Source organism: Calypte anna, chromosome 4A, assembly GCF_003957555.1.
Source record: "Calypte anna isolate BGI_N300 chromosome 4A, bCalAnn1_v1.p, whole genome shotgun sequence".
NCBI classification, from domain to species: domain Eukaryota; kingdom Metazoa; phylum Chordata; class Aves; order Apodiformes; family Trochilidae; genus Calypte; species Calypte anna.
In genome coordinates, this window is record NC_044248.1 from 19,711,059 (window position 1) to 19,855,237 (window position 144,179).

At 36.2% G+C, this 144,179-nt stretch overlaps 1 protein-coding gene across 1 annotated transcript; it reads left to right on the forward strand.

Annotated features, from left to right (window-relative positions):
- The first annotated feature begins 1,167 nt into the window (after positions 1-1,167).
- TUSC3 (tumor suppressor candidate 3) lies at positions 1,168-116,811 on the forward strand. Its single transcript, XM_030449737.1, has 10 exons — positions 1,168-1,359; positions 40,687-40,856; positions 52,134-52,251; positions 53,192-53,332; positions 53,865-54,005; positions 61,879-61,968; positions 94,386-94,449; positions 105,269-105,343; positions 107,705-107,795; positions 116,535-116,811. Exons 1-10 carry the CDS (start codon positions 1,231-1,233, stop codon positions 116,548-116,550), a joined length of 1,035 nt encoding a protein of 344 aa, XP_030305597.1. The 5' UTR covers positions 1,168-1,230; the 3' UTR covers positions 116,551-116,811.
- The last annotated feature ends 27,368 nt before the right edge of the window (positions 116,812-144,179 follow it).

The following is a 144,179-nucleotide window of genomic DNA, read 5'->3' on the forward strand; positions in this document are numbered from 1 at the left end:
TACTGCAACCCTGGACTAAAAATCTATAATTAAGAGCTGTTGGGTCAACCTTCCCAAATACTTGAGAAGCAGAGTCAAGATTGCATACCACTTTTGATTATTATTGTCCAATGACAGTCAGAATCTGATGGATATGTGTAACAGATGGTCTGAACTCTTAATCTCAGACACTCAGATCAATTTTAAGTGTCTGGTTGATTATCTGAATATCATCTACAGTTTCTATGGGCATAAGTAACTTCTCAAAGGCACATTGCAAAGATTATTGAAGGGAACTCAACAGCTTATTTAATGTTTTAAATGCTAGGTGTCAGCAGTGCCATCCAATTAGCATATGGTATCATCAAAATATCCTCTGAACCAAAAATAAACAGATAATTTTGAGTATCAGTGCCTCATATAGGTTTTTGAGTGATGTAGCAAAATATCTGAAGAAATTAGTAGTTCTGTCTTTGGAGTCTTCGTCACTGATGTGTATAACTAATTAATGAAGCATGGGTGAGTATTTGGAATCTGAGGGGAAAAAAAAGTTAAGTGTACACTCATTGCCTACTCTGTGCACTGCAGTGTGTACTTCCATGGCAAAATATCTGCTATCACTGATTTGAAAACTGTACCATGAGTGAGAGTATAAAATTAAAGCTATGTGGTAGGTACTCTGGGAATTAAATTAAAATTAATTGTATTAGTGTCTTACATTAATTTTCTGCAAATATAATTTTTTTTTTTGTGATTAGTAAAATCTGACATGTGCAAGCATGTAAACGTGTAGAAAAGGGTCTTTAGTTTTCCTTTTTTTTTTTTTTTATACACAGTCTTGATTCCTCATTGCACTTGGTGCTTCAGACAGCAGTGGCCGGGAACCTGGAGCAGGAGGTAAAGCCGCTCACTTCAGCCCCAGGTGGGCAGAACAGAACCACAGCCCCTGGGCACCACCGCTGCTTCTGGGGCCACGGCCTTGGCTCAGCACACTGCCCCTCACAAAGCTGACAGCGAGGCCCCATCACCCGTCACCATCCCGCACCCTGCGGCCGCCCCCGGGCCGATTCCCGCCGCTGGAACGGTGCCGAGGCGGCGAGGCTGGAGGCAGCAGAACTACATTTCCCGAGAGGCACCGCGCCTCGGGGCGCCGCCATTGGCCGGAGCCGCAGCCCAATCAGCGGGGAGGAGGTGGGCAGCGGTGCCGCAGGTGCTCGCCGGCGGAGGCTCCGTCCGGGCGGCGGGGGGAACATGGCGCTGGGCACCGGGGCACCGCGGCGGCTGCTGCTGCACCTGCCGACCGGGAGCTGCCTCCCCCTCCTGTTGCTGCTGCTCCTCCTCCTCTGCGGCCAGCTCGGGGGAGGACAGAAAAAAAAGGAGGTAGAACCGTTCGCTTCTTTCGCCATCGCGCCCGGCTGAGGGGTTGGGGCTACCTTCCTCTCGTCAGCGCCATCGGGCACCGGCGGCGACCCGGCCCGGCGGTTTTCTCCCTGTCTCCCCTGTGCTCCTCAGGCTGCGGGCCGCCTTCCTCCTGCCCTGCCGGCTCCTCTCCCTCCCTAGCCCTGAGGAGGGCGCCGGTGGGGCGGAGGGCGCGGGCAGGAGCACCCCCGCTCCCCCGCGGAAGATGGCCGGCTGCAGGGCGCAGCGCCGGGCCCGCCCTCCCCAAGCGTCGGGGATGCCCCAGGCCGGGCGGGTGCGGCCTTTAAATCCCTGGTTTTGAGCAAAAAGGGCAAGGGCCGCCGTCCGGTGTTGGGTTGTCCGCCACGGCGCGCCTGGCGTGGTTCAGGGTTAGGAGCCCTGCGGCCAGCCATCAGGAGGATGAAGTTAAACCCCGTGTTTGTGGAACCAGTTAAAAGAAATGTTAGAAATAACGCTGAAGGGATGGCAGGAGGTGTGTGCGTGTGTTGCTCTAGAGCTGGTCCTCTCTTCGTGGCATCTTGTGGCTGAAAAAGGCATGGCATGAAAAACCAGTTTTAATTCAGTTTTGGTACCAACAGTGTTCAGCAACTTTTGTATTTCAATAGGGAGATGTGCCAAAAGGGAGTTTTAATGGGGGGTATATTTGCCTTTTTCAAGTTTCATACCCACTAGATCTTACTGCACTTCTCTCTTCCTAGCTTGCATATACTTCCTAGTTTCACATATACTCAGTGCTAAGCCAACCAGCAGAGCCCCTTTCAGTGTCTCTGTAACTTCATGTAGGGCAGGCGATGACTCTTACTGAACTGTAGGTTTTTTTGTTGGTTATGTTCTTTTTTGCATGTTTTATCTTGTTAGTGTTGCCAGAAGAGTTGTGCTTTGTGGTGGGAAGGGGAAGGAAAGAACAATTTTACTAGTAGATCCTCTCTGAACTGTCTGCTCTGACAAAGAGAATTATGGTTGAAAATTTGTTTGATTGTTTTTCTTTAAAGAACTGTATAGTTTACTAAAGGTTATAGGCGATAGAAGTAAAATGAGAGGGAGCAGCTGGGAAAGTATTGCTGTTTTCCCACTGGTGTCCAGTGCCAGGACTCAAGAGAATGACTTAAAATCTGCCTCAGGCAAAATTCAGATTGGATATTAAGAAAGAATTCCTATCTGAGGGAATGGTCAAGCACCGGAGCAAGCTCCTCAAGGGAAGTGGTCATAACCTTAAGCCTGTTGATGTTAAGAAGTGGTTTGACAATACTCTTGGGTATGTGGTTTAGGTTTTGGGTTGCCATATGTGGAGTCAAGAATTGGACTCAATGATCCTTGTGGGTCTCTTCCATCTTGGGATGTTCTATGGTTATAAAAGGCCAAAGTTATTATGTAAAAATCCTTACTGAAGTATCTAAATAACGGTCTCACTTTGTGGTCTTATTAAATTAAATAATAATCTGATCACTGAGATATATCCCTCAGATATCAGTGTAAGAAAATGAACACCTTCACTCTAAGCATTCTTTTTTAAACTCTTTCTAGCAAGTGCAGGTAGTAATGTGCTGCTCTCTGTTGCTAAAATTTTCAAAACTTTACTTACAAGGTGCTTTTTTTTTTTAATTTAATGTGTAATACTCTTGATTCTCTTTTTCTGATGCGCTAGCATTGCAACTTTTGTGCTAGATCTGCTACCAAGAAAAGCTGAAATTGTCTTTTTCTTCTTAAATGGAATCTGTTCTTAATACATAAATAATGGCAAGTTAAAATGGATACCTACAATTACATTATGTCTGTAAAGTTTCCCTGTCCTGTTGCAGAGGTGGTGCATAATAGAATTGGAATGGATATTCTTTGCTCAGCCGTTTAGTCCTACAGTTCAAGCTGGGTTTTTTTGTTGTTGTTTTGTTTTTCTTGATTTAATAGATTAATTAACACTTCTCAGCTTTCTGCATATTCTTATACCTCAAATTTTCATTCCTGCTTATTATTTTGCCGTTAATGGAGTGGGCTACGTACTGCTCCTGCAGACAAAATACTAGTTTTATATACAGACTTACTGTATCTACAGATGTATCTTTACATGAACTAGTGCCACATGAGAGACACTGGCTTCACTTAAAACACCACCTTAGAGGAAAGTGTAACAGTGTATTTCAGAGTTTTATACATTGTAGATAATTTTGAGAATTACTTGTATGTATTTCAGTTGTATATATACAAGTTAAGTTCTGGCTCCTTTTCTTGTTCTACTGACCTCATGTTGAAAACTGTGGTACTTTGCCCAGAGTATGTGGGGCAAAAACATCTGTCTGTAAAAGGCAAAACTTGAGCTTTCTTATAGTAAATAGTTTGATAATAACATTTTAAATCTCTTCAGAGGAAACTTATAATTCTTACTGAAAGACCACAGGATCTTGTGCTCTGGGAGATAACTTTTCTCAGTATTGTCCAGAAGCACAATGGTAAAAGGCAAAGAGGATGGAGGTTAAATGTGTAAAGCCAACCTAAGTTTTCCTGTAGACCTATATTTTCCTATAAAAGGATTGATGAGATTTCCATAGTATTGATGGGAGTTGGGAAATGGTTGAACGTACATTGAATTGTTTCAAAATGAACACTGATAGAGAGGCTGATGTAGTAGGGACAAAATGTATATGCTGTGAGATAAAAAAAAGTCACAGCTCAGTTTTCTCTTTCCTGCTTGCTTTGTGTCTTTGTTGGGGTGGTTGTATGGAAGGAGAGGTTAAGAACTAGAGAAAGGAAATATTATTCCTGATCAACTTTTTAAACCTTAAGCACTTAGAAAGTCACTGGGAGTAAAATACTTAAAAATGAGAAGATCTTGAGTTGTTGGGAGTGGATCTTAGGCAAGGAAAATAAACGTTGTTTTGGTGAGGACAAGGAATTTTAATTTCTTTTAAAATGTTGACTATACTGAAAAGTAGGCATAAATGCTGATTTATTAGAGGTATCTAGTTCAGTTATACAAGACTGGAAGACAGAAATAATAACTTTGCAGAAAGGAGAGGACCAAGTCAAAGTTTTAGATAGATTGAAGATTGCTTCTAGCAGAGAAAGATGAACAGGGAAACTAGAGAACATTAGCACAACTTTTTGTGTTGTTTGTGAAATACTATGTTATAGCTCTGTTTAGAGTGGAATTTATGTAAGTTCTTAAGTTACTACAATACATTGTCCTATACAGTAAAATATTATTAATGATAACTACAGAAACTTCTTTTCATCCATAAAAATTTAAAGAACTATTAGAGAATGGATTTGAATTAGTTGATAATCAGTCATCTGGTTTCATTGAAGCTATTTCTAGATTGGCAGTGTGAATATGTTAGTGAACAAATATTTGCATTTCTTCTCTTTAATCCTGCTGCTTGCTTTTTTGTATTGTGGACACCCACGGCAGCCCCCAGTACTGAGGACACAAATAAAGAACACTGGATTGTCTTGAAATAACCAGAAAGAAAATATAATAATTTGGAAATTTGATGAAGAGCAACACCACAACTTTCTCCTGTGGTTTGCACTGAAGAGCTAATATGAAGACTTTTAAAATTATTTTAATTCTGGTGCTGAGCTGTACCTTGATTTAAAGTGAAATAAAAAAAAATGTTGCTGGTTATAAAAGTAGCAGCAAGTAACTGAAGGACTTTTCTCTTGGAAACTTTGTTCATAATGGGAGAAAATACTAATTTATGGTTTCCAAAGAGTACGAGATACTAAATTTGTTTTAACATACATGCAATTGCTGTAAGGCATGTTCCCAGTCCTTTTCATTCTTTTTATGTGTCTTATACACATTCTAAGTAGGCAAAACCATGAAAAGTGAAAGGAGTCAAGATGAGAATATTGCATTTGGAAATACACTGCTTGGCTTTTTGTTATAAATTGGTTGGCATCGCTTATTTGTATTATATTTATATATATCATACAAGATTAATTAAACCACTGATATGCAATCAGTAACTATTTTTCTATAGGTAAGTGTTGCTACGGCTGAGTCTGACACAGGGAAGCTGTGTATAGCTGTGTATCAGCTTTGATAAGGTGGAAGTATCTTGTTGAGCTTAAATCCACTCCAAAAGATGCTGACGATATATAACAATGTTGTAGGAATCTTACATTTCTGTAATGTAAGCTTCTGTAATGTCCTAGCTTGCATGAATATTTTTGAAATATTTCAGGGCTGCTAGCCATGTCATCATTCCTTACCTTTTTCTTCTTCTGCCTTTCACCTTTTTCCCAGCTGGGTTTTAAAGTTACAGCAATTGTAAGAAAATGTAGATGTTGTTGAAAGGATGATCTAACTGATCATTTATCTCAAAGCTTAGCTATGCCTTTATTGTTCCTGACAAATGTCTATCTGATGTGCCATGAGAAGCCTCTAGTGATACTCTACAATATCTTTAAGTGACCTATTACTGTGTCTTCTTGTTAAAAGCAATTTTGTTTCTCTTCAAAGATCTAGCTTAAATTTTTGTGTGTTCAAGCCTCACATTTTTGAGCCTATTTCTTGTCACACAGTGCTCATAAAGAACAGATTGTTCTTTGATGTGTAGTGTTCTCCATTTAGATGAGGACTAAAGGTAACATTGACAGTTTTTCTAGGATTATTTTATTTTCTAATAGAGAGAAGCAACTGTGTGTATTTTTTTACATCTTTCAATGTTAAATATCATAATTTTCCCAAGAGAATCTTCAGTGCTGAACATACCTCTGTTTTTTATGCAATTAACTGGGATAGGTTGGCATGTTCCCTTTGCTTCTGCGCCATGCGTTCTTGTTTTCTGTTGGGTTAATGTACTGAGCTCATCTAGTTTAGTCAGGGTTATTAATGATTATTACCATATTCCTTCCTTTTTAGCCAGGATGCTACTTCATACTTAAAAATTCCTCTCCTACTCTCATTTGTGATGATGTTCTACCATGAATGTAGCTGTTCTCATTCTTGCAGAGCTATGTGCGTCAAAGCCTTCTGCCCTTTGTTTCCTTCCTCTGTCTCCTGATGCTGTTTTTGATGATCTGTAGCATTCTTTCAATCTGATTACTGTCCTGCATGCATGTTTAAGTTAGATAAAGAAATAATGAGAAATGTGGTAGAGTAAGTGGAGAAAAAGAAAAGGAGCAAAAAGTTGTATGATGAATAAGTGTTTAGCATAGATTCAATGGCACATGTAGTGTAAGAGACAGACTTTTGATTTTTCAAGACCTCTATTATTTCAACAAAATAGCGGTAAAATAGTTTCTTTATCTTTTGAAATTTGATTTAACATGAAACCTGAATATAAAGCCTTATGTGTCTTCTAATCCTTACAGTTTTGGGCTTGGTATCTAGACTGTGCAGTCTTTAGACTTTTGAAACAGCATGCAAGAAAATGTTTAGCAGTTGATACCAATTATAGACTCCTACTAAAAAACTTTATTAAAAATTGAGGTGTGGCAATGGTTGAATCTTTGAAGGAAAGCTCAACTCAGACTGTAGATTTACCTTGAAGCACTTTATGGATGTACTTTAGGTGGAAGGTTTACATCCATTTGTGTAATTTGCCATTTTATCTGTTGTTGAACAGATAGGTTTTTTGTTGTTTTGTTTTATTTTCTCTTAAATCACACTTAAAGCTTTAAATTAACTGTCTTATGTGGGAAGTGAAATAACAGTGGTAAGTAATGCCTGAATATTTAAAATTCTTTAAACAAAATGCCTAAATGTTCTTCTTTACTCTGTCCTAAGAAGGACATGAAAAAATGGTTTTTCAAATAGCAAAAATATCTTTTCTTTTCTATTCCTTTTCTATTCCTCATAAACTAAAGTTTTGGAGAAACTTAACAAAATTAATTAGCACTTCTTATTTTAACAAATCTGTGTAGAAAACCTTGATGTCCTCAGTGATTGCATACAGTAAATGAAATAAGGGATGCTTAGAGCAGCCTGATAGCGTTTTGTAATTGGATTACCGAAACTTTCCTGTCCCAGATGTCTCCATTTGGCATCCTTGCTGTCATAAGACAGATCAGTGGTGTAATTGATCTTTTCCCCTGTTCTGTTCTGCAGCCATTTATGCAGCACATCCTGAGCAGCCACATGGAAAATGCAGATTGTATCTGCTTGAGTCCTAAGTGCTGTGGAAAAATTAGTTAGTAAAAAAATTTTTTTTTTGTGCTTTTTGGTTTTGTTTGTTTTGGATCTTCAGATCAAAATACTTCTAAAAATGAAGATTTTTAAAGATCACATTTTATTGGCTAAGCTAATGATCAGAACTAAAAAATGAATTTTACCTGGTATATGGTTCAGGCATGTTCATCTTGCTATAATCTGAAAGCTGGCATAATAAAAAGTATTGTTATTTTTTAATCTAATGCTATGATATGTTATAGTACATACATAATACTATCTTTAATGTTTGGTCTGTCTATCAAATGTAATAACCATTCTTTTTTGTTTTGTTAGAACTATCAGTAATGAGAGATTGCTATTAAATAAGTTGAAAGATGCTTTATAGTCATCCTTAAAGCTGCATTTCCGATAGAGAAATTCATATTTTTATATGCTATTATCACAAGTCCTTCATATTCTAAGAAAGATGAGAAAATTTATACTTGAATTGAATGGAATGCTCCTTTTATGACAGAATTAAAAGAAAAAAAAGGGCAGTATTTAGCTGACAGAAAATAATGCCAGAGATATGAGATGGGGAAGATTTAGATTCTTGCCAGGGCAGACTCATGACAGCTTTCTTCTTCATGATTGCTGAAGTGGTGAACTTTTGTCATTTCCCTGGGGACACTGTTCTCCCACCTAATAGGATTTTCTGTTAGGATTTTATATTCTTCTGGTGATTGTATCTGAGAATACCATTTTGGAATACCCCAGGTTCTTTATTGTCCTCTTAATCAGTTGCCTAATTATGCCATTGCATTACTACTACTTGTCCTTCTGAATCTAAAGCAACTTACGTTTGAATTTCAGATGTATGGGTTGTTAAGCTGAGCATAATTTGGCTGTGCTGCATACAAATTTGTGTATTGTTTATAATCTAAGTGATAATTACAATTGTGTGGTCCCTTTGTGGAACAATATTTTGAGCTCACAGAATTGCTCAGGTGTATGGGCTGTATCATTTGCAACTTGAGGAATAAAATCTAAATTTGTTCTTTTAGTTCAACTTTTTAATAATTTCTTATCACTATTGCTCTCTGCTCTGCTACTGGAAAATAGCCATGTTCAGTTACTTTCCTTATCCAGTTGCTTTGCCTAGGCTAAGGCTGGGAATACTCCTGAATCTTGCATATTTACATTTCTTCTTAACTTTACTGCAATGAAGAGTGACTTCAGGGCCCTGGGACGGCTAGTTAGGGGGTCTGGAGCACAAGTAGTGTTTGCCTCCATCCCTCCTGTAAGAATGGGTGGGGAGGTATATAGGAAGAGTCTACAGGTCAATGAGTGGCTAAGAGACTGGTGCCAAAGACAGGGTTTTGGTTTTTTTGATCACGGAATGCTATATGAGACACCTGGCCTGGTGGTGACAGGTGGGATGCACCTGTCCCAGAGGGGGAAGAGGCTTTTGGGGCAGGACTTAGCAGGGCTCATTGAGAGAGCTTTAAACTAGATGTGAAGGGAGAAGGGGAGAAAACTGGGTCTGTTAGGGACAAACACAAGAAGAACAAACCAGGGCCCAAAGGCAGTTGGTCTAGGAAGGATTTAGTCCCACCAGTGTGCTCTGTTTGTTTCCTGAAATGTCTGTATGCTAATGCACGCAGCATGGGGAATAAGCAAGAAGAATTAGAGGTCAGTGTACGGGCTAAGGGTTATGATCTGGTAGCGATAACAGAGACATGGTGGGATAGGTCACATGACTGGAATGTGGCCATGGATGGCTATGTGCTTTTTCGGAAAGATAGGGCGGGGAAGCGAGGTGGTGGAGTTGCTCTTTATGTGAGAGAGCAACTAGAATGTGTTGAGTTTTGTGCAGGGGCTGATGAGGGGCAAGTTGAAAGTCTGTGGGTAAGAATTAAGGGGCAGGCTGGTGTGGGTGACACAGTTGTGGGGGTCTACTACAGACCTCCTGATCAAGGCGAGGAGGTTGATGAGGCCTTCTACAGGCAGCTGAAAGCAGCCTCACAACTTCAGTCCCTAGTCCTCATGGGGGATTTTAACTACCCTGATATCTGCTGGTTGACTCACACAGCCAGCCTTTCACAGTCTAGGAGGTTCCTCCAGTGCATTGATGATAACTTCTTAATGCAGATGGTGGACAAGCCGACTAGAAGAGGAGCGCTGCTGGATCTTATACTAACCAACAAGGAGGGCCTTGTCGAAGAAGTGGTGGTCAATGGCAGCCTTGGCTGCAGTGATCATGAGATGGTAGAGTTCAGGATCCTGTGTGGAAGGAACAGAATACCCAGTAGGACCAAAACCCTGGACTTCCACAGGGCAAACTTTGGCCTCCTCAATCAACTGTTAAGAGAAATCCCATGGGACAGGGTGTTAGAAGATAAAGGGGCTCAAGATAGCTGGTCAATATTCAAGGACCACTATTTGCAAGCACAGGATCAGAGCGTCCCTATGGTTAGGAAATCTAGTAAGGGAGCTAGGAGACCAGCATGGTTAAAAAAGGGACTGCTGGGAAAACTTAAGTGGAAAAGGAAAATCTACAGATCATGGAAGGGGGTCACTTGGGAGGAATACAGGACTGTCGTCAGAGGATGTAGGGAGGCAATTAGGAAAGCTAAGGCCTCCTTGGAACTTAACCTTGCAAGTCAGGTTAAGGATAATAGAAAGGGCTTTTTCAAATACATAGCTAGTAAAAATAACGCTAGAGGCAATATTGGCCCACTAAGGGATGAGATGGGAGCCCTGGTGACAGAGGATATAAAGAAGGCAGAGGTGCTGAACGCCTTCTTTGCCTCTGTCTTTACTCCTGCAGGGTTTCCACATGAGCCCCAGATTCATTTAGCCCCAGAAGTAGTCAAGATAGATAAGGAATAGATAAGGAATAGATAAGGAATAGATAAGGAATTTGACGTAGTAGATGAGGATTGGGTTAGGGATCAGCTGAGTAATCTGGACATCCATAAGTCGATGGGTCCAGATGGAATGCATCCAAGGGTGCTGAGGGAGCTGGCGGAGGTCATTGCTAGGCCACTCTCCATCATCTTCAGTAAGTCATGGGTAACAGGAGAGGTGCCTGAGGACTGGAGAATAGCAAATGTCACCCCAGTCTACAAGAAGGGCAAGAAGGAGGACCCGGGTAACTATAGACCGGTCAGCCTCACCTCCATCCCTGGAAAGGTGATGGAACAACTTGTTCTTGTCACTATCTCCAGGCATATCAAGGACATGGGGGTCATCAAGAGCAGTCAGCATGGTTTTATCAAGGGTAAATCATGTTTGACTAACCTCATAGCCTTCTATGAGGAAATTACTAGGTGGATAGATGATGGTAGAGCGGTAGATGTGGTTTATCTTGATTTCAGTAAAGCATTTGACACCGTCTCTCACAGCATCCTTGTAGATAAGTTGACCAAGTATGGGTTTGGTGATCAGGTAGTGAGGTGGATCAGGAACTGGTTGAAAGGAAGGAGTCAGAGAGTTGTAGTCAATGGGGCAGAATCTGGTTGGAGGTGTGTGACTAGTGGAGTCCCTCAGGGGTCGGTACTGGGACCGGTGTTGTTCAATATCTTCATCAACGACTTGGATGAGGGTATAGAGTGTACCCTCAGCAAGTTTGCTGATGACACTAAGCTGGGAGGAGTGGCTGACACACCGGAAGGCCGTGCTGCCATTCAGAGAGACTTAGACAGGCTGGAGAGTTGGGCAGAGAGAAACATGATGAAATTCAACAAGGGGAAGTGTAGAGTTTTGCATTTGGGGAAGAACAACACAATGTCCCAGTATAGGTTGGGGGCTGACCTGCTGGAGAGCAGTGTAGGTGAAAGAGACCTGGGGGTCCTGGTAGACAAGAGGATGACCATGAGCCAGCAATGTGCCCTTGTGGCCAAGAAGGCCAATGGCATCCTGGGGTGCATTAGAAAGGGTGTGGTTAGTAGGTCAAGAGAGGTTCTCCTCCCCCTCTATTCTGCATTGGTGAGGCCGCACCTGGAGTATTGTGTCCAGTTCTGGGCCCCTCAGTTCAAGAAGGACAGGGAAGTGCTTGAAAGAGTCCAGCGCAGAGCTACTAAGATGATTAAGGGAGTGGAACATCTCCCTTATGAGGAAAGGCTGAGGGAGCTGGGTCTCTTTAGTTTGGAGAAAAGGAGACTGAGGGGTGACCTCATCAATGTTTTCAAATATGTAAGGGGTGAGTGTCAGGGAGATGGAGTTAGGCTCTTCTCAGTGATGACCAGTGATAGGACAAGGGGTAATGGGTGTAAATTGGAGCACAGGAGGTTCAAGTTGAATATTCGAAAAAATTTTTTTACTGTAAGGGTGACAGAGCCCTGGAACAGGCTGCCCAGGGGGGTCGTGGAGTCTCCTTCACTGGAGACATTCAAAACCCGCTTGGACACGTTCCTGCACGATGTACTCTAGGTGGCCCTGCTGCCCCTAGGTGGCAGGGGGGGTTGGACTAGATGATCTTTCGAGGTCCCTTCTAACCCCTAGGATTCTATGATTCTATGATTCTATGAATTGTATGCAGATGTGTTCATGTCTGAGCCTTGTAAATACCTCTTCAATTGTGGTTTTTGAGCATGTAGAGTAAAAGTACAGATAACATAGTAAAAAAACCTTTTTCAAGTATAGGGTAATGTCTGTGATTTATTACTTCTACTAAATGTTTTTGTAATCTTCATTGTTTTATGAAGTCCTTTGATACTTAGGCTGTTTTTCATAACTCCTGAAAACAACTTAGAGTTGTTCAGCTAAGTAGCTGATTTCCTTAAAACTGCATATTACCAGGTCCTGTTGACCACACATTAAGGCTTTTTCATGTATTATGTTTCTCTAGATCTTCTCAGTGACAGAGGTGCATTCTGAATCTCATGTTAAGCTTTTAAGTCGGAATTGTACTGTCTTCCAAGATCCTATTTGTTTAGAATAATGAATACTTCTCAAAGTTTTAGTCACAGTTTGTACCCTTGGTAACCACATGATGTCTCAGCACTCATCAATTTTACTGGAAGCTTTTTCATCTTCCAGTTCTATGCTTGATTTCTACCAAAGCTTCCAACTGAAAAGGAAAGGGGATGGCAGGAATTTTCAAGGGGGATGGCAGGAATTTTCAAGGAGGATGTCAGTCCTAGGAAGCTTAATCCAAATTCAAGGTGTAGGACTGTTACACCTCTTATTTATTCTCAGTGAATGGATTTGGTTATTGACAATGTGACCGTGCTTTGAGTGGGTGAGGCAGAAATTGACAGAAATGGTACATATTAATGATTTACTGAAGTTATTACATAAACATTTTCTTTGTGTTCCAACTTTCCCTTCTAAGCTAGGGGTAGATAGAAGCTCTTGTCTAAATTTTCTTTTAATAGCTATTTATTGATAGCAGTGCACTAACTTCTTTAGTGGGCAGTTTGAAATGAGTATCTGCTGGACAGGCACCAGGTGTTTTAATTGTTTTTCATTATCCTTATGCTTTTTTTTTGGTTTGGGGCATTGCTGATAATTTTTCACTTAAAATGCATGGTAGCCTTTCTCATTTTTCTATTTGTTTCAGCTAAGGTTGGTAAATCAATCAGTACAGATAGATTCATAGACATATTTGTGTACACATGTGCGTATGCACAGATGTGTGTGTACATACACATGTGTTGGCCTTGGTCTACATGAAACAGCATTTACCTCTGAGTTCTTGTCTTCCTGTAACTCTAAACTTATATCTTGTAAATGATCAAAATGATCTAACCAGATCTTATAAAAACCATACCTTTCAGAGTAAAATTTTCATAAAAATTCTCTTGTGTAACTGCACATTGGTTCTGGAGGCTGCTAACATCATTCAGTTTCTTTAAAAGGGCTAGGCACCTGAAGTTGTGCTTTTGCATGGGAGGACAATCCTCATCTGATTCAGAATGTTATAAAATAGCCCGTTCTGTGCAGAGAAAGTAGGCATTCCTAAGTCACTGTTTGCTATGAATTTGTAATATTCACAATAGGATTTAATTTATCAATGAAACACAGCATCTCAACCGTACATGCAGTAACATTGTAGTTAGAGGACACCTGGGAAAGTAAAATAGTGGGAGCAGTTGAAATTAATTTGATTTCTGGGAAATCATATCCTGTTTCACATAAAGTAGCTCAAAGACTTGACTGTCTGCTGCTCTGGGTACCTGGATCCTCTTAAGGTGGTCTGCATTATTGTTTTAATTTAAAAAAGCAGGCTTCTGCTCTGAAGCAAATCAGTAATTTTTTCCCTCTGGAATGCGTTTTTTGTACTCTGAAATAAGTCTCCTGAGTATGTGAACTGGATTCTGTTACTGAAATTGAACTGAAGTATGTACTGCAGAAATACAGGTAATTCATTCCAATTGCTAATCCACATTCAGTCCTTAAAAGCAGTTTAGAATAAGTTTGAACAAAGTCCTTCAGGGTGTGGGTATTAAGATTTCAGTGTCAGCTATTCTGTTGTTCAGACGTATTTGTTCACACTGCCCAGCTTGCTGGTATCGATCCAGTGAAGCTGTCCTCATGCACAGGCTGAGTTTCAGACAACGTTGCAGGATTCACTGGGCCACAGAGGAGTGACAAGAGGGAAGATAATTTTCAAGCTGAATGATGATCGCTCGGAAGAGGGAGGCCCTGGCTTCCCACAACTATTTATACGTTTAATCCAATAACTGTTTAGTCTAAAACATTGTAATACAATCTGTTCAAGTAGACTCACTTGTCCGCCATCTGGACTTGAGTGCTGCCTGCCAAGCCTTTAAGTTGGGGACCACATGGAGGGCAGTGAAGAAATCAAGGTTACTTTAAGTAGTGAGAATCCGATTAATCTCTGTATGGTCTCTATGGTCCGCTTCTCCATTTTATTTGCTGTCACCTTCTCACTTGTCACTGCCTTTGTCAGCAGAGGTGGCCGGAGGAAGCAAGTGTAGGGTGAGTGCACTATGCCCAGTGCTCACAGTCTCAGCCCCATCATATTTAGAAATAATGAGGACCTTGCTGTGAACACAGAGGTGCTCAATTCAGCGTTTTTCTTTTGCTGTTCGTATATTATAAAGAAGTGGAGGAGGGTAAGATAACACAAAATGGGAGTTGTAAGAACCTGGTGGCAGAAGCCTGTTCACATCTGGAGTTGGTAGCTCTGGTCTCAGTTCCTATAATCAGTTCCTGTTTGTAGTGGTCTTTGTTGATTTAGTTTATAGGTGCTCAGATATCACCATGTTGGATTTGGTTTTAATGTAGTTCTAGTAGAGAGGTGTTAAAGCTGCAAAGTTTAAGTACAAAAAAAAAATAATAATTATAATGTAGAAACCATATTAGTAAGCGGGCTACACCATAAAACAGGCCTGAAAATCGCCCCACTGTAAGCTTATAGTAGAGATACTGTTATTGGAGGTTTAGCAACCTTTAGTTCCCATCCTCATCAGTTTAGGACAAATATGCTGATGCCATATTCATTTTTCAAGCCTCAAGTGAGCTATGTTGGTGAGATTGTAAGTCCAAGTATATATTACATATTCAAGGTGGCACGTCATTTCATAGAAGGTAGAACTTTAATTGCATTTTTCTTGTTCCACAAGGTTCAAGTGATACAATTACGAATTTTGTTAGTGTATTAGTCTATTGGCATGTAACTTAAGTGATTAAAAAATCCAGCTGAAGCTGTTCAGTTATAGCAACCTCAGTTTTTTGAGCAATGACTGCATTGTGCTCTCACGCAGAACTCATTCTTGCTTGGCTGTGAGAGAGAAAATTACAGGTTCATCAGCTGATACAGCAGCTTTGTTTTCCAAAGCTATTATCTTTACTTCTCCCAAGGAACGAAAATGGAATTCTTCCTGAATTTAATGAACTATTTTCATAGTAAAAATTTTCTTGAATTTTCTTGACATTTTTACTCAGGTCTTTACAGTGACTCCTGAGTCTAAAAGAGTTAAGAGGGTTTGCTTTAAAAATTATCTCAGAGAGGTGCTTTCAGCTGGCCTTCATCATTGGATCTAGAGTGACTTTTTCTAAGAATGAAATATTCATAGACCTTTAGAAGGCTGTTGGAAGTTAATTTCAGAAAGTAAAAACTTAGACTTCGTGGTATGTCCATGTATTTTTGAGAAAGCAATGCTGTTTTAGTAAACACATCACATTTTTACTTCACTAATATTGTTGTTAATTTCACTTTGAATATTCTCAGTGTGGGTTGCTGAGTTATATGGTGTACAACATGAATTTTTAAAATTCAGCACAGAAATTAATGCTTAGTATAGGTGTTTAAATGGCCATTTCTTAACACATTTAAAACATTAGGTTTTGTATTAGATTTTATGACCAGCTTTACAGTCTTGATTTAGCAGTCAGGAAAGAACTGCTTTAGTCTTATTAATTGTACTTTTTTATTTAGAACAAAGTTATGTTCTGGTATCTATAAATAGTCTTTCCTTAAACTACTTAGAAATAGATCTGAAACTACAAAGTAATTATTTTATGTTAAAAGGATTAAGGGCTTTATGTATCACTAGAGATTGTCCACCTCCTGTTGAACCACATAATCCATTCATTAATTTAGCACCATGCTACGTCCTTTGTCTTCTAATTGAACGATTTAGCAGGGAAGGTAGTGTTCCAGTGAAAGGAACTCTTGTTCAAGGGCCTGCATAATACCTCTGTCCCTTAATGTATAGGTAATTGCAAGTATGCAGGAACTTCATCTGGATGGTTGGCAGTGGAATAAGAAGAGCTTTATACAAGGTTTTGCTGTTTGAAAATGTTGAGGTACTAGTCACAGAGAAGAAGAATGCAACATGTATTTTTCTATCATTTTTGCCTGGTGTTGGTTTTTTTTGTTTTTCCCTCCTGAGAGAAATTGCTAGGAAACTCTGACAATGAAGTGACCAATAAAAGGATGGCATAATTAAATAAAACTCTGGAGAATGAATGTCAGAGGTAGCAAAGAATGAATGAGTGCCTACTAGTAATAAAATGACAGCGAAATAATGTGAGGATAGATGAAGGGTTTTCTCACAATGAGAACATTAGTCATGATCAAAAGATGTTTGAGAAAAGTATTAGGAGGCATACTCATCTGAAACATACATTAACACAGGGATAATGGACATGATATACAACTTGCTTAATTTTTAAAAGTTGAGCTTATACTCAGTCAATTTTAATGCTTTCAAAACTTTATTGCTTAATATTTCTCACTTCAACTTCTTGTGATTTTTTTTTTTTTACTGAAAGAAAAAAGGAAGAGGATTGCTTTGCTTGTGATGAAAGGAAAGAAGGAAAAAAAAATCAACATTCTGAGCTTGGAACATTCTGGATTGGAACTTTTGTGATTACGTAGTTGTGTCATCTGACCCCAGTTTTATTATATTTTGTTATTTCTAGCAAAGGAGAAGATTGTGAATTTTCCCTTCTAGTAAGTAGGATTTTTTTATGTGTGTTCAAATCATGCCTTGGAACCTTTCCTTTCTTAGAGTAAAATATTCATAAAATTGACTAGGTAATTTTGCTACTCTTTTCCATGTAAAGTGCTGTAGATATTTGTTATTTTCTTTGATAGGTATTGTTAATATCCTTAAAATCCACATCTGTTTAGAGAGGCAAGTTGACTGATTTAAAAAAAAAGGAAAGCTCACAATTTTTCATCCTGAGAACAATTTGACCTTAGTTCCAAACTGAGCTTTTACTAATTTCAAATTAAGTAATGAAACAACATAGTACTTTCTCATATGCTTACAGAAAAAGGAAACTTGCTATCTTACTTGCTTCACTTGAGAGTGAATCACTGCTAAGACTGACCCTAATGATAAAGCATCACCTGGAGACTTGAGGTATTTGAATTCAGTTAGATGTGTAACTGCTTGTCTGTGTAACTCTGCCCAATTTCTTTTGTCCATTTTATAAAATGGAAGGGCTGGTACCTCCCTTTGGTTGTTTTTTTTCCTCTTCACAGCCAAAAAAAAAAAAAGATGTTAAGCAAATAATTTTGTGTATGTTTTGATTTTGAGCATCGCAGTGCAAGTTCCTTTAATTCTTTTTAAAAGTGTCTTTCTTTGTGTGTGCTCTGCTTCTATAAATTCAGAAGCCTTAAAAGCTTTCAGTTTAAAAAGAAAAAAAAAACAAACAACAACAAAACAAAACAAAACAAAACCTAGAAAACAAAACTACTTAAAAAGCCCTCCTTTTGGCCAGCTCAGCTCTCTAATGCTAGCAATACCGATATTTTTATGCCTTTCTTGACAGTGTGCAATAACTGTCAAATTTGGTTAATTTAAGTGTGCAAAAAAACGCTGTTCAGTGCTCATGATAGTTTTTGTCAATCTGTAAAAGCCCTGTTAAATCAGTAATCAAAAGGATGTATAAAATTTTATTCTGCATATTATGAAGTTTCATTAAAGCACAGAAAATTAAAGGTAGAATAAAAGTCCATCAAATACACAGGGGTGCACATGATCAAACAAAACCAACTTCCCCTTACGTATTTTGAAGAACTGTGTTTTTTTTTTTGTAGTAGTTACGTATTTGAAAAGAAAAACCTGAAGGTCTGCAGTCTTTTGGTTTTTTTCCAAAAGTTTTTTTTTTTCATAATGATTTTCCTGTTGTGTCATGTTAAAAATTACTCTTTAAGGAAATGTAGGAACAAGAATTTGGTATTTGGCTGCTTTGTGAATGAATGCATAGCCTTACATATAATAACAGTTGCTCCAAGGTACTTAAAAAGAGCAGTCCAAAGAATAAGTGATTTTTGTTATCACTTCTGTATACCACTCAGGTTGTGGAGAAAAGTGTATGTGAACTAATAAATTGAAGTATATTCCAAATTTCTCTAAACCTGTTTTCCAGGAGCCACCGACCTGCTAGTAGTGTGAAGATTAATTTAGTAATAGTCTGCAATTCTTTTAATAAAAAAGGATGAATGAGAAGTTTTCTGTTCTCTTTCCTTCTCTAAAAAGGGAAGAATGTAGGCTTCACATTACTGAAACAAGGACCTGAGTGTAATTAATATATCTAATATTCATCAAAAAACATAGGAGAAAATACAAGCTCTGTAAAAGGGTTACAGCCCTTTTCAGAAAGGCCTCTTTGAAAACAGTTTTTTAAAGGGCATTTTTATTATTACCTTTCTCCTATTATTCTTGCAGCTCTTGATTGGGTATGGAGTCACTGTAAGCAGATGCTAGGGAAGACCATCACATCTCAAGCTTTTTTCCCTAAGGCCACTCCACACTTTTCACTGAATACATTGAAGCATGCCAAAGTGCATTTGCCCACCTGTCTTCTGATATCATCTTTTGTATGGGTACATTTAATGTACTTAAAACTGGAGTAACAGAGTTATTAAACAATTTTTTGAGTCAGATCTTGCTTACATCATGGTTGTGTTTTTGTTGGAGTTCAGTTTTAACAAGTATTATGTTTTTCCCACTCATCTGCTTGAAGTGGAAAAAATAATGTGCAGAATGTAATATAATACAATATCAGAAACTTTCACACTGTATTAAAAATTTATTGATGCAAGGATGCTTACTTTTGTTTCCACCTAACTGTAGCTGTAGTGTTCACTTTGTTTCACAACATGGTTTATGTGCAGTGTAAGCAGAATATTTTCCAAGTTAAAAAATAATTAAAATGCTGATATAGGACTGATTGTCCAAATCTTACAGAATCACAGAATCAGCCAGATTGGAAAGGACCTCTGAGATCATCAAGTCCAACTCTTAAAACCACTGCGTTTATTAGATCATGGCACTGAGTGCCACATCCAGCTGCTTTTTAAAAACCTCCAGGGATGGAGAATCCACCACCTCCCTCGGAAGCCCATTCCAGTGCCTGATCACCCTCTCTGTCAAGAATTTCTTCCTAATATCCAACCTAAACCTTCCCTGGCAGAGCTTAAGACCATGCCCTCTGTGTTTTATCCTGTCTTTCAAAGTGTCCAAACTAATTTGCTACTCCTTTTTAAACTATCAATATTTCTAAGAGCTAGGAATAGAATCTCCAGTTCTTATTGATAGTTTTTTGTTAATGTCAAAGAAAGAGGGGGTGGGGGGAAAGTAACTGAAGAGAAATGTTTCATTTCCTCTGGAGGCTGGGCTGTGTAGAAGTGAAGTATTGAGTTACAACTTGTGTTGCTCAATAGCATCTAACATATTGAAGCTTTCATCCAGGGCATCCATACTGAAGTCAAGACATTCAAGTCTTTGCAGTTGCAAAGTTAGAATTATGATTTGCTGGTGTAGCATTCAAGCAAGGCAACATAAAATAACATGGATGTTTTGTTTTCATCACATGATTTTTTTGACATTTAATTGGTTAGTCGACACAATTTATGGATTTAGAGTATACGAAAGATCTCAAGATTAGAACTGTCTGAATAGCAAAAAGTTTTAAGGGTTGGTCATTTAAGTGTGAATTTAAGTGATGACCAAAATGGCATCTGTTCCATATGTGTAAATGTCTGTTGTCAAAATAAGACACGTTTTTCCCTTTTTCACATACCAGTATGATGGAAAGGATGCCATGCTGGTCCTAGTATAAAGGCAGGCTTTTAGACCAGCAACTGCTGGTTTCCAGATATCGGGGAGTGGTATGACAGAACTTAAAGATACAGTAACAGTCAAACTCATCTCGGTTTAGTCAGAGGCATCATATTTTCCAATTTCTTGATTTTAATTCTACTTCATTTCTCATTCAAAGGTTAATACTAGTCTTAATATAATTCATAGTATGGAATACTGATATTATAATAATTGAGTCCCAGCCTTTTTCAAAAGCTTGATATAATGCCAGGTATAACTTCTCTCTTTAACTCCCCTAAAGTTGTAGATCTTTATGAATTTCTTCTTCAGTTAGAAATATTACTGTACTGCAGTACTGAATTTTTATTTAAATGAAAAGCAGTATTTTGTTGTGTCTTTATAGTCACAGGAGGATGTTATGTTTACACAGGTTCTTATGAGTATAAATAAGATGAGCAGAAAGGTTCCTGTGCTCTCTTCTAATTTCCTGTTGCCTGTATTTTTCCATGTTTCCATTATTTTCAAGTTTGTGATAGATGTCAAGTCTTATATCAGTACAAATAACTGCTGCATATGGTGTGCCTCCAGAAGTCATAAGGTAGTCATAACAGTCATCAGCAATAACAAAAACTCATTCTGACCTGTAAGCTGTGTTAGCTTAGAGAGTTTCTGCTCTTCACTGTTGTATATTTTGGGGAATGCAACTATTACAGACCTGTCCCAAAAATATTGTTGGAGGGGCATCTTAATTGCCTTACCTGCATTATACTTTGCATTTTTCACACACAAAAAAATCTTTTATAAGGTAGAGATGAAATGGAAATAAACCAGTTACCATCTGTCCCTCATACTTCAGGTTGACTTTTGCATTCAGAGTGCATCTCTGTTCTTTCCTTACTTTGGGCTCTCTAGTCATGTTTTTCTCCCATTAAAACTGCATGAATGTTTTGGTGTCTTAACCAGTTTATCTTAGGTTAATTCTTCAAAAAGGGTGAGTTGTTTACTAAGAGTTTTCTTTTTTAATTTTTTAAAAAGTGGAAATTGAGACCACTGAGAATATTGCTCAGTAAATACTGCTCAGTCTTTGTATCTTCCAGAGAGATATGGCATAACAGTTACCCACCTGAAACTACAGGTTTGACAGGGGGAGAAGGTGTACTGCACTGTACAAATAGACAGCAAAAAAGCACACATTCTAGTGAGGGTCCCTATTGAAGTCTGAATAAGATGGGTGTGGGCTTTTGTTTTTTTTTTTTATTATTATTTGATTTTGTTACCTCTTAGGTGTCCTTGAATAGTCTCTCTATCACTGGATGCTCATTCTCAATAAACAAATTAAGGACTTGTCCCATTAGTAGGTTTCTGTGATAACTGAAGTAATTTATTTTAAGTGGAACTGGAGGTATGTAATGAGTGCACCTTAGCTATGTTTCTGTAATACAGATTGGCATTTCCACTTTCAGGTTACTTTATCCTCTACATAATATTTAGATCTTATAATCAATTTGCCATCTCAGCAAATCCTCTTCTTCATCTATCTGATAGTTGTCACAACCTGCCACTTTTCCTTTAGAATCCCATATGTATTGAGAACAAATTTCTTTCCTAAATTTATGGTAGGGAATGCAGGTATTGCATAGTAGTTAGTGCTTGTTGAACTGGCTTTAAATTACTTCAGTTCAGCCAAGTATTAATCTTTTCTTTACTCAGACTGGTTTTATTTGCTATGTTTTGTTCTTTTATCCTTTTCTGTGTAATTCTCATGGGAAGCAGTTTTGTATCGATGTTATCCTTAGATACTTGTTTATAAATAAAGAAGCCTAATAGTAGGTCAGTGTCTTAAAACATCATTTTTTCCTCTTAGAGAGTTTTTACAATTTTTTGAAATTTCTAGAATAACTTTGAACTTTTCTAGTACAGTTTGCCATTGTCTTTTTTTCCCCTGTTTTTTCTTTTGTTGTTCAACTCTGCAAATTCCATCCTGAAATGCTTGTTGCTGCCCTGGGTAAAATTACGTGTGTAATTTTCTGCGAAAAATTGTTCTCTACATATGTTCAAAGTTAAATCTCAGATTACCACCATTCACTTCTTGTATTATGTTTTATTCCCCTTCGCATTAGAGTGTGATGTTGTTCTCTTCTGTTTCTTTATGTTGTAGCTTCCAATAGCACTGTTTTTTTATTCATATGATGTTTTTCCTTTGTGTATTCTTTTGACATTGTACTTAGTGTCACATTTTTGTGATTAACTAGGTATTTTTCCTTATAGTCTTTGGTCAAATTATAATCTTAAAAAGCTAGTTTGTATTTTACTCTGCAGCAAGAAATACTCCATCTGGTTTCCACTTGCTATCTGATGTGATTCAGATTGTCTCTGTGAAAATTCCTAAGAATACTAATCTGATTGTTAGCATATACTGAAGTGCCATGTGCTTTCCTGGTGTTTCTAAACACTTCAAAGTAAGAGCAACGATAAATCCTTCAGGTATCATTATAACTATTTTTAACTGTAGAATGCAGTTGTAGACTTAAGTTTTAGAAGTACTTGACACAGATTGTTAATCTGAATGATAAAATGCTTTATTAATTCTGTTGGACCTGGATTTGCTAATAATAACATCAGTGAAGAAGTTCTCAGAGATTTATCACAATTCTTTTTCTCTGTGACCCCTTTTGTCTTTGACATATGTTAGGTTTTGTGGTTTGGGCTTGAAGGTCTTCACTGCGACTCATTGGTTTTGCAGTTGTATTCCTTTCCTAAAAAATTGAAACAAGCTGTGTGAATCAACTATAAACTTTGTCCTTTCCTACAGTTCAAGAAGAAAAGGAATTGGGACAACATGGTGTGAAATGCTGTCAAAATGAATGTGATCTCTGTTAGATGCTTTTATTATTCCCTCTCCAGTCCTCATTGCAGTTACCTGATATGCACAAGGTTCTGATCATGATCACACTCTACACTAATCTATAAAAGGGATGATTCTCATTCATTAAGCTCTAATCGTTGCCTCTTGTGTTATCCATCTATTGATAGCATCATGGAAGTGATTTTTGTCCCGTTGCTGTGTTCTGTTCAGTGAAAAGGGTTCAGATGATATCTCTCTCCAGAACAGAAAACTCTGTGCTGTATTGTGATAATCAGAGACAATCTTTTTTTTCCTTGCTTCCTGAGCAGTGGTGAAAAACTGCTGTGTGCTCTGAATATTTTATAACATCAAATTAGATAGCATTTCAATATAAAATGATTAAGAATGGCTTAGGCTGAGTCTATGTCTTCCAGGTCTTTTTTATTTTTTTTTTTTTTTTTTTTTCCTCCTTCCTCAAACAGCATCTGCAAATGGATGCCTAGGGAAGGAAAGCATCACCCCCTCACTAACCCATAATCTCCCACTCTTTGACTGTTTTCAGCTCAAAGGTTTTCTTGTGTCTAATGTTTTCTGCTTATGGGTATTTCTCTGAGGAATGCTTGTATATGATTAATTCAGCAATCTTAGATTTTGTATCTTGCTCTCTATGCTTTATAGAATGAGGCTATTAAGGAGTCTAGAACTATATTTAAAACTGTATCTGGAGAAGACTGACCTGGCCTCAGGCTGAGAATATCTCATCAGATCTAAATTCTGCTGTTATGTGCCTTCTGATGCAGGAGTGTGTTCTTCATCAAGATTATTGGTAAAACCATGCTTGAAATAATTTGATTAGGTTTTATGTTCATTCAGCATTCTTTCAGATGCCAACACGAAGAAACTGAATTTCAAATCTTACAGCCTTGGCTGAGAAGTTCAGGCAAGCCTTATGGCTCATGCCCTTTAATTTTCCTAGTCTTTGTCAGGAGTATTTTGCCAGGTACTTTGGTGTCAAAAAAGAGTGAGTTTTTTTTTTACCTCCTAGGATATGATTGTCCATTAGACATAGCTCTGAATTTACTGACTAGAGTTCAAAAAATCCTAAGCTACCTTGCTCCAGAGTGATTTTTTTTTTTTTTTTTTTTAATTTTATTTTACAGCAAACTGTTCTGGCAGGTAGCAGGTAGTTGTTTGGGGGTTTTTTTGTGTGTTTTTTTGGTTTTGTTTGTTTGCTTGCTTGTTTGTTTGTTTTTCTCTCAGCCTTGAGTACTGAATGAAGTGAAGCTGCCAAATCAGTCTGGACTCAAACTTATGTTTTACCATGCACACATTTGATTTTAATGATGACTTTACTAACTTTGGTCTGGGAGGTTTATTAACATCTCTGGAATACTTGCTTTCACATTTTAAGCAGTGTTGCATGGAAACACATTCTGCACAGAAAATGTACTCTTTACAGAGGGCCATCATTGTTAAGGGTAAGGCTCTCCTTTTTCCGCTATACACTGGACCAAGACTCTACCAAACTATTGACCTCTCTACTGAAGATGCAAAAAAGCCCATTTTCTTGCTGAGTAGCATATTTATTTCAGGATAATTAGATTGATATTTGAACCTTTTATTGAGGATACTCTTAGACCACTGACAGTCTTCCAGCTTTCTGGGACTGAGAGTAAGTAAGAAAGACTGAACTGGAAATAAATATGTAGTAATTTGGCCTTTGAATTTGGCACTTCCCTCTTGTTTTGAAACAGATTGAAAGCTGCAAAACTGAAACATTGCTCTTTAAATACCTTAATACCAAACATATATTTATTTTATTTGAGTCTGAATTGACCATTTCTGCTTACATGGCTCTTATGAATCTTTTTAAAGGCTTATAAGATTGTCTTGGTTTACCATGGTTATGGGGGAAAAATAATCAGAAATAATAATATATGGAAACAGGATATAATATTTAATAATATGCACTCCCATGAAGTGTATGTCTGTGTAGAACACTACAGTTTGTAACCAGCAGAACGTAAGTATTCCAACAGTTGGTTGGAAATTTCACTTGCTTGTAAACTGAAAAGAGGCCATTTTCATGTCACATTTTTATAACTATGTAAAAGTGTACTTTTTAGATGGAGTATTACAATACAGTTAGTAATTAGAAATTCTGCACTGAATATATATGCAATAGATGTGTATCAACAGTGCATTGGTGTATGTACAACAGTGTATGTTTGGTGAGCGTACCTGGGATTCCTGGTTGTACATAGTCATTCTAGGTCTGAAAGGTCTGAAATGTAAACAAATGTTTAAATTCGTTGATGTACCTGGACTAAATTTCCAGGAAAAACAATTTTGGAGAAATTTCACTGTTCTGTGTTTTTTTCCCAAAAGCTGTCAAGTACACAACTGTGTACTTTGTTAGGTAACCATGAATGAACTGCAACAAAGTGCCTGATAGGAGTGATTTAAATATATGGAGTGAAAAAATGTTAATATTATCAATTGGTAAAGAGATGACCGTTGTCACGCACAAGTAATCGCCTGCCATCTGTTCCAAAGCTTTATAGAAAAGAAAAAATCCCACAACATTTCCTTGAACAAGAGGCAAGATGATAAGATAGTCTTTGTTTTGCCTGTATTTATTGCGTGCCAAAATATCTAAGTTTTAAAGAAATTCAGGGAACAGTTAATTTTAGTGTTTAGGATAGCCTGTGTGAGGGCACGAGATAGTGGCTTTCACTGGTAATCCTTCGAATGGGGAATGAACTTTTGATGAAGATCAACTCAGTGTTAAACCCGACCACATTTAAAGTACATTAGCAGTTTTTCTTGAAAAAAATTAACTTACCCCATGATCATATAGCACTAGTTTACCTTAACAACACAAAATATTATTATGTTTTAAGTGGAAGAATCTTGTCCTAGTTCCTAAAATATAATTTAACTCTGAACCTGTTTAATTTTCATAACTAGCTGTCATTATTTTGAATTAGCCCTCTATGTTGTATTTTTATTGAAGGTGAAAGCTGAGAATAGAAAAAAAAACACATACAAAATCATCTTTCACCTCTTGAGGAAAGCTGCTGACTTTGAGGCAGAGAACACGTGAGAAGATTTAACTGAAAGTTCACAGCTCTTGAGTTTGAAATTGTGGAAGCAATAAGTATTTAGAACATAAGATTTTTCAAAAGCATTGTAATTTAATCTACATTACATCTTGATAGGAGGGATGGTGCTGTGGTGAGTGGTAGGCTTCTCAAGTCATTAGTTTTTCAAGTAGCTAAGAATAAGAAATGCTGATTTCACATGTCTGTTTTGAATGAAATGATTCTACAACTCTTTTTTTAGTTTGATATATTGGTCATCTTTTGCCAGACATTTAGAGTGAGACAGTCAGGTGTATACATGACATGGGTTATTTCATGTGATGAAAAACTAATGGGGCAATAGTTCTAAAAGTTTTTCTAGAAAGGCTCTACAGAGGGATCTGGACAGGCTGGATCAATGGGCCAAGGTCAGCTGTGTGAGTTTCAACAAGGCCAAGTGTATGGTCCTGTACCTGGGTCACAACAACCCCAGGGAAAGCTCCAGGCGTGGGGAAGAGTGGCCAGAAGGCTGCCCAGAGGACCATGACATGGGGGTGTTTATCAACAGCCAGCTGAAAATGAGCCAGCAGTATGTGTGTGCCCAGGTGGCTGAGAAGGCAAACAGCATCCTGGCTTGTATCAGAAATAGTGTGGCCAGCAGGACTGGGGTAGTGTTGTCCCCCTGGACTCAGCCCTGGTGAGGCTGCCCCTTGAATGCTGTGTTCAGTTTTGGCATCCCGCTACAAGAGGTTCTGGAGCACGTGCAGAGAAGGGCAGTGAAGCTGGCAAAGAAGTGTCTGGAGAGCAAGTCTTATGAGGAGCTGCTGAGGGAACCGGGATTTAGTCTGTAGAAAAGGAGGCTGAGGGGGAGACCTTATTACTCTCTCCAACTACCTGAAAGGAGCTTCCAGCAAGGTGGGGGTTGGACTGCGCTTCCATAGAAAAAGCAACAGGACAAGAGGAAGTGGCCTGAAGTTGCACTAGGAGAGGTTTAGATTGGATATTAGGAAACTTCTTCACTTAAAAAGTTAAACACTGGAACAGGCTGCCCAGGAAGGTGGTTGAATCACCATCCCTGGAAGTGCTTAAAAGACATGTAGATATGGTGCTTAGGAGTATGTTTAGCACTGGACTCAGTTGAATTAGATTAATGGTTCGACTCATGATCTTAATGGTCTCTTCCAACCAGAGCTGGAACAATTCTGTGATTCTCCTGTTCTGTGTTGAACTTGCCTGCTCTGTGACTGGGACCAAAGTATGAAGGTCATGGTTACAGGATGGTCCTGGAATACTGTAAGGAAAGTGGGGGGCAGGAATAATGACTGCCATTTGAGTGTGTCACGTGTAAGCTGTTGTGGGGGTGGCAAGTGTCATTTCTGAATAAACAATTGAGGTGCAGACACTGTTATAATTAGTTGCAGACACTGTTGCATAAACACATAGTACTGGGCATCGATGGAACCATTGGCAGGATATTCAGTTCTGATATCAGATATCTGATATTTGCTTGACAAATAATGAAGTATTTAGGAAAGGATTACAACAAATACTTGTAACCTGCCTGGAAGGGAAAGACTTGTATTCAGTCCTTGTCTAAACTGAAACATGATCAAGAATGTCTTTGATCACAATCTAAAACTACTTATATGAAGAAATATCTGTTAAAAAAGTTGTGTCTCATCTATCAGAAAATTTTATATTCGGTTTGACAGCTAAAGCTTAGGCAAAGTGAGGCAAGATATTAGGTGTGTATTTTGTATTGCAAGATATAAAACTTCTGGTTAGTTTACTTAGGGATATATTTTGTGGTTTCTGTTGTTTAGATTTAGCAGTTGTAACACTTCTTTTTTGACTTTTGAACTATGAAAGCTACCTATAACCAACACAATTTCTGTAACTGAGTTTTGTTTTGCAGCTCATTTGGTGTGCTGTGTCATCTTTTTGTATGCCACATACTTGTTTCAACAAAGCAAAACTGTACCACGGAGTGGCATGCTAAGTATACTGCTCTCTTGTTGATCATTAGGGTTTTGGTATTTGAAAAAGTTGTGTGGATAAATTTGTTAGAATATTAGCAGAATGGGTTTGTCAGAGTATTCAGCACTGAAATTAAGTGCTACCATTCTAAATGCCATTTGTAGAATGGTCAAAGTCAGACCAAACGAATAATGCAAGTCATGCTTTCATAGCTGCTGAATTTTCCACAACCTGAGGAAGTCAACAGTATGCTGATGTCTAATCAATCAATTAATTTAGAGTTTTCATCACAAGCCTTAGTGTTGGAATTACGGGCTTTGTTTGTTTTTTTCTAATTTAATGTTAATGCAGTTTCTCCAAAACCAGTGCAGTTTTTCAGTTCTATAGAGCATTTCAGCACTGTTTTGTCCTCTCTGATCCTCCTTCCTCCTCTGTCCTTTGGATGACTTGAATATTTTAGTATTATATGAAAGGAACAATTGCTGTTAAGACAGGTACTTACATATAAGCATCCATCAGTATTCAGCTCAGTGATCTGTCATAGCTAGTTTTACCCTCTTTGTCAAAAGAGGTCTAATGAATTAGCAGAAATAAATGTATTGGATTAAATAGTTTTAGAAACTGCCCTTACATAGTCACCATAGATGAGATCTCCTATTCATATGGCAGTAACACCACTTGAATGTCATTGGTAACTTCCTCGGTGATCTCAGGGTACTTTACATGCTGGTGTTAGAGCAAGAATATGTAAACAAGGCCGTCCACTTGCTGAGGGTGAGTAGATTTCATGCTTAATTTCACACAATGATTAGAACAGCATTATTTTAATCAATTACCTGAAGAAGTGATAATCTGTGGCTTAGTCTGTAGGGATGATACAAAGTTCTGGGGACCATATCCAGACAGTATTTTATAGTAAAGTCCCTGTCATGAGAACTAACAGATGGAATTATTTCAAGAAAAGAAATTGGCAGGTAAACTGAAATAAATTTTTTCCATACCATTAATCTGGGGAGAAATGCTTTAGGGTTTGCTGACATTTAATAAATATGCATAAGGTGATATTTTGTGTTCCACAGCCTTTACATTTATACTGGCTTATTAAAGATTTAATTAAGTTTCCTAAAAAGGGAGAGGATTCATTCTTTCCAAAAAATGTAGATGACAGTGTGGGTTCACAATAATTAGGGCTTTAGGGATAAAATAAAGGGTCTTTGCAGTTAATGAATATTGAAGTAACTCCTGCTTTGAAAACTTGCAAAAATTACAGTGTTTTACTTACCACATCTGTCTTCTGTTTGTATTCTAGCTCAGCTCCTTCAGTTTGTGTGGCAAATGACATAACATTTACTTCTGCAGCTATAGACTATAAACAAAAGGTACAGAGGATATTTTACTTTACTCACTTTGTGTGTCAGCAATATTTTTTTTTACCAACTTCCTACTCTTTATTATCTGTCAGCGTCTGTTCACTCATTTAAAGCGTAAAAACAAATCCCTCTGGATGAAATTTATTAGTATTTTCCCATTGAAACAGCACCTCACTAAGCACATCACCAGGAGTATTGTGTCCAGTTCTGGAGTCCCCAACATAAGAAGGACAAAGAGTTCCTGGAATGTGTCCAGGGGAGAGCCACTAAAATGATCAGAGGGCTGAAGCACCTCCCCTGGGAAGTCAGACTAAAGAAGTTGGGGTTGTTCAGCCTGGAGAAGAGGAGGCTCCAATGTGACCTTATAGCAACCTTCCAATATCTCAAGAGGGCCTCCAAGAAAGCTGGGGTAGGGCTTTTTACATGGTGTAGGGAGAGGACAAGGGGAAATGTTTTAAAACTTGAAGAGGGGAGATTTAGGTTAAACATTAGGAAAAAATTCTTTCCTGTGGGGGTGGGGAGACACTGGCACAGGTTGCTCAAGGAAGTTGTGGCTGCTCCCTTGCTGGAAGTGTTCAAGGCCAGGATGGATGGAGCCTGGAACAACCTGGTATAGTGGGAGGTGTTTGGAATTAGATGATATACAGGGCTTCTTCTAACCCTGGCCATTCTATGATTCTGTTCTATAGTGCAGAATAAGTATGCTATTTTTAATTTTTGTTTTTATTGTCTCATATGCATTTATGATTTTACATATTTATAATTTTCTCCTTATTTGAGTAATATTGTTTAACAAAGTAAATTCAGTTGAACTACATTCTTGAGGTTGGAGATAAGTATTTATGTACCAGGAAAGTAAATTGGAAAGTAATGCCTCATGTACTTACTTTTAAATGTGAATAAGACCTAAAAGTTTGTAGCAAATCATGTGGTGTTCTTGTAAAAGGATAGGTTTCTGTCAAATGGAGATAAAGTGTATTCTCAGTCTTTGTGTCTGTAGGGATTAGGACAGTAATTACATCTAATTTCTGGTGATGCTTTCTCCTCCCTGCAGTCACTGATGTATTATTTCACTGAAAATGTGTGGGGAGGAGTTGAAGTTTCTGCAGTGGATTTCTTAAATATGAATTTAATTCCTATTACTTTACTTTTCATCTCTAGGCTTATCAGAATGGGATTGTTTTCCTTAATTCTTTTTTTTTTTTTTTCCTAAATATTGAAGTAGAAGGGGAGGAAAAAATAACTGTGTAAGTTCAGAATTTTATTTAGGAGTGTGCATATGCATAATGCTGATATTGATCTTTCTCTCCCTTGATCTTTCCATTTCCGCCTCTAAAAAGGAGAAAGGAAATTGTGTCACACAGAATGGTATATTTCTTTAGAAAAGGTATTTATTTATTTATTTATTTTCTTGTTCATGAAGTATGAAACCCTGACTTCCTTGAACATGGAGTATAAATTATGCCAGTCTGAAATTGGAATGAACTGATAAATGGTATCCACTTCTAGTCTCACACCTCTTCAAGTCTTTGAGAAGATTCAACAATTAAAGTCTCCCTAATTGACCAATGTGAATGTTCCTAAATGGCGTTTTTCCTTGTAATGATGTGATTTATTGTTTGGTCTTGCACGTTGAACATTCTTCCAGATCTGTCTCTTAACATTGTTGAGCTTTGTGTTTATTTATCAGATCTTGTAATTGTTTTTAAGCTTCTGTAATGTTCTACTCAATAGCAATCTATCAAAAGTATCACCCTTTCACTCTTTTCCTGCTCCCTAAAGTACAGTAAGCTTATCAGATATTTTTTTTTTCTTACTTGCACTTTGATGAGTTAGTTAACTTGCCTTACAGGTCATCTTTGTAAATGCATTTGTAATGTTAAATGTTAATAGATCAGACCTGTTCTGTGCTTTTTGGTCAGTTGCCACTTAAGTTTTCATGGATTTTCCTTCCAATAGGAAGGTATGACTATTCTAGCTTAGACCTCTTTGCTGTTGTAAAAAATAGCAATTGCAATGTGTGCTATGGTTTACCATAAAGTCCTGCTGCAGAATATTGTGCAGTTAAGGGGTGACGGAGGAAGGTTCTGTGTATATATGGTTCCAAATGAAACGTCTTTCCAGTAATGTAGAATTCTAAATTACTTTATTGTGAAGCAGGCAACTCATATCCTCAGCATTCACCTTTAACAAAAGAGTGATTTTGTTGGTATCTATGCTTGCTCAAGTCCCCTTTCCTCTGGATTTTACGTGCTTTATGCTCACGAAGAACAGAAAACAGGGTAGAACTGCTGTTCAGTAAATGATATCTTGTCACACACATCTGTCACATATCATCTTTCCCTCTAACATTCTGAAATTGCAGATCTTCTGAGGTATGGCTGAGAGAACAGGGACTGTTTGCCCTAGAGAAGTGAAGACTCAGGAGGGATATTGCCATTGTAAATAAATACCTAAAGGGTAAAATGTAAAGAAGACAGAGCCAGACCCTATTCTTTCATGCCCAGAGACAGGACCAGAGGCAGTGGCCACAAACTGAAACTTAGAAGGTTCTATTTGAACCTCAGGAAACACTTCTTCACTGTGAAGATGAATGAGTACTGGCAAGGGTTTCCCAGAGAGGTTTTGGATTATGCCTCCTTGGAAATACTTAGATGTGTGAGTGTGGTCCTGGGCCACAGACTCTAGGTGGCCCTGCTTTAGCAAGGGGCTTGACTAGATGTCCTCTAGACTATCATCCAACATCAAAAATTCTTTGATTCTTGCTCTAGAGTTGTAAACTGAAGCTACAACCAGATTAGGTGAGAAATGCAGACTGTTTTCTTCATGTTGAGACTTGAAGTCAGTATTCTGATTGCCAGTATTGCATCCTAAGGCAACAGCAAATTCCAGGTTAATGTTGACTTCTGTTTTCTTCTAGTCTTTCTCTTATAGATTCAGGAATTATTACAGGACAAAGTATTCTGAAGTTTTTTAGGATTTGGTTGGTGTTTTTTTTTTTTTTTTTTTTTTTTTTTTTTTTTTTAAGGATTATACTTGTTATTTGCATTTCTCCCTGGGCAGCATCTCATTCTGTATGGAGCACATGAGCTACATGCCCTGGTCTGTACAAAACTGTTTAGTATATAAGCAATCTGATCCTGCATTACTGCGTTCTTATGGCTTCCTTTGTAACACTATGTGTTTTAAGGTAGGTCTATTACCTTAAGGAGATTCTGCTGTACAAAATAATTTGCAGTGAAGTTGACAGGAAACCATTGGTTATGTAGCACTGTGGAGAAATACTCAGCTTCACAAGTAGAGCTGGAGAGTTGTCAAACAGGAATATAATTCAAGAAAGAGGGACCTCACTTTTGTATTTTCAAAGACATTTTGGACTCTTTATCATTATAAAACAACAGAAAAATAACATTTGGGGATGGGGGAGGGAAAGAGGGGAATGGCTTGTATCTTTCTGTATTATTTAGCCCTTGTTTTTACTAGAGAATTGCCTAAGCAATCACAAGAACAAATCGAGGTTGGGTCTGTGAAGAGAATATGCTTTGTAGAAAGGGAGAGGCACACAATAATAGTTCTTGAATGGCTTCTCAGTAGTTAATTCATAATCTTCCACTGTAAATTCAGCCAGGCTGCTGAATGCTGTGGGATGAGTGTTGCAGCAAGCTGAGTTTAATAATCTTGAGGGGTGTGTGGAAGAATTTCTGTAATTCAGAGCAATAGTATGAACAGCAGTTAGTTAAAAAGGCTAAGTTTAGTCTTAACTAAAATTGAGAAATACTTGAAAATGGCAGTCTGAGTCAGTATATTAACATCACACAGCCTGATAATCTGTAGCTGTGAGATGCAGCTGTGAGCTGGATTCAGGAAAAGTCTTTATTTGTGGAATAATAATTTTGCACAGAATTAAATTAAAGCATAGATTAAAGCATAGATTCAGTACTTTAAAAGGCATGTTCATATCTAGTGCCTATGATTCTAAAGGTTCTGAATACTGAAAAAATATACTGTCTTTTAGGATTAGGATGTTGAGGATTTGATTATTCAATTGAAATATCTATACAGAATGGTGTTAGTTTTTACCTTTTTTTTTCTCATAATTTCAATATTTTGTTAAGGATTTTTTCCTGTTTTATAACCAAGAACTTTCGCAGTATTTTTGCTAGGTCACCCTGAAGTGTTTTCAACTGAGAATAAATGGAACTTTTTTAGCCTGTCTGTATAACAAGTACTCTTGGAATCATCCTGGTTGTCCTATATTATGCTCTCCTGAGACTAATATCCTTTCAGTGTAAAGGTGACCTAAGCAAAATGTACTTTGAGGTTTAGCTGATGCTTTTGTTGTAGCATCTTTTCCCTAACTCATAATTCATCCTTTTTATATTTCTTGTTATATTTTTAATTACTTCTGTGCTTGTAAAAAAATAGTCAAATAAAATATTAGGGCAAAATTTCACACTAGTACAAAGCATCTTACCTAGGTTTATTCCTATAAACTCCTATAAACTAAATCCCTATAAACTATTTAACTTGTGTTTATTTAATGCACTACAGTAGGGATTGTCTTTCCTGAAGTAAACTACATGCTTGTTTACAGGACTAGAATTCTGCTCTGTAATTCACACTGCTGGCTTTACAAACATTATTTAAAATGTATGAAATATATAGATATATTAATTAAAAATAAAATTTGTGACAAATGATGTAAAATTTGGAAAAGCATTAATTACAAAGAAAGGTTGGTGTATGTTTTGAGGGAACATTACAATTTTGGATTGTACTTCATGGAAATTAAGGATCTTTTTAAAATCAGAAAAAACTGGGTGAAATACATCCTCGCAAACCATTGGTATGATGATCTTCTGATGTAACTTAAAATTTGGATCTGTGAGAACAAGGTCCAACCATGAAAGGTTGGGTGCAAGCAGAAAGTTTTACTTGGCAAATTATACAGGCAAAGTGAGATAACCCGGTGAAGGTATGGCAGCTGTGTTCTGGGGCACAGAGAGAGAGCAGGGAGAGAGGGAAGAGAAGGGCACCACCAACCAGTGACATCTCTGACCTTTCTTTTTGGGGATGATGACCCGATTCCAGATGGGGCAAAGGTCCCGTGCCGGGTAGCGGGTCGGTGGTAGGTGGCCATAAAGAAGCACTTCATGGTTCCTTACACACAATGAGTTTCTCACTGCTCTTGTGGCTAATTCAGGCCCTAGGAATTTTGCTCCTTGTTGGCCAACCCCTAACCAGCCTGCTAGCTCCACCTGGGTGGGAACCTCCCAGATTTCTTTTCCCACATTGTCATTTGAGGGAAAGAAAATTCCACTGAACTGGAACTTCACAACCAGTATGCAGGTACTTTCTTATGTTTTCTACAGTGGAAAAAATATTAATGTTGCTACTTTCATATATAATGATCAGAAAATGACAGCATTGTGTAATAGGAAATCAACCAATTTAAAAAAAAAAATTTCTAGTAGAGCAATTTACAGGCTAAAATTAAAAGCCTTGGTACTTTTAGTTCTCTGCTCATTTATCTAATCGGCCTTAAAAGGACATTTTAGGCTTATACCACAAAATGTAGGCTGTTTTGCATAAAGATGAAAACCAGTGTCTCATTCCAAAAAGCAAATTCTCAGTCACAGCTAAACAACTTGAAATCAGTGGAGCTTAATACCAAGTCAGTAATATTGTGCCAGCTTACATGGCTTCTCAATTATGTTCAGGCAGTGGATTTCTGTAAATAAATAAATAATCTGTAAAGGGAAAAAGTAACCTCATGGATTTCTGTATATATTGGTGGTTAGCAATATTTACATTAACTCATGCTTTTTTTCTTTTTTTTTTTTTTTTTTTAATTAAAAAGCACCTCTTGAAATATCATGGGAAGCTGCAAAGAAGACAGGGAAGGAAACATTTGCTGTACTGACACAGCCATTCTCAATAGAAGTATTAGTTTATTACCTTATGACTTGCAGAACAGGTTGTACCAGGCTTCCAGTGCCTCCATAATTTGATGTAAACATTACTACTTTCTGCTGCAGAAATTCTTTTTGCTCTTTTTGCTAACTGGAATTTCCAGATCCTTAAATCGAGGCATTCTCCTTTAGACCTAGGGTTCCTGTGTGGTGAGTTCAAGAAATTACATTTACATGACCTGTGGTTTCTATTCCTGATTATAGACAAGTTCAAAATAGGGAATAAATAGTTGGCTAAAACCACAGATGCTGCATGTCTTACTCTGAAGAGAAATAAACTTTGATAAAAACGAAATATCTCTTAATGTTTTGTCAGGCTCCAGAATAACCTAGGAGGTGTTGGAAGGAAGAGTGCAGATTTAGACAGACCTAAGAAATTACTCTTCTTTAGGACCTTCCAGTCCATGAGCCATGTGAGGTCTTGTATTGAAGGCCTGTAGTAGTCATCTATCTTCCCCCTTTTTGGTGTAGGGAATAATGTATGTATGTAAAATTACCTTAGTATATGCAAGTTTTGTTTGTTAATGTTTCAAAGTGATATTATTTTATGTTCAAGGATACTGGTACATTGGTAGTGTAAATAACATTTGTATGCAGGCATCAGGTGAACAGGGGACAACTGAGGAAAAAAGAGATTGTAATTTTAAATAGGTTATAGCTGTCTTTCTGCCTTTACGGTAATGGAGTCAGAAATGACATATCTGTGAATGCTTATCAAACACATTTTTAGAAGCATTAACTCCTCTTAAAATATACTGCTGAAATGCATTTATTAGTATAGTTAGTTTCTCTATGCTGTTATTCTTAATGTAACTAAAGACTGGAAATACTATTAAAATAATTTGGAATTTAAGCTACACACATCAGATTGAGAAATTTATCAAATACTTGACAGCCTTTATTAATGCAACCCTGTTTTTTTGTTTTTTGTTTTAAATGAGATTTTTCCTGAAGTAATTACCATTGGACAGAGAAAGCAGCAGCATTTAGGAAAATCTGGGTGTTTTTTAGTGTTTGTGTTTTGTTTTTTTTTTTTTTTTTTTTTTGAGGGGGTTTGTTTTTCACCTGAGAGATTCAGTTTTATTTGGGTCAAAAGAATTTTAGAAAATCTAGCCAAGGAAGATTAACAGTCAAGTGAGACAAAATGTGTGTATGCAGGGTGGTTGTTATTGTTGTTTATGCTTTGTCTTGTAGTCCCTGCCTCTTGGGAGAGTGAATAAATAAAGCTGTGTTTTGAGTAGCTAATCTGTGCCTCACAGCACGAAAGGGAGGACTTGTAGATGCCAAGCTCTGTTGGGTTAAGAAGCAGAGAGGAGATATAGGGGATCACTGGGAAGCAATCCCTAATAGGGAATTGCTTAGGATGCAGATGCCAGAAGCTGGCACTGCCAGCATCTTTGGTTTCATAACATGTCACAGGTTTGCCTACACTTTTGACAGGTGGCTTAGCTGTTTCATCTCATCACTGGAAACTGAGATCTATTATAGATGAACTTTATCCTTTTGCTCTGTTCTTTTTTCAGTGATCTGGACAACTACAAGTGGAAAAACCTTTTGTTAACCACAGGGGCAAAAGTAGAGTTATTTACAATTGCTGTCCCTAGAAACTTATTTCAGTGGGGACTCAGCATCTGCTTAATGGGATTGAGGCCAAAATGCCACAGACTGCCCCTGCTCCAGAAAAAAAAATAAAAAAATTCATAGATGATCTCTCTATGGGGCAATCTTTGTCCTAGTAAACAACTATGTTAGTTGTTGTATCAGAAAATTCCTAGATTCTGATTTTTTCAGTTCTATTTCTAAGGGTTATATACTTTCAAAAAGATGCTTTTGTGCCATATATTTTCACTTGTTACAAAATAGTGTAGGAACAGGAAGCAATACTGTAGTTCTGTTTGCTTTACTGATACTAGCATTCATGTTGTTTCCACACATAGATCATACATGTTCTTTTAGTCTGCTGACTCATCTGATTAAAATAAATACATAATACATGGCTGTCTTTTCACCCATTGATTTAAATGTTCTCTATGCTTTTATCAGGGGGTTGTTATTTCTTGACCCTCTTGTACTTGCTTGCACCAACAAAATGTTATTATTTTCCATAATAGAGAAAATTCTGCCTTTTGTTTATAAATGTTTTCTGTAAATCTTTTCTTCACTTTTCAACACGAGAGAAACTATTTGACTGGATGTAGAGTTTATACTTACACATTTATTCAACAGTCTATCATCTTCTCACAAAAATATCAAAGCTACATTCTGAATTATGAAATCCATAAGACCAGTGTGCTAGCTTGTGATCTTGTTTAAAATATTTCCCCCCCCTTTTTTATCAGACTGGTCAGTTTTCTGAGTGTAGTGTCTGAAAAGTGAATGTTTTCTTGTTTCAAAGCTAAAGCAGGGAGCTGAAATGTTGAAATGTGCCATAATTCCTGAATACATGTCCTCAGAGTAAAATGCATAGCTAAAATGTGCATTTACTACTTTTCATTTAATTTAGTACTAATATCTTAATACAAGATTTATTTTTTATTTCATATTAAATGAGATTGCAAAACAGTATCAAGCCTTTTTCTGTAAAGTGTGACAAATGAGAACAGTAAAATACAGAAGATATCACAGATTTAAGTGAATTCTAGAACTATCAGTCTCAAGGTCTCTCAATTACTGTGAAAAAGCAGACTTTCTGGAATAAAATGAAATAGAAAGTACTAGCATATTTGAATGTAGTCAGTTGCCCAAGAGAAATCTGGACTATAGCAGAAAGTTTCGTAGTATACATTATTATCTTCAATCTATTAAATGATAACTTTCTTTTTGGAAAAAGTAGATTTCTTCAGAATCCAGTGAAGCAGGTAATCTTATGCTCCAGAATTGTACCAGCTTGATTACTTAGTTTAGTAAACATATTAAGTTAGTTTATTTACTGGCTTTTAACCTGAGGCATTTGGAAAATGTAAACCAAAAGATAACAATTGGTTGAGAACATTACGGTGAATTTTACAGAAGTCCATGAGAGCCTTGTGGTATTATACATGGCTGAATCTGAAAGACTCAAGACAAATGTTTATTGGTAACAGACTTCCAAGTACAACTTTGTATGGGACATCTTTGAGTGAGACTTTTCTAGCAGCACTGATTATTTTGTAGAAACAAATTATGTAACAGTGTTGTGTTATAACAGCTTGTGTTTCATTATTTTTTTTCTCCCCTGTTTTTTCTGTCAATATCATATTTTTCTTTAATGGTACATTATGGTTTTCTGTTTCTTTTCACTGAATAAGGCCTGTTTTGAAAAGCCTTTAGTTTTCTGTATCAAGTAGGGTATTATACATCCTTCCTGTGGTAATTTAAAGGTTGTGTCTTTTTATTAGTTCTCTTTATTTATCTTGTTGTTTCAGTTGCTAAAGCTTTTGGAAATACACATATCCTTCTCAGCTTCTTATATTTTATTGTGTATTACCAACTGGAGTGTCTCAAGCTAAACCAGTGAATCTTTTGAAATTAACAGAAAGATTTAATCCAGGCACTGCTAATCCAAGGAAGATTTACAAATGAATAGGCTTCATTTTTATGTAATCTGCTTTATGAGTCTTTTCAATAAAAGAACTTATGAAATACATTTTTGAAGAAAAACCAGCAAAAATGTGTTTTAGGAGAAGAAACATTTTAGTATTAATTACTTTGTTGATAGTCATAATGTTGTAATCTCTCCACATTTGTGATTAGAAATCGCAGCTAAACTCTGAGAATAGGAGTGAAAACAAAGAATTTTTTAAAGGCTTTATAGGGTCAAATAAATGTGCTTGTCTCAGAACTTTCATGATTTATGCTGACCAAAGCTTCTTTTGGACTCAAAACTTCTGATGACCAGCTATAACTTATAAGAGCTCCAAGGGGCATCTTCTGCTAATTCTTAAGATGGAAGATCTGACAGGCAACATGTAATTTTGCTTTATCCTTGTAGTTCAGTCCTTCCTTCTGCTCATTTATCTGTCTCTACTCTTATTTATAGCCTTGCTGATTTGTCAAAAAGTTACTAGGTGAGCTAATTTGTCTATTTCATTCTGTTTTTTTAATAAGTCCTAGAAAAGCCATCTTGTCTCCTTGCTCAGTTGTTCCTGCACAGTATTAGTTTTATCCTTCTCTTGCCTGTCATCATGTTCTCTTTTCTTAGAGCATCCTCATTTCAATGTTTTGTGTTAAACTAATTTATTCTTCCCTTCCACAAGGGGACCTTCATAAATTTGTATACCCTTTTACTGACTCGTATTTATTTTGTGAGACCTCTTAGTTTCTCTTTTGTTTGGTGGCCCTTCTTCACTTTGTCTATGTTTCTGTCTTGCCCTTCTCTCTCTCCTTCCTACCTTCTCTCAGCACTCATCTTCTGTGCAAGTAGTAATATTCCAGTTGTCCTCACTATTTTATCTCTTATTTGATACATGCAGCTTCAGAGTGTCCTTGAGCAGGGGACTGAAGACTTTAAACCAGGTGGCTGTTGCACTGATTCTGATAATGCTGGGGGTCTGGCAATCCACCTACAGTGTGGCTAGTTCAACCTCACTGAAACTAGGTAACTTAGGAGAGAGACTGAAATATCTCTCCTGAGCATATGAGTTGTCAGGCTTACTTAATAATAAAAAAAAAAATCTAAAGAGATTTTTGTAGGAATATTTAAATTAATATATTTAACTTGAGGGCTGTCTTCTAATATGTCTAATAGCTGGCTTTTAAGCCATTCATGTGATGGAATGCTTTCACACAAATTAAAAGGCACACATATGCAGTTTTTTTTCTTACACGCTTATAGTTCAGGTAAAATATTTTGGGGATCTCAGTCCTGAAATAAACTAAACATTGATCTCATTATGGAATGTGACTAAATGGATTTCTAAGAGTGCACTACTCTCTTACACTAATTTAAATTCAGTTGTGATACATATTTATAAGGAATTTCTGAGCATAGTAACTATTTTTTTCTTTGTAGCTACACTTTTAATTCATCTTAATATTTGAATGACAATATCCTGCTGTGACTTTTACTAAATAGAATAAATATGACATGATGCTCCATTTTCTAGTTTCCTATTCTTAATGAAAAGTTAAAGGATTGCTGTAGTGCTATCTTATATTTAGACAGCCAGCCTTTTTCTGCACTTTTGCCTTTGGCAGCAACCTGTTTGATTTAATTTTATGAATCCTTTCTGATTAAGAGCTCACCAAATTATTTTTTAAATACTTTAAATCTGCTTGTCTACATAGAACACTAAATTGTGCTATAAATGACATAGAAATGTTCCCAGTCTCCTCCTTAAGTCCACAGGAGTTCTGAGGATAAAAGGCAGGATAGGATGTAAGTGCAAAGGGCCTGAAGTTTAAGCTTCAACATTCCTCATCCTTGTCATCAATTACAGAATCTTTTGGCTGAGAAGGTGGAACAGCTGATGGAATGGAGCTCAAGGCGCTCAGTCATCCGCATGAACGGAGACAAATTCCGAAGGTTTGTGAAGGCTCCGCCTCGTAACTACTCTGTGGTAGTGATGTTCACTGCTCTCCAGCCACAGCGCCAATGCTCTGTTTGCAGGTAATTTATGTTTTATTCATATTTTTCACCTTTATTAAAGTACAGTTGAATAAAAGGTACACCACTGAGGAAGACTTGCTCTTTAAGAAATCTGCTTTATTTTATTATTTGTTGTCCATGGTCTTTCCAAAGAGATTTTGTGACAGAAGTGATTGTCACAGTGTAGGCCCAGCTGGTAACAACCAGGCATCCTCTCATTCGCAACTGTTTTCCACCACAGTTATGGTCACAGGCAAACCAGACTCGGTGAGAAATCAGTTTAATTAATCACCAGTCAAATCAGAACAGGAGAAAGAGAAAACAAAACCAGATCTTAAACACTTTCTACCTACTCCTCCCTTCTGCCTGGGTCCAAATTTCTTCACTCTATATTTCTCTTCCTCTTGCCCCCCTCAGCAACACCAGGGAACAGGGATTGGGGGTTTAGGGTCCATTCACCATAAGGTGTTTTGTCTCTTCTTCCTAGTCAGGAGGAGAACTCATTGCAGCCTTCCTCTGCTGCAATGCAGGGTCCCTCCCATGGGAGAGAGTCCTTTGCCAGTCCCTCTGACATGAGTCCCTTCCAGGAAGTGGAGTCACTCAGGAACAGTCTGCTCTAGCAGGGACTTACCACATAGTCACAGCCTGCTTCAGGCTTGGTCAGCTCCCACCCTTGATGTGGGTCCTCCATGGCTACAGGTCCACATCTGTCTCACCATGGTCCTCCATAGCTTCAGGTCCACAACTATCACTGCATGATCCTTGGTGGGCTGTTCCACCATGCCTCTTTGTGGGCTGCATGGGGACAGCCTTCAAGGGAATCTCTGCTCAGGCACCTCTTCTCCCTCCTTACTCACTGACCTTGATGTCTGTTCCAGTATCCCTCTCACCTCCTCCTCTCCTCTGCCTTGCAGGGCTTTTTTGCAGTTTCATTTGCCTTCTTGAATTCGTTACTTCCAGAAGTACATCCACCTTCTCTGATGGTTTCAGCTTCAGCCAGAGGCTGGGCTGGAATTGGAGCCCAGGGAGTTCCAGCAGCTTCTCTTGGGAGCCACCCCTGTGGCTCCATACCCTCAGCTACCAAAACACCATCACAGTAAGGCAAATTCATGACCCATTACCATTTAATAATATGACTCTTACCTGATTTCTTCAGTGGGCTTGTCCAGGGCTCTGATGCAGATGTGAGTTACCCTGGGATTTTACAGCTCTAGGCAGTGAAATCCTACAACCACCTTTTTCCACAAGGAAGTACTTATTGTGGAACACTGCCTGGCACTGCACTTTGGTATGTTCTGGTGGCTTCTTTTAGAATATGTATTACTGTTGCTTTGGTATTCTTCTCTGTTCAAGATCTTTCTCTGCAAGTTCCTAGTAAAATAAATTAATACAGAAATGACTAACGATAGACATAGAAATATGACCAAGGGACTGAAAGGTAGTCATGCATTTAATTACCTTACTAAAGCAGAAAATGAGCTAATGAAACCAAAATATGCATTAGAAATTGTGTTTGGTAATAGATGGGATTATTGTGCAGGGAGGTCTAACCAGTATTTAAATAGACAGCAAAATGCTCCATAGAACTGTGAGATACATAAGCTGTGTATGAAGAAATATTATTTCTTGGTTTTAAATAGACATGCTTTAAACAGTACTCCAATTTTGATAGCAGTTTGTTAGAATTATTAGATGTTGTAATGTAAAATTCATAATACAAACTTTAACTCATGTACCTGTAGTCATATGCAGTTAATATTAGATTTTTTAAATAGATTTATTTTTTGTCACTGAAGTAAATTGCTCAGTTTTAGGGAGAGGACATAAATCTACTTTCTTCGAGCACCTGATCTATGAAGGTGAAGGAGTAGGTACAGAAGCTTTCCAACATTCCAAAATCAAGGGAATTTTTTCTTTAAAACTTGCAGCACTTGATTGCTGTTGTTTCTTCTTTGTGTTGCCAGGGTTCAAATTTAGGAGATGAAATGAGGAGTTGAAATTTTACCATATTGTCTTAAGTAATTTCTTATTTTCCATCTCTGTAGATAAGGGTGCAGGAGATGCGCTAAGTTCAACTGTATAAGGGTCAGTTTACTCATCATTATAATGGTGATAGCAGCTTCTTGCCCTGTGTTATGTACATTTTGTTTGTAGGGTATGGAAAAACAACATAAATATTGTCATTACTAAGGAAGTTAATTTTGCTTACAACTGTATATTGTTTAATAAATTTAATTTTGCTTACAACTCTGTATTTTTTACTGCATTGAAAAAGAGCTTATAAAGTTCATCTTGCATCCTAGATACTAGGCTAGTTATGTATCTGCAGACACAACTGAAAATCTTTAAGCATAAAATGAAGGAAAAAAATCAACATATTGCTTTCAGTTTGGTTTGTTTAAAGAAATGTGAATTCACATTTTCATGTAAAATAAAAGGAATTTAATGAGTTTGATCATACTGCACATAAAACCACGATCAAGAAAATTGGCATTTTGAAATCAATGGCTAATTAATGGACAGCAGCACTGGAAGGATATACAGAACTAAAATGTGTGCATTTATTTGTTAGCTAATCACTAGCCACTTTGCTGGAAGGAAAAATAGATTTTTTACTTAATCTGCAATGTTCTGTGAGAATGCTTTTGTCCAAGATTTAAGTTAACTGTTACTCATGAAAATATTTGCAGAACAATTGCATACAAAGAAATCAATGTTGTATTTCAAATACAAAAATACACCTAGAGTGAAATCTTTGATTTTGAATGACTTATAACTTTGTCATGAGAACTTTGTCTTTTCCCCTTAGTGGACAGCTTTGACATACCAGTATTTTAGCTCCTCTAAATGCCCAGTTTATAAAGAACAGGAATGGAGTGTTTTCAAATAGGAACAAAACGTGTTTCTGTACTGCTGTTACTTAGAGCTACATCAAATGCTAAGCATGAAAAGCAGCACTGTACAAAAAGATAAATAACATTATGGGGAGAAATGATAGGAAATGTTGTCTTCTGGGGAAGAGCAATGAAACCTGATCTTAGTGCAGACCATTGCAGATTGAGTTCATATGTGTCCTATCTCATTAGAATAAGGTATATTTTTGTGTGTCTGATTTTGCATATGGTTTTATTTGAATGTGTTTTGCTCAAATGAGCCCCTACTTACAGTAAAATCAGTATAACTTTGCTGGAAGGTGTTTTGATTCATTGTGCCACCAAAGACTGAGAGATAGCTGCTTTAATTCAGAAATGTGTAACTTTCAGCATTCTTTGAAGTGGATGACCAAGCTGACTTTGCATTTAAGTTCTCTACCAGACTAATGGCTATAGTGTTGAGGTGATCTTAAAATGCTTGGAGGCATGATATTGAAACATTATTAGAAAGCTTTGCCTATCATTATAGCAAGGATCTGCATGTGGAATGCTGACCAAATCTGTCTCGGAGAATCCAAGGCTTTTCTTTGTGCAGCAAAGCAGATGTTGTAACATCAGTCACATAAATCACCTGACAGTTATGATTTATGAAATAATATGGGAGTAATACCAACTTACTCTTAAAATGCCATGTCTGAAGAAATCCATGGCATTCCAGATATTTAGGTGAAACTTCTAGATGTAAGAAGTACCCTTTCAGACAAAAGAGCTGATCTTTCTTTTTCAGTAAAACCAAAGCATATTGTATGTTTTGTAGGTATTCTCTAGCAAAAGTTACTTAACATAAGATTTTTTTTTCTTTTCTAGTGGAATGAGACGTGCTTCTTTATCATTGATGAAGATGAATATATAATATCGTGTATCATCTTGAGAAAGTTCAGTTAGAAACGTGTTATTTTTCTAATGCTTTGTTGGCCAATTCTTTTAACCTTAAATGTTCATTCAGTGCAAAGCTTATTTGTTCCTAATATACAGGAACACGTTGCCCGAGGAAGTTGTGGCTGCCCTCTCCCTAGAAGTGTTCACGGCCAGATTGGATGAGGCTGTGAGCAGCCTGGTTTGATGGAAGGTGTCCCTGCCCATGCAGAGGGGTTGGAGCTAGATGATCTTTAAGGTCTCTTCCAACCCTAGAAAGAATTTCTTTACCAAAAGAGTAGTCAGGCACTGGAACAGTCTACCCAGGGAGGTGATAGAATCACCGTCCCTGGAAGTAATCATAAAATATGTAGATGTGTGTCACGGTTTAACAGTGGCCTGGCAATTAATGCTCTCTATGAATCCCCTTCCCCTCCCTGATAAAGAAAGGAGAGAGAATAAGGGAGAGAGACTTATGGGTTAGAAACTAAATTACCCAGCTTTAATGAAGCAGTAATGAAAAAAGAAAAAATTACTAAATATATACAAATATACAGGAAAATTGACACCATGTTACTACCCCCTTTCCTTCAATAACTGTCAGGTTACCACTGAGGCTGCAGGGCAGCCCTGGGAAAGTCCAGGCTGGACTCCTGGGGTCAGCAACAATTGGGAGCTGGAGGCAAGAACACACAGATTCAGGCTGGCACGGATCAGGACCACAGGCAGATGAACAGATAGAATCCTCCCAGGATGCCAAAGCAAACAGGAACAGGTGAAGAAGGGGAAGAAGAAAGGAAAGGAAAGGGAAGGGAAAGGAAAAGAAAGGAAATTAGGAAGTTTGACCCTCAATCCTTGTGATTCCCTCAAATTTATACCAAGTATGATGTGTATGGGATGGAATATTCTGTTTGGTCAATTTTGGTCATTTATCTTGTCTACTCCTTCCTAAAGGAGGGTTGCAGATGTGACTTTTCTCCTTCTGGAGGGCAAAATGTTCTTCAGAACTGAGCAGTGTCCTTGGTTCTGCACACCATTCTCTATCAGTAAGTATAAACATGGAGTGTTTTTAGTCCTAGAAGCAGACACTGACTGAGAGGCTTGCTGTTAATTTCACTTGCTGGTTTGGGCCAGGACAATGTGGCACTTTGGGACATACTCTAGTGGGCATAGTGGTGTAGGGCTATGTTTGCTTGTTTGTAATGATTAGGATGTACCCCCAAATTCCTCAAAATGATCATCCTGCTACATGAGGATCAGGGGGGCCAAGTCAGATAATGGTGCACTCTCTGAATTCTTCCCAATAATCAATGGTGTGAAACAAGGTTGCATTCTTGCACCCACTCTGTTCTTCAGCACAATGTTCCAAAGGGCCACGGCAGACCTTGATGAAGAAAGTGGCATTTACATCCAATATGGAACTGATGGGAGCCTATTCAGCCGAAGGTGACAGAAGGCCCACACCAAGACCCTAAATCACCAGGTCCCAGAGTTGGTTTTTGCTGACAATGCCACCCTCATTGCTCACACAGAAGCAGCTCTGCAGTGCATAACATCCTGCTTTGCAGAGACTGCAGATCTTTTTGGGCTGGAAGTCAACTTGAAGAAGGCAGAAGCCTGCACCACAGGAAGACTTCCATCATCCCCACATCACCATAGGCGAATCAGAGCTTAACACAGTCCAGCAGTTCAGCTATCTGGGATGCATTATTTCCTTGGACGCCAAGATCAATAAAGAGATAGACAACAGATTAGCAAAGGCATACAGAGCATTCGGAAGACTTCATAAAAGAGTCCGGAGCAATAAAGACCTGAAGAAAACTACAAAGATTGGTGTCTGCAGAGCCATTGTACTGTCTGCTCTTTTATATGGGTCTGCATCATGGGTCATCTACTGCCACCACCTGCAGCTCCTTGAATGCTTCCATCCGTGCTGCCTCCGTACAATCCTAACCATCCACTGGGCTGACTATGTGACCAGTGTTCCTGTCCTTGAACAGGCAGGGGTCACAGGATTGAGGCCATGATACTGAGGACACAGCTGTGCTGGGCAGAGCACATCTCCAGGATGGAGGGTCACCACCTCCCTAAGGTTGTGCTCTGTGGTGAACTTGCCCCCGGCTGCCGCAACAGAGGAGCCCCAAAGAGGAGATACAAGGACTCCCTGAAACAATCACTCAGCTTTGGCCATACTGACTGCCATCAGTGCTCCACTGTGGTCTCCAGTCGGGAGACATGGAGACACCATCCATAACACTGCTGCCTCCTTTGAGAACACACAGAGAATCGGTCTCGAGGAGAAAAGGCAGTGCAGAAAGAGCTGTGCCTTGGCTGTCCCCTCACAGGAGACTCTGCTGGGCCTTTTGCAACTCCACATTGGCCTCATCAGCCATCAGTGCACTTGCAGCAAGCGTGGGGAGAGCCCTTCTGAAATCTTCATTTGTGAAGCTGAGCCATGATGATGACTGTACTAAGTACAGGCTGAAAAAGGCTCTTCTCTTTGTGAACATGCTTTTGTACAGAAACCCTGTGCTTCCAGCTTCTCTGCTTTTTGTCTTCTTGCCTCTTGCAATCTGCTTCCCCATTATATTATTTACTACATTTTCCCAAAGGGATCAGCACCATTTTACCAGCAGACTTCAGTGACCACCCCTCCTTGCTCTGCTTGTTTATTAGTACTTAGATTTTCAGATGCATATGGGCTTTAGCTCTAGAATGATGAAGCCAACACAGGGCTGATAGTTCCTCTATGTCTTTCATTGTTATAATTAACTACTTTTTTGTTTCTTGCTGTACCATCTAATCACTCCAGAAGCAAAATATAAGACATCTTTTATTTTTCTTTCTAAGCTCTGCTTCTGTCACCTCACTGGCAAAAGAAACCATCTGTGCTTTGCATACAGGTGCATAACAGAGATTGTCTTGTTTGTTGCCAAACAGTTCACATTTTTGTCTGGTTCATTTTTCAAATTCATTGCTGAAGTATCTTCATTTAGAAAAGGCTGTTTGGGTCAGAAAAGTAAAAGGTCATATGAGGGGGGTTTTCCCCAACAACCAAAGCCCATCAGCAATATTGCATATTTTGTTTCATTTGGTTTCCCTTCCTTGGAGTAGTGTTCCTTCAAGAGACTAGAGCAGTGTCAGAGGCTAAACTCAGATACTGAGTTTTAGTACATAGGGTCTATACCTTCACTTGTGCCACAAGTTTGTTACATGGTAATGGTTAAAAAATGTAAATAAGACATTTACATCTCTCTGTGAATTTCAAGCAACCTGAAACAAATGGATGTGGTTTTGCATACTTACTACTGTGCTTGCTTATGCCTGTGAATTCCCCAATGTTTCTTTTAAGGATATAACTGAGCCTGTTTGAATCATAGCAAATCAAGATTAAAGCCTAGAATTAGCTGAATAAATGATGAAGAATAAAATGGAGAAATGAAACAGAAGAAGACTGTATAGCAAATGGCCATGTGTGGTGACAAACGTAGAAACTGCACAAACTAAAACTTGTGTTGTTTCCATCCTGGAGGATGTTTACTAATATTTACTGTGGATATTACAAACCTGCTTCCAGATTCTTAGAAAACACCATTCTGCAAAGATAGTAGCTAGAAATGGCTGGCATTGTATTATATACATACATATGTATCCAGTAATTTTGTTCACTCCCATTTTGACCAGAGTATAGCATTTCTTAAAGCATCAGAAGTTTTATTATATTGAAAAGAGCAATGGTTACTCCCACCAGCTGAAGTTGTGTGTGTATACATATGGGTGTGTAAATACATGTAAATTATATACATAAAATATTTATGCAGGACATGAGCAGTACTGATCAATTTTTAGGTGTGGCACTTGTTTCCTAAAGGCTTTTGTTTTGATTGAGTCCCAAGGCTGAATTCTGTCAGAAATAAGTAATGATATCTATTGGAACAATCTTGTAGTTACTGCAGAAGGCCTGCTGCAGAATGAGCTCAAAGTAAACTGCTTAGGCTACTACTTCTGTATTTCTTACAAGACTATATAAAAAGTAAGTTCTACTTCAATGTATAGTTTTTATGTTTAAGTTTTGAGCTTAATGTAGTATGTGTTATGTCAACAGCAAAAAGAATTTGGACGGTCAAGGAGGAGTGAATAACAGGATCCTCTGCCTTTCAGGTTTTGACTGGTTGATCAACAGTGGGTAGTGAGAAAATCTTTGAAAGGTCACTTAACTGTACTGAGAGGGAATCATCTTCTCAAGTTTTGTTCAAATGAGGATCAGGAAATGTGGAAGGGGCTGTTGGAAGTTCTGCAATTGCTTTTCTAGTGTACTTCAGGGTTGTGATAGAAGTATTGATGCTTCCTGTTTAATGAGTTAAACTACACAGGGTAGTTCACAAGTAGTGTCCATACTCTGTTTTTTCATGGGAGTTGAATTTTCTTCATACAATTTATATTCCTCAGTTTTTTATCTCATGACATAATCAGTCACCATAAAAAAAAAAATAAATTCTGAATTTATTATCTTTTCAATTAGCCCCTTCTTCTCTTCATTTTGTGAAAAACATTCCAAATATTAAAAAAAAAGCCAAAACCCCCAAGTCCAGTTGTTTTGGAGATAAATTGCAGCATTGATCACAGGGTTTTTTAAACATATGGATAAGACCTGGTAGTGTATTCTTTACCAGTTTGTAGATGCTTTTTAAAGTCCATAGTGTGCCAAAACCGTGCTTTGCTGCTTTCTTAGGCAAATAACTCTGCAGTCTTTTATTTTTTTTCCTAATATTCCTTTTGTTTTCCTTAATATAATGTTGGACTAATACAATGAACTTAATCTAATTTAATATAACTCAAGCTAGACAAATCTTATTATCTGCCATAGGCAGCCACATAATTAATCTTTTAAAATAAAACTTAATATTTCATGATAATCTCTTGTGTAATGGAATAATTTTTATAGAGGATTTGCTTAGCGACTAACTTTTCAACATGTTGAATTTTCTAGATAAATCCAATAATACCATTCCCTTTTCATCTGGCCACTATTTTCTAGCAGCTGGTTAATATTCCTAGTTGTTGTTGCTAGTTCTTGTGTTGCTATTACGATGAAATTTTTAAGAGGTGACTATAGCAATTCTTAAGAGGTGACTTAAGTCATCTGTCTTTAAAAAAATCCCAACTAACAAGAGTGGTGCTAGCATGTTGTTACTCTGATGAGTTAATGCAATGAAAGTTCTGCCCTATGTCTTTATATTTTTTAATGTAATTATAATAATTTAATGTAACTAACTTTATCAAACTGAGATCTGACATTATCTAGTGATAGAGATTGGTAGATAGGAAGTTAGAATTGATGCTGTCTGATTTTAATTGGAGGCTGAAATTTTTTCAGTGTAGTGCTTCTGCCTTATACTATTACTGTATCCAAAAGGAATAGCACTACAAAATAATGCTACAGAAATGCCATGGATTGTAGGATCCTCACTTGTTCTGCATGTGGCAATCTTGTAACTTTGTATTCCTGTCCCTCCTTGTTTCATTCTTGCTTAACACCCATCAAGAGCTGCTATGAGGATGTATTACAGAATGCTTTGCTATCTTCAGGGTGAGAATGAAATTTTGCTTTCAGTTTGTAGTAGAAAATCTAAGAAAATCTTTTGCAAAATGAAACTTTCTGAAGTGTAGTTTCTACCTACTATATTAATTCAGAATATTTCAAAGATCCAAAACACAATACATGGAGGTCATGGAGGCTTCTCTCAAATAGTGGGGACATAACTGGACTGTCTGAATTTCTCAGAAATACTTCTTCATCACAAGTTAGAGAATGATGGAATCAAGTTGCAGTGATTTTTATCTTGTTCTTTTAATAAAACTGGTCCAGCTTTAATATAGCATGTTTAACAGAACAGTGCCTGACAGATATTACTTAAGATTTTACAGTATTCCTTTGATGTTGTCTGGCTGCCCTCTTCAGGATGACAGTGGATATGTTAGTCTGCTTAATGTCAGTATCCATTTCTAGAAATAACCAATCTAATTCCTAGATTACATTTGGGTTGTTTTTGTTTTGTTTTGTTGTTTTTTAAAAATAATTTCAAAAAATTTTACCCTTTAAGTGTGTTAAATATTTTTTTTAATTTTAGTTTCTTTTTTATTATGAGTTTGCTTGATACATATATATATTCCTTGATACATTTCATGCCTAAAACTAATCTAGGTTATATGGAAACTGAGAGGGTCTTATGACATCTGTGGTCTTGTTATCCTCTTCCCCCTCTTTGGTCTCAAAATAAAATACACAATGTGCAGAGTTTCTTTTGAAGCTCACAGATTTTTGCATCTATAGCTTTTAAATAAACAGATTTTGGCACCACCTAACACATGGGAACAGGTTTTATGGAAACACTGTTTTGAGAAAAGCTACAGAACTCATTTATTTATACTACTTCTGCATCTTACCACATGCAAAGATAAGTTGCCAAGCCATGGAATCTTGACTTGGATTTCAGAGCAGATATGATAAGCCAGTAATATGGCAATAATCAGCCAAGGTGCCTGTGTAAAGTCAGAAGTACCACAAAGATGGTTTTAGATTTCTTTATGGGTTTTTTGTTTTGTTTTCATAATTATTCATTGATATGGATTTGTCTTCTTTTATGGTCCTGTGATTGCATATTTAGAGAATGCTTCTGCTGGTAAGGATCCCAGAATTCTTTTGCAATTACTTTTTTCCTTTTCTTTCAGTACAGTCAGGGCAAAGTTGTTGATTTTCATTTGTGTTTATTTTTCTTTTGAAATGAAGGGATGAACAAGCAAAACCCAACCAACCAAGAAACCTCTCACCTCAATGTAGAGCCATGAGTAAAGCCAAGAGAAGGCTTTATGACAGACTTTAAGTGGTAGGAATATGGCTTGCTACTGATGATAGACAATATTATGTAATGCTGTATGTTGTTCAAATTTATACTTTATCATGCTTAACATTCCCAGAAATAATCTTGAGGGCATTATTTTATTTAAAAGTCTGCATTTCATTAAGTATATTTTCCCCAGTGCTTAGCAGTTTCTTTCATTCTATCTAGGGCCTGCTATTTTAGGAAGAGTACTACTTTCACATTTCCATATAGTTTTTAGTTGCTGTCTCTAGCAAGTAAATCCTGGTATCTTACTCAAGGGCCATGTACCCATCTCCTTTGATGGTTCTGGTAGCAGACATGTGTGATGCTTGGTACACAGGCCAATCCTGTTTTCTAAGGCTTTTAATATGGAAAGAAATATTTTCCTTACTATTATCCTGGGATGTCTGTAGTACAGTTGACATAACACATCTCTAATTTTGGAGAAAGAAATTTTGAAGCAAAGAGTTGCATTACTAGCTGAAATTTTTAAAATTAATACTATGGGTATTGAGAATAATACTGCAAGTGTAATTCATCTAATCACTACAGCTTGTTATAGAATCTTTTTGGGTTTTTTGCCAGTGAATGTTACCTGGAGGTATGTTTGTTTCTTCTCTTCACAGGCAAGCTAATGAAGAATATCAAGTGCTGGCTAATTCCTGGCGCTATTCATCAGCTTTTTCAAACAAACTGTTTTTCACAATAGTGGATTACGATGAAGGGGCAGATGTTTTTCAACAGGTAAGTGTTGGATACTGTAAAACATTCTGAATTTTTAGAATTACGTGTAGATTTACCAAAATATTTAAGATAAATAATTTTCTGTTGGTAGGTATGTACCTTGCATTTTGTATACAAATTCTTCCTGATTAAAAATGCCAAATACTGCAGTTTCTGTGACATTAGTGAGGACAGAGTATATTTTCCAATTGTACTTTTATACTGTTTATTTATAGATAACATTCTAAATATATTAATTTTTTTCAACCCATTGTCAATGTCATTTTCTAGAATTAAGCATAATACAACTACTATCTGCATTTAAAGAATTCCTTCATTTTATATTTAGTGTGAAAAGGCTCTTAACTAGAAGACTTTTACACTGCTTTTTGTAATACAGTATTCTTAAACTGCAGTAATATTTGTAGAAGTCTGTCCTGAAGCCAGTGGAGGGCTAGATGAATAGTTTAGACTAAGTAGTTTGGTTTGATGAGAGCTAGATAAGAGAAACAACAGCAAACTACTCAACACTTTTTTCTTCCCCGGGAATTATAACCTAATATCTTCAATAGATTAAATGGGTGTGAGCTTTCTGTTACTAATAACAGGGAATTTCTTAAAGTATGTGAGAACTTTAGACAATAAGGTCTAAAAAACTCAGAAAAACTTTGGCTGAAGTACTGTGATTAATTAAACATGCAGAAGAATCTACTGGAAGGAATATTCTGAGCACTCGTATTGCAGGACTAGGGTATTAAAAAAAATATGTGTAACATGGTTTAGTTAGCATGGTGGTGTTGGGCTGGGACTTGATCTTAGGCATCTTTTCCAACCTAATGTTTCTATACATGAAGGTGTATATAAAAATATATGTAGGCAAATAATATTTTTCTTGCAATTTGTACTTGTGTTGTCTTACACAATTACTAATTATTTTCTGCTTTTCTTCCTGATTTTGTAGCTGAATATGAACTCTGCTCCGACTTTCATGCATTTTCCTCCAAAAGGTAAACCCAAGAGAGCTGACACATTTGACCTGCAGAGAATCGGATTTGCAGCTGAGCAGCTAGCTAAATGGATAGCTGACAGAACAGATGTTCATGTAAGTCTTTTGACAGTTTTAAAAGTTGAAGCCAAATGTATCTTCGTGTAGTCTGAGACAGGCTGATAACAGATTCTCTTTCCATAATACCTTTTTTCCTTAAGTGTATGTTCTAGGACACATTAAAAAAGAAAGAAAAGTTTTCCATTCTTGTTTTGTTAAATTTTATGTAGTCTCATTCTGGATGAAAACTAGCAGTGAAATAGTGTTGACTGGGTGTTAATGAGTAAAAACATGGATTGCAAAACCATGTGCAAATCAGATCCAAAAGTTGCTGCTTCTAATTCATAATCAACCTGTGAATCTGTGGAAGTAATAATGTTTTGGAGATAATAGTTCAAAATCATGCTAAAACCTTTTCATATTATATGCTTATTAAAGAAAATACTATTTTTTTTCTTATTTAAGTATACCTTTGGGATTAATCTTTTTGACTGAAACCACATTTCAGCTGCTTCCTGTTTGTTTATATGGAAGATGATCTGTTTGTATGCATTTATCTGTGATTTGTATTTGCATTTATCTTTTCCAGATTCGAGTGTTTAGGCCTCCTAACTATTCTGGTACAATTGCATTGGCTCTTCTGGTATCTCTTGTTGGTGGCTTGTTATATCTGCGAAGAAACAACTTAGAATTCATCTACAACAAAACTGGCTGGGCCATGGCAGCTCTGGTATGTAGATTTTCCTTACTAATGTGCTTTTTATTAGTTTATCTTAGCATAGATGTCTTCATAACTTGCACAGTAAAGAAAAAACCATTATATTAATGCATTGTTCAGAATTGTACTATTAGACAAAGACTCATAATCTAGATTTTGGGGCTAATTCTCATAAGCAGTATGAGTTACTATGAGTGATTCACTGAAAATCAGGAAACTGTCTGATAGTTAGCTGCAGATTCTTGTTTCAAGTTCAACAAGAAATTTTTTTCAAATAGAAAACATTACAGATGTACACTGCTGTCATTCAGCCTACCCTTTTTTTTGTAAAAACAGTAATGTTATCAGTGATTTAGTGTGGACACTGATATTAGAGTGTATTGCTGTAAGAGTAATGACAGGTTAAGAAAAGTTACAAAAGTTTTTATTTATAAGAAAAGAATAAAACAGCTAAGAAACAACATAAAAGGTGAAGTCCTTTCCCAAACTGGTTTTAGCAGTACTGACCTTAATGTTCCACTGCAGACCTTAATTACCATAAAAATATTTTGTAGAGTTAACTGAGAAAATTCTAAAACTAGCCAGTACTTTCTTTGGAATATAGTCAATTAAACTCACAAGGCCATAAGTAACAGTTAAGTGTGTTTAATAGTGCATTGCAGTGTGTTTATTTATAAATATAGTTTTCAAATAACTGAGTAGATTGATAAAAAATGTGGACTGAGCAGCATAGCTTGCCAGCTCTCTCAGTTTTAAATAGGAAATAGCATGCAGGGATGGCAGATGATGGTTCAGGTTAATTGATAAGTATGAGTTGTGACTGGAAGAAGAGGAAAAATCTGAGGAGCAGCATCTAAGTTTTAATTTTCAGAAATACAGTGAGGCACATGCTTATCAGCACTAGTCTAGGCTTATCAAGTCCAATCCAACATTTTGCATTGTAATACAGTTCATCCCTTCTGTATTAGGAATATTTTAATTGAGAACAGTATTGCCCATGTATTTTGTACAATATAAGGCAAACTTTTCTTCTTTTTCCATGTATTGTGGTTATTTATTCATTTCATCATTTTAAGGACTATTTATCAACTTGTATCAATATGAATTAAACTCTCTTGAAAGCACAAGGAAAACTGTAGATGGAATATGAGTTTACTTGTGAAGCAGCTTTTGTATTTTATTTCTGCTATTGGCTCCCTTCCCAAGGAAAGCTAGGACTAGGTAGCTTTTTGAAGTCTTCTCCAACCTGTGGTTTCTGTGAATTTAGCTCTGCTAGAAGTAGTTTACTGTCATATACTGTAGTTTGCCTTTTCAAAACTACATCCTATTGAAGTTTTGCTTTTCTGGTCCAATTCAACAGTATGAGAAGCTTCCTTCTTTTGTGACCCTTTCAGGTGATAAGCCCATTGGTAGCCTTTATTAGATCAGTTCAAAGATTAAGTTAGCTAGTACCTTTTGGGCTCTAATTAATTTTTAGATTTAAAAAATTAACAAAATGGTAAAACAAGCTCTTTCTTCAGAGTTCCTCAATATTCTGTAGTATTCTTGAATAATGGTTACTGCTAACACTGTTTTCTCTGTTGTGCTGTCATAGCATTTTCTGCTACTGTACATGGCATGCATTTTTTGTCTAAGCAGTTAATCTACCCCGTACATTGAGGAAGGAATAAAGAACAAGATTTCAAAGAAACCACCTACGGGACTAGATTTCAAATAGAATGATGTTTCCTTTTGATCTAGAGAGCCAGGGGCAGAATGTTGTCTTTGTTCCAGGATGTCATTTGGAGTATCCTGAGCTCTAGCAGTTTTCACACTTCTTTTCCAAAGTAAGTCTGGCATAATTAATTCCATTAATTTTTCTAGAGTACCAGTGTTTTTCAATCATAATAATTTTAAAAGATATATACTGCCATCAGAAAACTCAGATTTGGTATGTATCAGTCTAACTTGTTTTTTACTTCAAATCTTTAGAGATCACCTGAGTGAAACAATTTGCACAACCAAAATGTTTTTGTCAAAAATCAAACAAAAATATGGTATTTCCTTTGTTTCAGTGTGCACTGAATCTCTGGAGACAGCAAATCTATTCCAATTTCATACCTCAGGGTTTCAAATCACAAGTTTAATGTTTGAATATTTTGGGAAATTGTTTTCATTTTGCAGAGGTTCAAAATCAGTTATTCAAATCAGGAATCAGATTATTACAATCTGCAACCAAGAAATTGTTAGACATAATTAAATTCCTAATTAAATTAAGAAAATTAACACATTAATTCTTTCTGAAAATATCTGCTCTTCATCTAAGGAATAGCTGGACATTTTACATCTAAACATTACTGTGAATCACAATGCAGTCACATTCAGCTGAACCCCTATGGACAGGGTCAATGTCCAAATGTGATCAAACATTTAAAGAAATTGTATTAATGCTGTTCTGTAATTATTGTCCTGCTGATTGTATTGACAAGTAATAATATAGTTCTGTTTACTTTAAAAATGAATAACACTTAGAAGATGTTTTAGAAAAAGGTGTTGTATCTGAAAAATATGTAGCAATTACCATGGCATTGAGCTGTTGCTTCCTTTTTAAAATCTGATGATCTATGCTTTTGCTTCCACGGTGTTGTTGAAGCCCCACACTACAAAATTATGTTTTAGCAAAGATCATGCAGTTACTCAAGGCCCTTTGGGTTTTATTTACATGTACACAGACCTGCAAGTTACTGTTATAAGTTCTTTTTGGTGTAATCAGCAGGGACTCCAGACTTTTGCATAGATGACTTAGGTTCTGTAAAATAACTAGAATATGTCAAGCTCCACAGAAAAAAATGAACAGTAATTAATATATATGTTCTATGGCATTGTGTAGTTATGATTCTCTTACATGGTGCTGATTTCTCTTGGTAAAACTATTAACTTCTTTTTCATAAAACTTCATTAAAGGAAGAATGGAGAAGTTTCTGTCTAGTTAAGGGGAGCAAATCATGCCTAAGAAAATGCTTTTATGAAGGGTATAAATAACTTGTAAAGCTTAATTTTAAAGATTTATGGTATTCATGAATATTTTTTTTCCTTTTGAACTTTAGAAAACAAATAGGGAAATTTGTCAAGATGCATAAAAACTACAGGAGGCCTATTTTTGACAGGAATATTGGCAATTAATTTGTCTTGTTGGCAGTTGTTTTTATAGAAATTGCAGAACCGGGAAAATAATTTTTTTCTAAAAGCTGTAGTTTTGAGTCTTGATTGGTTTGGGGGGAGGTGTTGTACTGCTAGATAGCCATCATTCATTAACCATATGGAAAATATTTTTTTTTCTTTTTTTTTTTTATTTTTCTGCTTACTGTGTTTTGAAGAGGTTTTGTGCTCCCAAATGTTGGTTACTTTTAACTGAATGAAAAATGGACAGTGCCTCTCTGCCTGATTGGATGATCCACTCCTAAAAATTAGAAATAAATTCTTACCATAAAATGCCTCTTGCTGTTTTTACTACCAGGTGAGCAGAGGATCCCAAAACTGTTGACTGAAGTTTTCTTTCATTTTTCCATTGATACCAAAAAGATGTGTCTCATAGGTACTATTTCTGTCACTGCTTTAGGAGAATATATAGGATGCAATTATTAGTGTTCCATCGAGTAATTTTGATAGACTTCCAGAAGCAAGACCAGAGGTTTCATCTCATGCATTGATTCCCATGCAAGGTCACAGAAGGCTGTTGAACTGGTTTTGTCTTCAACATGAGATTGTGCAGCAGCAGTGCTATTAGCAGCTTCATCCCCTCCTTGAAGCATTGCAGGCTCTGGTAGTATCTTGTATGCCTTAGGCATTTTTATTTCCAGTGTTTCCCACAAGACTTTTAGGATGGCAAACCAGGATGACTGAGTCACAGTGCATAATATCCCAAAAGACATATTTTGAAATCACATCCAAAATTCATTGTCTAGATTATTTTGGACTTGAATTCAAATACTGTATTCATCCATGGATATTTTTCCCTGTAACGTGCTAGCACAAAGATGTGGAAGGTTTTCAGTCATTAGATATTTTCGGAGTCCTGTCCTTTTATACTGAGAGCAAGAAGCAATTCAATTTCTTGTCAAGACTCTTCATCTTTTAAGCAGAGAGAATAAAAGGTCAGATGGTATAAACTGGGCAAATTTCTGACTTTTTAGATAAGGAAATGCTACAGTTCATGGAACAGTACTGGTGCTGAGAGTTTATTTTTTCAGTTGAGTAGAATGTGGCTATTTGGAGGCTTTTTAAATTATTTTCTTTTCCAGGCTACCACTGTGGTTTCTGCTTGTAATTTTCAGCGTTATTTTATGTGTATATTTAAGATTTGCCTTTATACCTGTGGACTCTGGGAAGGCAAACTCTGTGGTCAGTTTAGAAGGCAGCTGCCTAGGAGTTGACTCTGTTTGGAGAAATATGTCAAGTTACATGAATAAGGAGACAAAGCATATGTTTACTTTTCTCATAACATTTAATGGTTATGAGAAATGTGTTCTGTGCTGATACACTCCATAGTCCCTGCACCGTACAGTACATTCATCATCAGTTCTTGCTCCAAAACAGCTTGAAGGGTATCATGGCTACTAGTGGCTTCTTTATCCCCTTCTGGGAATGAAGATAAAAAAGTTGTTTTATTCAGAGATACAGATAGAAAAAGTCAGGCCCTCTACGTGACTAGATAGGCATCTCAAAATAACAGCAACAAATGCAGGTTATTAATTTCCTTTTTTCCCTCATAGTTAGAGGTTTTAGAGATGCCCAGTACCTTTAAAGATACAGAAACCTATTCTCTTTCCTTCTGTGTTTTGATCCTTGTCCTTGAATTGCATATCTCCTGTTAGAGATTCCAGTAAGAAATGGATTGTTTTTTAGAAACTGAGTATAGATCTTGCAGCTTTGTAGCCTTTGTTGAGTACAAATAAAAGTGAAACTGGATAGAAAGGATATCTTTGAATTAATACTTGTGACATAGTTAAAACTTACATATACTCAACAATATAGATATTAAGTGCAGAACTGGCTACTTGTGTCTCCTTTTTCTTTGAAACCATACTTGAATTAACTCTACTCATCAATGAATCTAGAATTTCATTATATTTCATGTGTTACAAAATATTTGCCACGTTCTGAGGTCTAAGCTTGCAGAGAAAAATATAATGATCTGCTTTGTACGGAAGAGTATGAAACATGCCTTCAGGGTATAGAACCATGTTGTTGATTCTTTCCTTTTCAATAATATTAATACTTGGAATTTATTTCTTCCCATTATTGTATTTCCTAGATACTTTTTGTTAGACATTACCATGTTGTGAGACACCGTATTTGTGTTGGCAAGCATTAAAGATATTCAGTAATGTGAGAGATTTGTATATTAAGTATATGTATATATGTAATCTGGCATGCTTTTCCAAATCTTTCCATATGGAAGCAGATTAGTCCCTAGATAACATAAATTAAATACAGTCATTTAAGAATTAGTAAAATGACTTTTCATAGAAAACTGACTTTCAGAGAGACAGTTTGTGTTTTCTATGCATTTGTTCTCTTTTTATGTTATACTTTTCAGCTTACTTTATCCTTTGCAAAAATACCACTCTCAACTCCCTTTTTTACCTACATTTTCAGTTTATACAGTTTCATACATTCACATAGGCCATCTCTATCTGATTCATCACCAAAATTGCAGTAGAAATTCCTCTGCTGAAACAATTTGCAAGGTACAGAAATAAGAACTCAGTTGCCTTTTTCCAGTCATTAAAGCATATACTCTCTTTATTTCTTTGCATATTATTAATTAAAACATAATCCATTTGCTAATAATCACTGCCAGTATGCTTTCATCTTCCATACTAATAATTATACTGCTATATTCCAAATCCTATTAAAGGTCAGATTAAGCAGACCTTATATTTAAAGCCAAGAATCTGCTCTTAGTGTAATTGAAATTTTAACACTACAACAAATAATTATTATTAAACTGGATAGGAAAATGTCTTTTGCAGTTATTTTTTTTCTCTCTATTACAAGGGCAAAAAATCTCAGCAATAACATTAGAATTAAACATGTTGTACACATACTTCCTAGTATCATTCCCTTTCTCTGCTGTCATGGTTACTTTTCCACTGTTTCTGGATCTTGAGGTCATTCATTGGCTACAGTTTGGGGTGAGGTAGGGTTGTGATGAGTTGCCAGTATTCCAGGTTCTTTGCTGAGAGTAGTATGATGCTGCTGCATTCTTCCTTCTTCCTCTAAGTTCCACTTGGGGCTGCTTCTACACCTCATGTTTCCTTCACTTATCTGCAATTACATTTTACATCCAAATTTACTGGCTAAATGGAGATTGTCTTACATACACTGGATACTTGTCCTTTTTTTTCTCTTTTTTTTGCCCCTAGAACTGCTTTTCACCATTCCCATGTCTGTGTTTCTTTAACTCACCATTGGCAAATGGTGAATTACAGAAATATTTATTGTCTTGGGGTCTCCAGTGTAATCTTGAGCCCCTTTTCTTTTCATTCCATTCTTTTTTATCATTCCATCATTCCAAAACCAAACAATATTCTGTGTTTCCACTTTGGTTGTTTCTGATGTCATCGTATGCTTATACTACATCAGTGTGATGGTCATGGTTATTTCATACTAAGTAGAACAGAAGAAAAAATATCAGGCCATACAAAGACAAGCAAAAATAATTTGAACTAGGAAAAAAAAAAAAAAAAAGGGGGGTCCAGAGACCCAGAGACAGATTTGGATAAAACCTGGCAGGATTCACTCCTAAGCCCTTTTGTTTTTTATTCAAATTATGTTTACTAGAGGTGACAATATTGTATTTATGGGTATACAGAGCTACACTCTACAGTAACTTAGATTTATATGTTGAATATATTACTAAATATTCCTTAGAGAAAAGCCTTCAAAGGGTTTTAGTAAGCTCTGGTTTGGTTAATCATCATGGTATGATTTCTTCTTTATTTTTACATTTGGGTCCATCTTTTTTCTTCACTATTACTATACTACATCACTGGGTATATTGATGTAAAAATGCATAAAACCTGCTCTTAAGTTTGAGTTTTTGTAAGGGTTACCTGAACTGAAAAGAAGACATATTTAGATGATCCAAGTTTCCTGTTTCTCTTTTTCTCATTTGAAAACCGAAACATATTAACTTTTCTTCTGAAGGTAGTTTTAGTGACTCTTGCTATGACTCTGATTTTATCATGTAAGTTCTGTGATATTACCTTCTACAAGAATTAATGTGTGTTTTTATGGTTGTCAAACATTCCTGACCTAACTCAACAGTTCTTCAGTTCTTTCTTTCTTTTCTATTGATTCAACCATTGTTATTTGTCATAGCTAAAATGAATCAGTCATGTAGGACACACAAAGAGAATTTCATAATATGGGCAGAATTTTTAAATTCATTTTTTTCTTATGGTTCTATATATAATAATGTACACCTGAAAGCAAGCAGGTAAGATAAACATTTGTATTTGATTAGAGTCAGAAATAATTTCACAAAAAGTTGTAAAATCTTGAACGCTGTTTGCAGAATATTTGCAGTGAATGCCTTCTACTGCTGTGCTTTTTGCCATATAGATGTGTAAATGTGGCAATTCCAAGTGCACATAAAGACAGGATTATTTCAAGTGAGATTTTGAAAATCTCTGTCTTGAGCTACCTAGTTTTCTAACAGAAGTAATTAAGAATTTTATGAGCAATACATTTGAAAACTCTGTCCTAAAAATGAAATAGAGGTAGATACCATATCTGGTTAGGTAAACAATTGTGTGTCTAAACAAATCATCACCAGCAGAATGGTTCTATATTCCATTCCTCTTGGTAAATGAGTATATTATTTTTCTATTTTTTCTAGTGTGTTGTGTTTGCTATGACATCTGGTCAGATGTGGAACCATATCCGTGGACCGCCATATGCACATAAAAATCCTCAGAATGGACAAGTGGTGAGTTAATTATTTTAATTTTATTTTGAGGAGAAATATTATACAGTCACTTCCTACAGTGATTCTACAGATAATAGTGTTCCATATTACTGTATGTCAATCTGTCAGTCTTCAGTATTCAGTTGCAAGCAGAGTCTGTATTGGAATTTCAGATGCTGAGAAAGTGCCACCATCTAGGATTTGAGCTATGAAATGCGAGCAATCGTGTTTGCAAAATTCTGTCAAGCTTTTAGCTGTAGTGAATGTTTTATGAAATGTTCCATGCCACAAAATTTCCACTGCCCAAAGATAAATTGACATTTTGTCTTTTTGTAGAAATGTGCTCCCTCACACAGTGAGAAGCAAGTTTGGTTTTTTTGCTTCCTTTCTGGGTCCATTTACACATGCATTTGAGGTTTGTAACTTCTTAGCTTCCTTGCTCTTGAGCATTTTAGTTAGAAAAGGAGATGGCAAATATTTTCATGTGCTTTTTACCATTTTCCATTGGGCATTTAGTTCATCCACTGAATTTTACAGAATGCTTTTTCTTACTTACATCTCTTCACTCCTTCAATTGAAATTCTTTATTAGCTGTACTAAGAAGTTACCACTAGTTGACTACTTCTGAAATGAGTTATATCCTGCCACTGCTGTCTTTGAAGCAGTTCTCTTGAAGCAGTTCTCTTACTTGCTCTCTCCTGCTTACAGATTAGTTCATCAGAGTTCAGGAGAAATGCTGCCTACTGAGAAGGTGAAGAGAATCATAGAATGATTTTGGTTGGAAGGGACCTCTAAAGGTCATCTAGTCCAACCCCTCTTCAGTAAGCAGGGACATCCTCAACTAGATCAGGTTGCTCAGAGTCTTGTCAAGCCTCACCCTGAATATCTCCAGGGATGAGGCCTCAGCTACCTCCCTGGGCAACCTGTTCCATTTTTACACTACCCCCATGGTAAAGAACTTGTTCTGACATCCAATCTAAACCTACTCTTCTCTAATTTAAAACCATTGCCCCTCATCCTATCACTACAGGTTCTTGCAAACAGTCCACCTCCACCCTTCCTGTGAGCCCCCTCAAGGTACTGAAAGGTCACTACTAGGTCTCCCCAGAGCCTTCTTTTCTTAGGCTGAAAAACTCTATCAGCCAGTCTTCTTATGACAGACATTCCAGCCCCCTGATAATTTTTGTAGCCCTCTTCTGGATCTGCTCCATCAAGTCCATGTCCTTCCTGTGTTGAGGGCTCCAGAGCTGGATGCCGTACTCCAGGTGAGATCTTACCAGAGCAAAGTGGCAGAATGACCTCTCTTGGTCTGCTGGCCACGCTTCTTTTGATGCAGCCCAGGATGTGATTGGCCTTCTGGGCTACAAGCATGCACTGTTGGCTCATGTCCAGATTTTTGTCCACTCCAAGTCTTTTTCTGCAGGACTGCTTTCTACAACCTCATCCCCAAACCTGTACTGATAGTGTAGATTGTTCCAACCCCCCCCCCCCCCCTCCCCCAAAAAGAGAGGCCTTTGTCTGCTTTCTGCCCCTCTTATTTACCAATTTAAAGCAAGTTGCTGGGATGGAATCTATGAAACTTGAAATGAATTTAGTGGTCAGGAATCTTTTTCATAAAGACCTGTTGAACTTTTCTCAACTTTTACCATCACTAGTTAAAGGAGAGTAGCTTATGTCTTACAGATACATTTTTTTTTGAGCTCCCTTTATGTCATTTCTTAATGCTAGTAGCAAAAAAAGGATGGTTTGAATCTAATTACAGATCAGCTTTTTATTAGGAATTATCAATATTATATAGATGCCATAAAATGACATGATTCAATCTGTCAGCTGCATTATGCAGAAGTAAAATCGATGATGTAATAAATAATTTCTGTTAACCACTTTATAAAAATTCAGAGATTTTAATTTCTGCCTTTCAGTATTAAATTTCTGATGCTTTCCTATGGAGTTGCAGAAATGGAAATGCTGCATAGAAAAAGCACCATTTATGACAAATTAGTTTTTACCATATCCAGTTTTATACACAAAGCCCTTCTTAAAGACTTGTTTATGAAGTATACTACTTGAAATACTTTCAAAATAGCCCTTTAGTTATCCCTAAATTTGTTCCATCTTATCTAAGATTTCAGAGTATCTGAAAATCCATGGTTAGGGAGTGTTTAGCATACACAACTAAATAATAAAGATAACAGTAAAGATGGTTTTAAGTTCTACATAATAACGTACTGTATTAGTCAACACACATATTTTCTGCTTTTGCTCCATTATATGACTTCAGGTAAGGTATTTTGTGCATCTGCATCTCCATGTTTATGTATGTCAGTACTTACACTTCCTGAGAGCTACATCTGTGCCAATAAGTAAAACGAGTCAGATACTAAGATGGAAAAAGTATAGATGCATGATCACCAGGTTCCTGATTTATTTAAGGTACCACATACAAGTATAGTTGTAAATTAAAGCTCTTTTTACCAGTTTTAGAAGCTTAATAAGTATTCTTTAAACCTTTAGCTATTTTACATAGCAGGCTTGGTTTTTTTTTCAAATAACATTGGAAAGTCTCCTGTTTCATTTTTTTAGTGCTTATTTATCTATGTTTCTGTGAATTTGAAGTCATAAAGTGCTTATTTAACACTTCTGTGAGATTTATTCAGCCATGATAATTCTCTGTAATACTATTCTGTGTGAAGTCAGTAACTACTGTCTTTACGTCCGGGTGAAATTTAACTCTTTCCCCATATCTAGGATTTAGCATGAATTCCAGGTTTGCATGCCAGTTTTGTACAAGGATTACATGCATGTAATATTAGGAAATTAAATAGTTCTACCATTTAATAATCCCTTTTTAATAGGAAGCAAAGGATAGCTCACCAAGGTCAATTGTTTTATTATTACATTCAGATTTACTAATTCTTAGCTTTTTTATTTCAAAGGAGGTAGTGGTTGAGCTGTGTACTAGCTGTAGAGCCTGATATGCCACCAGACTTTGAAAGTATTAATATTCTGACTTCATAAACTATTATATCTTCTATTATTTGCTTTTTTCTTGTCATAGTTTTAAATGACACTTAATTTCCTTTCCTTAAATTCCTATTTTTCCAAAAGATTAAAAGATATCTGTTGGCTTTGCTTATACACTATTTACTAGTGCCAGTATCATGAGCATGTAACATTCCAGGTTCTTAAAATTTTTTGGCTTGCACATTCCATTTATCATTCTTTGCTTGATTACCTGAACTATAATTCTTTGATTGCATTATTTGAATGAAGCTTTTAAACCATATTTTTGTAATTCTGTGTGGTCTATCCAGAAAAGCAGATTGAGGTTGTTGCATTCACTACCTTTGTTCCCCCTTTCCTCAGCTAAATTCAGATACTGGGTCCACATGAAAGCAGCATTAATTTTATGTAGACAGCTGGATCTCACTATGCTATTGTTAGATATTTCAGTTATGGTTCACGTTAACAAAACCAGTATTAGTCTTCTGTCTTGACACATTCTTTATCTCTTGTATTTCTAGAGTTCTCTATCTTTTTCCTAATCATTTTATTAGGATTGACAGTGAAAACTGAATGTGTTATACTAAAATCTGTACCTATTTTATTAGGATTGACAGTGAAAACTAAACATCTGTTGGTATCTGTATATAAACAGTCTTGGGGAGGGTTCTGCTTTTTTATTCAGAGCTTGATCTGTATATAGCTCATGGTTAGAGAAGGAGAGAGCTGAAGGTGAGACAAATAGATGTAGAAAGCAATTACATATTTTTCAGTCTCCTGCGGAGGTGGTTCTCTTGCTGTTTAATTGACCTAATAGCAAAGAATTCTCATTAGATTTTCATCAGCTTTTAATCAAATAGCAGCAATAACTAAGAAAGCATTTATGTATATCTTTCCAGGGATTAGCAGCTTTTTTTTTTTTACTTGGATACAAATTCTACAGTTTTTATTATGCACTACGCTCAATTGCATCTTAAATGGTTGAAAGTTTGCTATAAATATGAACAGGGCAAAGGTCAAACTTTATCTAAGTTACTGAATTAATATGGTTTCCAAAGCTCATAATTTTCTTTCCTTCTCTGAGAATAAATTATTAGAAGATGGAAGAGTTTGTATGTGAAGAGAAAAATACATTTCTATTATCAGATATTAGATGATTTTCCAACATAAACCGATGCATTGTGAAATGCATAACAGTATTGTTTGTTCCTATATTAATTGTTTTTTTTAACGTGTCTTATTATTTTAAAAGGTTGTTAATATTGCTTAAGGATAATACAAATTATGTCCTTAGGAAACAACTTATATCCATTTAGCATATCTTTTAGAAAGAACACCTTACAATATCAGATCAAATGTAAATATTTTATTTCAATTATGTAGTTTATTCAGCCTTTTTTTTTCTTTTTTTCATACATGTCAGAATTTTATAACCATGGATCTTTGTTCAGGAGCAGTCTGTAAAATACCACAAATGATATTGCTGTTACAGAATTTGGTATCTTATATTGTGTATCTGAAGTTAAATTAAAAATATATTTCACTACCATTATTTTTGCACCTGTCAATGCAAAATTAAGACACTTGAAACCTGTATGCTTTGAATATTGAGATTCTTAATTCACATCAGTTTTCTACTGCTAAGCAGGAAAAAATGTCATTCATTAAAGTATATTCTTCTGTGTTTTGTAACATGACTTTTAAAAATGGCTGATTAAAATAAATGGAACTGTTTCTTGGAACCATTTTAAAGAATGACTCTCCCTTCAAGCTTAGTAAGTCACAGTAAATAAATTGTCCTTTTGCCTTCAATCTGTCTGGAAGCAAGTATGTAGTACAGTTTGCCAAGATTGTATTTGCAATGCCTGATTTTTCCTAAGTGGCCACATTATTTGGTACCACTTTCACACAGTGAAGTGACTTGTGTGTATATTGATTTATTATTACATATCTGTCTTCCTTTTGGATTAAAAAAAAGGTTTTACAGATTGTCGTATCAGCATCTAAGATAAAATATACAGATTGGCATCACTTCAGTCACAGCAATATTTTGGTGCATCAGTTGTCAATAGCTACAACCTCGGTGCTGCAGGATATTCTTCTCAATAATGTATTGGAATATCCATTTGTTTATATTACTATGCTTGATAAAATGGGAAGTATGTTATTAGTGTATTTAGTGAAATTCCTATCCTATGATTATCAAAGCAGAGTCAACTCAGAAGCTGCAACTAGTAAAGAGTTTCTAAAGCTTTTAATTTAAACTTCTATTTTGATTTAGTAAAAAAACTTAACAATTAGCAGTGCAAGATGCAGAACTAGTATAAAACAATCAACTATTATCAGATCAGTGCATTACCAGATGGTAAAAATCATATCTAAACTAGTACTGGGAAATGTATTAACCTGTGTAAGACATCTGTACTGATTTTGGGAATTGCTAACATTTGTGCATGTTTCTACCTTGATATTAGAAAAGGGAAGCCTTACACAATATTTTGTACCCTTGTGTATTGTGGGAAGAAAAGAAGGTAAGAAAAAGGTCATGACAGAAGGGTTGCTCAGATGAGGGATTAGAACCTCTAAATTATTAAAATGATTGGTCCTTAAAGTATGAATGCTATAGAAGTCCAGGGTAGTACCTTTGTTTTACAAGTACTGTAGTTTTGGTTGAATAAAGATGTAACATATTCCCTTCAAGTAAAACTGGATTTTAGAGAAGCAACCAGGCAGCAAGTACTTTCATGATAAAAACCAATAAAATAAAAAACCCACTAGATTTTAATTGCTGCTTGTAACAGCAGAAATCCAATTTTAATTGATTGATACTACTTTCAACTAACAAACACTTCTCCCCCCTCCCCCTCCCTACTTCTTGTCAAGTGTAGATGGGCTCCTAGAAGCAATTTAGTTCACTTGAAAAAACTGTTTTGTACAGAACAGCTCTTCTTATGTCAGAAGTCAGGGATATCGAACTTCAAACATGTGATGTAATGAAGTATCTGAAGCTAGAATCGTAATTCTGTGCAGAAAAATATACTTTTTAAAGACAGGAAAACAATGGCACAAGGGAAAAACCTGTTCATGTTCTGTTACTAGTAGGACCAGATCTTGAGTGCCAGATAGAAATCTAGTTTTTCAGTCTTCCTGGACTTGACTAATTGTGTAGATGATAAAAAGTAAGAACTTTCTCTCATAAAATTTGGTAGGGAGGTATCTCTGTAGACCTTCTATTCCAGCTGCTTGCTCAGAGCTGGTCAGAGCCTGGGACTTGTCTAAGTGATTTTTTAATGCCCTCATACTTACAGATTTGCCAACCTATTCCAGTGTTTGACCATCCACATACTTTTTTTTAATCTTTTTTTAAAATTTATTTTCCTCAAAAACGATCAAGGTAAATTTTATCCTTTTCTTCAGTAAAATCTGATTTGGCTGAGCTCCTAATTAGAATTCAACATTGACTTTAATAAAATTACTTTGCCCAGAAGTATGCGTTTTTAGAGCTCCTGCCAGCATACCTTTGCTTAAGTGGCACTAGCACTGGAGAAGTCATACAGTTTTTTGGCTGTATTAGGTTCTGTTTTCTGAATAGAGCTATGCGGACATTTGTCCTGTAGCTATGAAACAACTAAAGCATGTCTGTTTTCTTCTAAAAAAGTTTCCAACAATTTTTTTACAGCGGGGAAGGGAGAAGAGAGTAAAGAAATCTACCATATTTTCCCTATTGTACAACAGAATCTTTCACTGCTTCAGATGGATTATATTCTGAATCTTTCCTCTTCCCTGAAGAAAGATAATCTGTAGTACAAGGGCGCAGATGTCCCTTTGGCTAAGGTGCCATTATGGCATTTGGGAATTGTCTTGTCAATTACTAAGCAAGTATCAAAATATTTTCTAAGCTGCTGAGCCTTCTAGAGTACTTGACCTGGTACATTTTTCCATTGGAGAGCTCTTGCCTCTCCATATTATTTTGCTAGTAAGCTCAATGGTGTCATTTTAATTTAACAGATTCTCCTGTCTTAGTGAACAATGTCAAAAGAAGAAACATGCATTTGACTGTGTTAAATGTAAATGAAGCAGCATACTTCAGCCACTCCTTCATGGACTAATTAACCCATGATCTCTGGTTCAGAGATCTTGTTACTGTGGTTGCTCTTTTTTATAGTGGTTATTTTTGTCGAACATAAGAAAGGCAACAATTATTTGCTGTTTGATATTTTGACAAATACAGAATGCTTTGTGTGTTTTCACAGAAAGAAAAATTATTCTGATGTTACTTTTTTGTCTAGCTCGGGTGCCAACATTAGTTTCTTTCTTTGTCTAACCTTTCATGTTTACTCACTGTTCCTTAAGGAAGAAACAATAGAAAAAGACACAAAGACTAAATTAAAAGATAAACTAAATTTTTTATTTTACATGGAAATTGTTCTTCTGAGCCTCTAAAATGCGGTAGAGTAGTACTATACATCTAACCTTTTAGATATAAAATATTTCTCTGGGTTCTTAGGAAGCAAGTGACAGGGCTATATATTTTGTTGTGATTTTGGTTTGTTTTTTTTTTTTTTGTTCTTTGAATCATTCATAATATTTTACATTTTTGTATTTACGTATGTTGACACTCAGATCTTACAGGCATTATAGTGAAGGGCCAGGCATACATACCTGTTTTCATTATTTTCCTTATATGCTGTTTTGAAGCATTATGAACAGTCACAAGGCTAGGCTAGTGATGCTGTTCTTTGTATCTTTCACTGTGAGACTTTTAAGTATCCTATTCTTGTAGTTTGTTTAGCTTGGGGATTTTTGGCTCAGGGGAGACCTCACCGCTCTCTGCAACTCCCTGAAAGGAGGTTGGAGCCAGGCGGGGGTCGGGCTCTTCTCCCAGGCAGCTGCCAGTAAGACAAGAGGTCATGGACTTAAACTCTGCCAGGGGAGGTTTAGGTTGGATATTAGGAAGAAATTCTTGACAGAGAGGGTGATCAGGCATTGGAATGGGCTGCCCAGGGTGGTGGTGGATTCTCCATCCCTGGAGGTTTTTAAGAGACTGATGTGGCACTCAGTGTCATGGTCTGGCAACCTACAGGTAGTAGTGGATTAAGGGTTGGACTTGATGATCTCAGAAGTCCTTTCCAACCCAGCTGATTCTGTGATTCTATGATTAAGTGATTGCACACACCCCCCTCCAGTGCCTAGCAGCATACTTGCACTAGAATTCCACTGGGTCTGAACCCTGGTAGTTGAGGAACAAGCCTACTCTAAAATTAAAATAGAACAAACTTGTACCTGGCAATGTTATACATGTGAACAGAATGTGAGAGTGGGTGCTGTGGTAAAGGTGATGATTGACTACTGGGTTAAATAGTGTATTTTGTTTGGTTTGGTTTTGATTTTGTGTTGAGTCTTTTTTCAGACAGTGGTAAAATTACCATTTACTTTTATAACAGTGCACCTATTCAGAGTCCCCTTAAACCATACCCAAGGAACATGCAGGTATTCATTTTTCTTTTGGCACAGTAATGTTTCAATAGCAGAAACAAAATTTGGTCTAGCTTTAGAATAAACAAAGAGAATCTTAAGTTATTTAAAGGACCTTGTTTCCTAATTATTTTTTTGTATATTTCTCATCTTAATTTTTAGTTTGTTTATCTAGTTGCTATTGTACTTCAGTTTATTATAATAGTTGCAATGTTAAAATAATTAAATGTTTGTATATAATTTCATCTTATCAATAGTGCTTATTGCAACATATGTTGAAAATATGAAGGCTTTTTTAAAATTGTTAAAAGAATATACTCACTGAATCCAGAATGCTTATGTAGTCAGAAATGCCATATAATGTGTTATTAAGATTAAAACTTTCTGCTGTTGTGTTACATACAAAGGAAAAATTCAAGCTAAATTGTTTGGATTTTCTTGAATATACTTTAATATGCAAACTGTAGCCTTATAATTTATGATCCTGGTGAAAAGTTAGATTTATTTAATTATTTTATATTCATTCAATTAGATTTTATTCACAGCTTACATTGCTGCTACATTATCAATGTTAATGTGTAGAAGCAGATATGGCTGAAATCTATTGTCTTGCTGCAGCTATGTAAATGTTAAGCTATGTTTATGAAAGTACTCTCTAGAAATCTTTGAAAGGGAATCACTGTTTTCCAACTGCTCCATCAATCTTCCTGAGAGAGTAAGAAGGAGAGAATTTAACTGCTATCCTAACTGCTGGTCAGGGTTCAAAGTCTATGGTTGTTGACAAACTAGTTCTTAAAAGGGAGTGGGCTTTATACAAGCTTTAGAACAAGGAATAGTTTTCATTTTGCATTATCCTTCAGTCAAGTATTCTCTCCTGGACTACTCAAAAAGCCATTGCAGAGCTGCCATGTGCATTGCTTAGAAAAGGTGGTCTAAAAATCTTCTTAGGAGAGTTTAGTTCTGCATTACACAATTCAGATTTATGTGCTCTTTAAATGTTTTAAAAGCATCTTCCATCAAGCTAATATGATGCACAGAAATGGGCTGAGGACCAGGTTTAGCATACGTTGCTTTTTCTTAATATTCACTATTTACAGAAAGAAATGTTCACGTTATTGAAAGTAGACACTAGTTCTTTTGTACATCTTCATACAGAAAAGAGGAGGCATTTTTAACTATTCCCCTTAGAAGTCTTATCATTAATATTTATATGAAAGCTGTTAAAGGCTGTAGTACTTTACCTTTAGGTGCAGTGCAAATTAAAGAGAGTTCTTTACTGAAGGTCTTGTAAATCTAGGTTTTCAGTAATAAAAAAAAACCCAACATGCAATAACTTTCATCATCAATGGTCCTGAGGTCATTTAGCATAGCAGTATGTCCTAAATAAAGAGAAAATAGAATTATCATTTAAAAGAGGGAAGTTGTCTGCATTTACTAGTCCTTCACAGTTTTAATATGGGTCAATGAAAGAAGAATTTTTTCTATGATTTTGTCTGATAATCACTGCTCTACAAAACATTCTAAACAAAAAAAATGTTCATGCGCTTTTTGTACATCCATAATTCTATATAGATCATTTTAAACAGATTGATTACTGTCAGGTTAAAGGAGCAACTGTTCTATAGTCTTCTCTTTTGCTAAATACTGGAGTCAAACAACGAATGGAAATTGGTGGGGTTTTCCCCCAATTATTATTGTTTTATTTATCTATAGATAAAGAACACTCCAACAAATCAAAAAACACCATTTGATGTTGTCCAGACATAGAAAAGAAGTAGGTTAACTGCCATTAAAGTGCTTTGTTTCTAAAACCAAAACTTTGTTTGAACTCTGAAAATAGGCAGAAGTATTTGGGCCTAGTAGTATTCACAGCTTTTTCATGTGACTCTAAAAATTAGGTAGAGTTTTCTCAGTGTTGGCTACTTCACCTTCTGAATGTGCATTTATCTAGAAGTATCCTAGAATAAGTGGCAATATTGTAAGCATTGGATCAGCTGCACAGTTTAAGAATGGATCTTAATAATCTATTTAACAACAAAATTGAATTAAATTTATGCCGTTAGTCATTTAATATCCCAATAACTGATCAGTTGCATTATTATTAATTATCTCTGGAAAATGCAAAAACACAAGGAGATGATGTGAATGCATATGCCACTTCAGTGCTCACAGAGGGATCATAGTGCGTTTGCTACTCTGATCTTTCCACTGTATCCCTCTCATCACTTAAAAATACTGTATTAAATACAAATATTATGCAAAACTTGAGTAATATGTGCAAAAGAGCACACAGACTTTAACTTGTGCTTCTTCTGGATTTTTTCTCTTGTTTAATTTTCTGTTTTCCTAAACCTACTAAAATATTGGATAGCTCCATTTACTGAAAAACAATCAGTTGAAACCCCTCTCCAAGAAGTCTCTTTAAAGCTGAGTGAAAAAATTCCAGGAAAGAACCAGATCAAGATCAGAGACACATTCAAACCACTGTTACTCAGAGAATTATTTTCTGTATAAACTGAAGAACATGCCTTCCAGAAAAGATAGCAGATATTACACAGGGTAGAATGAATCCTGAAAATAAACAGCACAACTGAAATAGCAAACTCTTAACAATCTGAAGAAGGAAAGAACAGCTGGGAAAAAAAAAACAGTAACAACTTTGAGCAGAATCCTGGGTTTTACTGGTGTAGGTGACTGTAGTGAAATGAGGCAACCAGGTGCCACTAATTACCAGGCAGTGGGCATGAGCTTGTGTTAAGCCCACCTCTGCCTGATCAGGGTGGGCCCCAACTGCGCATGAGCAGGATTAGGGGGCCAATAAAAGGTGAGGCTTGAAGCACAGTCTTAGCTCAGTCCTGAGCAAGCCAGCAGAGAGGTCAGTCGAATCTGGAGCAGTAGCACCAAGCCAGGCTAACCAGTCCTGAGGGCAAACAATTCAGAGCACCATTTGTGCGCTTCTGCCGGGACACCTGTTGGACCTTGGAGCGCCGTGCCCTAAGAGAGGTTCATCTTGCAACAGGTGGCCAGTACACATATCTGTTGATATATTTAGTATCTTTAAAATGAGCCTTTTTTTTTCAGTGGAACTTATACCGTTTGAGAATTAAAGAATGCTATGAGATTGCCCTTTAATATTTTTTTCTGCATTTGACCATGTGAGAGGGCCCTTATACATTGTCCAGTCATGAACAAGTGCATATTATCAAAATTTTTGACTTCTAAGATTTTGCTCACAGACTTGTTTTACAGGTCTGTTGTACTACTCTTTGTATTAAAATAAAACTTCCTTTAATTGTAAGGTGGACCACACAAGTAATAATTATCATGATTTTGACTTAGTTTTTTAGTAGGCAGCCATATTAGTGAATCTTATTCAGCCTGTATTTATATGGTGGATACTTATTTTTTCTACCTGAATTTGCAGATAATTAGACAACATAATTTGTGGAAATCCTTCTGACTTTTGAAGTGTTTAGGCTTTATTTCTTCCTGTCTAATGTAGTGGGGTTTTTTTTCCTAGGTTAATTTCTGGCATTAGCCAAATTCATTTGTATCTATTTTTGCACTCAAGTCATCAACTTGAAACTTCATAAATTAGTCCCAAGATCTAGAGTTCTTTTATGTGTTTTTAATGGCCTATTCTTGGTCCCATTGAGCCACTCATTCAACCTGCTTATAGTGTTTGCTCTTAAACCATTTTTCTCCAGCTTTACCTCTAACAGAGTGAGTTGCCAAAGTCCGGATAAAAAGCAGCACATTTTCTTTGTCAAGAGGATTAATTACCTTAAGAAAGAGATTGTGCTTCATGAATCGGTGTTTGTTTTATTTTGATAAATGTGCTGTAGCTAGCTTCCTTCCTTTTAGAAAGTGTTAATTTCTATGTATGCTGTTCTATAGATTTATAGTAGCATACTCAGCATTGGCTAGAATACAAACCAAAACAAACGAAAAAAAAATGCTACTAGGCTTACTAGTTCTGGAATTCTGCTTTTTGAGTTTTCCTTCAGTGTTTTATGTGGTAGAGATGCATTCTGTCAGCTGTGGAGTCCTGGATCCCTTTTATTCATCATAACCATTGCTGAAGACAGAATTGAGAGATTGGGTCATTACCGTCCTTTACTGCATATTAACTTCTTTGCTTATTATCTGTTTTAATAGTGGAAATATGACCTGTTTTAATTAATTTTTCAGGACTACTTCAGCTTGTTTCCTGCCAACTTTCACTTGCTAAACTTTTTGATCTTAGAATAGGGAAATGTGTTTGCTAGTCAGCTTCTTTCCACTCTTTCTAAGCTCTGGTTGTTCATGGTGTTCTGTTTGGGATTAATAATTGGTTAGGTCTGGAACCCTTCCCTGAAAGTCCACTTATGCATTTATTTATTTATTTTTAAGATCCGTATGATACAGATTCAAGGTAGCTTAAGAAACTTAAGCTGTCTCTGATTCATTCAGTTCACCAAATTTTTCAAGTGTAGATGATATCCCTCATTATTTTTTCACTTCAGGTGAACTCCTTTGAAATGTAAAATCTTAAATTGAATTTTTAAGTGTGTTACTATTAATCTTTCCATTTAATTTAATGAATCAACTCAGGTAATTTTATCTGAAATTCTTGTATGGGAAATGTACTTATAATATTGCCTACTCTTGAACTGGTGGGTAACTGAAGATAGGCTCTACCAGGTTTCACGTACCTATCATTGAGTTCTGCTGTTAGTAGTATCTGTTTTAATTTTACCTAGAAGATTAGTTTTCAATCTACTACAAGGAGTTCTTTTTCTGTGTGTTTTTCAGTTTTTCAGCTTGGTAATAACTTCCTTCATGAGCAGAATATGAGTTTTCTCTTGACCTTGTCCTCCTTTTCCAAAGCCTGAAATGTTCTGCTGAAGCTCAGCTTATCTTTTCCATTTTTCTGTCAGTTTACCCACACCAGTGCTTAGTTCAGATAAGGGATGCTCTTTTGAAGCTCATGTCACCTTCATTCCCACCTTCTATAATTTAGTTCACATTACACAGGGCACACAGATTATGATCCTTTTTAATGAAATGAAGCCAAAAGGTTCATTCTCCAGGAGTACATCAAATACACTCACGTCTGCTACCGGGTTGTTCAGTCCATTGGATCAAGGAGGAACCAATGTGTAGTAGAACTGCTCGAAATGTGTAAATGGATATTGAGTTTGGAGAATGTGACAATTAATACATGAGTGGCATTCCTCAGAAGTCTGTACTGAGACTGGTGCTGCTTAGTATCTCTGTTGTCAACATGGACAGTGGAATTGAGTGCATCCGCAGCAAGTCTGCTCATGACATCAAGCTCTGTGGGGTGGTTGACACGCTGAAGGGAAGAGAGGTCACTCAGAATGACCTTGACAGGCATGAGAGGTGGACTAGTACGAATCCTATCAAGTTCAGCAAGGCCAGGTGCAAGGTCCTGCACCTGGGTTGGGCAAATCCCAAGCACAAATACAGGCTGGCTGGAGAACTGCAGACAAGGCCTAGGGGGTGCCCAGCCCATTGTATAGTTCAATGAATATGCACTTACTAATGTAAACATAGCCTTTAAGTCCTTATCAGCTCGGTGTAAACATCCTTACATTAATAATGGTGGCATTCTTCAAGTCAAATTTTGAAATTTGTTCTGATATGAAAGGTGATGTTGAGCAGGAGACTCTGCTTCCATGAAGACATTTCAGTCCCAGATTTGTATCTGGTATCTGTGTTCCTATGAGAAAAGTGTATCCTACATTTTGCTAGATATATTCTGGTAATGGATCATCGAATGTACGTATATTTATTTCCTGCTAATATATTTATATATGAATGGCAGCTAGATAGAGTTTTGGGTCATGTCCTCTTTTAGCAACTCTGTGCTGGTGTTTTCTCTGTCTTTGAAAGACCAAACCTCAGTAGGCTCCTCAGAATCTTAAATGCTTTGCTTTTGTACTTTTAAGGCTTTGCTAACCTGTATGTCAGATGAGAAAACATTTTTTTTTCTGAAGTCTATTTAAGTTGAAGATCTTTCCTCTTCAATCTTGTAATTTTCTATTGACAGTGAAAAAGCCTCTGAATGAATGTTTAGAAAATATCACTACCAAAAGGTAAAAAAAAAAAGTGTTGAATTATGTTCTAAATTATGAGGTACAGGAGGAATCTATGTAATTAGTAGCTAACTCAAATATTTTAATAAATTCCTCAGTTTTGCATCTTGACTTGTAGAGATCAGATTTTTTTTTTAATTATCAAAGGAAGATTTTCTTAAGAAACTGTAAAAGTAACTTAATATCTAAACACTATTAATGTGTGATAAGAATTTTAAAATGTGCCCTTTTTTACGTAACAAACATTTCAGTGTGGAATTTCTGTAATATTTTTGAGTATTAAAGTAAATAGGTGGATCCTGACCCCTTTTTTCATATCTGCTATGAAGATCATTTCTGTTCTTAATATGCTATGGTGATAATTTTCCCTGTATTTAGCAGGTCATACTGTAGAAATATTTTATATGTTCCTATTTATGACTTTCAAATACAATCTTCAGTCCATTAATATTTTTATAGTTCTCTAAAACTCTTTAGATATCTTAGTAAAAATGCATATCAAGTTGATATTTGGATCCTGGACATTAACAATTTTTAAAGTTTAGTCTTTTAACAGAGCTAACAAGTATTTTGGCATGTGTAGATATTTCCTAATGCAAATGCTTCCTCTTTTGATTTTAAAGGTCAGCTCTATTATTCCTGAGGATTTTATTTTAATTTGTCAAGTTAAAAAAAATTGAATGGAACACTTTTAAACATATGGAAGTTGCATTATAGTATCTTCACAAAAATAGTGCATTTCTCAACGGAGAGTTTGCCAGAAAAAGGTTACTAGATGGTATTAAAAGTACCAGTTTCAGGGGAAACAAAAGAGTAACCTTCAAACTTTTTCTGACTTTGTCTCTTATCAGTCATGAAAGTGTCAGTCATAATATGAATACTCAGGCTTTGAATTGTCAATAGAGGAAGGTTCCTCTTTGAGTTTATATTCACTGGAACAGAAGAGATAACACTATTATCAATGTTTTTATAGTATACCCAATTTCTCATTGCATGTACTGAAATGCAGTTTTTAATACAGTTTAGATATTGGTATAATGATAAATATGTCAGACTTTGAAAGTAAATTCTGAATATTTCTGCCAGTCTTGATATGGCATGGAATTCCACTCTGGTTTCATTCAGAGATTTTTATGAGCATTTTCTGGAAAAAAACCCCCTAATTATCGAACACATTTCTAGCCTCCTTTTTAGGAAATTGACATTAAATATGCTTTTCATTCTGGGATGTGTGTTGAATTGTCAGCCAGTTGGAACTTAGAGTTCAGAACTGGAACATAAATATACAGAATAAAAGCTAACACACTGTATAACATACAAATACAGTTGCAAGCTAGTTATGATCACCGTAATATGAATCTTTATGCTTTTTTTTGAGAAGGCTTTCAAACGCTATGATTTAACTGCTGTGTGAATTGCTTTGAACTGCTGTTGATGAGCTTGTTACTTTTATTTCTTATTTTTCATATATTGTGTAGTTTTTCTGTGGTCTAGCTAATGAGCAAAATTTCAGTGCAATTCATATGTACTGTGCAAGTTTTGAATGACAATATAAGTGCACTAAATGCTTACATGTGCTACACTTCAGATTTGTTTATATTTACACTGAAATGAATCCAGAGCTTACTGCTAGTGGACTGTAGAGAGCTGTGTCAATTTCTTCTGATTTGCATCGAGATGCAGGTTATTATTAGCAATAGGTTCATTAACTCCACTAGTCAAGATCATTTCTGTAAGAATTACATGCTTTCTTTACTACCAGGTTTAGGCAGTCTTCCGAATCATGGTTTCATGTAGATATTGTGAAGTCGTATTTATGTTTTACTTGAGTCAAGTTTTCATCTCTGATTTTCTAATGTATGGGTTAGCAAATAAAGCTAGACAAGTATGGCATGGCTGAGGGTTTCACTGAAAATCTCAATTATTTCAGATGTATGGGAATAGTTAATATCTAGTATATCATCATGACAAAATCCAGTAATCATCAAATATGCTATGTGTCTGGAGAACTCAATGTAGGCAAAATAATGGCTAAACCTTTTTTGTTAGTATCACAAAAAGTTCCTCATATTTTGTGAGTGTTGTAACTAATTATTAGTGAATATAGATCTTCCTTTGGTGTTGACTGTCACCTGACTTATAAAGTTGGCTGTGTTTTCCTGTTAGCATCACTCAAGAGGCTGATAATTAATACATCGTTTTTGACAAAAAGACTCCAAATGAATTCATGCAGTGGCCTTTAGAACCATGCTAACACATTTGCCAGGGGAAAGCTTCTTTGTCAGAAAACTACTGATTTTAGCAAGCTGCAGAGCTGATAATATATATTCTAGAATGGATAAAAAGTCAAGCTATAGTATTCATCTTGCAGAATGAGGACAAATTTTTTTCTCATTTTAGCTTTGCTGTTAAGCTGCCTCATCTCTTCTGCCAATCTGCCTGTCTCCAGGAAAGCAAAAATGGTTGAAGTAGTGGTTTAGTGCATTCTTTCTTTATTTTCCTGTTGCCAATGGAGTAATTCATTCAACTAAAAAGATAAAATAGAAGACCCAGTCCCTAAATTGTTATTATTTTAGAATGTGTTTTCCTATTTCTCTGCATACTGTAACATATTGCAGCCTTGTAGTTTTTGTAGTTCTAAAAGGATTCAAAGCTTAAAAATGAAGTAAAGAAGCAATTGAGACAAATGAAAATGCAGAAGCAAGACTCATGAAAGGTATTTTACTTCTTATCCAACTTTTTCTCCTATTATTGAGCTTTTATACCAATAATGCACAATCTTCTTTGAGAAAGTGTCCAAGGACTGTCATCTTCCAGAGTGTAATTCAGATAGCAGTGGTTTGGTGCAGCTTTTCTTCTGTGGAAGGTTATTTTTCTAAATGTAAGCTAAAGACTGTCTTCAAGAGTCCATATATAGAGAGATGTAAAGGAGCTTCATTCAAAATGCTCTAACAAAAGCACAGATTTACTAGTAGTATTTTTATTTACAATATGACAATAGCTTTAAAAAATAAGATTATTATTGTCTTAAAGATAGCTAAACAGTTGACACTCATACTTGAAGTTGTTTTTAGCTTTTTGTTAAGTGTTTAGCTTGCATATTTTGAAGGACACAGGAAATAAAAAACAAGGAATCTGTGTCTTGAATCTTAAATTACTATTAAATTGAGACTGAAATTACTAAAATATCTGAAATAACTTCCCTCCAGAAGCATGGCATCATTCTTTTTCAGTGATTCTAAACAGTGTTTTCTGTTAAACAATTAAAGAATGGAACAGTTCCAGTATTTCATATTAAATGTTGCAAAATTAAATCATATGATGTTCAACATGGGGAAAAAACACTGTTCTTTATAGACTGTCTTGTTAAAATATGATTGCTTTGACTCTCTAGTGGGTGACATTTTTATATTTAACATAAAAAGAAACAGCTTGTTCTAGTCCTGATAATAAGTCAGACACCAATGTTATGTTAGCGAGGTACAAAGCTGCTCACCTCTATTCAAGGATTATTTGAAGCCAGCACACAGCAGGCCAAATGAATAGGAATTCTTTTTTATGGTCAATCTGTGACTATGACAAAAGAGTTAAACCTAAGGTTACTGGAAAACTTGCTGTAAAATATGTCTTACAAATACTGTCGAGACATTTATGGCTAAAGTGAAGCATTTCTTAGAGTGGTTATTGGATACATTAGAGTATGAACCTGATGTGAAAACCTTAACGTGCATGTGCAGAACTGCACGTGCATGAGTATATTTTTGTGTCCTTATGTAAGGATATGTTTCACAATATTTCTATGGCTTTTTACCATTATTAGCTATCTGTTATTTTTCAATCTTAAATCAATATTTTAGAAGGGCACCCGATGTGCCTTTATTTCTATCCTTTAATCATTATTAATCTTTATGGTGTTTCTGCTCATCTATTACTTTGGCATTACTTTAATTCTTGCCTAGAGTAACTCTAGATCAGTGTATTCTTTGGTTATCTTCATCTCTTTACACTCTGCAACAGCTTACTACTTAATGCTGAGTTTTAGCTTCTAGGTACTTTGAAAATATGGAAACAATCAGCATTCAGATATATGCAAATGTTTACCACATATATGAAGATATTAATGAAAATAATGAAGTTACTGAAGTACATTTTAAAAATAATGAAAGTTATACCTGAGGCCTATGAGGTCTAAAGCTTCTTGGTTTACTAGTATTGATTTCTTTTTCTCAAATTCTGGAAGACTGATAAGACTCTAAAAGTTCAGGGTCCTTTCAGCTTAAGTTCAGTGCTGGACTTTTTGGTAGGTTTGGGTTTTTCTGTGGAATTGAGAATTTATATTTATTTATTTGGAAACAACATAGGAAGCATGTATGTAGTTTTTCTTGGGGAAAACAATGACATACCTCTTTCAGATCTTTCTTTAACTAAGATCTACAAGAAAAACTTTGATAAATTCCAGTAAGCTTGTTTTCTTAGGAATTGAACTAAACAACCAATTCTTGTTTTTGATGGTTGTGGGCATCCTTTCCTTGAAAACTAGCAAAAGCTAAAGAGAAGTTGTTTAGGAGGAGAACATTTTTGAGCCTTAATGTTATCTGCAATTTTCTTACTCTGTTGGAAAGAACTGTAAAGTGGTGAGAATGAAAAAGCAGATCACTCATTTTCCTGTAAAATGATTGGCTCTCAGCAGACTATTTCTTTTTAGGGGTAAAGTCTTTTGGTTAGAATAGAATCAAACAACCTTTAAATACATTGTGGACAAGAGACAACAATGATTAGGATTATTAGAAGGAAAAAAATACATCCAAGACTATGAATTCTGTGTTGTGTATACAACTTGAATAGGGTCTGGAAAAAGCTCAAGAGATGACACAAGTGTGGAAGTGCTTCTGAAGAAGGAATAATAACAGGCCAGTTTGAGTGAAGTGTATTAAATAATGACTGACATGAAGAGATGTGGGAAGGGAATAATTTTCAATTTATTCAAATTAAATTTGAAGGTGGTACTTTGAAATAAAATGTTTCTACATGTTGCATGTCAGTGGAAGCCTTTGCTGCAGGTTATCACTCATACTAAACATTTAAAAAATTCAAAAAGCTAGTGTACAAATTTATAGCTATTAAAATGCTTTCAAGATGGTAGTTTCAAGGTAGTCTGGCTGAAAAACAGAAGTATATCCTCAGAGGCAGAGTCTTAGGGAGGGATTTAAAGGGAGCATTCTAGATTATAACTTAAACACAGATATTCAACTGTAGTGTCTTTTATAGCATCTGTCTTTGAGTACATGAAAAGATGACTGCTAAATTCAAAGTTATTATTCCTTTGTCCACAGCATGTAATAAAATAATAGAATAAAATTTTCCAGCAAATTATTCAGTTGTGTGTACTTCAAGAGATGTGAAAATACTGGAAATGTCACTGGAACAGATATATTCAGTAGTTAGTCACTAAAAATAAAATCTAGTGGTATATTTATATACTAATTCACATCCTTTGGTGTTAGCCAGATTTAAAGAGTAAGAGAAAGTGAGATATGGACTGGTAGGGAGCAATAGATGGTCCTGCTAATACATGCAGTCTCAATACTTGCCAGCTGCTCAGATTAGCTTTTGAAATAATATGGATCACTAGAGACAGATTAAAAAAGTGAAAAGATCACTTAAAAACCAGAAAAGATGCTTGCTAGTAGGAGGCTTTTAAAGTACTTAGGCAGAGATAAAAATGGACTTCCTAGTGTTGGAAGTAGCAAATTCTGGAGTACTTTAGCAAGGCAGATGCTGTATTCCCTGTTAATTGAAGGAGGTTTAGGACATGTGCATTATTTTTGGGCTGAACTGCGAGGAACTTACCTCCTACAAGGAGAAAGATTAGAGGTGGTAGAGGCAGTGCTTAGAGGGCTGGGACTGCCTTGTCTGGATTTGTGATCATAGCCTCTTCCCTTCATAGTCTTTGAGTGAGCATATCCATACGTTACATACACTATCTTCTCATTTCCTATCTATTTCCTTTATGAGATTAACACTGCAGTAAAGGTTGGTGATTTGTCTGTTAGTTGCTTTTTGGAGTAAGCAAGGAGTAGTTGTCTCATGCAAAACCCCCCAAAATGCTCTGATAAGGGTTAGAGAAAAGAGCTCACATGAGAGAAGCTTCAAATGCTTAACAGCAGATACTAGGCTGGATGTGGAGCATTGCTGTGAGGATGTCATGAAGTGTCCCCTAGATGTGGTTTTTATCATTTAAGCACTTGTTAGCCATATTTTGTTCCACTAAATTCACTCTTCAGGTCAGTTTAGAAGGAATACGGTACCAGGACATTTCTAATTTTACCTGCTGAATCTCTTGCCTGGGGTGATTTGCAAGACCATTTCTTTTGTTTTTGTGGCGTTTTGGGGTTTTTTTGGTGGCAGGCAGTTTAGTTTTCTGTAGCTAAATGTTACATAGAAATAAATGTTAGATTGGAATCCTTTAGTATAGAGTATATTGTTTTACTTCATAGTTTGTTCTATTCAATTATGCAGCTTATTGTATACAATGTATCTTTCTAAATATTGATGTTCTGAAATTCTATTACCAATGAATGAAATATTGGCCCTGTTGAAATCAATAGCAAAATGCTTATTGACTTGTTTTGAATCAGCATTTCACACAAATTCTTTTATGTGCAGAGAAGAAAGCTCTGTGCTCTTCTCTAAATACTGTGGGACTGGGAATCTGCTTTGGTGAGAGTCAGTATGAGGTTTTGTAACTAAAACTTCATAAGGTGTGGAAACTAAAGAGAGAGATGTACAGACAACCTTTTTTTTTTTTCTTTTTTCACCCGTCTTGTTAAAAGAATTGCCTAATTAGTCTCTAAGAACTGAAAGAAATCTTGAAAGTCCAGAGAGATGAAAAGGGATAAAATTCGTTATAAAGCCGACAACTGGTCTTCCAACACTTGGAACAAGCCTTTGTAGTAAAGAGATGAAATTACATGTTCACATTGTTAAATTAAAGACAAACCTTCTTGTATGGATGAATTTCAAAAAATGCCAAACCTGCTTAAATTTCTTGGAATTTTTGAGTGGAGTTTTCCTATAATTCATTCAGTGAAAACAAGGAAGACCACACTAGAAGTTGCTCATCTCAGTCAGCAGTGAGTTAGTGAATTTATGAAATTTGGAGAAATAGACAAGGTTGAGGCAGTGTTCTGCCTGTCAGACCCTGGCTCAGGCTCAGCTAACGAATGAGTTTCTCTCCAGCACACATCAAAAACACAGACTTGGAGTTGGGATGCAAATACTCTGAGAGTATTAAGAAAATAATATGTGTGTTGTAAAAGACTTGAACTGTAATCAAATTTGATATGCTGCCTTGAAATTCTGTTGTGACAAAAGTATGAAAAATATTTTTTAATGCTACAGTGTCCAAGTTTATGTACAGTGGGACTAAATTTAAGGAACTCGGTGAGTAAGCAAACAATTCCTTGCCATCAGGTATGTGAAAGGTGTGTTTTGCATCCTTTCTTTATACTAACTTTGTAAGCCCAGACATCCATGGTCCTTTCTGTCCCTAGTTTAGAGAATCATGGCTTGGGTTCACTACGTACGCATTACATGTTCCTATGCAAGATGGTTTTATTTGTTATTAATTTTCAGTTAGTAGCTATGGTCACCACAATAAGAGTACAAGAGGTTTTGGGTTGTAACAAATATTTAGGAAAAAGTACACTTTAAAAGAAAATTTAAACTATAATAGTTCAACTATAATGTAGCTATTTTAAAGGCCTAGAATTTGGGATTTTTCTTGATGCCAAGTGTTCCGATCTGAGCTATTTTATATTTTGATTGTGAGGAAAAATCAGCCACTACTCATAGATGTCACATGAATTTACAAAAGTAACAGGCTTTATGTTTAAGTAAATTACAAAGATTTATTTCAGGGAAAGGAGGCAATAACACCACCTTTAAAAGAAAAACAGCTTTACAAGAGGAGAGATTTTATGAGAGAGTTGTTAAGAAAATAAAAGGAAAAACAGGAGGGCAATTAAGTTTTATCACCATATGCCAGCCCTGGCCTCTGGCTAGGAGGGGGGGGAGGGGGAGGGGGTGGTGGCGTAGGACCCCCTGAGTTCCTGCTTGGCTGATGTTCTCTGCTTTTTTGTCCTGCTGGTGCTGTCCTGTAACTGAAGCCAAAGTGGCAAGAGATAGGGGGGCATGAGGGGTGCAAAGGGGGGAAGACAGAGCCAGTGTTGTCTTCTTTTCTCCTTGAGTTTTTATACAGCCAAAAAGGGTTCTGTCTTTTCATAAATCACTGGTACAAACTGGCAGAGATTTGCCATCCCGAGAACTTCTCTTTTAATTATTGGAATCCTTCAGTCCTTGTTACCTTGCTAAATTTATTGTCTTTTTGACTCCGTGCTAGGAGACCTTCTGATTAGCATTCTTACCTTTAGGTGCCTGCCAGGCATGATATAAAACAGAAGCTGGCTAAGTTTGGGGTAAAAATTTGTTAATTGAGAATAGGCTTGATGCATTTTTGAAAGAGTAGAAAAAATGTTGACTCGAGACATATTTCATATTTTCAAAGTGTTTTCATCACCAAGAGGAAAATAATATTTAATGACCTCAAAGTTTATATAGTTTCTGAATGTTCTCAGAGCATTCAGTCATCTACTACTGTAATGCATTTAAGTATGTGGATGCTAGATGTATGAATCTGAATCTAAACACTGTAGTCATCTGAAGAATGACATGATGGTTCATAACTAAAGCATTCTTAAAAAACTACTTGAGACCGTATCTGGCTGACAGTGCTTCCATATCTTTGATCAATTTTTCATGCTGTTCTTGTGTGTTAATTTTAATTTGAACAATTCTTCAATGTTAATTTACTAGACAACATACGTTTTTTCATATTTGTAGAATCATTTTTCTCTTCTTTCTGAGTTGAAAATATATTGCAGTTTCACAATCCAGTATTGGTAATATTCTTTTCACTTCCTTGTTTACAGTAGTAGAAGAGTGAAAGTCTCATGTGAACAAACACTTACTACATCTTAAGAGAATTTTTCATTTGGCCTAAAATAATTTCCAGGTTTCTATGTCCCATATACGTGGGCATTCCATGTTCTATTGATTTGTCTCCTAGTTATTAGTTTTTATGACTTTTTTCCAGTCCTGGAACTTCTTAGTTCTTGACTGTTTGGGTCTTTTTTTTTTTGTTTTTTTCTGAGCTGATGAAAGGAACTTGAAATGCAACTCAGCTTTAACAGCAGCATTTGATATTCATTGCAGGCTAGAATACTTGCTAAGGAAAGCACAGCAAATAGGTCTGAGGTTTTGTGTCATAACATAAAATTTTTAGCTACTGGATTTTATGGTATGTTAAGTTAATGCCTGCCATCCTTAACAGAACTTTATAAAATACATCATCATAAATTTGATAGTTGCTGAATTACAAGATGTTAAATGGCATTGAAAAAGGTGTTCTCACTCTTATATTCTAGTAATTAGGAAGCTTTTCCAGTGTGTTAAACGATGAATTTAAAGAAGTGACCATGTTAGCTGCCTTCATAAATAGTGGATTCAAAGCTTCTGTTATTGTGAAATAAATCCCTATTTGTCAAGTGTATCTACTTTCAAATTTTATATTCTAAACATGGAGTGATTCTTTTGTTCTCAATTAGTCCTGCTAAAGGCTTGATTTTGCTCAGTATCTATGTGATGTCAGCAGTATTTCTTCCAGTGTGCTAACTAGATCTAATATACCATGCAAAAAAGTGCTCTGGGCAACGCAGAACAGATTTTAAAAATAACTCAGCTGTACATTTCTGAGAAGTACAGGCTTATTTAAGAATACTGATATGAAGATTAAAAGCAATAGAGCAAAACTTGATTTTGAATTGGTTTTGACCTTTTTTTCTGTGCACACAATTCTATTTTGAAGTTTTTATTTGATCATGCTAGGCCTATCTTTTGCCTTAGTCCCCTTCTCCAAAAGACTACTTCTTTGCAGTCTCAAGTACTAATTAGCAAAAGCAAAGACCAAATGAGACAGCTTTTACTGGGAAGAAGGTAGCAGGCATGTATCACTTCTATTGGGAATATTGGGGCCTAGATTTGGGCTTTCCCAGATCTAGGGGAATAAGCAGAAGAAAAGAGAGACTAAATATAAAGAAAAGGGTTTGGAAAAAGAATTAAAGGAGCATAAATAAGTTTCACTCAAGTAATATGTACTAGACAGAGTTCTGGTTTCTTAAAAATTTGGTAAGATGTTCTCTTTATACCAAGAGTGATGTTAATATGTAATGCTGTACAGCAATTATATGTAATGAACTTAAAATTTCAGTATTTATAGCTTTAGTCCATTGAAATGATATAAAAACATCAGATGATAAATTACACGTAAACCTGAAAAGAATTATTAACTCCTTTGTAGGGAAAATACACATTCCCTTTTTTACTGACTTTAATGTTAATACTTTGTTTACTTGCATAGTTTGGTACATAAAACTGCTTTCAATTAAGAATATTACATTTTGAGGTTTTATTCTAATTCACTGTCACATAAGGACAAAATCCCAGAGGATGTTAAATCATAGGGCATGCACATATGTGTGTGACTGTACGTGCTGTATAACATAGTAAAACATTGCTTATGAGACTGTGTTGATAAAAATTTAGAATATTTGAAAGTTGTATTTTTCACACAATTATCTCTTTTTGGTTACTGTAAAAAAAAATCCTGAAATACACATAGCTGAAAGCAAATACAACAAATAAGATTTGCTGTCCTTTGATGGCATCTGTAGCTCCACAGCCTTGTGTTCCTATTTTGTCAATTTTCTGTCAATTTTCCTCTCAAAATTAATCCAGCACTTACTAAACAATGTGATTGGAAAGTGAATCAGAGACCCATGGTTGTACTCAACAAATACGCTTTCTAATTCATGAATATGTTTAGTTTATATTGTACGCTCAGATACCTCTTTCTAAATTGAGTGTTAAGGTTTATAAATTGATGTAGAGGTTGTGTTTCAAATGGTACTTAAAATTACTTTGTTAAGAAAGACTGCCATAATTTCTATCTAGCCATGGCATGTATCTAACTATTCAATCAGATAGACTGATTTTTCATGCCTGGTCATGCCTGCCTCGTATGTTTCACCTTTCTAGATAATTAGTATTTTTAAATTAGCATTCCAAATATAAAAAATATTTCCCCTATACTTAACAACTTTCCCTGCAAATCTAAAAAATTACTTAGCTAATTATAGAACTTACAATTAGTGGTCATATGCAAAACCTGCAGTTGAGATAATGTAACTCAAAATTATTAGTGGCTGAATTAGGGGTAGCATCCAGTCTGCTTGGATTAGGTAAATACGTTAAAATACAGGATTATTCCTACATTCTCCTATTTTTTATTGTATTGTGGCTTCAGTGTAGTTTGGGATTTATACAACTTCTGCTACAAACTTTGTGGGTTTTATAGCTGTTTCGATTCAGTAAAGTTTATTTTGCAGTTAGTGTTGTAAAATTACAAATAGGTTTTTGTAAGCCTTTTATGTTGTAAATAAAGCCTTTCTATTTTCACTTCTGCTTCAGAAGTCACTTTTTTGCCTCACAGCTTGGAAACCAATTGGAAGAGTACTGTGAAATTGCAAAAGAGAATATACTGTAGGTCCTGACTATGAAATTAAAAAGATATCTGAGTTCATAAGAGTTACCTAAAAGTATAGGTTGTTATGGTGAAAGCTGTATCCAAAATTGCTGCAATTTCTTTGTCAAAAGAATGTTACTACAGACCCAGGAAAAAATGGGAAACTTAGAGAAATATATATTTTCTGGTATCTCTGATCATATTAAATTTCACTAACTTCAAATTCTAAATCATACACTAAGTAACAGCAACAAAATGAGCTTGTCTGGATACCTATTTCAGTTCTTCCATCTTTATAATCTGTGAGGAAAACTTTATTTGTGTTGACTATATGATAACTGTCTTTACTACGTTATGCCATGGCCAGTCTTTGTCAAAACACCAGTGGTGTAAAGATCGTCATCACTCTCACACAAGTTGCTTAATTGTCTCTTAGAAAAAAGCATTCAAGTGAAGGGATGAGGAAGAAGAGTTACCACCATACAACTTGCTGAGGGTAAAAATAAATTATTTAACTCTGGTTCTTACCTGATGTTTGGGTCTTGTGTCATTATGGGTGCCTAATCCTTACATCAAAACTAACTGTAGGTATATGGCAGCATCTAGATAAGTATTTTAATTTTACTTTTTTTTTTTTTTTTTTTTTTTTAGAAAAAAAAGACAAACAGACCAGTGAGAGATATCCCATAATGTGCTTAGCATCAGAATGATGACAAAGAGTGCAGGGATATTTGAGAATTCATAAGAGTTATTAAGAATGTGCTATGCTGTTCATGACGAACATTTCTTTTGTTTCCTAATGAGAAGTATTGTAGTTTGGCTTCCTTAAATTAAGCAAGAAGTTTGCACTCCAAAACAGCTATTAAGAATTGTACTTAAATTGCAGCTTCTCTTTCATTAGAATCACTGGCTTGGTTATCTAGGAGTAATGAAATGTGTAGGAAGTTCAATTTTCTTTGAAATTCTTTTGCCCTCTGAAGTTGATTAAATAGTTGTCTCAATGTTAATCAAGGCATCATAGTTGTAAAATCTACTCTCCTTAGTCAGCTAGACTAAGCTGTGTTATGTAAACTTCTGAAGACGACCAGAATTCTGTTTCAGAGTTCCTGGAAATCATACTTTCATTTCTGTTTTAAGTCTCTCACCTGGGTACTGCATGTCATAGTACCCATTAAAGGGTGAAAGCATTTTTTGTGTGCCAGTCTATTAGGTAACTTGTGTATTAAGTGCTGTAAGGGTTGCCATGTTTTATTCCTAGTGACAGGTTAAGTTCTGCATTTTTTTCTGAAACCCATGAAGAAATTATTCATTGAAGAACTACTGTATCATAGAATCATAGAATGACAGAATACAGAATGACTAGAGTTGGAAGGGACCTTAAAGATCATCCAGTTCCAAGCCCCCACATGGGCAGGGACACCTCCCACTAGACCAGGTTGCTCAAAGCCTCATCCAACCTGGCTTTGAACACTTTCAGGGAGGGGGCAACCTGTGTCAGTGTCTCACCACCCTCACAGGAAAGAATTTTTTTTCCTAATGTCTAACATAAATCTCTCTTCTTCAAGTTCTGAAACTATTTCTCCTTGTACTCTCACTCTAGTCTTTTTATTATTTAGTAATTGATAAATGTGGGAGGAATTCCTCAGAATAAATTTTTATTCAGCCAGTTTTATCAAAGCCTCTGCATAACTGAGCAGAGAATTTGCAGTTTCTGGATTCAACTAACTGATTCCTTGGATAGCACTTCTAGACCTGGCACCCTAAGCAATGCAGTATAACTATAAAAGCTCTCTAGGTAGAACCAAAGCAGCAGCATAAGTTAGGAGTTGAATACTGCTCTAAATTATACCATCTATCCAGACAGCTGGTCTACAAAAGTGGGCAGCATCTCCACTTTTGCCTTAAGGATGGGAACCCGTATCTTATTCTGTGCTCAGTGCCAGATGGACTTTGTGGAAGGCAGCCAGCAAAGCCAGTTTCAGCCAGCCAGTCCTGTGCAAACTGGCTGCTCTCACTGGACTCTCTTTTTGGTTTGGAACAGTGGTTAACACAGCAGTGACCTCATGGAAGATGTAACTCCTATTCATTGATCTAATACAGAAGGGAATTAAGGAGTCTGTATGAGATTGTGTATCTGTATTATATATTTTTTAAAAAATCATAATTATTAACCAGGGCAGAATTTATCCATAACTATTAAACTCTCCCATCAAAAGTGACCAATAACATTTTACAGTCATGTTTAGTAGGTGGGGGTGTGAATACATGCACTAACTTATGCAATAACTTTTACACTAGAGATGCCGAGACAGGTTTAAATATATGGAGTTCTATTTGTGGGGTCCAATATTGATTTTCTAGACTATCCTACTATGTTTTACAGTGAAGTGCTTCAGTGTAAGAGGAACAAAAAACACTGGAAGTGCACAGTCGTGACCTCTGGTAATTCTCTTGATTCCTCACCATTTTGTGAGTGTTGGTGTGTGAGCATTACCTGATTTCTTAGTCCTGGTCTTGCTGCTCTGTAACTGAGCTGGATTGGATTTCATTTAGAGACATTGCTTAGAGCAATTGCTTGCTGGGAATATCATACATGAAACTTTCACCAGACTGACATTCTATTGGCTTCTATTTGAGTTGGAGGTGTTCATAGAGTTAATAACTGCATAAAATAAAGTGGGTTTGTTTATTGTTTTTTTTCAAGTGGGTTAGTTCTGAACTAAAACGTTCCTGTTTTGTTTCATGAAGATCTTTGAAAAAACTGCTAGCTCAAACAGCTGGCTGAACATTTCTTACTATAATCATGTATGTTGTTCATTTTTCCAGAAACAATTCATTAAGGAAGGATTTCTGTTAGCAGTGAGTTTAAATTTATTTTGTGTTTAATACTACATTAAATTCTGATGTACTTAAGCATCATTTGCAGATAGGCCCTTTTATAACTTGGAATCTACAATTTAAAAATAATTACAATAAAATAAATTTCCCTGTTAAACACATAATCCTAGCCGTTGAAAAATTCTGTGTGAGTAGAATAGTCAGAGGTTTCAGAGCTGTTTAGGAAATTAGAGTCAAGACATTTTGTATTAAGTTTTTGAGATGTTACTTAATATATTTTCTTACTCAGTTTCAGTAAGCTTTTTAAAATAAACTTATGCCCACATTGTATCCCCCCATCAAAAAGAAAAAAGGCTTTTAATTATTTTGGCAGATCATGTCCTCATGCTAACAGATATTGTAGGATGGCAGCCATTCTCACGTGTATGAACAGCTTAGGCCCAGCACAGTATCATTTAGCTTTTCACATCAGTGGTCACGTTAAGGGCTTTTTAGGGCTGGCTGCTACAGGGAAAGTATTCTACTTTGCATGTACTATTCCCAGCAGCTAATAGTATCTTCTGTGATGGAAATAAAATGTGGAATTACATTAGGTTTTTGTTTTCAGATTTTCACAGGCCTGCCTAGGCTGAGAACTTCATATGAAATCCCCTATTGGAGTCTTGAGTTAAAATTGATCTGCCTGGGTGAACTGAACAGGTACTACTATGAGTAATCAAATAAGCATATATGGAGAGTGTTTCTTTAAGTGAAGCTTAGTGAAACTATACTGTTCCTTAGGAAACATAATATTTAAACAGGTATAAAAGAGTCAAGAGTCTAAGTTTTTTGAGCTGCATAAGATTTTATTCTTAATCTTTCTGAGCAGAGTACTGATCTTGAAGTGTTCCTTAGCTAGCATGGAAAAAAAAATCCTTGTCTAGAGAAATATTCATATGATCATGAAAGCAAACAATAAAACATTAATTTAATGTATCTTGTTAATTGCTCTCAGAATGTTCCCTTTACTGAATGAACTATTTGTTCTCCTTAACATGTTTAACCTTTTCCTGAATTCACACTTAATATGGTAAGGTGCATATGGTATTGTCAGAGAACATTTTAGAACTTTTGCTTTTTAAACACTTATATACTGATGAAGCTGATACTAATCCTGGACGTTAACTTGAAAACATGGAAAACTCTGATGGGATAAAGAATGTTGTGGGGTTCTTCTTTCCTCTCTAGGAGAAAAGAACAGATTCTTCTAGCTAATACATGTTCTTGGCAAAATTGATGGACTTTAATTGAAATAGGTCATTCTGAAGGTTTCAGCCTAATTAAGTAATCCATGGCCTTTTGTAATGTTCCTCTCTCTGATGAATTTCACTCTGAATGTTAATGTGGGTAAATGAAGGCAAATGAATAGTATTTAACTCAGTGCTGTGGAATTCATAGTTCACTCTCTTTGGGCCAGGTAACTAGTCTGTTACTTCATCTCTTTCCCACCTATCATATGATCTTGGCTTGTTTTCTCCTCCCTGGGGGGCACTCTCCATACAGAAGTTTCTTCAACGTGCAATATAAATTCAGTTTATCATCATCAAAAATATCTGCTTTTTATTGCCTTCCAGTACACTTTATTGTATGTTTGTCATGATATATCTTGTAAATTCTGGACAAGTTATTTAGATTCATGAAGCAGCTTTGTATGGTATACTATTGCTAAACCAAACTTGGTTTAATCTGGTCCCTCCACCCCAGCATCTGTCATTCACATACTCATAATAAATAGATATCATTATGTTTATTTTAAGAAAGTCTACTGGAGCACCCAAAATTATGTTTTAATTTTGATCTTGGCTACTCCACAAGTTATTTGTATTGCCTTAATTACTAACATGTAACTCACAAAAGCCTTATTTCCAATTACTTTGTTTCTATATTGCATTAAAAGAAAGAAGGGAAAGAGCAGAGATTACACTTAAGTATTTTACTGAAACATTACTTTCTCTCTTGAAGGGAAGTCACAAGAGTGTGCTGTAATTAGGGAAATTTAAAAATATTTTACATTGTTGTTATTGTTGGCTATCCTGGAGAGTGTTTATATAAATGTGTCATATTCAGTTCATTAGCACCAAGTATTTAATCTTTAGATACATGAAGTTCTTGCCTGGTTTAGCCTTAATTTAGTTATGTGAATGAGCAGAATTCAATTGAATTTTGAAAATAACAAATAGCCATCTCTCAAATGAAAACTTTTCTCATCTTATGAACTGCATGTTTTGACAGTTCATTATCCAGAATTGAACCACTGTGGATGAAGGAATTCTTTTGTATGCTGAAGCATCAAAGTATTTCAAACCTGAATTGGTCTGAATCTTGACAAGAGTGGTATTGGGGCAGAATTATTCAGAGCAAAATGAATTAAAGCAGAGTGTATGGCTTTTAAACAAAGTAACAAATTGCTGAATTTATAAGGAGGGAGTACATTTACTTTTTTTCCTTACCTAGTAGGAGTGAACATTTTTCTTTCTATTTAATTGGGGTGAAAATCCTATTTATGGCTAAGAAGAATGCATGTAACTAATACTTGAGAATATGGATGTATTTAATTTCACACAGAATAGTGTGATAAGTTGTACTAAGTGTTTGTAATTGATGTAGTAGAGGAAGAGAGAAAATCTCATTCTGTGTATGCTTGCAGTCCTTCAAAGTCTTGCTTACATTTTTGCTTTCTTAGTTAGCAATAAACACAACTTATGGATAATATGCTACAGTTTCTTAATAATAAATGTTCAAGATGAGCGCTTTAATTATTTAGGGGAAAAAAACAGACTGTGTTAGACTGCATTTAGTATTACCATCTCTGAATGTATTTACTACAATTTCATATAAACAAGACATTTTATGAATTGGAATTTTTTTAAAGCCACAAATAAGCCTTCTTGGAGAAAGATGTAATAGGATTTTTTATGAAGAAACTTCACTCAATCCCATTAAGAGTAAAGTAGAATGATTTTTTTAAGGCAGGGGCTTGGCTTTTACTTCTGTAAAAACTGTGCAGAGGCATTTCCTTAATTTCATCACCTCTTTTCTCAAAAATATATCTCCTGAGCAAATAAATGCATGTTCTTTATTCCACACTAGCAGCTGTATGAAAGACTCAAACATAAAGCACTAGTGTATAACACATTACATTCACTATATGTAAGTGCTTTGCCTAAATACACTATTTTAAAGGCTCCTTTTTACTAAACATATATCCATGAACTGCACCAACTTATACCTGTCTGTATTGTTCTGCAAAACAGGTTTTATTTTGATTATCACATATCCAGTTGCACCATTTTAAATGGATTTCATTGTTTTAAAGATTGCTTTTCATTTTTATTTTGCAGAGTTACATACATGGAAGCAGTCAAGCTCAGTTTGTTGCAGAATCACATATTATTCTTCTGCTGAGTATCCTTCAAACTGGTGATGAATAGAAAAAAGCAAGCTGAGGCACAGTATACTCTTAGCTAACATCGTTCTGACAGTGAATATGGAACTTTTGAGGAGGTATTGTATTTTGGCTTACTTACTATATATGTTTAAATAAATACCAAATGTTGTTGCTATTTACTGCCAAGAAAAGCTGGGATTGGTTTTAACTCATATGCCTTGTTATTTCTTTTGTTGTTCTTATGCCTGGTTTTGATCTTAATGTTTTTCCCTTGTTACCTTTTCAGTAGCAAAAACAATATTCTTCTCTTTTTCACTCTTTATTATAAAAGCTAAAAAGTCAATGTTAAAACTGTTTGATTTCTTTTAACTGACAAGGAAAGCACACTGGAATTTACTAATCATGCATGAAGATGGTTTGTCCTCCATATAGTTTGTCTTTGATTTTTTTTTCCCCCCATCTAACCTAAGCAGTTTAGTACTAGTTCTTCAAACAAGCAAGCCAGTCCCATTTGTTCTGACATCATCTCCTCACAGAAAGGCTCTGAGACCTACTGTTACTCTTTCATTCTTTCTGACTCAGAGTAAGTTAATTTTTTTTTTTACTATGATTTAAAAATCTGTCAGAGATATTCACACAGACTATAGGATCTCTTTACACCCTGGTTCTAATCAGCTTTGCTCTTGTGTGAAAACTCTTGTTACCATTAACCACTATTAAAATACAATCATTCCAGCACAAATACCTGCCTCAGAAAAAGAGGAAGAAAATAACATTTCCTAGCTTGAAGTAACAGTCAGAGCTCAGAGTTTAATGATTGTAGCTTCTGTCTTATTCTGCCCCTGAAGTTATGTTGACTTAGATCCTGCCCTTCCTCTGGCTTCCCTGTCTGCGTTTTTCTTCAGCATTTACTATCCAAAGAAAGCATTGTCATTACATCCTTTTGCTTTATTATATTTAATACATTGCCTGGCATTAATTTTTCTACCTGTGAAACCTTATTTGCTCTGAAATAGCCACTACAAATTTTGCTTCAGAGTTATGATCCTGTTTTGCAAAGTAAATACAATATTTTCAGTTGAACTGGAATACTGTGTCCTGTTGTTAATTTCTCAGTACAGGGAAGATACAGTCTTAAGCAAGTCCAGCAAAGGGCCACAAAGATGATTAAGGGGGGAATATCTCTCCAACAAGGAAAGTCTGAGAGCGCTGGAGCTATTTAACCTGGAGAAGAGAAGGCTATCAGGAGGAGTGGTGGAAGGAGAGGAAGGAGATAGTTTCTTACTAGTGCCATCTTACAGGACAAGACATGTGGGCCCAAACTGAAAAAGGAAATTCAGTCTGCAGGCAAGAAGATTCTACTTAATGTGTAGGTGGGCAGCTCTAGAACAAGTTGCCCAGAGGGGCTGCAGAGTCTGGCTGTGAAACTATTTAAAACTCGACAGAGCACACTTCTGGGCAGGTTGCTTGAGCAGAGGGGCTGGAGGAGATGATCTCAGTAGGGCTTTTCCAACCTCAGTCATTCTGTGATTCTGTCTATTCTCTAGGTCACACCCTAATTAATGCTGTGTCAAAAACACATGGCATATGTTAAAATTTTGGAAGCATGTTTAGTTCTTCTCGTTCTAAATTTGGGCTCCTTTCCTTGGGAAGAGAGATTTAGAATTAAATAGTTGTACCTAAAACCTGCAAAGTCAAAACTTACTGATTATTAATTGTTAGTTTTTTGAAAGACATGTGTCATATTAAGTTTATTATAGATCGTGTGCTTCTTATTAGAATCTTCTTTGTTTTCTTTTGTACAGCCACAATTTATTTTTTGGCATTTAAACAAATTAGCTAAAACAAATCCTGTTGGCTACTTGAGAATGGGAGAAGTAACCCCCCAAAACAAAACTTTAGTTTGTGACCTATTTTGTTTGACTCAGGCAGGAAAGTGATGCATTTTTCTTGGCACTGTCTTTAAACTGGGAAGTTGGCTAAATACATTAAAGCAGCTGTCTGAAAGAATCCTTTCAATGAGCTTTTTCATTGCCACTTGCAAAAAGAAATGAAACTCTAAGGTTTCATTTCATGGCTCTCCATTGCTGAGCTAAGTTTTTGGACACACAAATTTCACAACTGATGTGAAATCTTCACAGATTTCAATAGTTATGCATGAAGGAATTAATACTTCTTTATCTTTTATCTGTTGGTAGTAATTACTGGCTGCTTCATTGCTGCTTCATTATCTGTTTATTCAGGAAATGTTGATAGAAAATGTACAAATTAGGAAAAAGGCATACTAGATTGAGAAATAGCAGTACATTCACTTTATCCTTTAAAGTTTAAAAGATGTGTTGAATCTTAAAAGCAGACATTACTACGCAGGTAATGTACATACTTCGTTTGTTTGTTTCTTTTCACTTTGCAGTAGTAAGAACAAGGATGGGAGTTGCCACTTCTTGCTAGATGTTGAAATGCTATGTTTTTCTCTATAAAGTGAATTTCTAATACTTCTGATGAGAAAATATGAATTTCTATTGCATTCCTATACTTTTAGATAGTGATTCTACTCAGCCTACGAGATGATTTCCATATAAAAAGCAGTGTTTTTTTTACAGAGCTGTAGCTACAGAACTATGACACGGGTAAGAAGGACTTGTGAAGGTGTCAGATATTCAGTTTCAATTATATTATAAAGAAAAATAGCATGCAGTAAAATTTGTACAGTGTTACTGATTACAGACTAGGTCTATGCCCAAATTTTGTATATTTTAAACAAATAGTTCTAGTCCTAACAGATGGGTTACTGCATCCTAGTCCGTGCTATGTTATTTTTAGGTTTTTTGTTTTGGTGGGTTTTGTGGGGTTTTTTGTGTTTTTGTTTTTTTTTTTCGTAAAGAGGTAGAGCTTTAGTATTAATTTCCAGAGAAAAAGTAATACTGAATAACAGGTATAGTTTTAATTTGAGGTTGCATTTAATGACCCATAAAAATGTGCTGTTCTTTTAAATACCTGTTTTCAGTTTTCTTTGAAATTGACCAACTTTAATTTCCTTCCCAGGAGCAACAGAACCTTGTTATAATTTGCAATTGAGAAAGAAGTTCTATGTAATATATAATGGTGCTTATCCCCACAGTAGCCTGATGTGCACTGCTTCAAGCAACTGGGTGTAATTGACAAACATAATAATTTGGGCAGTTATGTAGAATTATATCCACATTGGGACTTTTCTGTGATATCCAAAAATTATCAAAAAGTTGTCACAGAAATGGACATACAACTATTGTAGAATAAATGTTGCAGACTGCAAAACCAAAATTTATTTTAAAAAAGCATGGAATAGATTTGATTTTGACAGAAATCTTCTGGTAAAGGGAAATAGAAGCAGTAGCTTATGTGGAAATATCAACATGCTAGACATTTTTCAGGCTGTAATGCAAGGTTGTTGCTTCTAATGAGCTTTAGAATTTCTGAGGACTCTAGGATTGAATAATTTACACAGATGAATAACTCATGTGAGTAATACTGGTAAGACAATCTGTTTACTGGATATCTAATTCTACTACATAAGAAGAGCACATATATAAACACATTATGATATAACAAAGTTTAGCATCTTCTCAGGTTTTCATGACAGTTTAAATCTGTGTGTATGTGAAGCAATGACTTAAGAAGATAGAGCAGGATTGTGCAAAGCAAAACATCCAACCATAATAGATTATATAGGGATTTTTGAGCCACAGCTAGCATACAGAATATTATAGCTCCTCGCCACCATTTAATACCTCCTTGTTTATTTTTAATCCTTTTTTTGAATTAAGTATGGCACACTTTTTTTTTTTCTTTCTTTTTTTCTTGGTGCTTTCTAGATTTTGTCTTCTAGATTTCTCTTTCTTTTCTTCTTTTGAAGTTGAAAAGTTCTACTTTTTCCTCATGCAGAAGATTTTCCAGGCTGCTGCTGTCTATTCTTGCAACCCTATTCTGAGAGAAATGGCAGTCACATATGAGTCAGACCAAATGTTCAGGTATTTATAAAAAAAGAAATGCAGAGTAAATCAACATTCTTGGAGAGACAAAGAAGAGGAACTAAAGACAAGGACATTAAACACTGATGTCACATGAGTTAGGATGGGGTTACTAAGAAGATACAGGCGTAAAAGATGTAATTGTGGAATTAAGAACTATCACTTTTCAAGAGGAGCAATGTGAAGCAAAATGCATAATCAGTATTACTGTTGTCATTAGCTGTAGTTGAATACAGATAGAGTTTGCTGACTGTTGAAAACCAGGCAGCTTTTGGAGGATGTAGTGCTGAGCTGCAAATAAAGGTCTTTTCAGCCAAAAAAAAAAAAAAGAGGATTTGTAAGATTGGGTGGGCAGTGTTGAAGTTGAAATGAACACCCATGTTCATCAAGTTATTATTTCATTCCCTAGAGAAATAAAATTCATTTGAATGTAATGTCATTTTTCTTACTTTTAGAAGCAACAGTGAATATTATACAGAGTAAGTTTAAAATTTACAGTAAATATTTTAATTATCAAAAATGTTTATTAAGCAAATCATTTGTTTTACAGGAGATAAATCGAAACCATTATTATAGGAATTAGTACTTATTATTAACCAGATAATTTTTTCTCAATATTGCTATTAAACTTAGTTAATTTTGATGCTGATAAAACATATGCACCTAAGTAAAAATGGAAATGTCTTTTCAGTTTGTTAATTTGAATTCCCAAGGCAGAATTTAATGTGACAGCTGTGTAGGTGGATATGAGATGTTGATTGAGAAGAAGAAGGAAATGTGATTGGTTACAAAGAAAAAGACAAGTTTTTTCTGTAGTATTAGAATTACACCTATAATGAAAGACATGTCCTGTCCTACAGAGTGAATTTAAATGAAGTGTGTTAAGTGCTTCTTTGGTGTAAGAAAACTTAACAACAGAATGAATTTAAATGGTAGATGTCTTTCTACATGTCAGTAGTGCTCATGAAAAGTTACTGGGCTTAAGAACCTGAACTATTGAGTCAAAGGCAGTAGAACAATACCCATTTAGCTCTTGGTAGTAAGTCTCTATCAGTCCTGCAGAGTGGAACCAAACTGTGTTCCCCAGAGGTTCTGTAAAAATGAATGATGACAATTGAAGCAGTAAGTTTTTTTGTATCCTTGATCTTAAGAATAAGAAAAAGAGGAAAAGTGGAAAAAGAACTAAAAGCACAAAACACATATTTAAGCATGCTTCTTAATGAATGTGCAAATCAGTGTCCAAAAACCAGCAAAACCTACAGAGCATTTTTTAATCTTTACCTGTATGATCCACCAATAGTGTCTGGTAACTTTGTAGGTTCAGTGGCTCTTCTGGAGGCTGCTTGTCTCCTCCTAACTGTAACAAAGCATAAGAAGGTGATAGCTTAAAAAAATGAAGGAATTTCCTTTCATTATCTCATTCTCCTACTGCTTGGCCTTAAAGTAATTTATAATATGATCTTTTGAGAAAGATAGTAGAGTGTCTTAGATGTCAGAGATATGCAAAGACCTTAAATTTACAACTGGGCATTTTTCAGTGCAGCATAAAACATAATTCTATTCCATCAGCTAACTAAATGATAGTGGATTTGCTGAATTACTTTCAAATATGTCATGTGTCCTCTATATGAAATTACCAACTCTGGAGATCAGTGATTTGCAACCGTTTTCAATTTCTGGCTCTAAATTTTTCCAGTGGAAGTGCACACCCCTGGAAAGTAAATTTAGCTGTTAGCTTCTCTAGCAACTGCTCCATTTTTATGTGCCTTTTGCAAATAGCTGACTACTAGTCCACAGACCAAGAGACATTCACTGACCTAAGGCTGAAGACAGTAGCATTTTTAAGGGTTTCCTTAGGCATCAGTTAATAATTTTAATGGCCAGTTTAATCATAAAGAAAAATATTCATTTGAGTGGCTAAAAGATGCAAAAACATATTCCAGAGTTAAATATTTTTTGCTTTGGATCCCCAAGTAGCTTTTACTAAATTGAATAATTCTCCAGTGCATTTCTGTAAGAATAAACTATGTCTTTAAGATACTGGACAGGTCTTGTAATAATGAAGGAAAGTATAATGCCAGCCTAGATACATATTGATGATGGTTTATGATATAGAAAAAGAATGTGATATTCTTAAAAATATTTATAGGTGCTTAAAGAAGAGAGAGGGTACATGGATGCTGAAAGAGCAAGCATGTATTTACAAACAAATGAAACATACTGAGTCCAGTGTTTGAAACAAAGTGCTTAGAGATGTAGTAAATGTTTGGAATGAATTATTAAAATACTGAGATAAAATTATATAGCATCGTAAGTACTTATGAGTAGCTCAAATTGTTTGTTTGAAGCAAGGTATCTGTATTTAAAAGTTAAGAAACAGTAAGAAAAAAAATCATTCAATTATTTTAATATCTGCTATGCTTAACATTAAGGAAGCTTAATTACTGTTATACATCTACCTGTTCTAGAGATGTGTGGTTCTTCTGTGTTTTCTGTGTCTTTAGGCAAGAAAATTTGTAGAGACAAATTATAAAATGTAAATAAGGTTAGAAAAAGTATTTTGTATAGTGCAAACCATGCTGTAAGCATTTGCAGTATGAACAGGACTAAGCATAAAACTCTATCAGATGTAATTTATAAGACCAAAAAGTCATAAATCAGATATAAAAAAAAATAATCTCTCCAGAGTTAGTTTAGGTGATCCTATAAGTCATCAGCAGCATGAATGATGAGGATGGAAATCAGGCTGAAAACCCCTGAATGTTTGATTAGTGCTTTGGCACAAACTTAGTCAGGTATCCCTATGCCACATTGTTGCAGTTGAATCAAAATTGATTCCATAGTCTTTCACTTCTCCTGAAGCTTCTACGTGGTCTTTCTACTTTCAAGTGTCTTAAGAGCATCACAAGAGGAACAGTTGCATGGCTTTTATAAAGTCATTTGGTGTAGCTGAAGCCAAAAGGCTTTAAGCTGAAAAGGTTCTTGTAAGTGTCAGTATAACTAGATCTCAGGCCATTAGAAAATACTGAAGTACATCTTGATTTTGTACAATTCATGCTTAAATTGATATTCAGAGACATAATTTTTAGACCATGCTCCATTTTTTTCAACTTCTGAATTAGGAGTCATCCTTCTTCACTGAGATGAGACATACAGTGATTGGTATCTTAAATTTACCTCATTCCTCAGCCCTTGAGGCCTTTGAATCACCCTCTGCCATGGCTGTGGTCTCATTGAGGACTGATTGCACATTGAATAGCATAAGTGGAATATCATTGCTTATTGTTTCTTGAACTGAACCATGAGACCTTTTTCATTGCAGAATTATATTTTTTGTCTACATTAGTTTCCTCAACTTATGATTAAAAAGAAAAAAAAAAGATTCTTGAGCTGGGAAAAGTTGTTAACCCCTTATTTTGAAGACTGCATGTAACCAAAGAATATTTTGTAAATAGAATTATGATAATGCATGTTATGCTACGATTTTACAAATGAAAATTGAAAGTTAAAGCAATACAGAAATGATTTAGATAAAGAACTTGTTCAGTGGTCAGTATTTCTGAAATTATAGCAGGTATTTTAGAGATTTAAGTGTTAATAGGAAAAAGTTCAAATAAATACCTCTCTCTGTTAGTGAAATATGACCTCAAAGGGGCCAGCAAAGAATTTCTCATGTGTTAATCATCAACTCCCAGAAAAAAATATAAAAAAGAGAAGAAAAATAACATAGATATTCCTGTTAATTCTCCTTCACAGAAAATGTATGGATTTTGCTTTGTTCCACGTATGATAAAGTGAACCAGAAATTTTTAAAGTTTATGTGATAACCTAGCCTCCTTTTTATTTAACAGTGATCTGAGAACAGACTCTTTGTTTCCCAGTTACCTTGCTCAGGTTGTTAAGAAACTGGATGACCTGCAACTAAAAGGGAGTTGTTTCTGTATGTGTATAATGATGAAGCCATATTTTACACTTTTGGAAGAAATCCAGCAGAATATGAATGACAACACCAAACCTTTTTCATGAAAGTAACTGTGTGAGTCAACCTATTTCCTCTGCTTCTTCTGTCCCCCACTCACTACTAATAAGGACTAAATCTATGAAGTAAAGATATAAATTAGATATTATGCTAATAAACTTATGAACTATCAGGTTTTTATTTTTCTTGAGTTTTCTGAATGGAATTAAGAGTGAATACATTTTCTATTAAAGTATAATAATCAAAAGTAGCGAGAATTTACTAGTAATTAATTTTGTAGAGTATCTTTCATTCCGGGCTTTATTGATCCAATCCTTTTTTGTTTTGGCTTTGTTGTTGTGGCTTTTTTTAACACTTCCAATCAGGCATCTTGATTTTTATGGGCTAAATACCATACTGTTACTGCTGATAATTTTCTGAATCATCTTATGAATTTTGATGATCACTCTTTTTTTAATCCAAATTTAAAGTTGTTCTCCATGTATCAAAACACGCAGAACCTTTTCAAAAGCACTAAATAATATGTGATGTTAACTCCCATGAAAAGCATGTACCAGCTGAGAAAAAAGAGCAGAAGTTTAATATGTAAAAGTGGAATCATATCAAATTTGAGAAGATGTACAACTGGTTTTGCATGACTAAATTGCTACAGAGGAGACATTTATCAGAACACAGGAGCAGTTTAAAACAATTGCTTTCCATGTTTTACATTAGTATCACAGCCCTCATATCTTTTCAGAGTAGTTTTGTAATGCATAGGCAGAGAGATAAAGAGGAATTGGAAAGTAAATACATCTTTTGATGCTATCTCATTATTTGCACATGGAAAACTGCCCAAGTAGCCATTTGCCAAAACTTTAAATTCTGCACTGCTAGAGAAATTTGATTCTGTAAAAGATTATTTTTTAGAGCTAGGACTGCTGCTTTCTCTTGTAGGATATCAAAACAATGTAAAGACATACAGTACAGTGTTAGAAATTGGAGAGAAAAATAATAAATTATATATTCTGCATCTAAAACCTAATGATTGAATTGAAAACAATTCAGTGAGCTTGGTTTTTTTGCTTCAGCACAACAGAGCTTGGGCAAGTGACATACTCAGTGTTAAGAGTGTGAAGTTATGAAGCTGATGTCATTGAAGCTAAAAGAAACCACTGAAGCTGAAAGCTCAGCAATGATGAGTAAAGTTGGAATGCAACAAAAAATAGTGACAGTGTGAGGGAGCTCTAGGGGTAATGATGTGAGACTGCAAGAGACAGGAAAAAAATCCAGCTCAGTTCAGCTGGCTACAGATCTAAAATTCTCAGTTGCAGAGCAAATGCTTGCTTCTGTGAGACTGTCATTCCTGGTGGTAAGAATAGTGAATTAAATTTGTGGTCTGGTTAGCAAATAGGAGTGAAGTTACAGAATCAGTGTCTGCCAAATGGCTTTTCAGTGAGTGGCTGGTTGGTTTTTTTGTTTCTCAGAACCATCTGGGTAAGGGAAATGGCAAAGGACCACATCATGTGCAATGTTTTATGAGATAACCAAGCAAATAATTTACATTTACAAAGCAGTCCAAAACCTTTGCAAAATGTAACACTTCCCCAAGAGATTCTGGTGAGTTACCATCACAGCTTGGGCCTTTTTTTTTTCCATGTATTTTTCTACATACATGAAATTTGGAAGTCTCAACTCTGTAACAGGCTGCTAATCTCTGACTGAGTGTGATGAAATTAGAGTTGACATTTTCCAATCTTTTTGCTCAGGTTCATCTTAAATACAATTGTATAAATGAAATTTCAGGTGTCTTTGAGCATTTTGTTCTAATTTTGAACATTTCTAATATGAAAAATGTTAATATAAACATTGGCAGGATTAGTGTGTGTATAATCTTACAGGATGCAGATATTGCTTGTGGATGCAGCATGACTGAAGTAAGTTCTGCGAATTATCTGTGTGCACAAATCTTACTATTCTTAAATAAATCTTATTGTTATTCTTTGATTTAAGTCCTACTACCTAGCCCTGGAGTAAGTAATGCTTAAAAATACAGCCTTATGCATGAATCAGTTAACTCTGGTAAAGTTGGTATTTCCTGAAACTGTGAGATGTGGCTCCCCTGATGCGCTCCTGCTTAACTCTGTCATTCAGCTGTGCCTCCTCTTCACAACAGATGTTATGCACAGTAGTAGCTGTTCCTTTTTGTTTATACAGTTTCAAATAAACAATTAAATTAATACTATAAGATCTTGCTAAATTTGTTTTATCATTATGTACTTGTTCACATTTGTAACAGTTATAATGAGGCATTAACACACTGAAAGTGACAGAGGACTTTACCTCTGAGATGTCTGCCGAACTTCTCTGCTAAACTATTAAGCAATATGACATTAAGGAAGAAGCTAGTGTCTTATCTAAAAGTAGAGGAAGATAGAGCAGTCCAACTGCTTCATTTTGCACCAGAACCCCTCACTATATACTGTGCAGTAACACTGAATGATTTCTGTTTCTTAGAGTATTAATTTTAAAAATTCCTTTACTATCAATGTACAGAATGTTGTAGGGTATTGGGGAATAGCTGTTTCCATAGCTGTCCAGAATTTGTGTATCCTGCTTGACAACTTGTCCTTTAAACCCTTTTAAACATTTTTTCCTTTTTTTTTTTTTTATCTAGAATGCACAAAGAAAAATCTCACTACACCTTTTTTTTTTTTTTTTTTTGCTACAGGTGTGTGTGTTGCAATATGCAGTTTTGTATAAAAATGCTTTCTTTTATGAACTTGAAAGGTTTAGTTCTTAGATGTACCTTTGCAGCTTTCTGAGGTATCCACACATCTGCTGTTTTCCTTGACAATGACAACACAGATGCTGCAATCACCATGGGAATGGTACTCCTGAATGAAGCTGCTACCTCCAAAGGGGATGTTGGAAAAAGGAGAAGTAAGTAATTTAGTACAACTAAGACAATATGTAGACAATTAGAAGACATTGAAAAATTGAAAATGAATATCTGGTAAAGTTTTCAGAACCAGTTTTTAATTAATTTAAACCAATTTTTTACTTTTTGTGGGGTGAAGAAGAGGAGAGTATAAAAATTCTCTAAATAAAACTGGATTCACATGAAGTTGTAACAGTAAATTTTTAGTATACTCAGCCAAGATAGAGCTTGACACAGTATCTCCACTATGTATCAGCACTTAGCAAATGTTTTTTGCTCTTGAATTGTGTTGGAAGTCAGCAACATAAAGAACAAAAGTTTCAAAATACTATTTTCAAAATCAATGTAGGCGTTTAAGATGCTGAAGATGATGACAGCATCCAAAGGGGTGGGAAAATCATTTTGCTTGGTACACTTTGCCAGTATCATGTCTTCAGAGGAAGTTGAAAGTTTAACAGTAGATGTAACACAGAACATATCCCAATCTTTAATGTCTAAAGATTCTTAGCCTGAACTTCAAGTTTTATGTTTTTAGGACTGTTGTTGCCATTTAGAATATTTGCAAGATTTTTTTGGCACTGAATTGCATAAACACACAATAAGAAGGTATTTTGTCTGTATTTAAACTTCCTAACTGGCATGTTGAGTGAACTCCTACTAAGTATGATATAGGTTGAAACAAATATGCCCAGATGCCTTTGTATGTATTATAGTATGTTTTTTCATATCCCCTGCCACTTGCACTTTTTACTTGTATAAGGCACTGAAAACATTTGAAAGGAAGCAAATGTCCTACACAGCTTTTACTTTCTTTCTGGATCAGTTCTTTAGCTTCTTCTCTGTGATGCACAGCAGTGCAGATAGGGCTGCTGAACTCTTTCCAATGAAAGCATTCTTTAATACTTTTTAAGGGCTGGTTGAATGTTGGTTAAAGATCTCTAGCCTATAGTAATTAGAGGGTCTCCTTCAATGACCTACAGATGTACAGTTTAATTCTGAATCTCTTACCATTTCTAGCTCTAATACTAATGTCAACAGTGACATGAGTTTAATTGGAATATGATATCTGAGCCTGTGAACATGAACACAGGGAAATAACAAGGGAGCTGCAGTGCAATTCCGGACTCTTCTGCTTGTGGCTGTTATATGGCTGCTTTCTCTGTACCTGCCTTGCGCTGTTCATGCTTTGCAATTTATTCATGCATGTTTTGAAATCATATTTATGAGTGGTGGTTTCTTTAGAGTGGAGTGCTTATGAGATTTGTACCTGGCTAGTTTTCTCACAATAACTGCAGAAATTTTATATTTCAATTGACGTATGTCAGTTTCCACATGGCCAGTTTTAATGAAAAAAAATGCATCATTGTCAGTTTCCCCAGCTTCATGGCTGCTCATCCTTTGCTCAAAGCCAGCACACTTTTGAAGCATGAATATTGCAATTAAATAGCAAAGGTTTGGCTAAAGTGGGAATGGTATAAGAAAAGAAACTTTTAAAATCAAAGCAGCTCACTGGAACCGAAACATTATCTAACCTAAATGGGCTGCATGTCAATTATATACATCAGCTTGTAACATGTTGCCTTTGTTTTTTATTTATTTACATGCAACTGAGTGAGCAATCATGATCAAAAAGGTTTTATGCCTTTATTACACAGGGTGCCAACTGGTGTTCCCAATTTTATTTGTTAATTTAGGCATTTACTTTGCTAATTCATTCTGTGCCTGAAAAGGCTCAAAGCGCTTGCATCTGGATGCTTTCAAAAGGTCTGCCTCATGGTTATTTATCCTCAAAACCTTTATATTTATATTGCTATCAAATCAAGACTAGAAGGTGATTTGACTTTCAGCCCTGGAATTTACAACAGTGAAATGTTTTAGCCACTAAGAAGTAGATAATGTAGTCACTAAATTACTTTTACTGTTACTTCTGCCTCAGATGGTAGACTAGAGTGAACATGATTCCATTAGTCAAGGGGTATTTTTCTAAATGTAATTTTTTTTCCAAAAAGAACCACCAAATACCTGAAATTCCATTTCTTGATATGTATAATTTACAGTTATTAAACCCGTTATCAGCAGAAAGGTTTTTGCATCCATATACATTTGAGTTGCAAATTGCTGTTCTTTTTTCTTGAAAATACAGTCACACTGACAATTTAGTTTTTTCTAAACCATAAATATTATTTCCATATATGTTTGAAATCCTGTCAGAAGATAGCAGACATCACTAGTCAAGGCAGTAACATTGTTGCATTTAACTGTGTCAAAATTCTCAATAAATGACTGACATACAAAATATTCTTTGTAGATGTCCCAGTTTTAAATCATTTCTGTGATAATAAACAAAAATATTTTCTTTCCAGTAATTTGTCTTGTAGGCCTGGGTCTGGTTGTCTTTTTCTTCAGCTTCCTGTTGTCAATATTTCGCTCCAAATACCATGGCTACCCATACAGGTGATATCTCATTTAATTCTCATCTTACTTATTTTAATAGCTTTGTATAAGTTTAATAATTGCTTTCAGGTAAAAAAGTCTTTAATTGTTACCACTGAAGTCTATGGGACCAGGAAGAAGCAGGAAGAATGGTGATTAATCCAAGCAAACAAAAAAAGGACTGGAAAGCTGAGGCTGTTCAATGCAGACCAGTTAAATAGGTTTGAGCACAGATGTGTGGCATATGCAGTGCCTCATGAAAAATGCAAAAGAAAATGTGCTTGAGTTTATAAAACTTTATTAGTTATTTATTTGTGTATCTTTATAACTAAGATATACATAAAACAGGGCACAAGATCACCAGACCAGTGTACAGTGATTTATCACTAAAGGTACCCTCTTCTTTTTTCAGCTACACTATGTAGAAATTAGTCTCTAATCATTTTATGTACAGAGGTCAATTAAACAGTTTATCTAACAAGCAGAAAATTAGTAAAAAAAATACAGTTCTTGCCTTTTGGTGGATACTTTCAGCTTGGGGTTCACCTACAGAGGTAGTCTAGACTTCTGACTCACATCTTGTTGATCTGTTGTGTGTATATTTATCTATATAGATACACACAAACACACACACACATATATATATTCACACATATATACTTATGTTTCTATATCAGCCTGTCAGGAATAGGAAGCTCATAGCATTGTCTTGTGATTCTGGTACCTAGCCTAGCTAGAGGAAAAGGAAAGGTGCAGTTAAGCATATCTTTAGTGATATAGTCATGATGGACAAGACTACTGAAGTAAAAGCAATAAAATGTCATTTCCTGAGTCATCAAGATTGTGAGACAAAACAGAGACTTTTGATTTTTCTCTCCCAAAGCTTTGTTTTGTAGGTTGACTAAATATTTTAATAAGAGTACTTTTCCTTGTATTCTGTTGTCTGGGTTTATAAATTCTGTTCCGTTGACTGCGCTGCTCTTCTGCTTGTCTTTCCTCCTTTTAAACTTTCCTGTAGCAATCTATGTATATATATACATTTATATGCATATATAACATACATATATATGTCTTCAGTTAACATAGTCTTAAATGCTGGGCTTTACAATAAAGATACAGTATGCTTGAATAATGTTTTCCCCCATCTAGTTGGCCACAATGCATTTGAAATAGATGAGATTTTCCTTATTCTAGTGAAACTGATTTCTTTAAACTAGTGGACTAATCTTTCAAAGAATATTAGTCTCCATTACTATTACTGTGTATGGAACAGTAAGTGGATCACATGTATTGCAATGTAGGTATAGTAACATTTTGCTGAAAGATCTGGCATGATGACATGTCAACTAAAATATATGTAAGTGAAACAGTACAGCAGATTAGGAAAGTTGTATTTTGAAATAAGTAGGGGAAAAAAGAACTCTTAATATTAATTTTAAGAGTTCCACTGGTTTTACAGCCACGGCTAAAGAATCAAGTGAGGAATACTTCTACAGTTTTTCTTATGTAATTCTCAGTGTTGATTTATATGACTAGATCTTGTGATTACATAGCAGCCAGCTTTATATTCTGTTATGTTCCGCCATGAAAGACTCATCCTTCTGAAGCCTTTTTCTAATATATACAACTTTTCTATGATTAGTTTTTGCTGAGGGACTTTAGAAATATTTTCTTGTTTACTGAGCTTGATGTCATTATGCAGATTAATTGACATTTAGATTAGGTCACCTTAGAATCATTTTAACTTTTAATAACACCATACTCGAGACAAGGAAACTTCTTGCAATGTGCACAGAAAGTGTTCTGCTTTTTACTAATTTCTGCTTATGAAAAGGGTCTGCAAAAGGCCCAATAGAATCATATTGTAAGATTACATCAGTATGGTATTAGTAGTTTGCCATCTGGGATAATCTCTATGGCCTCTAAGCATCCTGTCTGGGGACTGCCTTCCAGCTTGACTGACGTGGGGTCAAAGACAGGATGCTTTCCTAAATGTGAGATAGTCTTACTTCCCATTAAGAGCTTAAGGCTTATAATTAAAAGAAGGATTTATGAGCTTGATTTCCAGCTCACTTGAGAAGTGCTGCTGAAGGATGTCAACCTGTGGTGTGAACTCCCTTGCATCTTCTCATAGCAGGTTTTCTATAAGAAAAAAGCTGTTGTTGTTGTTGTTGTATTCCTTTAATAAAGCAATTTAACAGTTACTAAAGAAAACCTGACAGTTGTACTAGTCTCACTTTTAGGTCTTTCATCTTAGAAATGTTATCACCTATTAACAACAGGCTTCTATGGCTGTGCCAATTTCTAAAACTTGCATGGCTTTTGTGAATCATACAATCATAGAATGGTTTGGGTTGGAAGGGACCAAAGGCCATCTAGTTCCAACCCTTCTGCCATGGCAGGGACACCTCCCTCTAGACCAAGGTCTCCCCAAAGCCTTCTCTTCTCTGGGCTGAGCAATCCCAACTCTCTGAGCTTGTCTTTATAGAGAGGTGTTCCTGCTCTCTGATCATCTTCGTGGCTCTCCTCAGGACTTGCTCCAACAGCTCTATGTTTATGTTCTTCATGTATTGTGGGGCCCAGAACTGGACACAAGACTTCATGTGGGGTCTCACAGAAGTGGAGTAGAGGGCAAGAATCACCTCTCTTGACCTGCTTGCCCCACATCATTTGATTCAGCCCAGGATATGGTTGGCTTTTATTTTCAGTGAGATAGATTTATTTTGTGATTTTTATTATTATTTTTTTTTCCCTCAAAGTTGAATCTGTGTTTAGTGAAATATCAGACATCTTTTCTTTGCAGTGTCTAGCAAATGAAGTGTCTAGATCCATGCAGATTTTGTACTCCTCTGTTAGTATCCATGCTAAGAATCATAGAATCATAGAATTGGCTGGGTTGGAAGGGACCTCAGAGATCATCGAGTCCAATCCTTGAACCACCGTTACGGTTGCTAGACCATGGCACTGAGTGCCACATCCAGTCTCTTTAAATATCTCCAGGGATGGAGAATCCAGTACTTCAGTGGGCAGCCCATTCCAATGCCTGATCACCCTCTCCGTAAAGAAATTCTTTCTAATATCTAACCTAAACTTCCCCTGGCACAACTTAAGACCATGCCCTCTTGTCTTGTGGAAAGTCGTCTGGCAAAAGAGACCAACGTCCACCTGGCTACAACCTCCTTTCAGGTAGTTGTAGAAAGTGATGAGGTCTCCCCTGAGCCGCCTCTTCTTCAGGCTGAACAGCCCCAGCTCCCTCAGCCTCTCCTCACAGGGTCTGTGCTCGAGTCCCTTCACCAGCCTGGTTGCCCTCCTTTGGACCTGCTCCAGGACCTCGATATCCTTCCTAAACTGAGGGGCAGAGGGGAAGAGAAACAGGACTTGGGAATTCTATTAAAAGTTTAGTTTCAAGAAATTTACTTACATATGCAATGCATGTGGAAAATAAGTCCACCTATTAATATCTTAAAGCTTGAGAGAATCCAGAATAGTGCTAAAAAGAGCAATTCAGCAGAACCCTGTTAAAAAGAGATAGTGCTGCATCATGTTGTTAGTATTAGGGAACTATTAGATTCATAAACTAAATTCTGTCCTAAGAAACTAAGCAGATTCAATATCAGTAACACATATAAAGTAAATTCATAAAAGAGTGAACACTGTGGATGGATAATTCGGTGAGAAGCATTTAATAGTTGGCTAGCTGTTAATGCAGTTTTCTTTATTTTTTTCATAATGTTACCACTCCTAGAGAATTAAGCAATATCTTACAGGCTTACTTGGATTGTCATGGATTCTTCGTGTTTTAATAGGAAGAAATTAATAATTCAATCTTAAATCCTCACTTTATGCAGAATTAGTGGAAACCATCACTATAACTGATCTTTGCTTTTACCAAATTTCATTTGCTAGTTTCCCAAATGTATAATTTACCTCTTTAGTCCTTTCCTTAATGTTGGATTTATCAAGTTTCTCTTGGGTAGCTCTGACCCCATTTTCTGGTGCTTTATTTTAAATAGACATGTTATTGATTTGTTGACACTTCAGTGATCTCAACATGTCATCTTCACAACTCTATCGTAGTGTTTCTTAAGAGAAGCCTCTTTGGTTTATGTGCATAGTTCTTACCCATTTTAATGAAGTGAACATGCAAAACATTAAGGAGGACCAAGTATCTAAACTCTTATTTTCTCTTCCCCCCCTTTAATATTGTACATTTTAACACTTGTATACCCTTTATTGTGAATTTCTTAGAATATTCCAAGGAGATCCATGCCCCACCAGTTGATCCCACTGTAGATATATCTTAAGGTGTTAAATATGTCTGTCTTTTTACTTGCACTGGTTGTAGGTTTCACCTTGAAACTATCAGTCTTTGTGATAAATTGTCCTCGGGCTAGTAGAGCTTTGCCTGCTAACAACAATGCATACTAATGATCTGTCAGAAAAAGAGAAGTAATCTTTATCTTGGCATGCCTAAAACAACAGTTAAAGAAAACTGAAATTGTTTCAATGCTTATGCACCATCTCAAGCATCGACTTCACTGTCCTACTTTAAAAAAAAAAAAAAAAGAAAAAAAAGAAAAAGTCAAATAGAGTAAATTGTTTGTGTTGTCTGGCACTGAACAAGGAAATAAGTCCTCTGTGAAGCAGCATGCATCCAAAAAAATTGAAACAGTAACACAACCTGCTGTGTATCCTCTTTCTCTCTAGTGACCTCTGTGTAGTGAATATAAATCAAAACAGAGGTGGATAAACAAAACGCAGCAGTCAAAAATTAGAGAAAGACACTTATTTCCTTTTCTAGTGTGTATAAATGAAAGTACTGGGAATGCTGTTTGACCTTGGTAATGCCGTTGTCAGTGTTAATTTCTGTGACAGGAAAAAAGTGTCCTGAGGAGCACCAGTGCTCTTTAGAAGGCGTGTATGGAGGAAAGGAGAGTAACATTTTGTATCAGTTTTTTCATTCATTTTCCTGGTTTTTATTATTCCTTCCGTAGAATTTTCTTCTTGAAGGCCAGGGTTGAGGAAAAAATGGTTTAATTAATATGCTGGTAAAAAGCCCTTATACAATAAAGTGTTGGAATGGCAAAATGGAGGTCATCATAAAGGTTACTTACTGCATGAACACAGTCATGATGGATGAGCTAGCATGTAACAGATCTGTTTGCTAGAGACATTTTTACCATGGCATGGCTTTTTCATGCCTGTACCAACCCACCTTTTGGGAACTAGATGAGATTTTTCGTTTGATAAAACTTTCATTTTAATTGCTGTCTTTACTGAAAGATAATGCAATAATTCTATTCTATACTACTAAACTTTTTCCCTTTATAATGCTTTCTGGATATCTGAGAGAATCTTCTTTGGGAGACTTCTCACTCCAATATTTAAAGTGAATAAGTGATCAGACACTCAATGACTTAGCAATAAAATTTCATTATATCTACACAATTTTATCTGTCAACTAATACACTTGGGAATGACAGAGAGACCAGGAGAATGGACTCTAAGTTAGCTTTGCTTGTCAGGAGAGAGTTTGGAGGGCTTTCTAGAAATCTCACTTTAGGCAGTTTATCTAAAAATCACACAGAATGTTAAAGGAACGAGGAAGGTTGATAAGAACAAAACAAAATGCAACACTATAATGCACAATGTTGCATTACTGGAAATTTTAGGAATGCAGATATTACCAACCCCAGTTTCTTAAAGAGAACATATAGACAGAAGTCTTATCCACTGTTTACTGATGTTAAAAAAAAAAGTTTCTTTTTTAATGTTTGTTTGTTTGTTGGTGGGGTTTTTTGTTCGTTTTTTAGCCTTGTCTGAAGCCTATTATATGCCCTGTGTTCTCTTTTCTTTGTTTTTTGGATGAAACTTTTAGCACTGTTTCGTTATTGTTGACATTTCCAATAGTTCTTTCAAGTCTATATTTTATCTTCTTCTCTTGTTTTAATCTGAATTTAAATTAATGAATAGCTGAATACTAGAAGTTTTCACATAAGTTTTCATTAACTAGCTTGCATTAAATAGCTTTTTAATGAATTTTTGGTACCTGCAGTTGAGCATGTTATTATCAGATTATCCTTTGTAGCTGTTGTATTTGGGTATTATTAAAAACAGTAATGTGAAAAGTTTTTAGTTAAATTATAAAAAAATAATTACTATAAAAATAATTATTTCATTTTTTGGAATAGAGGGTGTGGGTGTTGATGGTTGGGCATGGGGGTCTTGGGGGTCTTTCCCAATCATGACAATTCTGTGAAACAAGAGCAGACAAACTGGAAAGATACAGAGCCTGAATGAAATTAAATGCAAGTGAATAAAATGGAATGGTTATTTCTAGGATATATATTAGTACAGTATTAGCAGCTAGAACAAATAGTATTTGCAGGCATATAAAATCTATTTTATTAATAATTGTGAGCACTACTAACAACATTTCAGTTGTTCTGTGTTGATTGCATGCATAAATAATTTGATTCACCTAAAGTTTATGTAAGTATACATCTGATAAACACCAAGATTCACCACTAGACCTGTGCTCAGCAAAATAGGCTACTTTCTTCAAAACACCAGAAATCAATATTACTTTAAAAGAGCAAAATAATACACAGTTATCAAAGCCTCTTACATTCAGCATTTTCTGTACTACTTCTCTTTATGTGGCTGAACTCTTCAGCAAAGAAGCTGTTCATTGAAATGAAAGGCAAAATAGCTCAGTCTTCTCTGTTCATCTAAACCATGCAACAGTATGCTGAATTAATGAATATCCTCAGATCCCTACGTTTCTATGTGAAGTGTCCACATTCAGTGCTGCTTTCTAGTTTTTCAAAGAATCTGAGATCTGAATTCTAGGTCTCTGGTCCTATAGCAAATCGCTTAAGAAGTGTGGGCTTCTTTCCATGGCAAACAGTTGGGTCTCCCCCTGTGATTACCATCATTAAGAATGCCTCTTTGTGCTTTTGTGGCTTTCCTGTGAATCTTTCAGTTTACCATTTACTCGTACCTATTCTACTAACTTCCAGCTAGTTAATGTCTGGAAGGGCATAGGTTGCCCAGCCTTTCCTATTCTGCTTTCCCGTGCTTTACGTAACAGGGAATGGTTTCTTTTTTCCTTTTTTCATATCTACCCCAACAGATATTGTCCAATTGGTTAACTCTAGATTTTTCAGAAACTGCTCAATCCCCAGTCCCTCCTGCCCCCTTCTTTTGGCTACTTCTATTTTAGGACTTTTACAGTGTTATGGCTTTTTGTGGTTTTCCACCTTAGGCTTTTTCCTTCTTTGTGTATCTAGCTTCTTCAGCTTGTTTTATAACTTCCATATAACTTTCATGCAACTTGAATATAACCTTTGAAGTGTTTACCTTATCCAGATTCTGTATGATATCTCTTAGCTGCTAAAGATGCAGTTCACTTTTAGATAGAAGGTAAGAAACAATAGCTATGGTAGCAGCATATTTATCTAAAATGACAAAGCCCTACTGTATGTCTTTACAGTTCTATAATTCAGTCTTTTACCCTTCCTGGTCTATCAATGCTTCCTGCCTGATTATTGCTTAATTTTCAGGCCTTGTCACTTTTTCACTGTCAATATTTATTTCTCTTCTCCTCACCAGTTTCTTTCCTATTAATGGCCTTACACATCTATCCTAGATCTGGATTATCTTTTTAGTTTCATATGCTGAGCATTCTCTTGCTTCTCTGCTTGGCACTTGACAATTCACCCTTTAATGCAATTTTTCTTGCTATTTTTTTCTTTTAAATAAGCACTTCACCCTCCAGCACACAGCCAGTTGCCATCTGTTTTGCCTTGGTTTGTGTGTCTTGCCTAATAAGCTTGACAGCTTTTTGCAGCAGGGAACATCTTTTTACTGATACAGTCTTTTAAGCTTATGGCACTTGTATTTATGTTTTGTAATGATTAATTAATTATTCCATGAAAAGAAAACTGATGGAATTACTACACTGTGTATGCTAGAGCACGCTGCATATCTATAAGGAGATGGAAGTTCTTCCTTGCAAAGCTAGAGGCAGTGAACAAACCCCTCCAGCCACCTTGCCTTTGTGTTTGTACAGTTAACTCAGTCTGTAGTCACTCACAAGTCTTTCTCTCTGTTTTCCCACTTCCCAATTTATGAGATAACTATTCTTTGATAGAGTACTTAAAAAGCTGTGATGCACACTATATATCTACTTGTGAAAAATAACAAGTTTTGTTCCAGGGGTAAAGAAGCATCAATGTCATCTGAAACTCCGTTTATTAAAACATGAAAAATTTAAGAGTCTGTAACCCTACAGAGGCTTGCCAAATAATATATATATAATATATATGTACACATATATATATAATATATATATATATATGTACACATATACACACACACACCCTCCCTACTCTGGGATAACTTCAACAGAAAATGAAGAATGTTATAATAAATCTGAAACATCCTGGGAGAGGTAGTTCTCCATTTAAGTAGTTAGAGCAGATGAAGAACTTGATTAAATGAGAACAGATGTTTGAAGTGCTTTAAAAATTTTTTTTAAATAGGCAAATTTAACTTTCACTCAAGTTTTATTTTGCGTCTTTCATGCCTGCTTAACAATTAGTAAATGGTATGTAAAAACTTAAGAGTTTATTACACAAATGTCAAATGACTTTTCAAATTAGTGTTTTCAAGTCTTTGTTTATTCTTTTCATATAATTTTGATGCTATGTTTTATATGCAATTTTCATCATTTAATCATGTTTTCTGTCTTTTCAGCTTCTTAATTAAATGAATTCAAGAGGATTCATTTAGAGTTGCTTACCATGAAGATGAGCTGCTACTGATCTTGTCTGCCCACCAACGTTACATGTCTTCAAGAATCTTTCATTGGTTCATCTGGTTTTGTGATAATTTATAGATAGAGAAATTAATGCAGGTATATGCGATGAATGTGTAATTTATAGAAACATACAGTAAACACCTCATTGGGAAGTGCTAAAAAGTTGTGAATATAGTGTGCTTAAGAATTTAAATAAATTTCATTAAAACGGGCTTTTGTTTAAGGCTTCCTCATTAACTTCAGTACATGAATGCAAAGGGTGGTTTTCATCTGTAGTTTGTTCCAAGGTTTTGAGATGCTTTAGAACTGTACTGAAGTATCATCAGTTCTTCAACTACTGTTAAGAGGAACACCATGGTGATGGAAACTAGAATTTCATGATTTCATGGCACCTGGCCTGGAGTTTGCTCTGGAACCGTATATGTATGTACCTTCTCTGATCACTTCACGTATTTCCATCCCGTATTTCTTCTTTTCCTGGCTTAGCAGTTTTCAAAGTGTATTTCTTGCCAGCTCATCTCTTTTTCATGCCGAAAATTTTAATTCAACATGTTTTGTGGAATCTTGAAGACAAAGAAGGCTTAGATCAGTCAGAACTCAGATCCTGTTGATCTGACTCTGGTGGCCAAATGGGAGGATGAGGGCAACATTTTGTAATCCACAGCATGTTTTATTTTTTTTTCCTTAGGTAGCAGCAGAAGGGATGTATTATCCCTAATGATGTTTATAAAGCAATACAGATAAGTCTAATGGAACAGGAGTTAGAGCAGTTACCAGTTTTCTGTGTTCACCCAGCTTTGTGAAAAGCTTATGTAGGAATTTTTGATGCCATTTAAAAATGCCATTTTTGTGCTGCACACATCTTGTATTATATGAATTGCTCATAAACATTTGCATATGCCTACATAGTGTATTTTCCCTGGCTCAGGAAATGAGAAGAATCACATGATACTCCAGCTCAGACCTGCTGCTTCTTTTCCTCTCTATTGGTACTTTTTAAAGTCTCCGTTCACTGTCACTGGCATTACAGGAATTAAATCAGGTTGGAATTTCTTCATTTAAGATAAAGGAATGTCTGTAACTATGAGAATGAGTGACTAGACTTTCCAAAGCTCATTTCATCTAATGTTCTAACTCTTCCTTCTACAGAAAATACCAATCTATTAAGAACTGAGAAGTGTTTTAGGATAAGAAAAAGCAGGAAGAACAGCTGGTATCTTACACAAAAAGAAAGGAAGACTGCTAGTGCGGAATTAGTAGAGCAGCATTTAAATTTGAAGCTGAGGAAAAGCTGAGAAACTCAGAACACCTGACACAGAATGATACAGACTGTGAAGGGGGATGCAGCATTTTCAGAGGTGCAGTGGCTCTTAGCTGAGAATGCAGAAGGTTTCATTGTGTAGGGAAGGCAAAGCAGACTGCCCGTGATGTGAGTTGACTGGTATGCACCAGTGTGGTGATGCTAGGGACAAATTTCCAAGGGCTTTATGTCAGTGCAAAAGCTTAAGAAATGGAAGAATTAGAATGTGCAGTATCAAACAACAGCTATGGAGTAGCAGACATTCCAAGACCTAGTGGGGCAATAAATAATTAGTAGGCACTGTCACCGGGCTACTGACTTGAGAGTGGCATAGCAGGATATGCAGGTGACATAGTGGCACCATGTGTGAAAGATTGCAATGACAGGAGGAAAAGCAGCATTGCAGTAGGTCTCCATGATTGGAGGTCTTTGCTGACCTAATTTAAAAAAAAAACCTACCCAACCTGAACCAAACCAAACAAACTAAAAAAGAATTACAACTGTGCTAGTGACGTCTGATAAAGATGACAATAATAATCAGGAAGTGACAATAGAAAAACTGAAGTTTAAGACAGGTAGTAATAATGAGAGATTTCAAGACCATATCCTAATGAGAATAAGTAAGCTTGTGATGAGGTGCAAAGAATTCCAATGATACATGACTGCCTCCTGGAAGAACTGGTAGATCTCAAATAATGAATTTAAAAGTAGAAGCTTGAGTAGTGCATAAGCATTAGCATAAGAGGTATTCATGGGAGAGCTCCTCTATAACAGCAACTAAACCAGAATACTGTTTCCAGATAGGACAGTGAAAGTGAAATCTGAACTAATAAGCTGCAGCAGTGTAGAAATGAAGGCAGTTAATATAACAAATAAAAATCCCACATCAAACAATGAAAAAAGGAACAGTCCAGATAGCAAGATGCCTAAAACAAACCTGGGGGCTGTTAAATACTGTATTAGAAGCCCAGGTAGAATGTGTGCTGCAACTCATAAAAAATACTTACATGGTTCAATAGGAAAGTTAACTTCAGAGGGAGCTCTGTGTTTTGAATGGAACTGGAAAACTCATAGCACATCATGAGTCAACTGTAAACATAACAGGTCTAAAAAATAATAATCCAAGGATAATAATCAAAGTGGTAGCATGGTTGCACAGAGTTCTTTAAATACATCAATATCAGGACCAGGTAGGGTCCAGTACAAGGTACAGTGCCCTGTTAAGGAACCAGAACAGACCTCCATGTCAAAACTCTGGTAGTTATTGTTCCAGTTCTTTGTAGTACATGTTCAAGTGAGGATCATTTTGCCTTTTATATTTGCTAGAATAACTATGTCCAAGAAAAAAATAACCTTTAGTTTTTGCCTGTGATGAAAACGTAATATAGTTATATTCTTGCATGCTCTAATATGAATTGAAGAAATTCTGCACTTGTTAAGGCTTTGGGGATTTTTTACCCCCTGTATTTTCTATCTGAGATCCAGATTTTTCTATCTGACAATCCTCTATCTATCCCAGACACACACATACACAAGACTGCCTCATTCTTAATGAAAAAATTTTGGAACTGTGATAACACAGCCAGATGGAATGGTGTCTGGAGAGAGGTGTCCCTGCCCATATAGGTGGATTGGAACTAGATTATCTTTAAGGTCCCTTTCAACCCAAGCCATAGTCCAATTCTTCTTGGAAACTTTAAAATCCAAGAGTAGAAATTCACCCACGTGCAGTCCATGTATGAACAGGAGCAGTGTATGTTCTTTGGAGTGTGGATACATCCTACACTAAGAGCTATGCAAGTTCAGAGCTCATTGTCTGCTGTGTGGCAAACCAAACTCAACACCATCTATAAAGAAAGGTAAGGTCAAAAATATTTTGCATCCACTGAAACTGTCACATAAAACCAGTATTTATTGGAAGACGTACACGCACAGAATGTTTTTTTATTTAATGTTACCTATGCTAAACATTTAAATTCCATGTCCTTCATCCACTCCAGGTTGCTATACTATTATTCAAGATACAGTTAACATGAATAAGCAAACCGAAATTTTTTAACCCAAATTTTTAAAATTTTTTAACATCCCAATAAGTGTATGATGCTGAAAGAAGCATCTTTCCATGTTTTTAAGGAAGGTTTGTATAGTGCATTAACACAGGTTAGTACATTTTGAGATAAGCAACTTCTGTAATACTAGGCTGTGTGTTTGTCCCTTTAGAGGGACTACTTGAATTAAATAGGGAATATTTCTCTGGCTTTTATTTAGCCTTTCTGCCTTGCATTTTAAAAATGCTTAGCAAGTATAAACAGTAATGAAGAAGCCTCAGAAGTTCTCAAGTTGGAAAGCTTTGTTTTATCTTCTAATAGTTATATTTTTGCTTTAGGATTCTTACTCTGGAGAGAAAAAAGCCTCGAGGTAAGTCATTACTGAGGAGTGCTTCAGGCAAAAACAGTGGAAAATATGAGTTTATCTAGGTTGTAGCACACACTTCCATGAGTATTTGTTTCCCCTCCGGTAGCACTTGATGCAGGAGTTTAATTCTCTGGGTTTAAAGGTAGAATACAGGAAGATTTAGATTATCTGTAAAGAAGAGCTGTTAACAAGTCCTGCTCAGGTATAGCTCCTTTTGTAACTGTATGTTTTTTCACTAGCAATTGAGTAATTTTGCAAAATAAAGAGAACTGCTTACTTCTTACCTGAAAACATTATCTTTAGTAAAAGCAGGTGGAATTTATTGTTAGTAATAGGGAAACTTGTGGTGAGTTTTTACCCTTGAGAGGGCTATCTACTCCCAGCACATCTGATGGCAGGTAATAAATCACCTCACTACTGAGGCTGGATTTGGCCATCTGTGTCAATAGAAAGTCCTCCTTAGTCAAGGTATTTGGAGCTAGGAATAATTGTACCTAGTGTAGGATAGCCCATAGCCTTTCCTTTTCCATAATTACTCAGCTCTCCTCAGCTGCCTTGAACCAATTCTTTCCCCCACCTCCTTCTTGGGTGGAGTCATGGCATGTTGGTGGCCCTACTGCTGTGGCACTTTAAATCCTCATCAGCTAATTTCAGCTCAGATGCTCTGTTTTTTCCAGGCTCTCCTCTTACATCTCTGACTCACTGCTTTTAAGCCAGAACCACCGAGCCTGGATCAAGCTGTGACTTTTCTCAGAGAATTTCATTAACCCCAGAGGTGTCCAGCCCCAGGCCAAAGCTCCCTATCCTCACACACAGTGTTTCCCCTGGCTGCCTGACCCAAGCAGCCTCTCAGCTTCTCCGCAGGTCTCCTCTTGAGGTGATCATCTCTCAGGAGGGGGCTTGCCTAGCCCAGTACCCCTGCCCTTTGAAGCAGAATGGCCTTTTCCATTTCTCACTGCAGTTACTTTCACCTAGGATCTCCAGTTAATGTATCATGTGACAAATACTTACATAAAGAGAACATCTAGAAAGGGCAGAGTAAGCATTTATCCATCATTTCTTGTTCCGTGGGAGCAGGATATACTCACAGTTCATTGGCTTTAAAATGCTGTTTCTATCCTGAAACAATTGCAGGTTGATGTCAAACTTACCCTCATAGTTCAGTTATTTAGAAATTGTTGTAAGTGCTGAGAATTATGATAAACATTTGAAATGCCACGAGTTTAAAAATTGATGACATTAATGGTATCCTTGGATAATCACATGTGTGAAAAGCCTTAGCCCAGCAGTGCCCAGCTGTCTCAGGTAAGTTTCCTCAAAGGCAAGCAAGATTTCCTGGTGGGCATACAGCTCCTGCAGACTGGTTCCACAAAAAAAGTGTGTGAGCCACAGGCATATCTGTCTCAGCAAATCTTGACTACATTTTAGGTCACTGATTAAAACAATGAAATTGTTCATGCCAGTGCATCATGGTAGTAACCAAGGCCACTGTAATTTCTAATAAAGGCAGACAGATAACACTGACAGATGTAGCCACCACAGCTTTAGATACAGGAATTTTCATGTTTAAGTGTTGCCAGGTGAGGAATCCTTAAGGGATCAAAAAAATTTACTTGTGTCTATATACTTAAATATCTAAATGTCATTGGGTCCCAAAATCTCTATCCCAACAGAGACTCCTGCTAGGAAAAATCAGAAATCTCCATGATTTCTCAGGGGTCTCAAGACACCAGTGCATCATGTCAAACAAGTTGTGGTTACTCACATTCTAGTGTTCATAGCCATAAAGAAAACAAATACAGATGCCACAACTCTTGCTCTTCTGGGATATATTCATCATCATCAACAGGGCAGCCAGTAGATAGGAATTACTGAGAATTAACACCCACATTTATTTTTCTTGTAACTCCCTCACCAGAAATTGCTTCCACAAAGAAAACACAAATAACCTACACCTCTTTGCCCATGGGGTGTCTGTTTATTATGAACTTAAAAAAAACATTTTGATTACCAAAAGCTCTTCACCAGAATTATGTAATATAAGAAGGGCATTGCATGTAACCAATGCAAAATAAGCCAAAATGTCCAGTATCTCATATAAAACCTGTCTCCTGCTTAAAACCCTCATTTGAGGGTCTTTCGGCTTCCTTTCTTGCCAAATCTTAGATGTTTTTGAAAATTCACATAATTTGCTGCTCCTTTAAGAGCCTCTCTAAGTATCATCACTTTTCTTTCTGAAGTGGTTTAGTACTTTCAAGTGTCATTCACACTGAGGGATACCTGAAGAAGTGCATTAGGAGACTTTGGTTTCAATTGGTTGAGCTTTCTGGGTTACTCTTCCTTCAAATACCTCTTCTGATTCATTTCAAGAAAACATTAACATTTAATGTCATTACAGGCTTAAGTAGATATTTATCATCATTTTGAGGGAGGGAAATTTCCTTTTTTGCAGGTCGCAATTTTTGTGACACCAATATAAATCAGCACCGAAGGGTGCCCTAGTGTGTCATGCATTAATAAAGGCAAAAAGCTAGGCAGGATAATAGAGATAAATGAAGATGTATAATAGAATGTCTTGATACAGAATAGCTTTCAGAACAATTTGCAGATGGGTTAAAGTGAGCAGCAGTCTCCCAGTAGTGTCAGAAGTCTAGTAGCAAGAGTACCACTCAATATGTAGTTTTATAATATTATGTCAGTGAATTTGTAGATGAATTACAGATAAATGTACTCTTGAAACATCCCAGTCTCTCAGTTATCTCATGGTAGCCGCAACTTACAGTTCATGCAAGCTTTCCTGGTGCCCACACTTGCCATATGAGAAGTAATGGAGTTAGGTCTTACTCTTTGCATTCAGATATGTTATGTTTGACTAAACCTTTATTTAAATTTAAGTGTTGGTTGTAGGTAACAGTATATGGTATCCAGGTAAGTAACTGAAAATTTACTCCTAAGTAACATAACAAAAAGCAGAAAGCCAGGAACTGCTGGCATTCAGTCCTTGGTGCTGCAGCCTGCACAAAGAACCCAACTGCAGTAATTTTAGAAGGCAGAACACAAACTTTTACATAATACTGATTGTAGGAAATGGAAGAGTTCTTTCAGCCCAGACTCTGTATAGAAAGGATGCTTCATGTTGTTTAAGCTTACTAAAAACCCCCATATTCAGTGTTATTACCCCCAGCAAGGGAAAGTTTCTCCATTTCTAGACACCATAGAGTATCTGATGATCCCTAGTGGAGAAGATAACCAAGAAAACAATTAATTCAGATCACCAAGGCAGAAAATTCAGTTGACTTTCTAAATTGCTACCAGTATATTTACTTTATATGCCACCATCACCTCTCAGCTGGATTAAAAACAAATATTGTAAACTAGATATTTTATCACAGGGGTTACAAATGCTGCTATAGAATGCTGGGTCATGCCTCATACACAAACTAACTCAGGCAAATAAAACAGATAGCCTCCTGCTATCAGTGTCAGCACTGGTTTATTATTAAATAGAGAATCAATCTTCAAACCCAAATCAGTTTGATTAAGTAATTTGAGGGGAAGAAAAAATATAACAGAAGTGGTTGCTATCAACAATGAAAACCTAGAAAACACCTATGGAGTAGCAGTACAAAGTCTTTAGTTTTGATGGAAATTTTATTGCAATTATATCCAAACCAGTAATAAGCATACTTCATTCTTTTTACAGACAGTATTTTTCATCAAGTAGTAGCTTGTTGGCTCCTATGGCCTTTCAGTTCATTATCAAATACCACATCAACTATAGAGGTAAATGCCAAAAATTATACAGTGTTACAAGTGTTCCAAACTGTGATCCCATTAAGTTGCATATACAAGCACATTTAAGTACAACTATTGTGTTAGTTTAAGAGGAGTAGATGCATACTGAGAGCCACTAAGGAAGGTATTCAGCTGTGTGTACGTTAGGCACAAATCAGAAAACACTAATCACTTATCAGTTGCTGAGTAACTTTGGGAATTGGAGAGCAATTTGTTAGCTTTTACATAGAGATAATGCTTCTTAAGCACCTTAAAATGAAAAGTAACATTCAAACATAGAGTATAAGTGTTTTCTGATTAATTTCATTTTTCAAAAGGCAGTAGTAAATCTTCAAGATAAGCCTCTTCATAACCAGAACTTGTACGTAAGTATAAACCATAGTATTCCCTTGTTAAATCTAATACAATCTAAAGCACCAGAAATCTGTTGATATTTGTTTGTTTTTCTTCTAGTATGGTTAATCATTCAAGAAGAGTAACTATGTCCTAGTGTTTCTGTTTTGTTTTTTTAATTACTATACTTAATACACAGCTTTTCTTGATCCCACACAACATAACAGGATTCAGCAAGAATTCTTAAGAAAATGTTGCTTAGATCTGATGTTTCATTCCCTTAGCAGTTCATAGCTCTAAATTATCTAAACTTCTTGTTATGTTTATCCTATGTAGTTTCAAGAAAACATTAATTTAAAAGCAAATCTGATTATTGTTCACAATAAAAAAACCAAACAAAAACAAATAAGCCCAAAACAAAACTGCTGCTACACAATTTTTCATGTCCTTAGAGTAAATATTTTAGGACTAGAGGAGATAGAAGTTGGCTTGTGGATCTGACGTGTAGCTTTCTATGTACTTAGGATTACAGCTTTAGGAGTTACATAATAATGAATAATCCCATGTTATAAAAGCAATAATGGTATTTTACATTAATCTTTTCTTATGCAAATTAGTTGTCTTCCTACTTAGGAGTAATTGATTAGTTACCAATTTGCTCAGTTTCAGAGACTGCTGGGCTGAGTTCTTCCCTCTTGCTTCCAGCAGGCTCGTATTTGCACTCATTATCAGCATCACCTTCAAGGTCCTAATCAAAAATGACATGGCAAGATCAAGAGTACATAGTATTTCTGATAAAGAGATTAAATCGAGTGTAGAAGTCTCATACTAAAAAACAACTTTATTTTTTCAAGTTGTGGCTCCTGTACGGATTATTTCAGTTATTATTTTCAACACAACAAGCTAGGACTGACTATAAAAGCAAAAGAGAACAGGCAACATGAAACTGAATAACATGGACTATTTACAGTTCTAAATGTAAGTTATGAGTTTCCATTATTTCCACGTAAATGTGAGCTCAAGAAGACTTAAAGGTAACTTGAGTGGGAATAAATAAAATCATTTTGTCAAAAATGAAAATAAGAAAGGACCAATGAACCTCTATAGTTTTTCCTTCCATCTGCCCTTAGTTGTCATGGGTCTTATGATGGCAGATACAGATTGTTTGCAGGATGAGCACAGACAAAAGGCTTTGCTCTCAGCCAGACACAACCCCAGAACATGGCACCTCCAAGGGGGCTGCACCTCCTCTGCTGGTACAGACATGTACAGCAGGCTGGGGAGAGATTAAGCAAGCAGGGTATCTACAGCATAGATTAAAGCTTAAGAGCAGAAGAGAGGAGATCCACACCCAAAACTCAGATATGGTAGAAACTGCCCTGTCCAAGAAGTACGTAAGAGACCATGTATTTTATTGGGACCCAAAACAAAGAAAATCACCCATTGCACAAGGATAGAGTGGGCAAGGTAACTCGAGGTTAAACAACTCATATTTTGTTCCTTTTTGCGTAGCAGCTCTGCATTCTTAACCAGACTACCTTATTAAAACAGCCTTTAAAAACTGCAAAGCCTTTGGCATCCTAACTTCAAGGAGAAGATAGAAACAGCTCAATTTCATCTACCTCAGATCAATCAGGATTCTCAGAGAAACACAGCACCTGAAATGTCTTCATGTGTCACACATGCCAATTCTTGCAAAGGAAACTTGTCTTCCTTCCTATCAGCTCCTAGTACTACACAAAAAGCCCTGAGCCCACAGGCCATGCAGTCAGTGCTTTGATAGAGGAAGGGATCATACAGGTGAGGTTTACCTGCGCCTTCATGTGCCAGTAACTATCACAAAGTACAAGCCAGCAAGGCCCAGCACTGGGCTGAAATCCCATGGCTGTACCTGGGGCAGTCTCTGCCCTCCAGAAAAGCCTCTCTAACTCAGAGTGTTGCTTCCTGACACAGTTCTCCCCAACACCAGTCACACACCACTGCTGCTCATGAAAACAATACCTTCCACATCCCTGAAGCCTCCTTGCCCTCTGCAAAGCTTCAGGTACCTCCTTCTCTACTCTTTTGTTCACAGTGACTGAGCCCATTTCCTTGGCCCTGCTGTATTCATGAAGCTGACCCCAGTTAGCATTTTTAAATCCTGTTGGTGCAATATATAAATATTAATTGGAACACTAACTGAAATTATTACATATTACATACAAGTTGTGGCTACTTTTTAGAGTAGCAAAATTTAAATTACCATTGGCAACACTTTATCTAAAATATGTATATTAATTACTCTAGTGTAACTAGTGCAATTAGGAAAATAATATATATATTGAATAGGTGCTTTTTAATTTTTTTTCCAGTTCTGTTTTGTTCAAAATAGGGAAGAGTTCTGGAATTCCAAATACAGAATCTTTGGAACTATTTCTATGATTGTAACAATGAAAGACATCACTTGCACTTCCTTTTGCACTTACTTTTCTTCTTTTGATTGACATCACTGCACTTACTAATACATCTGAGCTATTGCCAGAGTCTCCTGCAAAGGGTGCATTCATTAAATTTTAAAGCTCGGGTGTGCAGTGAATGACTGCCTGTGAAATGAAAGCTCTGTTCTAGTGAAATTCAAAGCTGAATACAAGCTCAAAGGAAAATTGCTTCTCTTGTCAAATCCTTCTTAAATCTTTGAGCAGATTTTCACTTAATCATCTTCAAATTCACTTGCCTCCTAAACTGGAGATGCTTCTTTGTAGCAAAGGCAAGACTATTTTGTATTTATTATTGAAGCTGGGCACCAGTTCCAGGTTGACTGTCAATAACTGGGTACCTTTTTCTGAGGCAGTCCTGAAAGTGACTTCATATGACTTAGGAAAAAAAGGTAATCTGCAAGACTAGCCATAAGTAAACAGGAGGCTTCTATTTTTCAGGCTCTGACTACTAGTACATAGTTTGAAAATAGTTTTCAGGGGCTTGTTGAGAAAATATTACATCAAATACGTTATAGTTGATGTATTGCTTTCTTTCCTTCTGTGATCTAATTCTCTTTGATATAACAGCTAGTGGTTAATTAAGACTAATCTTTGCTAATGAAAAGGGAAAAAAATCACACAAGATAAAATTACTGGTCATATTGTCACCCGTAGGTCACCCTCTGACAAGGTCTGCAGTTTTTTCAATGTGAATCCATTCAATGGCTTTACTGCCTGCTCTTTCTGTTTTTGTCCAATGTCACAGGGGTACAATCCACCAACATAACCATTCATGATATATACCAGCTCCACTGGTGCCAGTTGCCAGGTAGAGGTGTAGTTACAATATGGAACAGCTCTGGGGCTGAATCAGTTTCCTTCTGCTCCCTTTACAGTATCACTAAGGAATGCTACTGCCATCACAGCTCCAAAGGTTAAGCTCTTGCATTCCTTTCTAATTACAAAGTAGGAAAATTTGTGGGAAAAAATTAAAAAAAAAAGAAAATAAAAATAAAAGCACTGCAGCAGGTGATATCTTCCAGCTTCCACACCTCCTCTGGCTGGAGGGCTGCTGGAGGAGGGACCAAGCTCCCCATTCCCTTACCCTCATGGGTTTCTTCCCCTGGAGGCAGCTCCAAGTGTCTCCACTCAGAACAGGGGGAACTTGCTCTCCTGTGAATCAGACAGCACAGGGAAAAAAAAAAAGTTTACTTTAGGTGCTTATTTACAAAACTCTAAGCCTTCCAACTTAAATAGATAGTACTGAAAAAACAACATTTCTCATATCCCATCCTACAACCAGTATTGGTTCTGTACCTTGGGGAAGGGCAGACCTTGAAGTTGTCTAAAGGAATAAAAAAAAAAATTGAGTTCTTTCTATGAATATCAAGAAAATTAATGAAAATTAGCTACGTGTCTGTTCTAGAGAAATGTGCAAGTCCTGGTTGTGGTTTACCAATGTAATCAGTATGATAGGATATAGCCAATGAAGATGAGAGCTTTTAAATCCCAAAATCTAAGCCTACAAGGAATTATTAATCAGTTGAATCAGTAAAATAAAATGGAAATAATAGAATAGAATATAATAGGACAGAAAAATGAAGTGAAATCAGAGGAAATAAATAAAATAAAATATTAAAAACCCCAAAGAAACAGAAAATTCTCTATATTGAAAATAACTAACCAGTGGATTCTAAACAATATTCTAATATTAGAATTTACAATTTAATTCAGTGTTGTTGTTTCTAAGCTGTGCCTAATAAGCTGTAAAAGAATACTACAACTGATAAAATTATCCACCATTTGCAAGCACACATAATTTGTCTGTGAAAAAAATTCATAGTTCCAAAATTTGACTATAAAATAGAATCTTAAATTGCAGAAATATTTCAAGAAAATTAGCTGTAAATTCCAAATTTTCTTTTGACCGTTTATGTGTGTTTGAGTGTTTCCTTAAAGTCTTCTAGATACCTTTTTTTGTTAGTTAAACTTTTTAAAAGTACATCTTACTATGACAAATTATCTTAATGGTGTGTTTGTTACTTTTGAAGAAAAATAGTAATAGTTCTTAGGAAAACTTCAGTAGTTTAAAGGTTAATGAAATCTGACCCTAAAAAAATCTGTTTATGCTGATAGCATATTGAATGAATAGTCTCTGCATTTGTTATCAGTATGTTCCTAAAGTAATAACCCCCATAATTGTTTGGTAGAGATTGATGTGGTAGAGATCCATTACCCACAGTCTTTGCTTTCTGACCTTTTACCCCTCTGATCACTGTCTGTATGGCAACAACTTCTCTACTTTGCCCTGCTAAGTCTTGTTTCCCAAGTAGCATAATCAAACATCATGGACCACTGTTGTTGTTGTTATTATCATTTCCAAGCAAAATGTCCTTCATATTTGGTCCACATTTATTTTTTTGTGTTAGTGTTTGTTGTTGTCTCACCTTGTCAGGACTGGCAACACGCAGTGTATAAATATATGCAGCTACTAGGGAAACAGCTGTAATGTTCTTCCCTTCTCCTCGGAGTACCAGAAAATCTGTGTCTGAAGTGCACATTTTGAAGTATCTCAAAATATTCCTGATTAGTTTTTTGCTATTAAGTTCCAGGGATCTGGAATTTGCTACCCTGTTTCCTTTGAAATAGTCCAAATTACATTGAGCCTCACCTTCCTCCTACCACATATCTCACCCATCAACTCTTACAGACATTTAAAAACCACAGATTGTTTAGATGACAAATCACCTTTTGAGGAGAAGGGTAATGCAATGAATGATTTTAACTTCTAACAGTAGACATCAACTTTGTGGACATTTATTTTCTACGCACATAAATACTCCCACGGATCTAACTGCCTCTGCCTTGCTTTGCATCACAGAACACTGCTACATTGTCTTGTTAAACAACCCCTGCATCCCCATGGTCTTTGTACTGCTTTGATGGACAGACCACATCCTGCATGCAGTACTTCTAGGGGACCTTGAAATCTTCCAAACAGGAGATCAGAGAGCCTTATCTTAACCACACGTCCATGTTTTTTTGAGGTTTGTCAATTACTGATATTATCAGAACTACTTCTTATTACTAGTTCCTTCTGTGCCTCAAGAGAAGAAGTCGGTTCTAATGTTTCCACTGATCCATGGGGGAACAGTAAAGCAATGGGGAAAAGAATCTGAGTGTTCATGAAGACTGAAGATAATATTTTCTGATGCTGATGTAGTGGTACGTTTTGGTCATGACTATCTCTTCTTAATTTGCATACATTTTCTGCAAAGGAAAAAGAACTGCAATTCATAACTACCTTTATTTGTTTCTCATCAAATTCCTTGGGATTTACCCATCTTAGGAAAAGATTTAATTGCATTGTCAGTATTCATTAAATGTCATTTTGACTTGAAATTCATTTTCTGTCATGAATGAAAAACTTTACAAAATCATAGCTCCTTTAGGAAAACTATTTGAATTCCTTTAACTGTGAGAACTGATATTTTACAGAATGAAAAAAAGCAACAAATCTAACTTTGTAAAGACTTAGCACAAAAATCAATGTAAACAATAGTATGAGCAAACATTTATACTACCTGAAAGGAAACTAAATGTTGGGTAAGCCTGAGAACAAAAAAGGCCTTGAGAAGTGGGGAAGGAACTGTCAGATTGAAATAACCCTCTGCTGTCCAGAGCTTGGCCACAGAGAAAACTTTCTCCTCAACTCACCCCATCCTCATTAGCAGGGGCTGAGCATGGCAGCAGGGATGGAAGCAGCGAGACAAGCCCCAGAAAGAGCCAGAAATATCAGCAGCAAGACGTGGAGAGAAGCCACTCCATCTTGTCTCCTGACTACATTTTAAATCAGAGATGTATCTACAGAGTTAGCAGCAGTGAGTACTGAGTAAGCATCATCTTTCTCAAACTCTATTTTAGTTTAATCTCTCTGTTTTTCTTAATTCTGATGCTAGACAGTGGTAGGAAGAAAGAGGTGGCTGGACTTGGGTGGCCTCATAGATGATACCCAGTGTAAGAATCCAACTTATGATACAGGTTGTACCTACAATCAAAAACTATGTGCAGAGAAATTAATTTATGATATTCTCCATTTTACCAAATTCCTTAGCACATTATATCCTCCAATGTCTAATGAACCATTATATCCTTTTAAATGTAGGTTCATTATAAACTCACATACCTTAGGTATGTGACATCATTGAATGCCCACTGTATTCTAATTTCAATTTTTAATTTTTTAAGGTTTTTTTTAAAAAATATTTTTATTTTTTATTTATTTGATCCAGCAGTCAGAGAAACCTGACTGCTTTTAGACACGTTAGTTATACTTTTTGAACTAAGTCTTTGGCTGTTTGTTCTGCTGATTTACAGCAGCTGACAGATGATTAAAGCTCCATGTGTCCAATCACCAGGAAGTTATTTCCCTTTCTGCATTCTCTGATTGACAGAGAAGGTGAGAAATGGAAGTTCAAACAGACTGGAGCAAATGTGATAATTTTAATTTACCACCGTGCAGAGAAAGCAGCACTTCACATTACCATTACCCAACTGTCAAAATTTTAACATTGTCAGAATCTTTATCCAATTACGGGTTTGATTTTCTTTTAGATAGCAGGAACTGAGATGGGATTATGATGTGTCCTGGACTGTACAAAATGCATCACATTGTTGTTGGTTTGGTTTTTTGTTTTTTTTTTTTTCATGTGTCATTTGGAGATTTAAATGACGATGCAAAATTCTGAAGACCAGTGGGGAAATGAGGGGGAAAGGGAGACAAAAGGGAAGGGGTTCTTGAGATACTTGTAAAACTAATTCTAGGTGGAAAACGTAACTAAAAGATAGATGAGGTGGCAACACTAAAATGTAATCAGAGGCAGGTTTTTTTGTACTTGTAAATTGTTTGGGGGATGCTCAGCCAGGAATCTGTTGAAATCCAGGGGACCCACTAGACAGGGAGACAGACACCTCACAGAAAGGGAGGCGGCTGCAGCTGATCAGTCTCTCCTCACTGAAGGTATTCAGGAGTTTGACACACAGACTTTTCTTCTTTAATCCCTTGTGTGGTTCCTCAGTTGAGAAATAACTGTGTTTGGTTTATGTGAGTCAGTGTGTTCCAGTCTGACAACTCATCAGGCCAGCACTTGCAACATGGGTAGATATAGAGAAATATGCACACAACACTGATGCAAATTTAGGCGCCTTTGGGAAGAGGAGGAAAAACTCATATTTTATGATTATGCCTCTCATGGGACTTTAAGTAAACAGTATCCCTTCTCTCTCTTAAGCCTGAAATTAACTTTCCAAGGCTTTTCACTGTTAACCTTATTCATCAGACAACAGTTTGAGTGAAACTTGCACTACTGCTCCTGTCCAGTAAATACTGAAGCCCAGTACTTGAAAACTTCATTGCCAAATCAAATACTCCCAGTAATTTAGAGCTGGCATTCTCATCTAGACAAACAGCTAACTAATATTCTGTAAAGACTTTAAATTTGTTTGGTTTTCCTGAAAGGATGCTTGCTGTACATTAAATTAATGAGGCTGTGACTTAGCTAACTAATATTAGAACTTTATGCCTTGGCTGTATTGTTATATGGATCTAATGCTATTGGAATATTAGTTCTAGTGGTTACCCATGTCTGCAGAAATTACTGTTATAGTCATATCTACATGATAGCAATAAAAAATAAAACCAAATCCTGATGAGTGAAATGCAAGCAAATTTCATTTGTCTCGGTGTGTTTGAGCCTAAACAAGTATGCACAGCATCCACTTTTTTTAGGAGTCTCTTGAGCAGACAATCAGGATTCCATGAGATTACATTTCCTGCTTCAGTGAATATTTGGGAACACATTGACCCACTTCATCTCATTTGGGATTATTTTAAGTCTTGGAAGAATGAGTAAAAGAGAAATGTAGCTAGCAGGCTGCACCTGAACTACAGCATTGTGATTCTCAAGCAGGAAAGCATCGTTAAAAATAAGCACTGTGGACAGAGGGATGCTCTTTTATTACATATTCTCTGAAAGCACTGGAACTGCTTCCCACTGCAGTATGCTCACAGTAAGTCAGAGAAGGAATGCAATGTCTCCTCACTCTCAGCTACATGTCATAGTCTCAGAAAGACATAGACAATTTGCTTAGGGAGCTTGTAATTATTAATGTTGTGTTCCAGGCCCAATTTTATTCCATGGGGAATAAATCAGCAATACATTCTGTCTATTAATTCCCCTATGATCTTGGTCTTACCTGGAAGTGCTGAAGGCTTGGGTTAGATTAGGGTTAAACTTCAGTTTAGGCTTAGCTTTAGGGTTAATATTAGGGTTAGTGTTCAGGGTGTTGGAACACTTTTTCTAGCAGAATAAGAACAAATTTCTAGACTTTAAAAATGTGCATATTTCTATTTCTGTCTAAGTTTTATTTGATACTGAAAATAATTCAATTAATAACCTAAGTTTTTCTCAGATCTCTTCCATGTGCACTCTATTCAGTGCTAGGTTTGGTCATTTTCCAGGATCACAACTGCCTTACCGTAGAGGTTGTCTTTGGAAGTGCTGTGGGATTTAACCTTGAAATACTTCTTTAGTAGGTCAATATTTTTTGGTATTTTTCTCAAAGACCAGCTACCTGGTCAGCCTTTCTCTTTTTAATGTATGTAATGCTCATGGTGCTACTGGGTGCACCTTGTTTCCCCCATTAGCCGGTTTGTAAAGTGGAATTCCATGACTGCATCCTCTTTCCATAACAAATTTGGAAATAGCCTTATGTTTCACCATTTAAGTGATTAGATATTTCTTTCCTAAATAAAACAATTTAAAATTGTGAAGCTATGGGGATTTGCATGAAATTTCCTTTAATATGTCAAAGGTTTGTTATTTCTAGCATTATCTATGAAAGGCAAGAAATGTGAAACACAAGCTCTGTCCTCTGTGGTCAGAATGCCTCTGGCAGCTAAAACTGAAGGAATGGACTTCATTACCCTACATCTCCAAAACCAGCAACAGTTGCAAAAGTCACAATATTGCCTTAAGGTTATTTCTTATCCTACCAAATGCCTTCAGGGAACAGTGGATCTTAGTTCTCTTTCACATACTGAAAGACAGTTTACCTTACACATTAAGGGGAGTAAGAATTTTTTGTATATTTTTACCTCCTCAGAAAAAGGAGGTAATGTTTATACAAATGTTTATATAAACCTTCATTATAGTTAATAAAGATGCATATACAATAATAGTAAGGTCACTTGTTTTCAGAAAAAGCTAATTAAAAAAATAAAATCAAATTTCCCAAAAGAAGAATACTATTAGTAAGAGGATAGCCATACATAAAATATATGCCAAAAAGCATGGTGTTCACGTTTTTGTTATAAATAATCATAGAAAAAATCATGGTAGATGATTAGGTGCAAGAATAGTTACTTCTGTTTGCCTGTGCACATCAACTTTGCGAAGTTTGAGAGACAGGCATTATGTCAATATGTGAGTGTCAATACAAGAAACTATGAAATTCAGCTAAATCTGATTTATTTTTGGTAATGAATATTGAAAATGAAAAATCCAGTACATCAGTTGTGACAGTACAAACAAATGGATATATATGTACTTAGCACTGGGGCAGGAAACTCTGCTCTGAATCCAGTCTTGTTCTCAATTTGAGGAAGAAGTTTGTTGCATACAGACGTTACTGCATATCTAACATAAGCACTCCCCCTGGACCAAATACTTTTCTTGTTTGTATTTCTGTTAGGTAAAGTTGTTTCCCAGTTTGGCATTACTTACTGCAGTTGTGCAGATGCCAGATTTATTGCTCATATGTTTTCCAGCAGTCATAAATTTAAAATATGCAGAGAGTTTTTATCAATCCAAAATGATATCGTCAATTTTAAGCTACTGCATATTATTGACTATTAGGTCCAAACCCACACTCTCTCTGTCACCAGAATTTATGAAGTTTGACAGTTTGAATGGAGTATATATTAATTTTATTAACTTACTTTGTTTTGTGTTGTCTTAAATTTAGAAATGCTGTATGGCCTGTGAAAGGATATATTGCTTTTTAACAGACCTAGGGAAAATCAGGTGGGGATGGGTGATAGAACTCCACAGAAGGATAGAATCTTGCAAAATAAATTACCTCCAGTGAATTTTCACCAACAAGGAAATTGACCTGCAATGTCCATAGAATCATAGAATTTCACTCCACTCTAAATCATTTAAATAAAGGAAACCACTGTAACTTTCCTTTTCTTGCTTAGAGAAATGTCTCAAAACTGTAGAACAGTGCAATGAGTTCGGATTTTATCATCTTTTATCGATTTGGGGGAATATTCATATGGCTCAGCAGGCAGGTTTTGTCTGGAGACAGAAGGCAGAAACCACAAGCTTTTGTAGCTAACAGAGATAAAACAATTTCTGGCTATTTACTTCAGCAAGGATCTTCAGAATCTTTTTGAGCCCCTCACTACAAGAAGGACACTGAGTTGATGGAGCATGGTCAAAGAAGCGCAACCAAGCTGATGAAGGGTCTGGAGCACAAATCTCATGAAGAGTGGCTGAGGGAACTCAGCGTGTTTAGTCTGGAGAAAAGGGGGCTAAGGGGACACCTTATTGCTGTCTACAACTTCCTGTAAGACCTCAATTTGTACCAGGGAAGGTTTAGACTAGGATAGTAGGAAAAAAACTTTACTGAAAGAGTTATCAAGCATTGAATGAGGCTGTCCAGGGAAGTGGACTCACTATCCCTAGAAGTGTTAAAAAAATGTCTAGATGTGGCTCTTACAGAAATGGTTTAATGGACATGGTGATGTTTGGTCGACAGTTGGCCCTGATGATTTTAGTGACCTTTTCCAACCTTAATTATTCTGTGATTCTTTGATTCAGAACAGCAAGCTGCTGGAAGGAAAGGAGGCAAAAGCAAATGAAGTTGGAAGGACTGGGATACTTTTACTTGCTCACCTGAAATTGGCAATGAATGCTGAACATGAGTGGAGTCTACTTAAAGTCATGCACAGGAAAAAGGTGTCATATTTCAATTGTAAGTAAACAGCATTGACTTTATGTAGAGTTGTGTTATCCCTGACAGCCTAGACTTTGCTGAAATGAAAATGAATGTAAAATGAAATAATGGTAGATATTTCATTTGTTTGCTTTTTTTCCTCTTGTTATCAGTCCAGGTAAGTACATTAAGTACTGATGTTAGTTACCACTCTTCAGGAGTACTGAAGTATATATTCTCATTTACTGAAATACTCTAGTGGATGGCTATATGATAGTCTCATATTGTTTCAGTATTCATCAGGAATGCAGAGATTTAGGTGTGCTGGATGATAAAAATCATATTCACATTGGAACTGAATGGCCAAAATGAAACATTACCTTGACAAAAAGTCCCCAATTCTGGACTTAATTCTGGATTTCAGAGAGGCATAAAGACTGCACCAGCCACTTTATGTAAATTCCAGGCTTCCAGTTTAATTAACTCTTATATTTGATTTTGCTTCAAAGACATTTAATCAGGTGCAACTTGAATATTGTAGCTAGATTTTCAAAATGACAATGGAATATCTAGTTCAAATTTTATTGTGGTCTAAGGTCTACTTGTACTTAAATGACAGGAGGATCATACCTCGTAACAGGTAATTCCTTAGCAGGCAGTGATGATGGCTAAGATTTTTATCTGTAATGCTTTTCCCCACAGGGCTTGGTCTGGCTGGGATAGAGTTTCTTTATAGCAGCCTATATGGTGCTGGTTTTGCTTTGTGACTAAAATGGTGGTGTTAACCCATTAATAGTTTAGCTACTGTTGCACAGTACTTGCCAAGGGTCAAAGCTTTCTGTTTTCCACTCTGCTGTCCACAACAAGTGTGCTTCAGGTGAGCAAGAGGTTGGGAGCTGACCTGATAGAATCAAAGAGGTGTTTCATGCCATGAGATATCATGCTCATACTGAAAACTGGTGAGGCAGACTTTCCAAGGTGGCTTTTGCCCAAATAGTAGTCACTGGTCTGCTTGTTAGAGAAGTGTTTTGTTTTGGTTTTTTTGTTGGTTTTTTTTTTTTTTTTGTCTCTGCTTTATTTGTTAAACTGTCTTTATCTCAGTGCAGGACTTTTTCTTGCTTTTGCTCTTCCAACTCTCTCATCCTGTTGGTGGCAACAAGTGAGGGAATGGCTTGCTGGGTACTCAGTGGCTTGATGGAGACAACTCATCACACTCAGAGTCTTACTTTTCACAAACTGTATTTATCTTGAAAAAATTTTAGTAAACAAATTTGATGAATTCTCCGAGAACCCTACACTACTTTCAGTGTAGCCCAAGGGCAGAAACAGGAGTGAGACACACTCTGAAAAACATTTCTAGCTCCTAAAGATAACCAAATAATAATGGACAGGCATACACAACACATCCAGCCACACTCACAGACAAACCTGCTGAGTATAAAAGTAGTGATTTTATTTTCCTATAAAAATGTAATGAGCATATTAGAAAATATAATGAAATGCAGACCAAGCTTCCCAAGGTGTACTTTTAATTACATACTCTTACTTCTTTGTCTGTGACTACATCATTGCTTTTCTGGGTATGGCATGTTATCCTGCTGTACAATGCCAGCTGGGCAGAGACAATAACTACTTATAACTTCCAGATTCAAGACAGCTTCTCATATTATATTATAAACTCACAATTACAGTGCCTGGACAAAGGTTGTAAGAACTCTTTTTGTTTGTTTGTTTGTTTGTGTTTGGTTTTTTTTTGTTTTGTTTTTGTTTTTGTTTTGTTTTTGTTTTTGTTTTTTGTAGTTAAATTTCATTAAATTTTGTTCATGCACAAATGTGGTCACATTGCTTAACTGAGATATTTCTTTTAAAATTCACTCCACAGTCTGTATCATAAGATTCTGGGTTTTTTTTGCTTGTGCTCTACATTATTTGCTTATAACTTCAAGGATATAGTGAAAATATCCCTACATGTACAAAGCTTAGAACTCAACCAGCCTTTACCACTTCATTTTCAAATATTTTACTTCGGGATAGCTTTGAGCAAATAAAAAAAATTTACATTCAATAATATTTGCCATATATGCTGTATCAGATACATTTACATTTTTGAATTCTTGCAGTATTTTCATACACCTACACACAGATATCAACATTACTGTTGAAGCAATGCCAACATTTTAAAAGATGTTGTGATAAAGAACCATAGCAGCTCAGGGCATTTCTGTCCAAGTTGTTTTCCATTAAAAGTATTGTTTGATATCATTCATCTTCAACATGCTGTGTTTCCTTTGGGCTTCTATTACTATACCTGCTATGTCAGTCCCATTGTAGCAATGACAGTGATTTATCAAGCACATTAAATCTGCAGTTATCTCTGGCTAGAAAAGCTAGTTTTTCAAATATTAAATCTCAGATGTGTCACATTTAACCTGCCCTGAACTCCTTCAGGAGCAACTCTGTGAAGCTCTTAAAAAAAAAAAAATCAAATTTGATTTTATTAGCAAACTTTTTCCTCAGTGTAAAATAGAGCATTATCAGCTGCTGAAGTAAGAGGTGTCATAGAAGCTTAAGAATTACTTAGAGAAGGAAAGTCGACTTATCCCAAAAACTGTGTTCCTCTCAGGCTTATCTTACCCCTTACCCTCTGATATGTCACTGTCTCCTTCCATTTTCTCTCACCATAAAACTGTCTAACTGTCTCACAAGATGATTTCTGCCACTTGCCTTACTGGGCACAGTGCACCAAGCTGAGCAGGTTAGCTCGTGTACTTTGTCAAACCAGTTCCTAATTTAGAGCTATCTATTAGATCTTGAAGTTTACCCTTTTTCTGTGCTCAGGAATGTTGACACATCTAAGAGAGCACAGAGAAGGACATAAAAGACTACAAGAAGATGCTAAAGGAAAAATGAAAAGAGCAGAACACATTTAGCTTTGTCAGATATAAATGACTAGGTGTAAGATGACAGATACTCAAAGCACAAGTGTAAGGAGCTAGAAGAATTTTTCAGGTCGGTCAGAAGGAAATAATCAAGATTCATGGAATACCTGTGCCTGATTGATTTTTTTATAATGGTATATAACATGTTTTCAAGTGTTTTCCAAACAACATGAAAGAAAAGTTTCTGTTCTGAAGAACTTGAAATCTAAGGTGTAAAATGGAATCTTTAAGGTCCATTTCGACCCAAGCTACTCTATGATTCTATGATTTTCAGAAGCATGGACAATAATGAGTCTCCAGCACCTATAGGCTTTCTTCTACTGTATGTTGTGGAGAGTATCTGTGCTTCTGGAAGTCTTTTCTCACTACTAACCCTTCTTTCAACATGCAATAGGTTAAGTAAAGGTGATGAAAAGTAACACAAGTAAACAGTAACTGTACTAGATATGCATACATTGTGGTTTTGTGTATAAAAGGCATGTTCAGAAAGATAAATCACATCTTTCACAGGCTGACAGACAAGTGTAAGAGATCCTTACTAGCTTCCTTTTTTAGAGCTGATAAGATTTTTTTTGTGGGGAGAGTTGATTCCCTCTTTGAAGCAAAGATATTAAGGTTTTAATCTATCATTTTAAATTATTATAAGATTGTATTTTCCGGCAGTGGAATCTCTCAACTATAGACAGTTGTTTAAAAGCTTTGTGCTGGCTTGATACACAGTGATGAGTTTCAGCCCCTAATAATAAAAGATGTATTCACTATATCTCTGATGTAGCTTTAAAATCTAAAGTTTATCCCACTCACAAGTGATCTCACTCAGAGCCAAATATTCATTTAATTAGAGTCAGTTGCAAAACTCATTTTACCTTCAATATAATGATGCAGACCCAATAGATACAGCCTTTAGAGAAATTATCCCCCCTTCCTCTTAGGGATTGTCCACATACAATTGTATGCCAATGGGCTGAACAACCAGCCAAGGAAGATGAATAACGTTCTCACTAGTGCCAGAGTTTCAGTCCCTGTCCTCAGGGCTTTCTGTTATTGATTTATAAAACAAAATATTTCAAACAAAAAACCCAAGCCACTTGAAACAGCCAGAAAATTTCCAGCTTCATCTCAACTACTTCTGCCCTTCAGGCAGGGTTGTGAGGTGGAAATCCTAGCAACTACCAGATTGCTATAATAATTCTGTGACAGATTCTGTGTTAAACTGTGGGGGATCAGAAAACTAGTTAATTTCTGAGGAATTCTTTTCACAATGGTGTGGTTAATACTAGTTTCATACTATCACATATGGCAAGAAATGGAATATAGAGTCAGGTTGTAAAGCTTGCTTTATTTGCTACTGTATTTAAAAACAGTGAATTGTTCATAGTTATTGTGCACAAGCAGTGGCAATATTCAGATACTGTTGAGGGGTTTTGTCACTATCCCAGCTCAGCAGCTTAGCATCAGTATCTGGATTTTTGGTTTTTTTAAATCGATTCTCTGCAGCTCTCAGATTAGCATTGGAAGATGGTGATGAAGAAAAAAAATACTGATTATTAATTCTTTTATTAATATATTGTCATTGAACACTGATACGATTATGGCCTAGATTATAAATGAAAGAGACTACGATAGACATCTGCAGTGCTGGAACTGACAGGCTCAAGTGGAAATATACAGCACGATGCAACATCCCTGGTTCGCTTGAATTTTCTACTATTATTTTTCAATTAGATAGCATTACATAAACACATATTTTAGAGCATGCATTTTCAGAGTTGTTCTGGACACTAGGAGGTCTTCACCTCCATTAACCTGCCTGGTCTTTGGGAAGAATGCTTAGTGTTTCAGTACAATTAAAGGACATAGTAGTTTGCAGGAAGGTCTAATTCCATGGTTTTTTTATAGACTGAGGAAAATTTGATTTTATGACAACTGTATTCAGAGGTTCAGGACACTAGGGACTAAAATCAGAATGTTTTTTTAGCCACCTCACTTTCTTGCGCAGTTCAAGTTACATTGCAATATAATAATTCCTTACTCAACACACAGTTTATGTCTGTTTTTCTAATTCTTCCAATTCTATTAATGTCTTATTGCAGAAGAACTCTCCACGTTGATTGTTTTTACAAAAACCATAAAATGAAATACAAAATGCTACAGAGAGAAAATAAAACCAGAAAAATCCTGGCCTTTTTAATTAATGAATGTAATTTTCCACTGAAGGTTGTCTTCTATGCCAGTATGATTCTCCCATGTTTGCAGCATCTTCAAGAAACTGAAATCATTTTGATTGGGGAAAGAGCAGAGCTGACTGACAGGAGCAGAACTAAGTTTTGCTGAACCTTTCTTCTGAAGTATAAAACCCAAGCCTGCTTGAACTCTGTCTCTACACACGATTTGATTAGGTCAGACTGTCCCACTATCTCCTCAAATACAGCAATCAGACAGTTCCCAGCTAGGGAATGGTTATGTAGCAAAACCAATGTAGATTTCATAGCAAAGAGTAACTGCTAAAACTTTTCTACTTAAGTGGAAGCAGCAGGGGATTTTGCAGTAAGAATGCAACACCCACACTTTGTGCTCCCAGAAGGATCCTGAGGGTTATGTCAGGTCTGGCATGTAAGGCTTCAAAGATGCAATTCCTTATCTCCTGTGTATTAGTGAGAGAAGTTGTCTTCATGAGAATGAACATTAATTATTTGTACTTTAAGTTTATGCACAGTTTTAAATCCAATGCTATGCCGGTAGAAAATAAAGGTTTGAAGGGGACTGAATACAAACCCTGTGAATGAATCTTTGCCTATGTAGTTAGGCACATTTTCCCAAAGGTATGTAAAGGACTGCTCATCTTCAGATAGCAGTGCCAAATGCAGAGGTGACCATTTGCTTCAGACTAAGCATGTAGGGAACTGGAAGCTATGAAGTCAGCAAAAAGCTGGCTTAGTAGATATTAATAGCATGGAAGGGACTCAAGTGTCTTGCTTGAATTGAGACAGGCACCATGATTCAGCCTCCAGAGACAATCAGATTTTCTTGGAATTCTTTACATTTTTGGTAAGACAAGTGTTCACCAGCTAGTGCATTTTATGCATTTTACAGAGAATTGTATCTGCTTCAAAATTTTGTGTTCTGACCAAAGCTCTTTCTGTTGTTCTAGTAGCCAGTTTTTGCACTTCTGACAGTCAGAGCAACTGGACGTGAGCATAACATTTGTCGTGGTTTTTTTTCAGGATCTATACACCCACAATTTTTGTCTAAGTCTACTGGACATCTCTATCAATATAGTTTCATGGCTTTTTTCAGTTGCTTTCAGAAAGTGAATCCCTATTAAACTAAAGTATTTTTTGTTTTAAGTGCAGGACTTTTGTTTCTTAAAAGTGGACTTACTCTTTTATTTACTCTAACCAGGGGTTTCATATTTCTTGAGGTTGGTGTTTCCTTCTTAACAGTGAATGCTTTTACCAATTCTATAATTGCAGTTGATTTCATTCATGCTCTTTCTCCTGCTAAGATTCTTAATGAAAATATCTTGAAACGTTGAGTCCCAAATTTATATCATAGAAAATTCAGCAGAATTTTTTAGACCATAAACTCTCATTGTTGTGTTTAATAGGTTTTGGGAGTTTTTCATGCATTTTCCACTTTCTCCATTCTCTCTTCACCATCATCACTTATTTCCTATGAGCTAAATGAGTTTACCTATGGAAAAATCAGATAGTATCATTACATTAGTATGGCATGACCTTGATTTGTTAAAACTATATTGCATTGTGTTCACTTTTTCATGTGTATCCTAGTTCTTCCTCTTATTCAAGGCTTTTTTAAAGCTTTTCATTATCCCTTTGAAGGGATGCATGATGGAAGATCCCAAGGACATTTCACCCTCTTTTTAATATGGGTTCTCTCTGCTTTTCACTACTGGTGTGACTACCTTCAAATGAACAGTTTAGTCAAATAATTATTCAGAAGATAGATAAAAAAAAAATCATGTACTAAGGGACCCCCAGGATCTTGTGCTAACTTTTCTGGTCTAGGATTATCCAGTCTTCTCAACTAGCATGCACTTTGTGAGAGTGAACTCCATCTCCTTAGTCATTCCTATGCCTATTTCAGTTTTGTTTCCATGGCCAATATGTAACATGAAAACTGAAGCTAAATATAAGTTCAGTTTGGGAACAACGCACTTGCCTTTCTCTCATATCATCATTGTTTGGCACCTCCATCTCCTGCTCCCAAGAACAAGCTTTCTTTGTATACTTCTCTATACTTCTTGACTTCTAGTTCAACATACTTCACTTTGCTGATCATTTTCCCCACTCTTTTTAGATGCTATAGTTTGAATATCTATCTCAAGATATTAATTCTGGTATGTGTAGTCTTTCTCCAAGGATTTCTCTGTCTTTTTCTGAGTTGTAGACCCTGGGTATTTATAGTACCTTCAACTGAAATAAATTCTAGCCTTCAGTCACACTTCTTTCCTTCAGCAATTTTCTCAATCTTCTCAACTCGTTCCATTTTCTTTTTTTTCTCCAAGTCTGCTGTTTCAAGTTCAAGTACATTAGTTATATATACTTATTTATTCTTTCATTTAAAATCTAACAAAACTAATTTTAAAATAGCCTTTCCTCTTTTGTACTCTGACTTTTTGTTGTGGTTTAGGCCCAGCCACTACCAGGCCTCTCCTCACTCACCCCAGCCCCCACTGCGGGACAGGGAAGAGAAAACCCACCCAGAGGCTCCTTCATCCAGACAAGAACTGGGAGGTTTGCATTCCCCAGTTACAGCACTGGGCAAAACCAGACAGGTTCAGTTTGGGGAGAAAGAGGAAACATGACCAGACCTTAATACCTTTCCTCCCACCTCTCCCTTCTCCCCAGGCCTGGATCTCTTCACTGCTGCCTCCCCCTCAGGGCACAGGGGATGGGCAGGGGGGGGTTTAGGGTCAGTTCCCCAAATGGTGTCTCTGCTGCTCCTTCCTCCTCAGGGGGAGGACTCCTCACAGTCTTCTCCCCTCCAACACCGGGTCTCTCTCGTGGGGGACTCCTTCACAAACCCCTCCGCCATGAGTCCCTCCCACAGGTGCAGCCCTCTGGAACTGCTCCAGCCTGGGCTGCACACAGAGTCATGGCTGCTGTGGGAGCAGTCAACACTTCTGTCACAGGGTCCTCCATGGCTGCAGATCCACATCTGCCCCCTCCATCATCCTCTGCAGTTCTGCACCTGCCCAACAGTGACCCACGCTGGCTTCATCTCCACATCTGCACACCAAAATCCTTCAGGGGCTAAAAATCCACGTCTGCCCCACCATGGTCCTTCAGAGACAGCTTGACCATTCTCCTCCATGGGCTG

Coding starts and splice junctions, on each gene's coding strand:
- TUSC3 (XM_030449737.1), top strand. CDS start 1,231: ATGGCGCTGGGCACCGGGGCACCGCGGCGGCTGCTGCTGCACCTGCCG. Junction 52,252..53,191: donor GGGCAGATGTTTTTCAACAG/GTAAGTGTTGGA, acceptor CTGATTTTGTAG/CTGAATATGAACTCTGCTCC. Junction 61,969..94,385: donor ATCCTCAGAATGGACAAGTG/GTGAGTTAATTA, acceptor TTTATTTTGCAG/AGTTACATACATGGAAGCAG.